This window comes from Struthio camelus, chromosome 4 (genome assembly GCF_040807025.1).
Source record: "Struthio camelus isolate bStrCam1 chromosome 4, bStrCam1.hap1, whole genome shotgun sequence".
Lineage (NCBI taxonomy): Eukaryota > Metazoa > Chordata > Aves > Struthioniformes > Struthionidae > Struthio > Struthio camelus.
This window is the reverse complement of record NC_090945.1, coordinates 53,629,742-53,751,637: the sequence shown is the minus strand read 5'-3', so window position 1 is coordinate 53,751,637 and position 121,896 is coordinate 53,629,742. Positions and strand designations below refer to the sequence as shown.

The 121,896-nt window shown below is 37.5% G+C and overlaps 4 protein-coding genes across 56 annotated transcripts; 1 reads left to right on the top strand and 3 right to left on the bottom strand.

Annotated features, from left to right (window-relative positions):
* Positions 1-995: 995 nt before the first annotated feature.
* On the bottom strand, positions 996-43,209 carry FGL1 (fibrinogen like 1). 5 transcript variants are annotated; one of them, XM_068942764.1, is made up of 13 exons: positions 43,005-43,209; positions 41,961-42,015; positions 41,620-41,719; positions 39,307-39,420; positions 37,990-38,057; positions 36,990-37,082; positions 26,631-26,706; positions 21,437-21,617; positions 16,761-16,920; positions 14,433-14,530; positions 13,056-13,144; positions 12,319-12,506; positions 8,201-8,491 (listed from the first exon to the last, which is right to left on the bottom strand). In XM_068942764.1, exons 7-13 carry the CDS (start codon positions 26,694-26,696, stop codon positions 8,332-8,334), a joined length of 942 nt encoding a protein of 313 aa, XP_068798865.1. In that variant the 5' UTR covers positions 26,697-26,706; positions 36,990-37,082; positions 37,990-38,057; positions 39,307-39,420; positions 41,620-41,719; positions 41,961-42,015; positions 43,005-43,209; the 3' UTR covers positions 8,201-8,331. The 5 variants fall into 5 exon arrangements, with proteins under 5 accessions (XP_068798864.1, XP_009664157.1, XP_009664156.1 ...); XM_068942763.1 differs by lacking the exons at positions 36,990-37,082; positions 37,990-38,057; positions 41,620-41,719; positions 41,961-42,015; positions 43,005-43,209 and adding an exon at positions 996-1,142 and having other exon boundaries at positions 8,368-8,491; positions 39,307-39,375; XM_009665862.2 differs by lacking the exons at positions 36,990-37,082; positions 37,990-38,057; positions 39,307-39,420; ... (1 more) ...; positions 41,961-42,015; positions 43,005-43,209 and adding exons at positions 996-1,142; positions 32,486-32,573 and having other exon boundaries at positions 8,368-8,491.
* PCM1 (pericentriolar material 1) lies at positions 43,088-86,738 on the top strand. 48 transcript variants are annotated; one of them, XM_068942713.1, is made up of 40 exons: positions 43,088-43,432; positions 47,423-47,541; positions 48,188-48,433; positions 49,294-49,566; positions 50,146-50,316; positions 50,501-50,617; positions 53,577-53,754; positions 55,312-55,421; positions 55,872-56,088; positions 57,331-57,532; positions 57,823-57,999; positions 58,709-58,866; positions 59,108-59,322; positions 60,872-61,026; positions 61,107-61,236; positions 62,343-62,477; positions 64,047-64,237; positions 64,777-64,974; positions 65,892-66,114; positions 66,244-66,389; positions 67,716-67,912; positions 68,835-69,015; positions 69,667-70,022; positions 70,556-70,714; positions 71,545-71,601; positions 72,683-72,855; positions 72,940-73,068; positions 73,712-73,832; positions 74,159-74,296; positions 74,532-74,662; positions 75,943-76,077; positions 76,670-76,867; positions 79,557-79,616; positions 81,140-81,278; positions 82,056-82,204; positions 83,379-83,448; positions 84,509-84,759; positions 84,977-85,069; positions 85,190-85,313; positions 86,403-86,738. In XM_068942713.1, the coding sequence occupies exons 2-40, from the start codon at positions 47,443-47,445 to the stop codon at positions 86,426-86,428; spliced, it is 6,228 nt and encodes a 2,075-aa protein (XP_068798814.1). In that variant the 5' UTR covers positions 43,088-43,432; positions 47,423-47,442; the 3' UTR covers positions 86,429-86,738. The 48 variants fall into 48 exon arrangements, with proteins under 48 accessions (XP_068798814.1, XP_068798812.1, XP_068798822.1 ...); XM_068942711.1 differs by having other exon boundaries at positions 69,664-70,022; XM_068942712.1 differs by having other exon boundaries at positions 43,230-43,356; positions 69,664-70,022.
* A 2,389-nt stretch (positions 86,739-89,127) lies between these two features.
* LOC104138321 (general transcription factor IIE subunit 1) lies at positions 89,128-101,547 on the bottom strand. 2 transcript variants are annotated; one of them, XM_009665859.2, is made up of 6 exons: positions 101,534-101,547; positions 99,150-99,261; positions 93,796-94,254; positions 92,424-92,625; positions 91,669-91,895; positions 89,128-91,283 (listed from the first exon to the last, which is right to left on the bottom strand). In XM_009665859.2, the coding sequence occupies exons 3-6, from the start codon at positions 94,238-94,240 to the stop codon at positions 90,892-90,894; spliced, it is 1,266 nt and encodes a 421-aa protein (XP_009664154.1). In that variant the 5' UTR covers positions 94,241-94,254; positions 99,150-99,261; positions 101,534-101,547; the 3' UTR covers positions 89,128-90,891. The 2 variants fall into 2 exon arrangements, with proteins under 2 accessions (XP_009664154.1, XP_068798862.1); XM_068942761.1 differs by lacking the exons at positions 99,150-99,261; positions 101,534-101,547 and having other exon boundaries at positions 93,796-94,368.
* Positions 101,548-105,064: 3,517 nt separating this feature from the next.
* On the bottom strand, positions 105,065-121,302 carry ASAH1 (N-acylsphingosine amidohydrolase 1). Its single transcript, XM_068942762.1, has 14 exons — positions 121,099-121,302; positions 115,557-115,603; positions 115,265-115,355; positions 114,417-114,503; positions 113,499-113,577; positions 112,457-112,531; positions 111,655-111,700; positions 110,018-110,162; positions 108,645-108,699; positions 108,362-108,443; positions 107,600-107,731; positions 107,270-107,393; positions 106,604-106,660; positions 105,065-105,822 (listed from the first exon to the last, which is right to left on the bottom strand). Exons 1-14 carry the CDS (start codon positions 121,198-121,200, stop codon positions 105,733-105,735), a joined length of 1,212 nt encoding a protein of 403 aa, XP_068798863.1. The 5' UTR covers positions 121,201-121,302; the 3' UTR covers positions 105,065-105,732.
* Between the last annotated feature and the right edge of the window lie 594 nt (positions 121,303-121,896).

Sequence of the window (121,896 nt, the reverse complement as noted above, 5' to 3'; positions counted from 1 at the left end):
GGCTAAACCATATTTCTCTCACACATGAGGAGAGTACCAGGGGGTTCAGTGACTTGCTCTGTGACACATAGAAAATCAGAGCTGGAAGAGGGAACAGCTATTCTCGCTTGTGTATCTACGTACTGAATTCTAGGTTCCATTCCTTTTACTGAAAATGTGTACGCTTTCTTCTTGTTTATAATCAGAAAATGAGACTCGTGGATCTAAATGGGTCCAGTCTTTTCCCCTATCTTTCATATGTTCATGTCCTGGAGAAAGGATTTTAATTTTCATCACTTGTCCTCTTCCCACTCTGGTTAGACTCTTCAATGGTAAAATAAACAGTTAAATAAACAGTACTGCAGTATTTTTCCTCTCAGACAATAATAAAGGGTTTGCTTAAAATACTTATTTTTATCAAATGATCTAAGAAGCATATCTGTAGTTGAGGATTTATGTCACAACATTTCCAAGAAGCAGTCTGCTAAAACATCTATGTTTTAATGATTAAATAAAAATATACCCCAATGAAGGCTTCCTCTGGTATCGCTTCAGAGTTGCTTGCATTTAAATTAGTGGGTCAGCAAGAAAGGACAGTGGAACCTTTTATTAGCAGCTGACTTCTCTCGTGTCTCATTTTACATTATTGGTTCCAGCACTGTTCAACTGAAAGGAGATACTGTAGGTAAAATAAAGGAGGTGAATAGAGACAAGGCAGCTGCCAGACATCAACTTCCACTGAGTTCTTCAGAAATATCTATATTCTCACTGATATAACAAAGAACATGCAGGATGTTTTTTGGGGGAAACAGGTCATCTTTTGTATTCCCCAGTAGGAGCTTTTCATGATCAAAGTCTATAGAAGAGAGCTTAGTAATTTTTTAAAGTTGTCTTAGATGAAGACGACCATCAAGTAAGAAATATAGGTAAATAGCCACATAAATTATGTTGCACCTGCTGGAAACTTTATGGTAGTGCTGTTCTGTAAGGAATTTTCCCTATCATCATTTTTTGTGATGAATATGCTAGTTCCAGAAGACCTCCGAAGTGAATTTGATGTAATTATTTTTTCTGTCTGGCACTCTTCATACGTTGAACAGCCTGATGCTCATTCATCATCTTCGGTGATGTTCTTTGAAAAGCTGCAGGGTGTCTTCATTTTTCTGGAATTTTGTTTTTGAGGGTTAGTTAATATACAGTAAGAGGGACAGGACATTGTGAGCCCTACATAGAGAATTTATAGCCACATGCATCAACAAGTAAGTCAGAGATGTCATGAGCAGTCTCGTTATTTCTTTCTAGCTCAGCTGAGCACAGGTAAAGATGTTTTTATTGTTCTTATAACATGGGAGAAGGTTTTGGATCATTAGTATGTTAGAAATTAAAGAACACATACAGACTTACAGGGCTGCGTTCCCAAGCGGTGTAATGAAGCTACGCTTACTGAAACCAATTCAGGTCTGAGTATCAGATATAAGCTAGGATGCTATATAATGATTATGACTGATACCTTTTTAGTGAGAAATTAGAATATTAGAAAGGATTTGTTGTTAAAGCTGTGTTTTCTTTGGAATACCGTGTAGATAAACCTGCTTGAGGAACAGATGACAGGTCAAATTCATCCCCAGTGTAACTTTACTGGACGCAGTTGATTTACATCAGAGGTTGATTTTGTTCATTCTTTTGAAAAAAATCAAGTTGACAATTATGTAACTGGAAAGGTGTCCAGTACGTAATGCTTTAATGTATAATGCTTGTTAGTATCATATATATGAGACTTTTATGCCAGGTGTAGAGACTCCAAGGCTTTCATGGGAGAGTTAAAGAGAAAAATAAATTAGAATTTGAAACTTATTGTCCTGGATTGCAACTATTAATGACTTTTTTTTTCCAAGCTGTGTAAACATAAAAAGGAAGCCCTTCCCTTCCTTCACTACTCCAGAACTTTTTACTTAAAAATTTCAGATTAAGAATGACTTATATTCTTCAAGATTGGTTTGATTTTTCATTGTATTGACTCAGAGGGGTAGCGAAACCATCTCAGAAGCAGTTTAAACCCCTTACTGGGAAGAAGCAATAGGAGAAATAGATGAGAACTGTCTACTGAGGTCTTCAGTTAAGCATGCTGAATGACTGAGAGAGGATGACAGAGAGGGTGAGGACTCGAACAATTTGAGCATTATTTCAAAAACGTCTATGGGATAATTAAAATGCGTAATTAAAAGTTATTAGAAACAAGAAAAGAAATGCACTAATGCATTTCTTAATGCAAATGCATTAAAACCAGTGAAATCCCCTTTATCACAAGACAGAGTGTTTTTATCTCTTGCAAGTGTTACAAATTCAAACTTAGACACTAGACTATAGAGTGAGACTTGGAAGGCCTTTTAACCATTGCCTGCAGCATAAATTTTACGTTTGCTGAGTACCGCACGAATGAGTCACTAATTTCTGGGAGGGTGCTTTTCCCAGATGCCATTTTGGCAAGAGATGGATTTCCTGTTCTCCCTGCAGTGAATTCAGGCACTGTAGAATCCAGTATGGCACAGGCACTTACTTCATCCTGCTGCAAGTGTTCACAAAATCTTAATTTCCTGGCCATGAGGAATATTCGAATGCTTATTATTTGTATTATGATATAAAGATGTGCCTAACTCCAGTGTAGTTCCCTCAAATTTCAGTGTAATTGAGATATGAAAAATAGAGGGAGACCATGTCAGGAAAGAGCAGCAGAGCGATCACAGCAGGAATTTAGTAGTGCAGATGTATTAGTTTAGGTACTGTTTGGAAGTTTCATAGTTTTGTTTCTGTTCACTAATCAGCAGACGATACGAATTACTTTTGTAATAAATAAATGCAAGGCTTTTTAAATTAAAGAGATCACAATTTAACAGCTTAAATATGACATACCTAAAGATAATTAGATGCTATGAATTCCCATAGGCTTTAGGTATCCTTAGGAACTCATGCTTTATTTTAAAAGTGAGTTAAGTCACTGAAGCACTTTAGACATTATTTCCTATAACCTTCTAAGTAATGTAACTTGATGATGAGAAATGTTTGTACTAGTTTACAAATGTGGTAGTGCCTAAGAAATTACAACATGTACAGAGCACCATCTAGTGCAGGATATCACTAACATAAAAGCCTTTATGCTCTCACATGTCACTAATGTGTGTTTATCTAATTTAATATGAACTGTCATGTTGTAGAAAGTGCCAGCCCAGTGGCTTCTGTGGCAACGCAATTTTGCAGTTGCTTGGAAGACCGTGAATTGAAAATTGGAACCCTGAACTCTGGCCAGCAAAACTGGAAGCACCAACATACGTGTAATCATTGGTGAGACCCGTATACTTCCAAGGCGAATTTGCTTACCTTCCTGCCTGCAATGTTGGATGATACATTAATTACAATAATTCAGTCCAATCTGGTTATAAACTAGACTGGACACTGATGCCCATAATGGATTTAGAGACCGAATGGCTATTTTAGGTGTGCCTTCAGGCCAACATTTAGCTTCTTAAAGCCTTTGCTCAGCTTCTGCAGAACCTCAGAGCTACCCAAGTTCCTTAAGCCAGGAGTTCACCAGCTGTGCAGGCAAACCACAGCAAAGGGCAGAGATTAAAGATCTGACTGCCATTAAGAAGGGAAGGAAGGAGGGAAGGAAGGAAGCTTAGATTCTGTAGGATAGAGGTAAAAGAAACTTAAGTGTTTATGAGTCGCTGAGGAAAGGAAGAGAAAAAAGTGAGCTACAGTTTGTTTGAATTTTTTTGCAGAGGCTATGATTTGGTTCTTTTGTAAGCAAACAATTAGATGAAGTTGGCTCTGGACTTGTGTAATCAGTACTTGGATAACAACATTCCGGTTTTGATGCAATGTATTTAACATTAGGGTAGGATTAAGAAGGACTGTCTTAGTTAACTGAAGATGTAGCAATGACAAGCTGGATTTCATCTGGCACTAAACTAAGGTTAAGTTCGGCCTCAGGGATATAGAAAAGATGATTCTGGATGAACACTGTTTTCAGCAAAATGCTAATGAAACATCAAAGAGCAACTGTTACCGTAAAATATTAAATTATCTTCTTATGTAGAAGAGGAACAAACATTTTAACTAACAGAAAATGGTAACTTCTTTCTCAGCATATAAGCAGATGGATTTTGGCTGAATGTTTGAGACCTTGCTGTTTTCACAATTCTCAGACATACTCTGAGGAAACAGCAAGCATATGCTCGCATTCATTTTCAAAGTACTCCTAGTTTTGAACAGCTCTATTTTTTGTTTTCTAAGTCAACCTCTCAATAGACAGTTTAAAAAACAAAACAAGAAATTTTCAGGTGTGTGCTTTTGAAAATTTAGATACAGGACACTTTCCTGGATGCTTTTTCTACTCTTTCTACTCTTCCCCAGCTGCCAAAGAGCACTTAAGACTACTGAAAAAAATTAAAAGTTGCATTTGCATTCTTTTTGTCTTTGAGTTAGTCAGGAGTAAGTTAAAGGAACATGATGGGAATGCTCAGAGATCTGGGAAGCTGCGTTAGGTTCCTCTTTCTGGGAGGAACCATTTTGCTAACAGCTAGGATAACAAGTGGCTTTGACAGAACAGCACGTTGAAAAGGGGTTCAAGAATTGGTATCAGGAATAGCAGTGGGAGGAACGGTGGGGAGAGGTAGTCCCTAGCTAGGCAGTAGAGCTGCAGAGAAGAGGCTCTACTAGAAGTGTGTAGGCCAGTTTGTGGTACATCCTCTCTTTGTCAGCACATACTAGGCATTCTAGAGAAGACAAATGTTGTTGCTTATCAGGCCCTTTTACCATTCACTTAATTCACTCAGGCTTGTGGTTTCCATTCTTTTAATCTCCAAAATGTTAAGCAAAATGAATAAAACAGAACTAGATAATGGAAAATATAAAGATTTTTCCCTGGAACAAATATTACAAAAAGAGATATTTTTGTTACACATTACCAGCGGCTAAGATTATGTTCTTTATTAATCATGACTGGCAAACCATTTTCCTTGTTATTTCCTTGATCATTTTTCTGTTGGGTTATATGATTTATAACAAGTGATATATATTCATTTTCCGCTGTTTTGGAGTTGTTATGTAGTTCTGTCTAATGCTTAAACAAACAAACAGGTCTTTGTAAAAATAAAGATCCCTCTAAAACACGGTCATACCTCTTGAGGAAGTAAATTAATACTAGCAGACCATGCCAGGCAGAGAAAGGAATACTTGCGGTTTCTCTTCCAAGCTGTACTCTCTGTTCCAGTAGCTATTTAAACTTGCTCTTTGAAAATACAGGTTTTGTTTATTTAAGAACAACTGTATTACCATTTTGAATTACAAGACTTTTCATATGTTTTTCATGTGGCCAAAAAGAATTATTACGTAAAGAAAGGCCCTAAAAACATGGTGGGAATTAATGTATTTGCATATTGCTAACAGTACGCTAGATGCTTTTCAGACAGCTAGGATGACAAAGTCCTTGTTCTGAAGAGCATGCAGTCCAAATAATCAACAAATACATGCATTTTAACATGTACACAGAAAGATTTGTTCCTCTTTCTTTGTATGATTTCCAAGAAAGAAAGGGAGTCGACTTTTATTCCTTGCAACTTTTACATTCAAATACCAGAAAAGTGTCCTAATTCAGCTGAAGGGTTTCATTAGCAATCTCACAATAAAAAGGATGGATTTATACTGCAGCAAACAAAATAAATATTGCAGATTTTATCAGCACAATCTGTACATGTTAGTAAGTCTTTTTTGTGTGCTAGAGATCCAACTGTGCTGTACATAAATCCTCTATGTCTTATATTTACATTAAGTGCAATATGATCTGGCTTGATACTCTCAAAATATATGAGCTAATCTTCTTTCCATTTTCCTGTGAAAAACTAAGGGTGTTTTTACAATTTCTGCATAATGTCATCTGTGTTTTAGCAGAGAGTTAAATGTTTCTCTTCTCAGAGTAGCAAAAGAATTTGAACATTGCCATGGGAAATACTGTACTTACAACATCTTTATAAACTGCTCCAAAATTTCCATCTTATTCTTAATGACACGTAGAGCCACTCAGGAACTCATTTGAAGTTCAGTAATAAAATTGGATAGAAATACCTATCAGATGTTCTGTTATAATGCTGAATGCTGAATATATAGCTAGATATATGCATACATATATGTATACGTATGTGTGTGTGTGTGTGTGTATATGTGTATATATATATATGGTGCCTGAGTGTCTTCCTAGCAGATAAGTAATTTGATTTAACTGATTAAAGAAGGCTCCAAATAAGCAGTTCTAGAGCTATCCATTGGTCATCTCATGCAGAGGTAGAGTGATGTGCTTAAGGCTAGAAACATCTGGCAGAACATCCATTGATACTTTGAGAAAGAGGTTGGATTGTCTGGAATATCTGCCATCATCACAAAAAACACAAAACTGAAAACCTGTATATTGCAGATTTTTATCAACACCTTCTATGCATGCTAATATTCTTTTTTCCTGCTCAGACTCCATTTTTTCTTCACTTACATCCCCATTTCATTTAAGTGCGATTTGATTTATCTTAAAGAGTGGGATAAATTGTTTTATATGCACCTCTCTTTTTTTCAGCTCTTCAGCACATCCTCCCTCTCTTCTTCCATAAGATTCTTTCATGAACTCTTTCTTACCAAACTTCTGTTCTTGGAGGATGGGAATGGAAGGAAGAATGGCCATGCAGGGAGTTCACATTCAGCCGACTGTATTCACATCATTATAGACGTGAACTGATCCATAGGTTGGCAAGTTAGTCTCAGTTATGTTAAATATGACTGAAATTGGCTACCAGGTTCAAAAATTCTATTTGGACAGACAGAAACACAGAGACTGGCAGTATAATCACAAAAGTAAAATTATTTTAGGAAGCAGGGAAATGAAAAATGCCTAAGTTTGGCTCAGATCCAACTGTTTTGTAAAATCTTGATTCTTACATGCTTAGCAGAAATGGATGACATTTCAGCAGATAGCTTTTTTGTACCTATTCATCTCCACAGCTGCAAACACTAATCAGAGATTTTTGTTATTTCCTGGCTAACTATTACAGTCTATTGTGATGGTGGGCATGAATGTAGTGGGTAGATAGACTCTCTCTCGAGTTTTTTTCTTGTGCAAGAGCAATATGCACCTGCAGCTTGAGAAGAGGAAAAACCCAAGGAGTCAAGATGAGGATGTAGGAAAAGGAGAAGTTATACGCTTAGAATTAGAACCTCTTAGAAGTGACTGGAAAGGATATTCAAATTGGGACAGCCTTGGAGACTGACCAGTACTTAAAAGAAAGTTAAGATGTATTGAGTCTAGCACTAAAAACCTCTAAAACAACAGAATTAAGAGTGCATGTGAAACACAGTACCATCTGCATATGTGTTATGATAGTCTATGTTCAAAGCACAGCTCCCATGAAAATCCGTTGCATTTTTTGGTATTCAGCATTTTGGTAAAATCCAAATATCAATATCTTAAAGTCCAGGATATCTAGCTCATTACCAAAAAGAAGGAAGGCATAATTACTGGCCATCTAAAAATGTTTGGTTGAAATGATGTGACCAGCTTTAGGAATGCTTCAGCAAAGACAGAGACAATGAACTTTTATATGCTGGATTCAATTGATTCTAGCCTGGTAGCATCTCTGTTCCTTCAGTACCCTGCCTTGTTCTTTATACATTATATGCACACTATGTACACAGTGTATGCATCAAATAAATCAGAGGAATTTATAGACAACTCGTTTCCTCTAAAGCCTTGATTCATTCTAAAAAAAGCATATTCCATCCACTCAGTAAGGCAACCTTAAAGTTATTTTCACATAGACTTTGGGTGTAATTCATACAATTCATCATAAGTTTTAAGACAATATAGTGACTTATGTTAAAATAATATCCTGATGGAAAAAATACAAAGTAGTATGAGCCAAATCATCATGGTTGCTTCCACTGCAGATACAGGGAGCTGAAAAGTGAGTGACAGGAAAGAAAAGGAAAACATAAATAAGACTTCTTTTGTTAAAAAGATAAAAGGCCTTGTAGTTACTGCATAAGCCAAAAATTCTCCGTGTTAACAAAGATGCCCTTACTCCTAGATGAACTCCTGCCTTTTAAAAAAAATCCTGTACACATACTAGTACTGGTATTTGTATCTACATATTCCTAGGCCAGATTTCTTCTCATTTACGGCTGAAGAACTGTTGGTTGTCGAGGAATTATTCTGGATTTATAGATGTATAGATAAGAAGCAAAAGTCTGCCCATCTGCTTTAATTTGGATAGATTTGCTGAAAGATTAACTAGATAAATTGTCGTAATAAAATACTTAAACAATATTAGGTTCAAAGTCTGCTGGTCTGACCTTCATGACAACAGATTTCAGTGAATACCACCAGCCGTGCCAAGTGTACCAAACAATTCCATTATCTGTCATTGCAGTGTAGGGCCCTTTGTAGTACAAACCGTTCAAGTTGGCAGAGTGACACCTGGCGGGGGGAAAAAAAGGAAAACATAAAGAAGAACTGGGTGAAAACAGGGAAGCATTTGCAGTTTCTGTGCAAGTCAAAAAATCACCACGTTGATAAGATCCCAGTCTGACAGCCGCAGAAATTTGCATTTGTGGACTTCAGTGCCCCTAAACAATAACAGTCGAAGTAGGCACAACTGGAAGGGCTCTTAGCTTCGCTGCAACAAAAGTCCTTTTTGTTCTTTGCGCCCTTTCTCTGACATTTCTAGGTCTCTGAGTCTTGCCTGCTAATCTGTTTCAGCAGAGAAAGATTCCAGAGTTGTTCAGGTCACACGCAGCAGCATGGCATACATGAAGCAAAACTCTGGCAAAGAAAGCGTACTTCTTTTTGTTGTTTCAGAGTAGCTCCTCTGCAGCGTGCACTTATCCCCCCATGGTGCTTCATATGACAAAATTTGAACACCACCGTCAGTTTGCTTGTTAAACTATGGGCTTCTGTTTACAGATAGATTAAATCTCGCAGCTGATTAAACATACATATACTAATCCACTGGATCATCAGAGCTGGCATTGTATTTGACCAAGTACATTCTTTTCTGGTTCTTTAACACACGGAAACAGAAATACTGTTACAGTATATTAAATACAGTGGTAAATGTAAAAAAAACTTTGCAAAACCCAAAAGCATGACTAGGTATCCGTACAGCCTTGCTACTCATTTGGTTTTTATGAGAAAGAAGGGAGTTTAGACGATTGTGTGACCATACGGAGAGCAAAACAGCTGTTTCTTTTGCAGCACATTGTAATGAATCAGCTTGTCTGCCAATTCAGTATTTTGTTATTAGTGCTGTTAATACCTAGCTGTCAAACACCACGATGGATTTCAAAAGCAGACCTCAGAAAATATTCAAATAGAAAACAGTCCAAATGAACCTTATGGATATTATTACTGGCAAATCTTAGTCTCTTTGGCTTTGCTTACACTTTAACAACTGTTATGGAGAACTGAAATAGAAACACTGATAAAAGCCTCATAGGAAAATCCTCATATATATATATGTTTGTTCATTGCTTACAATTTTTAAGCTGAATTTTGGTTATGTGTTAGTTGAAACCTTATAATCTGCAAAAGTGACCTTGCTTTGGAGAATGACCAACTTGTGTCAGAGTTGATATAATCTGTATGTTGAGCAGACATTCTGTTTACTTTGAATAAAAACAGATTTCCATAGAGGAATCGTAATTGGTAAGAGGTATCTAGATCAACTGAATCCCTTCTTTTTCTTCTTTTGATGGAAACAGGCAAAAGTTGATTTTGTCAGCAGAAACATGAGCCAGTAGCAACTCTTAAATTAGAAGCACTAATAGCAAAATTACACAGTATTCTGTAATGGACTGAATGCAGTCTGAAGTAATTGGACATGCAAAAGAAACAACTGGCATGTAATTACTGGCACAATATTTTGAAGCAGCGCTCATTACTGACAAATCAACACCTTAAAAGTTTTCCTTTCTTTCTGATAAGCTAATTCATAAAGACAAAAACTGTGCTGCAATAGTTTCGATAGTACAGCGCACTCTCAGCTGTCGATGGACAGTTTATCTCAGTTCCATGTTAACTGTATGACAGATGCAGAGAGATGGAACTCGTTTCCTGAAGAACCATTTGAATTTTGTCTGGGCTTATTAACTCCAGTAGAGCCCCACATGAATGTAGCTATGCTGTCTCCAGGTGAGGCAGAAAGCCTGAGCTAGTAAGATCTGTGGCTCCAACTTGATGCGTGGCAGATCACTTTGAGCACCCATGCGCTATGTAACTGAAACTGGGCGTGCTGGGGAAAGAGTAAGCTCATGTCCAGCTAGAGTTGTTAGCTTGGATTTTACCAGATCTGAACTGACTGACCTTCGCAGTGCACTGGGTGCCAGAGTTAACCTAGCTCTGTGGATTTGCATCCAAGCTGAAAATCTCTTCCAGAGATTTGCTTATAGCATAATGCAAAGAGAGGACATTTTTCTGCAGAAGCCCAGGCAACAAGTACTGAGCTGTAGCAGTAGACCTGAGCTATTTCCATGTGGCCTCACTTGTATCACTTCCCCTGGTATTCATATTATCTGCATGTTTCTATATTTCATTAGTCCAGATAGCATGGAGCTGCCTGTAAAAGATTCTTCATAGCTGGGAGCTCCTCTACAAACCAGCCAAGAGCACTAATTCCCTCTATGTTTGCTTATCTCTGCATGACAAATACATGTTCTGAGCGCTTTCCTTTCACTGTGCCTGCCAGTACCATTCTTGTAGGATTTCAGGACACTGACATTTTCTAGTATTTTGCAGCGTTCAGTTTTGTATTAGGCTTAACGTTAAAAGAAAGTCGGTAGCAAGCCAGTGGAATAACACTATTAGCAACTTGTTTTCATTGTCTAGATGGATTGTTGCTTTAAGAGCAGCGAATCCACAACCATAATAGGAACTAGCCTGGTAGGAGCTAGCTATCTTTAGTAGTTATGTAGCAGTAACTACAAGGTATTAATAACTACCAAGTTCTGCCATAAATCTACTTTTGCAAGGAGGTCAATTCTTTTGTCTTGGCCAATCCCAAATTAAAAAAGCAAAAATTTTTTAAGAGAGAAAAATTTATGCAGTTGATTAAAAGCGAGTGGTGATTCACTGTTCATGAACTCTCTGGCATGGTATTACAGTTTTATACTACTTGAGGTCTGGATATTCCTCTAAATCCATAAAAAAGGGAAAAGGGTCTCCAACACAGTTCCCTTTCCCTTTTGTGTTTTAGCCGTCATGAGAACCACAACACACTTAGTCCATCTGTGATTTTTTTTCTGTATGTCTCAAAGATTCTGCTGACCCACCATCCCTGGAATATGTTAAAAATAATTGATTAATTATGAAACAAACTGAGATGCTAGCTACATCTTATCAGCTGAGCTGGTCGTAGACTGCTTATGGAAACTGAATTTAGGAAATGGATTGTTAAAAAACAGAAAGAAAGGATGACACAACAGAGAGAAACAGTGGAGTTGATGCAGCCTGGCAGCTCTTCCCAAGAGAACTGAGATCACAGTGAGAGAGTAATATGCTTCTCTGAGTTGCAATTTTTATCTCTATTAAGCAGCTATATTGCATAGCTTCTCTTTATGGCTGAATTTATCTACTTAATTAAGTAGACCAAACTAGCTTGCCTAGCTGCAATGCTAAGGCTATCAGTTTTATAAGCAGGATTTAAAAATCCCTTTACTGCATCCTAGTTAAAGAAATCTTCCCCTCAGTTCAGTCATGCTCACTGACAGAAAGTGAGTGGATGCATTCCCATCTTGGTATAGAAGGAATAACAAGAATGAAAGGCTGTGAACTGAGGTTAAAAAAAAAAAAATGTCCTTAGCACTTCAGGCTTATTAACCCAGCCCTAGCTTCACTTGTCAGATATTCTGCAGTACTGTCATATCTGGTCTAGTGAAATGTAGGAGAAATGCAAGAATGAGGTACAACACGGATATATCTGCAAACTATGTGACCTACTTGTGAAAAGACTGATTACCTTAAAGAGGCAGAACTAGCTCGTCTTCATAGTCGATAACAAAGAGGGACTTTCAAATGAAGTCAAAGCCTATGGCAAATATCTTATCACAAATCAACCTGAACGGTGTAGTAGGTGCTGTCTGCTCTAAGGTGAGACTCGGTCATACCAGGACTGTGATGTCTAGTAGGGGTCAAGGGCAGACTGAAAAAATACAATAAAGGATACCAATCCTATCTTCTACCATATGTTATTCTTGTATGAATATATATGAAGTGGAATAGTTGACAATACTGATATAAATTCAAAATACCTGTTAAACCACCAGCCAGCCTTTTCCTCTTCAGCACAGTTTCCTTCATAGTTGTCATTGTCCCTGTCTCGAGTACTGAATTTCATTCCTCGATGATCAGCCCACCATTTTACTTCAGGGTGAAACCCCCCAGTAAGGGAATCCCCAGCTGTGCCCGAGTATTCACCGCAACTCATCTCATATAAATGCTAGTGAAGAATGTGAAGAAAGAAAAAAAGTTAAGCATTATATGGCTTTAACTCTTAAAATGTCAGAGAGTGAAACCACAAGAATGAAACTAACCTCTTCCATTTGCTATTTACATGCTCAGAAATGTCATGCCACTTAAACACGGTATAGCAGAAAATGAAAGGGTGTCAAGATGTTTAGCAGGGATAAATTTTGCCAATAACTTTACGTGTAAGTAACATAATAAAAACAATATTACAGATTAGTTTGCAGTATATATTTATACATCCAAATGTTATGTCATATCATTGGTAATATTAACAACAATTGAAAAGCTGCTTTTATTCATGATTGCTCAACCAAATGATTCATACATTTTATAGAGTGTGAAATCACTGTATGAATGTAAGCGGCTACATATTTGAAAATTCCAAGCATTTGTAAGAACAAAAGTGTGATAGTCTCGATAAACCACCTTTGTGAAAATAGGAGAATCTGTATGGATATGGACTGTCTACAAAATACACATTTTCACTAAAACCTCTAGCCGTTATTGAACATTGTATTACCTCTTCACCTGCAACTCTGAATCTTGTATATTGTGCAAAACGCCGTTCTCCTTCAAAATCAGTTAGATCAATTCTTAAAGTGTAGTTCCCTTAAGAAACAACAACAAAAATTATTTTTGTTAGACTAACCTATCTCACTATTTTTCAGAAGAGTATTATAATAAAAGATTAAAATACTAATTATATGTCTTTATCATGAATATTGTCTGTATCATCATAGCATATTTCACATTTTTTAATCTTCTTTCTTTATGCTTATTAAAGTATATCTTGCTATTCTTTGATTTCATGGACCTAATTCATCTTAGAAAATTTTAGAATTATTCCAATACACATTTTCCAGTGTAGACCAAAAAAAAGAAAGGCCTTTATAGTCTTTATATATTAGTAAGGTGTTTGAAGTGGTAATGAAGGAGAGTGAGAATAAGACAATAACATGAAATTTATACTCCTCTGAAGATAAAAGAGTTAAACTAGGACTACATCCTCATGTACATATGCAAAGCTGACTTATTTCACCAGTTATGTCAGTTTACAAGACCTGAAAACCTGGCCCCATCTATATGTATTAGTTTTAGTTTCTGCTTCCACTTTCACATTTCCCACCTTACTGACCTAAAAATCCATCTTGGCTAAACCTGAATGGGCAATGAGGGAAAGGTCCCAATGTGAGCTGTTACAAATCTCAAAGTAGTTATTTATACTGCAATATGAATAGTGACTGCAGCATATATGAGCTACTTTCAATCTAGAAAGAGCAGTAAAGAAATCACACAGTGATTTAATCACACAGTGACCTTTTTTAAAGGTTAGCTGGTTAAGTTTATGGGTAAATTTTAATACACAGTAATTAACAATGAAGCAGAAGTTATCTTAGAATGAATGGCTACTAGAAAGATGGAAATAGCATTCTAAGACTAGCCCGATCAAGAGGACAGGCGTGGATTTACCTTCACATTATACCCTATGCAGTCATGTGCGGTCCTGACTAAATGAAATGATGCAGCATACCATCTGAGTCTGGACTATTAGTGATGTGGACTGCAGAAAGGGTAGAGACAATTCTTTTAAGATATACTATTGTCTACTGGTCCCCATTTTGCAGGGGCTCCCCACATGCCATCAGCCCAAGGACAGTTTTGAACCTTATTTTGGAAAAAAATTATTCTGATGTGTTTTGTTCCCTTGCAACCTTTGGAAAGGCCCATACAGACTAACAACACAACTCAGGATTTACACTAATGAGAAGGATTAAAAAAAAGAGCAAAGAAACAGAAACAGATTATAGCCTGTGGATTACTGGCCTGCAGATCTGTAGTCTATAGATCTGTAGGACAAAGCAGACAAGGAAGACTGTAGTTACAATACAAATCTTACCCTGACTGGTCAAATAATGAAGATTTTTATTTCCAAGCCAATATTCACCATTTGCCAAAACAAAATTTCCAAAGCCTTCTTCATAGTCAGCCCAGACTCTGAAAGACAGTGTAAATTACTGATTTATCAAAAAGGTAAGTTTTTTGGGATGTTTATCCAACCACAGGATCATAGCTCATGGGATAACTCAGTTTGGAAGAGATGCCAAAAGGTCTCTAGTCCAACCTTCTGCTCAAGCAGGGCCAGCTGTGAGATCAGATCAGGTTGCTCAGGGCTTTATCCAGTCAGGTCTTGAAAATCTCCAAGGACAGAGATGGTACAACCTCTCTGGGCAACCTGCTCCCCTGCTTGATTTTTCTTATGGTGAAGAAGTTTTTCCTTGTATCCAGTCTGAACCTCTCTTATTTCAGCTTATGTCCTCCCAATATACACCATCGTGAAGAGCATGGTGTTCTCAAAGACCCCCTCACAGGTACAGGCAGGCTGCTGTTAGGTCCTGCTGAAGCTGTTTCTTCTCCAGGCTGAGCAAGCGTCAGTCTCTCCTCATAGAGCAAGTGCTCCAGCCCCTGACCATCTTGGTGGCTCTGTGCTGAACTCTTTGCATATTTCCTATTTTACATTATATCCGAACATTAATAAATGAATATTTTAGACTTGTCTTATTTATTATTAATTTGTTATTGATCTACACAGATTTATTTCTATTTCTCACCTATGAAAGGCTGAATCCCACACTACGCTCGTCAGTGAAGCCCAGTCCAAAGAGTAGTCCTCAGAAGTACATTCAAAGTGGATTAAGATTAATAGATTTTCAGATCAGAAGAAAACGCATGAGCTCAGTCTGATCTCTGGTATAACAACTTACCCAAAGTGAAAACATTTTTCCTGGGTAAATCCAGGGAATGTAGATAAAGGTGTGGAGGTATAATAAGTATTGTTTCTTTATCTTCTTTGATTTGGTGAAGCTATGAAACTCCTGCAGCTGGATATATGATTTTGTAAATTGAGGTATTAGCAAGCTTTTTCTAGCTTAGGATTATTGAGTGAGTCTAACATTTCTTCAACTCAGACTCCTGCATAGTTTCAAGAATTATGTGTATACTGAAGGCATCAAGTCTTTTCTCTGTCTACAGTGGCTTTGAGAGACTTTCTCAGTGGTTTTAGCTTCATGATGTATCTGAATGGGAACAAAAATATGCTCTGTTTGCTTGATGAGAAGCAGCCATACTTTAACCAATGGGTGAAAGCATTAGGCCGTGGATAGACTGTCACAACAGAAAGCAGCCTCTGTGACTTAAGTAGCTGGTAATTTCTAACAAGGCCAAGGAATGGGCAGTGTGTGGTGGTAGCAATTGTAAACTGCTGGAGATGCTTCACAAGACCTTGGCTGACCAGACTCCTAACTTTCTGCAGTTATATAGTAAGAAAAGCAAAGCCATCTCTTGGCCAGACTGCCGCTGTTCATCCTCTCTAGGGATGAGTTCTCTCTCTATTACATAAGGGCATTGTAAATTTAGTTATAGTAATTACAAACACTGCTAAGATACAGATCTTAGCAAAACCTGGGGTCCTAAAAACCTCCTTGTTGCTTTTAACATCTGTAAATATTTGTGGGTTTTATATTAAAAAGGCATACGACCAAAAGTTTCACTTCTGGACACTCCCAAAAACGCTTAAGTCTTGGCAAAGGTGAGAGGTCAGTCAAGGCATTTAGGAGGTACACAAATCAGGTGCTCACCTATCTTATCTCTCCTGGAGGCATTTTGCCATGAGCTACAAACTACTCTGTGACAGAATTCTCTCAAACTCTTTTGCTAATGGTATTTTATTTCAAGCAGATTGCTTATATATTTACTTTTTTACATTTTTACTGTTTGCAAAAGATAGTGTGGTCCTTTACTTGTCATTAAGAATTTTTGCTCCAATGACTGTAAATGCATTTGACATTAAAGTGTCCTCTTGTAAAATGCATGAGCAATCAGACAAAGACTAGAAGTAATGTCTCCTAAATTCAAGGATATTGTATTGACCTGTTTTTCTGTCTTACGCTGTACACAGTGGAGCAGCTTCAACAAGAGGGATGCTAAAAAAAGTTTAAAATTAGATATTACTTAAGTACCTTAACTTAACCTGCAAGACTTCATTTGAATCATGCAGGCAGTCTTTGACAGAGTCAGAGTGATATCCAGTCTGAATTACTCCAGAAAACTTTCTATCTGAGATAATAACCAAGTCATATAATTTTAAAGTTAATATTTAACTTAGCTCCATTTAGTTTCAGGTTTCTCTACTTTGTTTCCAGTTTTAACGACCAAGTCTAGTACCTACCTATCAAAATTCTGGCTGCCATCCGAACGTCTCTGAAAAACAGTCCAGCCGCCCCCTTCAGACATATCACAAAAGGCAAGGAATTCATTAGGACTCTGGGTAGGTTTCATCTTATAAAATCCACTTTGTTTATGTCCATCATTGTAGATTTCTGCACAGTCTGTTCACAAAACATCCATTGGACACAGTCTTTTAGTCTTATACTTACTGGCAATAACAGAAATCACGTCATGTCATATAATAGTCACTTGCGAACCAGGCTAATACAAAGAAAATACTTCTGCAAATGTATTTTTATGACTTTTCGGCATTCTCTTGTATTTCGATTGCCTTAAAATTGTATAGAGCTGTAATTATTTTGAAATTTCTTTAAAAGGATCTTTTTCCACCTTTAAATGGTATTATTTCTATTTTCATTTAGACTAGCAAAGTAATTCCCCTGGTTTGGATGGAGTCGCTTCTAATTTACATTGGTATAATCCACATTCGAATCCTGTTAGAATTACACAGCTTCTCTACATGTGAAAACACTCAGTAACCTTCAAAAATACACGTGGACTTCTATGTCCAGCAGCACACAGGAGAACTGCCACAAACAAGTGATGGTGATGGAATCACCAAAGTTAGATAAAGGAAACAGTTGCTGGACCTGATGCTCTGCTGTCCCTTATATCAAACACATGCAAATATAAGTAGAAGACTACCCCCTGAAAAAGTGCAATTTATGTCTAAAATGTTATAATTTGGGCTTGATATTGTTTTTCAGTCTGTCTGCATTGGTATTAATGACTAATCATCATTTAGAGCAATGAGAAAATTCAGAGCTTGTGAACTGCAGTGTAATTGTATATTCTTTTTCCTCTAAGAGTTAACTAAGAAATGAAAGGAGTTCTTTGTTTATATGTAATCTACCATCAAGCAGTCATACAGGAAAGACGTATAATTTTCAACATTTCTGTTTTTTCTGGCAAAAGTAGGACAGATTAACTGTAAAATTTTCCCTGAAACCTTTATGAACATGTTGGCTGAACTTCCAGGTCACTTTGGAACTTTCTGAACTATTTTATTTCTCCTCAGTGAAGATTAGACATAAAAATTAAACAGTTTATACCGAAAACAAATAGCTATGCCAGGATTTGAACCAACTATAGCAGAAAAAGTGATTTGAATAACAGCAAAGCTATCTTTGTAGAGAATATTTGACTCGCTTATAGAAAATAGCTTTTCTTGTGTCCATAATTTGCTTAGGAGGTTAGCAAAATACTCCAATATATTCTAATTTTAAGCAGGTGTCTACACTGTGGAATTCCCCCCTCACTAACTCCAAACTATCCAGGCCTATTGACATTAAAATGCTACAACAGGGGAAGATCAAATGCAATATCAGCAGGGAAAAACATTTTGCAAGCTATAAGGAAAGTGATACAAATAATGGAAAAGGAAAAAAAAAACAAGAACCAGAAACAACAACTTAGGTCTGCTATTTAGAACCACATTAAAAAGAATAAATTGAGGCACAGGCAGAGTTTGCAAAGAAAGGACAAAGACCTTTCAGCTAAATGTGTTTTTAATAATCTTTTTCAGTAACGGATGAATCAGCCCTAATAATAACGAAGAGTTTTCCAGGACATTGAATACATAAATAAACTATAAATATAACTCAAATTTAAGTCAGACTCACAACTGCTTTTAATTCTATTTTAATGATGCTTTATTATATGTGATGCCTTGCTATATGTTGTGATTTATTCCAGGAGCATAAACACCACAAGTAAATTCAAACAAGATGATTCACAATTATAAAAGTTTAGACTCTCTAGCACTGGACAGCTAGAAACCAGCACAAACCTCCAAGAATCAGTCAGACCTCTAAGTTGTATTTTCAGTCTAGCTATTGGTTTGGACGGTGTTTTATAATATTTTTTAAATGTTTGGGCCTTGCTCCAGCTCCTTTGGGCAAACGCACTTAGCCCTCTTTCACTGCAGAGGGACTGCATCACCACCAGAATGCTGGTGAGAAGGCAAAAACAACTTAAATCCAGTATTTTAGAAACTCTCATGTCCTGAGTTGAACTAAACTCAGTCAAAATGATGCAACACTAAGAGTATTATTAAAATGAGAGGGAGATAATATATGCCATGCTTATATGTGTAAATATGGGTGCCTCAGGCCTTTACAAATAGAAACTCATATTTTTATTATATTAAAAAAAAAAGGATGATGTGTGCCAGGTGTTGGATTTAACCATCTTAGCCAATTTGGAGTTTAGATGTTGAGTATCTTAACTTCCACTGAAGTCATTGAAGTGGCAACTGTGTGTCAGATTTGATGCATGTCATTATCTTTCCTATTATGCAGACTTCATACTTCACAATGAGCTACTTAATTAGCAGAATATGGAAAACTCAGTATGCTTTGGGATAATGCTGTCCCTTGCACAATAAAGAAAAGTCTCTAACATATTCCTTCTTTGCATCTCTAATGGTGTTCCTTCATTGTCTTTCACAGAATTCCTAAAATTCTGTCTTTAAACTATTCGGCAGTGGAATCAAGTTCCAGCTTTCAAGCTCAGTTCCAACTTTCATTTTGAGCTTACATTTATAAAACATTGTACTCCAGTATTAAAGGAATAAAAGTAATATTATGACAGGACGATATCTTTATTGGTGATAAAACGGATAACCAAAGATATTTTAATATCCCTTGAACTATTAGCTGTTTGATATAAGACTGTGTCATACACAGCCAATATTTGGCAGTTAAGCATCTTAAAAGGTTGAAGAATTACTAAAAGTACACTGTATATATTTTACTCCTGCAAATGTTTAACCATGGCATTTTTCAAAATGTTTCTGTTGAAAGAGCACAGCAGGTTTATGGTATTTGCACTTAAAATCCTCTACTTCATCTGAGGCTTTCCTAGTCATTTGTTCAGCTGCTTTATTGTATTTTTAGTCATATTAGGCTAAATCATTCTGAAGATAACCCCAAAAGTTATTAGGCCCAGTATATTCTCCATCACAACAGCTTATGACATCACATTTGGTAGGTAGGTAATTAAGAATACATTTGCATGATTTGTTTTTTTGGGATAGAAGCCAGTTCTTTCATTGTGCCAAACCACAAAAGCCAAATTTTTTCCTCACAATCAGTGTAGTCTGCAAAAAGTTTCATCTTATGAGGAAAAGGCCGCTAGAACTCTCTATTACTATTCTTTTTGGTATTATTATGTATACTAACATCTTATGGTTAGGTATTGCTTCTTATTTATAGTATTCCTATAAACAGTTCTCTTTTATACCAGGAGAAACATCAGCTTGAACATTACTACTGCCTGCAGCTGAGAAGGAGAAGACTGGGAGACAGCTAATTCCCCAAAATCCTTTGGGGCCTTATCAGTCAAAGACTGACCTTAAAATCTAGGTTTTACCTAGATTTACAACATACAAACAATGCAGATCATAGAGCTTCTGTGCAATATGTTTATCCTATGATATCTCATTTAAAGGAAAAAAATTAAAAGCAAAACATTTAACCACATTCCACTCCTCTTGGATTTTCCAGACCACTTTACAGAGATAGCTCTTTGCAGCAAGCATAGTCTAATTTTGAGATATCACAGGTGTTGAGGTATCCGCACAGCCCTTCTTAGTGTTTTGACTGAGATAACATCTACTGATATGATAGGAATTTGAGTATACACAGTGTGTGTGAATACAATATTTGAAACCGTCTTTTCTGAGAGGATGATTGCCCCTAAGCTGACAATGCTAAACAGGAAATTAATAATGATGAAGTTTTCTTAAGGTGATCATCACCCAGATTAAACAGTAACCAGGGGATTACCAAGAGATTTCTGAGAAAAGGAGGAGTCAGCTTGAAAAGAAGTACAAAAGAAACATGAAAATTTATGATTGTGAGTGAGAGTTCTAGGCAATAGAGCAGCAGTCAAACCAGGTTTGACACTGCCGCAAGTGACCTTGCCAGTGCCGAGACCTCTGTCTAGACCTAATGGAGCATCCTTCCTGTCAGACCCCATGAGCAGCCAGCACTTCGGCTAGTAGACTGACAACATGCAACAAGTAGGGTCCCACACCTCAAGTGTTTGTACGTGAACTCATTGGATGCTCTCTCATTGGTACATGAGAGACCAGCACTCTCCGAAGAGGGGATGTGTGCTTCTAACATATGCTTCCTCTGAAAGGGGGCAGGTAAGGTGTGTGTAACCCTGTAAATGTTTGTACGTGGAATTAGAACTTTCTGAGATTAGTTACATAAGGGTGGTCAGAAATTTGTGACTTTATTAACATTTTGTATATGGCTAATATTGTGTTTTATCTGTTGGACTGCTGATATTGATTCTGAATTTATTGTTCACTGACTGATATTTAATTATGTACTATATATATATTACTATATATATATTACATAATTACGTACTATATATATATTACTACTATGATATGTAATTATGTAATAAATGAATAAACCACTTTGATCCTGATTTGATTTATACCACGTGAGTTGAGCACTGCAACAGGGTAACAGCTGAACACTGTTTTAAACAAACACTTTTGTATGAGCTTTTAGAACAATGTCAATAGGCCTAATTGTGTTAAAGCTTCTGGGTATCATTACAATGAATGGAAATGGAAAGAATGAGTTCATTTCTAACCTGAATACTGTCTTTTTCCTCCCAAGTCAATGACATTGTTTTCACCTCCTCTGTCATTGTACTGAATCTCTTTCTTCTCTAAAAGCTGTATAATTTTCAACTGCTGCTGTTTCACACGATCTTCCAGAAGCCTCACCTGGCCCTGAAGTCGTATCTGCTCTTGAAAACAATTCTGTAGATCCTACAGAGGAAAATGCAGCCTATTGTAGAATCAACAATTTTTTGTCAAATGTGACCAAAAAATATAAACATAAATAAAATTTAACACAACTGAAACATTTCTGTCACAATTCCCTATAGATATTATGTTGATTCCCACCTCAATTGCTACCTGTTTAAAATTATTTAGTGAATTACAGAGCATCCACAGTACACCTGCTTTGTGAAGGTACCTTCTCTTTAATGGCTAGACTACAAGCTCTCACTGTAAACATCCAGAGGGGATTCTGGGGAAAAACTCTATGGCATAGATCCTATCACATAGATTCCTTATTCTCTATCACCTCATCATGAACAAAAATTTACTATCCAGTGGTGGATAACTAACATTGTGAAGGCTCTAAAATTTCCTAAATTTTAAAGAAATACAATCCACACTGATACTCGTTCAACTCCAGTGCTCATTTTTTAATGAACACTGAGATTACATCTTAACATCCTCAACATAAAATCTGTAAAGCTTAAAGCTCATTTTTGGCATGCTAAAATAAATAGTCCCTAAAAAGCTGCAAATATTCATGAAAAATAAAAATTAAAAGCATAAAAAAATTAAAGACAGTATTGTGCTGGAACTTGTACACTAATTTTGCCATGCAGAGTGGGTGAGAAATGTGGTTGTTGTTCTGGTATGGGGGTACTTTGCACTTGCTTCACTCTGGTACAAATAATTAATACACTAAGCAAGCGAGGTGGAATAACTCTTCTAAATCCTGACATGCTGCATGTACACAAAGCAATAAATAATTGTTTTTAAATTAATGGCTATGGTAAAATACCCAAAGTGAACACAATCTAATCTAAGGAGCTTAAAATAAAACAGCCTGTACAGTTTCAAATATGTATCAAACATATTTGATTTCAAGATGGAGGAAAAGCCCTCAGGGTTTTAAGATACATCTTACAAATATGACGTTAGGTTTTGAATCAGTAACACTTTATCTGCAATTTTATATGAGCAAACAAAGTTTATCCGCTACAGTGCTTGCATGAGAGCACAACTAGCACTGTAAAAGCAAAAGCAGATGGTGATCTTTTGGAACTCTGTCGGACATGCAAGACCAAATATGCAGTAATTCTACATTAGTTAAACCTCATTCATTGGGACACATTAATTACATGACCTAAGGATGTAGGCCTGTAACATTTGTTGTCCATATAGAAGAGTTGGTATATTAGAACATTGCCCTATCCTAAAGCAGCATATTGATATGCAGCTTCAGTGGAATCAGTATACTTTCACTTGTATCAGTAAGAGGACAATCAGGCTTAGACTTCATTTATTTTCCATGCAAACTCCCACCAAAATGCTTCTTATCACTTTCGTGCCACAGTGATTTTCTTTTCTTCTGTCCGAAAAAGCAGATTCCATTCCGTACATTTCTGTGCAGCATAAACATGTTTCTTGTTAGACTGACTGCCTTGATGGTGAATCACTACGATCAGTAATGTCAACACAACTCCAAGGATAGACTTTGTGAATTAAAATAACAGTACTAATAAGAAACGATACTTTCTCAATCTAACATGTGCATTTTTTTTCCATAATTGATTTATGGCTCTAGTTAAACAGCAGAGGAATTTCTATTACAGTCAAGAAACATCCATATTTACTGTCACAACTATGTCCTGTTATTTCTGGTAGAAATAATTGTTGCAGGAGTCCAAGCCCCTTGCTTTTTAATTGCAGAGGACACAATTAACTTTCAGTGAATAGGTAGAGATGAACTAGAGGAGTTCCAAGAGAATATCTGAAAATAAAAGAATGCATGTGGATGCATTTATAGGATGTTTTTTATCCATCATGTTCCATTTGCCTTAAATATTTAGTCATGTTGAAAACAAATTTGCTGATCAGGCATGCTGACTTTGCAGAACAATCCTATTTACAGGCCATTGTTCTAAGTATTTCTGCAATGTATCAGATGCTTGCTTTAATTCATGCAATCTAATGCACATGGTGACACTAGACTTATCACACCCAGATTCATCTTCACACTCCAACTATCTGCTTGCTGCTGGGTCCTGAAAAGCCATTAAAGATGTTTGACCACAAGGAGGAGCAGTAAAATGAGAGGCAGATTGACCAAACCCTAAAATTCTTTTGAAGGATGAAGAAAACTGTCAATGACCTTATTATCCCTAGAGGCCCATCTTATTTAAGAATACTCCCTTGCAAATCTTTTTCAGTTGTTGTTCACTATAGAAGATCCCTAGCATTAGAGCCTTCTTTTCCAGCAGGAAATGAGAGAAGAAAAAACTTAAAGAAGCATATGCACATGCAGAGACATACTTGCTACAGTGGCTCAGAGGGATGCTGTCTGCCAGAACCATAAGCTCTGGCTAACGTGTGACATGTTGCATATTATAAAGGAAGGCTGTGCTATTATGCAAACTTTCCAGGATGGCTATCATCTCAGCATGTATCTGCAGCTTCATATAAACCCTTCACAGAAACTGAGCTGAATTTGGAAATTCAGAAGAGGCTTCTTGTCAGCTCTCTGCAAATTCTCAGGACTAGTCCTGAGTGCATACAGAAAATGACGGAGAACTGGAGAGCTGTGCAGTAGTTTGGGAAAGACTGATGAAACAAGTAGAGTTTTTAGGCCCATCCAGATGAGTTAATGCTAACAATAAAAGTAAATTTGTCAAAAAACCCACCCATGTTAACAGTCTGATCAAAAATTAATTCTACTCATAATGAGTTAAGAGTGACAAAGGAGTTACCATGCCACTATCTTCAGTTTTGCAGCACCATCTGTTTTACTGAGAAGTTTAGACTGCATCAGTCTTACCTCAGTACTCGCAGACTTGGATAACAGGGTGACATTCAACTATAGGAAAGACTTCCTGTGATCCATTGAAATGCTGGCCCCTATAGCAAGGCCCCTGAAGTTTCACAGGCTGGACTTCAGGTGGATGGTCTCTTTAGCATGTCTCAGGGTTTGAGTCATTAAGAGCTCCTTTCGCTTCTGCAAAGAGTAGGAGTCTGCTTTTGAGGAAAGGGAGCTACAGGCAGTAAAGTGCTTTTTTTTAGATCTAGTGAAAACTTAGGTCTAACCCTGCACCTATTCATGCTGATAAGAGCCATTCTCCTACTGTGATTAAATTATATAGTAAAAAAAAAAAAAAAAGATCTTCACAAGAAATCTTACAGTATACCTAAGAAAAAGGTATTCAGTATGATACTGCTTTCACATACCACCACAAAAGGTCTATTCCTTTGAATAAAAACTAAACACTACCAGTCTGAAATATTATTCTAAATTTTGCATTTAAAGATTACATTTTCTTTTTGTTTACTTAAAAGTTGTGAATTAGTTCATGAAAATGAAAGGCACTTAATGTATTCTCTTCTACTTTACAGAGTCTGTATTCATTATAGTGAGAACAGCAATACCTCTACATTACACAAAAATTTCCTGTTGAAGAGGATTTAAGGTCACAATACTGGTAAATACTAGCAGATAATCAAGGAATCCATACTGAATAACTGTAGCATATGAAAGAAATGACTGAGCAGAAATAGAGGTTTGAAAGGAACCTGTACGTGAAAAGTACTGGTATGTTTTGCTCTTTCTCTCCCCAGTTCTAGCCTCCTTCTTGGCCTCTCTTTCTGTGAACTCCAGACAAGTCCCATAACACTTTGCTGCTGAACAGCAACAGCACAGTTCTCACAGCTGGAATTCCAAACCTATTTTGTCCATGGGACAGTCACAAGAGAGCTGCTTAACTTCAAGGTGGGCTGATGTGGTTTACAGATCTGCAGGTTGCCGGCCTGCTCTTTTAAAATATTACTCCACTTTTTTACGAGATAACTCTGTTAAAATCATTGGTGTCAAGCAAATGCATAGCTAGAGTAATACAGTAGCAAAATATATCCTAGGGATACAGTGTAAGAATTAGAAGCTGTAAGACACTACTATTCCATTTATTAGATATGGATCAAGGCAAAACTAGTCTGATGCTGTAATAGTCAAAAAACGTGATTTTGACTGTGACTGTCTCCAGTGGACAGTAGTGCTCACTAATAGAAACCAGACTAAAAATAACCTGTTATGTCTGCTTTACTGAAGCAAGTGTTTGTACCCTGAGAAGCAATTATCTAACAGTTGCTGACAGCTCTGCTCCTGGATGTGTGGTCCCATATTTAACCCAGCTCCTGCAACTAATGTGCATGCACAATCAGACTACGAAGGAAGGAGAGCCAAGGATTGGTGAGATTAGAAATATTTTAAGTGGTGGAATAAATGTGTGCATGGGTGTGGGTTTTTTTGGAGAGGTAGGGTATGTAGAAGAAGGGTTTTGGAGCTGGAAGCTAAGGAAGTGCGATCATTGTCTGTGAGTGTGTATTATAAGACAGTAAATTGTAAATAACTGAGAACATGAAGCTGTAGGTCTTATCTGAGAGAAAGTTGTAGGCAAAAAGGTTATGAAGCAAAGGATAGAGCCATTCTACCTCCTGTGTGCGAATTATCAGAAATACTACTGTTGCAGTCACCAAGTTAGTTACACTTTAGGAGTTCTTGGGCATTGCCTTTCTAGAAGTATGGTACTCAAATCTAAACATGTTATCCTGAGTTATCATTAACATTGAATGATAATATAATTACCATACATGCCTTTTGTTCAATGCTCCTGTTAATGAATCTCCTGATACCTTTTTCACAAAGATATCCTATTGCCTCCTATTCAATGTCTGATCTTGTGAGCTTAGATTACTTTCTTCAACACTGTTGCCCAATCAGTTATCCTCCCTTGCGTATTTACGCATCTGTTTTCTCCTTCCTTACCAGAAACTCATCTCCACTGGACATCTTTTGATGCCTAGCAAATCTCCCCAGTTTTACAGATTTATTCTGAACTCTAATCTTTTCCTTCAATGAGTCTGCAATCCCGTTGAGCTGTAACTGCTGTGAAGGACAGGTATTACTATTTGGAACAAACTCTATATACAGACTTGATTAGCAGAACTTACAGAGCTGCCAATGCCATCCACCAAGCTAGCTGCAAGGATAGACTCAATCAATATCAAAATCTTCATTCTTTAGAAACTGCAAAGTAACAAATAAAACATTAGTTAAACATTAAAATTAAGTTTTTACATCTGACATCTTTAAAATGTTATTTGAAAAAATCGACTTCACCTATAGTTATTTCCCTATACATTGTAAATATCTTTAGGGATTGTTATGATGTATAAAACAGTCTGATCAAGCAAAATGCCAAAACCCAGTAAAACTAAACTCTATTCTTTTAGGCCACTTCAAATAGGAGGTCTCCATGCATTTTAGGACTGTCATTTGAGATTACAATATCACACAATCTGTTACGAAACAAGATAAAATGAGAATACTCCTTCAAAGTGCTCTGGAAAACAGAACAATATTCCTTGTCGGTCCTTAAAAGGCAGAAAGCTCTCTGTTACATTCAAGTAATTAAAATCTAAGTTTGGGTGGTTGTCCTTGAACTAAAGCAAATAGTTTATGACTTCTGTGTGCCAGGAAAGGGTAATCTTTTTTTCTGTCATAGAGTAATTTTGGAAAAAATGCAAAATTGTTGTTGTATGACATGCAGCTTTTATTCTAATGGTGACAAGGATGACATCTGTCAATCACTGACTGTGCATATTTTGTGCTGTATGACCTATAGCATTCTAAAACCCTTTGTTTCAATGAGCCAATATTTTACTGATTAGTTAAATAGCTGAAAGCTATCAAGTGAAGAATGTTTCTCATTTTTTACTTAAAATATTTTGATTTAGCATACATATGCTAACTCCTATTTAAACCAAAATATGTATCCACTTTGCTTTTTCTACTGATTGAATTGAATCAGTTAAATACATGTTAAACCCAAATACATTTCTGGTTAGACAAAGCATAAGACACACAGAAATTAATGATTCCATTTCAGAAAAGCACTCCAGCATGTGCTTATTGAATCATCACCTTCATGGAAAATTCCACTCCGTCTCTATAGGAATTAATACAAATTTCCAGTTGAGAGTCCTTTGGCAGACTGCATTTTTACTGTATAAAGATAACCAATGTGCTTGTATGAAATATGTTTGTTAAGTTCTTGTAAAATCAGGCAAATCAAACTTCATTTTCACTTTATCTCTGAAAACCTCTTGCAAGAACAGAAATTACAGTCCTGCTAAATTTCAGATTTTCATCACCTACCTATAAAATATTTAGGATGATTTTTAAAAATACAATATTCTATGTAAGAAAGCAACAGCCTCTTTTTTTAGTTCTGAGTTTTGCTGGTTTGAAAGCATCATATTTGTTTTTGGAGAATCTTTCATAAAGGATCACCAGAGGAATTTTTGCCAAATGCTAAGCAAAACATAAACCTCTGGAGAGGGCTGTGAGATGAAAATATGCTGTAATTAAATTTCTTTAAGCCGTCTTAAAACTTATTTTGTTCTATGCTATGCTCTTCAACAGAGGTTTCTGAAGTTATCTAAGACATCTGGAAGTACAATTCATGTAAATTCTGACCAACGCTGAGCATACAATTCTCCTCTGGAGGTTTACAGGTCAGTCATATGTCGCCAAACCAAATACTTGCGCAATATAGCTATCCGTGGTGACAAGAAAAGCTAAAGAGGCAACCAAACCCACTTCGCAGAAACAAAAGATTCAGTGCAGAAGGTTAGTAGAAGAGGAAATGAGTTGCCAGCAGAGACTGACTTAAGGCAGGCAGCTCTGAGATCCAGCTGCATCTACTGCAAGGCCAAATGCATCCTGCAGTTGCCTGAGGACCCAGGAAGCTCTTGTCATTTCCCACCTGTGAAGAAGCTCCCAGAATTTTTCTTCCTTTGACCCCCTTGTGGTTCCCACTTACCTGATTATTCTGTTAGATGTTGTAAAGGATCAGGAAGGGTCAGTAGCCTCGCTTAGAGCTCCCACACACTTGTTTTTTTTAAGAAGCTCTGACCAACCCTACTCTAGGTGCAGAAGTCTCATGTATTTCTACAGTGCACATGAAAATCTACTACACAGTGAATGTGAAATAAAATTGAGACTTGCAGGAAGCATCGGGCTTTCGCACACATTGATGTTCTCCGTGCATTAACACGTAGCACAGCCCAGAAAATTCTAGAGTTAGGAGACCCAGCTATATCTGTATGAATCTTAGTTATACCACATCTGGCACTGGACCGATAAACATGTGGCCCCATTGACTCAGATTACAGCTACCTGGAAAGGATTTTTAAGCATTTTGCACGCATGCAACATCTACCATTGACCTGCTAAGCACTAGAATCAGCTGATGTCTATCTCTAAGGATTCCAAAAGAATCCGTTATAAATTATTTATAACTGTTTCTTGAGTAGAAAGTGTGACCTGAAAATCTTAGACTAAGTTATTTCTATGCCATAGGATTTCTGAATCATACCTGCAAGTTGTTCTTCATGTTAAGCAAATAGATGCTATATTATTTGAATTAGAAACTTGATTGTTATTCAAAGCAACAAGTTCTGCTTTATTTAGAGTAGTGAAATTTCAGGCTTAAAAAAAAAAGGATCTGCAAAAATTGCCTGGCATTGAATTCTGATATTAATCTGGATTTCAGAGGTTTTGAGTTATGATAAAAAATCTGCATGTGAACCTTACTGATAGTAGCAATTATGGCTGCTGCAGACCCTACTGTTCTGAAAGCAGCTGTTGCCATCTGTGGCAGTGACATGCTGTCGTGGGAAAGGAGTGACCGCAGAGTACATTAGTTATCTGGACAGCCTGCAAATGACCTTCTATCTCTGATAATCTCAGTCCCGACTCCACGCATAGCCTAAGTATGTTTTCTAGGAAAGAAAGAACTATATTTCTTTCACCAAAAGATCCATATTAAACTGTTCTGTTTAATTTTGTGTTATTTTCATTTTAAAAGCACATCGTCCTCACTCCCATTAGTGTTAATACTTGAACTGTTCTATCATGGTCTTGCTGACTGTGAATGCTTGAATGCAGCATCAGTCCTAAAGGACTGTATGTCTTTACAGCTACAATGATTTTGTTTTTTTAAAGAGACTATCAGGTACATCGTACATAGTGTCCAGAACAGTTTAACAAAACAGTTTAGCAAAAAAATAGAAGACTACCAGGCACAATTAAATCAGACCATGTCTCTTACAACATGTGCAAGCTACCGCAAGAAAGCTGCAGAAAAGGAAGGAAGTGCTGAGCAGTGTAAAGTTTGTGCAGTTGGCTTGGTTTGTCATCTTCAGATTGTCACCTTTCCATTCAAAGGACGCCTTTCTCTAAAGCATGTTCCTCTCATGGGGAACTTCATGAGGGCTTGGAAGACAGGTTTGCCTACATCAGCTTTAGCACTGAACTAAGATATGTTTCAGTATGCTGCAATGGAGGAATATGCTCTCATAAAAAAAATTCTGAATGTGATGATTTAAATATATTGCTCAAGTCACCAAAGACATGTCTAAGTTCTCTAAGATCGTAAAAGAATTAAGGGAGTATTAATAGGGAGCAACTGAGAGCTCCATTTGACAGACCTGTCATTCAGAAAAAGAGGAGACATTAGGATGAAGAGTACACAGGGGAAAACTGCAGGGCAGGCCTCAAGCATGAACTAGCATCAGGGAGAGCAACGGGTTTGTGCTGTTGTCCCCAGAAAAGGCGAAAGGTCAAGAAGACTAGGAAGATGCATGAAAACTCAAGCTGTGAAAGGAAATGGCTGACCTAACCACGTTTCCCTGCATACATTCCTGCCCAGCGGAAAGAGCAAGAAGGGGCAGAAGACAGTGAGCGGCGCCGACCCTGCAAAGGGCAGGGCTCCAGCGAACCCTTCTAGCGCGTGCCTTCTCACAGCATAGCAGGAACTTGAGCGTTGCCATGTGCGAGTACGCTGACATCAGTGGACTTAGTGACATCTGGTTAATGATATGAAATTGTAATTGTGGCCAAAGTGTGACTGCCCAAACATAGTTCTGTTAAAAGAGAACAAATAAAGGATTTGGAAGCTCTTGTCACCAACCTGCGTCCCTTCACAATTTTGCTGTGGAAAATGTATAATTACCTATACCTTCAAGCCAGTTTCTCAGCAGGTGCAAATTCCTGTAGTTTATCTGACCCCACAATTCCAGTCACATGAGATTTGGCAAGTTTGTTCACCGAGTAATCAAAACTACAGGTGATTTAAAAAGTGGCAGATTTTCATGTGAGGGGATCGGGCCCCACATATGTTCCAAGTGCTTTACATACGCTAACTAAATCAGCAGATTCAGTCTTGGAGTTAACGTTGATAACGCATTACTTAGTTTTGCACATTTCTGCACAATTTCAAAAAAGTTTGTTTTAGTTGCAGTTGAAAGTGTACATCGTTGGCCATACGTAAAGTTACAGCTGTGTTCAAGTGAAGCTCAAAATCTCACTCTTGGAAGACTGCTTTGAAAGTCATTTCTCAAACCGATTTCTCCATCCATTTAAATATTTACCTTGGTTGTTATATAGCTATTTAAAATGCATTGTTCAGAAATGTACTTGCACGGTAAAATAATTAAAAGTGAAGAGAGAGACTACAACTGCTGATAAACATTCACACATAATGAATTAAAAACATTCTTCATTCCAAAAATTTCCCTCCCAGAATTACAAATCTTAGTCCACGCCACAGACGAAAACAATCACATAATGTAGCAAATATTTTTGTGTTGCTGATACGAGCAGATCCAAAGAGATAATATGTGCTGAGACACTTCCAAGCCTTTTCTCATAATATCAGTGTCTGCCAGTAAAGAAAGCAAATTTGTGCAGGGGGGAGTCCTTCCCAGAAAAATCTTAATCTCAGATAATAGACATGTAGATTGATTACCACACATCATTATAGAATGATAAAACCAGTGTAGCATTTTCGAGTCGAAGGTACAAGCCCTTAAAAAGGATCACCTTTTATGTTGGCAATATTGGGGTTTATGGACAACTCTTGTGAAACTTGGAAATTTTATCCATACGAGCTTGCTCATATACTACTCAAAGATTACACCTGGAAGGTGCACTTGTATTGTTGTGCAGAGAAGATTTCTCCTGTAGCTACCTAATTGAAATTCCAGAAAGGTAACTTTGAACATTTTTCTTTTGTATTCTGTCTGTGCCAGGGCTTTCTTTACAGGCTACTCAGACAATCCAGTGTTCAGATTTCTCCTGAACGTCATAGTTTTTGGAATCCTTCAATAACAAGCTACTAAATAGACTTGATGATATTAGAAAAACTCTATGCTATGAAAATATTGAACTCTCAGCCTGTGTCCTTGTTCTTGAATTCTGGAGATAGCAAACTAGATGGAATTCAGAAGCTGATTTCTGTTTGTACAGGGGCAATAAGAATTGCAGTGCTAATACATACAATAAGAAGAAGAAACAGAGAATTTCTCTACCAAAATGCCAGCTAATGACTTGAATGGATTATTTTCCTATTTGCTTTCTTAAAATTCAAACAAGTTTTAAATGATCACACCCATGCACGAACTTTGCCTTGTTTTAATGAAATAATATTACATAAATTGACCCAGTTTCCTCTTCTGAATAATTCAATATTTGATCCACTTTTTGGCCTCAAGAGCAGCCTTATTCATATAGCCATACACTATTACAGATTTAGAAACTACAGATTTGAGTTTGAGGTTTATTAACAGACTAACTCGATATCATAGCAAAATAGCTAGATCCTACTGAAGCAACGTTCATAGACCGTAGCATAACATTGTACCAGTTCTGCAGGTTTCAAAAAAACATTACTTTTAACCCAGTAGTTTAGAAATTATCCCAAATTCCTTCTTTCTCCCTCACAGGTACCTACAATGTTTACCTTTACCCTCTGGACAGAACTCAAAGTTGTTAAATCTTCTTAAGCTGATGCAAAGAATTCCAGAGCCCTTCCCAGCCTGTGATTGTTTTTGCTATTAAATTCTGTAGTGTTGAGGCTTACATCTGCTATGAGTCAGTGGGCAGGAATGTTACTAAGGAGCTGCAATTTATCGAGACTCTAAATTGCAACATAAGAAGGAGAAGATGGTAATTCCGTGTCTAACACAGCACTTCTAAAATAAAAATAGACCAAAAATAATAAAGGATCATCCACTGTCTTTCATTGCTGTGATCCAGGAAATTGCCTTCAGCATAACATTCAGCTATATACCTCAGTGATTTCCTGAATCAGAGCCTAAATCTCTTAGGCTTCACTTGTAAACACAGAGTGTAACTGACTCAATTGATTTAGCAGTTAAACACATTCACACAATACACTAGAAATTATGTATTAGAGCTGATAAAATAAAAAGAAAAATACAGAGTAACAAATATAGTAGCATAGACAAAGCCAAAGGGAACAGGAAAAAAGGGCAAAGAATCCTGTTTGATGTAAGCCAGGACATTTTAGCTAAATTGGAAGGCACCCAGAAGCACATAATCTCAGTGATTTGGTTAGACAAAATTACTTTCTATACGAGTTTTTTAGAGTCAGATGAATACAACAAAGAATTTTTTTAAATCTAATTTGTTTAGATTGCTTGCCTTCTTTCACAGAATGGTCTTTCTATGTTTGATCTTCAAACAGCTCAATAAATGAGCACACTTATAGGCATGCTTCTGGAAGAAGTGAACTCTAAAGGAATATTGAACAAAAGCAATAAAAGAAGTTTTACATACCACAAATATAAATATTCACACTATCAACCCACTTTTACAGACAAACACTTAATGAAGATTTATTTTGATTAATTTTAGGGCTTTTATTTGGAATCTTTTGCATGGCAGTCTTCCTCTATACCAACTAACTAAGTTCAAATTCTGAATTTCATATACATAATAATTGCAATAATTTTCTAATGAGTGGCCTACATAGTGAATTACTCAAAAGCATGTTTGAGGCATTTTTATAGAGAAATTTACTATGGTTAATGTTGTTCACAAGGAGAGAGAGACCTGCTCATAGTGCGGCTCTTAACTTAGTTCAGGCAGGTATAATGTGACCCAGTGGGTGGACTCTGAATCTAGAAAGTGGAAAAAAGATACAGCATGGTAAACTCAGATTAATTAACTATTTGAACAATTTATTAAAGGTTACAAGTAGATTTTCCAGCAATTGAAGTCTTTAAAGGAAGACTAGATGGCTAATTAAATAAAGATTACTAAACTCAGAGCAAGAATTACAAAGTCAGAGGTCTATGTTATTCAGGAAGTCTATAGGTTATACACCATTACAATGATTTTGCAAGAATAAACATATCAAATATAAGATCCTCAAAGAGTATACAAGTGGAAGCCATATAAGCACAAAAGGAAGAAAGGTCTTAAAGCTCTTTCTTGTACCTCTTGGGTGCATCAAACACTGAAAACTGGCAAATGCCATAGACATCAATACGGCCAGCTATAGACCTGTCTGCTCACATGAATCATGCTCGTATTTGCAAACTCTTGATAGAGTTTGCACAGAACTGAAGAAAAATATGGCAAGGATCGTTAGTTACTCTCATCATTTTCTGACAAAAGTATGTATAAAGAATAAAATGCTGTTCCTCACTTCTCTACTAAACTAAATACCTGTCTATCACTTCCCATATGCAAGGCAAGATCAGTCAATAGCATTAAATCTACCTTATACCTTCTATGGATGTTTTAAAGAAACAGCTAACAATAGAAAGCAGTGGTCTTTGTTCTCGTTATTGGCCCTTTCAGCCGAGTGCCTCCTAGAGTATTTTATCTGACAGAGTTTAAAAGCTTGTAAAATTGGTAAATACAAGCTAATGTGTTCCTAATATCAACCTTTCATCATTCAGATGCAAAAGAAGTTGCAAGCACATAAAAAGCTTTTATGGTACACTGAGCTACCAGGAGTTTTTTCCTGATAAGCTGCAATGCAGGTGTCAAGCGCCGTTTCTAAAATGTGAAGCTTTATCTTTTCACATGCGTATGATTCTTGTCCAGGAAAGTTTTAAGTCATCTTCTGCTGTCATGTAGAAATATGGAAGGGTCAAAGATTGTAAAACCATGAAACGGTAACTCTGCGCTTGCCAAAATTCCATCTGTTCCGAATTAATTTGTTTATACTCTCTCCGCATTGTTTCAGTTTGTGGAATGCTAAGGATAAAAAGAAAACATGCAACGGACTCAATTTTTTCAGGATTAGCTGAAATCATGTATTTGAAAATATGCATTCAGCACGAGGGAATGATTAATTAGTCTTTCACATATGCTAAAGAAGTAACAATAATAAAAAGACTATGTCTTTAACAGGAATGTGTTGCTTGGTTTCACAACTTAGTCACCAAGCTTTTTTCCAAGTATGAAACCCGACAGAACAGAGCTGCAATCAAAGATAAGCCAACCTCAGCTTTATGCTTTCTTCCCGTTGACCTGAAATCTCTGCATGTCCATGTTTTTAAAGGTAGCTTCCTTTCCAAAATGATGTGTAGAATTTTTTACAGACTGACTTAAAAATTACCTGGTATGTTTACAGGAAAATCGGGTTAAGTAGTTATCATAATTGACCAAGTGCCAGTTACCAGAATAATCTCATATCTTCACATTGTAAGCGTATTCCACAAATTATCGCCTAAGAGGTTCACTCACCTATGCCATGGTATTTGCATAGCTAACTGACGTGTTAAAAGGCTTCCAACTTTGCAGGGGAGACTACTGATGAAAGTGAGTACAACTCTGTCAGCTTGAGTGGAGATAGTTTCGATTGTTCAACAATTCACTTCAACTGTATTTGCTTAAGAGGTGGCCCGCACATTCAAGAGAGTAAAGTGACTGAAAAATGACATGAGATTTAGCTAACACCTTGGACTGCTGTAAAAAATTCTCTCCACTAAGTTTCTAAATGTTAAATATAGTTAATAATTTGGAGTCACACATAAAAAAACCAGAGTACGTTGTTCTTACTTACTGTTAAAAGGTTCTCAAAGCTCTCTCTCTCTCTCTAAAGCCATTTGCCTTTTAAAGTTTAGTTTGGAATAATCTATACCAATTTAACAGGAGTCCAATTTAATTAAATGACTGCAACTCAGGTGAAGACCTGGACAGTCTCCTTCATACATGAGGCTTGCACCGAAGTATTAAAGTAGCTACAGAGCAAGATCAAGCTAAAGTAAAGTGAAACATTCTTGCTGGGATTTGTACAATCCCCCAAGTTAATGAGATGGTAATGATGGACCTCCTTGATGCAATTCTGGTTATTCTGGTTATTCACAGGAAGGCACATGAAAGCCTGTTTTACCGTGCATAAAGGAAATCAAGGCGAGGTAGCAGTATCATTGTTCACTGTTGCAATTCTCTGCTTACTCAGCACTCTACCCAAAGCTCTCTCACCTTTTCTCAGAGTTATTTTACAGGTGATTTTCTGTCTCTCTGCAGGAGAGTTCATTCCACTGACATGCATAGTTCATTGATATCCAGTATCATTTCAAACTTCAGGAAAGCTACTTTAGTCTACATGACCCAACACTGGCTTCAGGCTAACTCAGTCTACTTCTTTACTTCTTTCAAGTAAACTGTGGCCATTATTGTTGCACTTGCCCATTCCTTTAAGGAATATAATTGGTGGGCTTTTTACATTTTCCCTTAGATAAAAAGAGGGTAATTATATTAATTGCCTTAATAAATGCTTTGAAATCTATTGATGAAAGAGCTAAGCCATTCTTGCTATCAATTTATTCCGTAAGAAGACTGATAAGTTGGGTATTGTGTTTTTGGAATAGCAGTCCTGTCTTTTCTTCTTTGGGTTTTCCTTTGAGATGACAAAATATTATTCAAATTACATCCCTTTATATCAATCTACTGTAAAAAAAATCAGCTTTTCGAGCAATGGCCACTCATAGGAAAAATATTAATGCATACACTCTTCAGGCCTTAACATTTTACCTTCAATTTTAAAGTAGGATTTAATATGTTCTGTTTGAATTATGAGAACAGTTGAAAATAGTGTGAAAATGATAGACAAAGGACAAGAAATAATAATGCATTTTGTTTGCCACTAAGAAAATAAAGACCAACTGCTAGCCTTTGCAAATATGGATTTCATCCACACTGTCATCATCTCCCACCCAGTTGCAATCATTGTGTCGCATCAGTCCACTGGCAGTGATCTCTGAGTACAACGTAAGAACAAAATTACCAGATGCGCTTACTACTCTTTAGCACATTTTCAGCATGAAGTTCCATTTCTCTATTTGCTTTTACATTGCTGTAACTCACTCTGTGCACTTGTTCATGCATTACAGATAATGAGCTATTTCATTCAAATTATTAATAATATTTTGCTTTTTCAATGTTAGACAAGTTAGATTACTATATGCAAAACCTTTGCTTACTTTTGGACAAATAAGAACAATCAGAATACTTCAAAGTTCTTTCTTCTTTTAAGATGCTATCTTCAAAATCCACGATAATGATTTACTGCAATCCTATTGAAGGCAGCGGTGAAAAACAAATTAGACCGAGAATACCAAAGTATACCTATAACTTTACAAAGATTTCACCTGCTACAAACCCATTGCACAGAGTGATTGTGGCCTATGACTGCAACCTGTAAGCACGTTCATGTGCTCTCTAAAACCTGCATAATCACACAATGGACTCTAAATGTCAGGACAATAAATGTAATTCCGTGACGATGCCAAGTGACTAGCAGAAAAGGACTTCCTATTTATTCTGAAATAACAGATTGCATGAACTTAATCTTTTTAACATATTGTTCTAAGATGTATTGCTCTAAGATACAAAGATGTAACAATAAAATCCAGGCTTTAAATAACTCACCTTGTTTTTGTGTGGTATTCTAAGATCAGATATATAGTTTAGACATACGATACAGAAATCAGCAATAAACTTTCATTTACATCAACGAAAAGACGAGCAAATTCAACATACTTAGGCACTGTTTTATCACACTCCAAATTTGGCATACCCCTCCCTCCCCAATTCTGATTAAAAATATAAAATGAGCAGTCCCATCTTTTTCAACACACAGTAGCAAAGACAGTAATAGTAACACAGATGTAACGCATCATGGAAGTTAAAGATCTAATAAATGTCTATATCTGCACACAACTTCTCTGCAACAGATAGATAGAAAAATTGTGCTTTTGTTAAAGATTCAGAGGAATTTAAAATAATTTAAAGTAATATGTTCCATTACTGATGTTTGTCTTCTTTCCATTAACCCCAAGATCATAACAAACCTGAATTAAGCTCTATTGTGCAGAAAGCACGTGGCAAAAGTAACTGATTTGTTCAAGATCTCATTGTCAGAGTCTAGAAGAGAACATAGTCCATAATTCTCTGCCTTACTCACAAGAGCAGCTTACTTACCCTGCCTTCTCCTGACTGCCTCCTCTACTCACGGAGCTTCCTGCTGACCCCAGTTTTTCTTTTGTTTTCTGCAAAGACATCCTTCTCATATGCTACTTTGCAAAAAGTAAGTCATCTCTCTACGAAGGTGCACCAACTAGTCTCTCTTTCTCGATATATATCATTTTAGTGTTGCCATCCATGTGTACCATCTCTAATCAGTAGCGCAAATTAAATCACTTAGAATCAAATTTCTACTACCATCCTTTTGTCATCAGCACAAATGGAATCACAAAAGTAATTTTATTAGAAATGTGACAGAAAGATTTAGATTATAAAATTATTCAAAGCATTTCAAAGGTATTCTGATTTGAATCCTTGCATGGCCATTGGACATATCAGGTAATTATACTTTGATTCAAAGTACATGTACGACCTACTTCAGAAAAGCAAACATCTTACTTCAAAGCTAAAAGTTGTGTTATCATGCTTTGTCTACAGTTGGTTACACCTAAAATGTCTCTTCCAAAAAATGCAACTAACCAATTAATTTTGCAAATACCTGATGTTTGAGTTCTTTGACAATTCTGGTAAGTAAGATGTGAATAAAAGATGGGAATGTTAAGTCAAACAACATATAAAATTTCACCGGATACTGCATTTTTAAAAAGTGAATTTTACTGAGCTGTTTGCATAGTACTATTTAGACTTTGTGTTTCATCAGTATAATTACAATGGACTCAGTACAGCACCCTTTATTGCCAGACGATGAAATATAGTTAGCACTTCATAAAATTAATTAACTGTGTTGCTACGGAACTTGTTATAATAGCTTTTACTACAAAAAGTCAACACATACCAGATTGTGACCATAAGGTCATGTAATTGTTAGGAAAGTTCTGTTTTTCTGGATCAGTTTCTGTTTTTCTTGTTGACTATCAAACTCTATAGTGCATATAAAATGATCTGCTTCCATTTTAAAAGTATGACCACATATGGAAAAAATAGGTGGCTTTGAAGAGTTCACTGTAGCTTTTATGTGCTGACTCTTCTAACACTTACATTTTTGAACAAAATCAAAGCCACAAGGTGAAGAGAAAGCATTGTTATGAATGTGCAGAAATGATTGTCGTCGGGTACTCTTCTCATTTTCCAATCACAGAAGAAAAAAAGTACAAAGTACCTGCAACCCCTTCCTCTTAGAATGGAATCTCAAATGGTAGAACAATATTTTTCATTCTCTGTATTCATAACCCAGGAAAACAAAAAATTAAAAATCATTTATTTACTTGTAAAATGGAAAAAAAAACCCAAGAATTAAAGGCTGATCCTACTCACTTTTCTGAAGAATCTGCAAATATGCTTGTTTGACTCAAATCTGTCATTTCAGAAGAACTGAAGTATTTTGTTTCTTCTTGGAAACAAAAGGAATAAACTGAAGATGTTGCTGAGCTGGAAAGAAAAAATTATTAAATAGGTGAGACTAGATAGCTAAGAGTACAAAGTATCAAATATAATGTTGAACTAAGCGACAAACAAGCAGAGACATCCAGATTAAATATTACTTTTGTAGGTTGTTTGTGAAACTGGATCTGAAATTAAGAATGAAGTACTACTTGTGACCTCATTAACTTCCATGTTGTAAAGGTCTCCTTTAAAATGCTTTTCAAAATAGGCTCTGATGGATCCTGACTTAAAAGGGGACAATGAGAATGTTACAGGCCTAGAAAGATATAGAGTTTCAGGTAGAACAATAGGGAAGCTCCCAATGTGTTTTGATTTTGTGAAATGAGCATGCTTAACAAACCCAAACTGCCTGTGCCTCATGGTTGAAGGGAACTTTGTTTCCTGACAAAATCATTCTGAATACTGTATGGAGAATTTCCTTCCTACATCCACCCCATCATTTTTTACCACTGGAGGGTTTGATATGAGCCGCTACTTTTTTACTAGAATGTACAATACCTGGAGTGTGTTTAACATTACAGATAGAGCAGTATCAAGAGGATTACTTTCCCCACCCTTACAGACTTAGGACGGGTTTACAGCTGGGATCCTGGCAATTCCTCAGCAGAGATTCAGACACTTTTCCAGTGTCCGACCAGGTTAACTAATCCCTATCTTCCATTTACTCTTCTTTCCTTCATCGCTAGCGACGGCTATTATGTTTGAGGGGATGGTCAAGAATTGCTTGCTTTGTTGTGGTGAATTGGCTAATGCTTGACTAGATCAATGCTTAAGTTTGGGATTGTCTCAGCACTACACATGTCATTTATTATTAGACCGAATAGAACTAGGTAGACTCTTTATCTTGCTGTACAAATCAACTCAATGCTCTTTGCTGTCACCTTAAGAGCAAGGCACCTTTGCAATCTAACGTTATGACAAGGAAGAAAAACTAGCTTTAACGTTGTAGCCTAATAGGCACCGTGTAGCCATATTTTGGTAGGCTGATCATTTTCGGCCAATTTCGTTTTTTCAGCAAAACACTACCTGGATGTGACAAAATCAGCAAAAATGTGAACAATGATTATTTGAACTGAATGTCCTGTTTATCAGTGCCTTTGTTTCAGGACCTTTAACGTATCCCTCTCCTCAGCTCCTCCTTTTGCCTTTTCAATCTTAGTTAAGCTTTTATCCCTTACTTTTTATTGTCTGTAGCCCTCCTACTCCTGTATTTTGTTTGCTTTCTTTCCCTTCCCTTTTATTATTTCCTAGAATAATAAAATAAAACTAACTTCTCGATTAGCAGATGTACAAGGAAAAAATTTTCACATGCCTCTGACATCACTTTCAATCCTAATTAAATTTGGGTCTCTCAAAGGTCTCTCTCCATTCTGTTTTTGTGAGTGTGCCTTCATTAGCATGTCTGCTCATGGTAGAACTTATAACAGAGATCTTTGTAGGAGAAATTGTCCAATAAAATATTGACAAAGACCAAAGCTTGCTCAACAGTTACTGACCATACAGAGGCTCCTTAATGTTGATTTAGGCATTCCTCCAAAAAGATGTGTTTATTTTTTTGATTGACAAGGCATTCTTTAACCCATGTTTGGTTTGGCTCAGAGTCATTCCAAAATCCTAGTCTAGGTAATAACAGTGGAGAACCTCCTTCAGGAAATAATGCTTCTTGCAGTGCACTGTAAGGTTCTTTCGTGCTTATTGTACCCTTTTCTAGTTCTCCACCCCACAATGGAAAAACAGCTCTGAGGAGCTAATAGCGGTTCTTTTCCTTGGAGTACTTTTTTTTTCCTTTTTCCTTTTTCTTTTTTTTTTTTTTTAAGACTATATTTGCAGCCAATTCCAGAAGGGACAGAAAAGTGAAAAGAAGAAAAAAAATCATCCAGCAAATGTTAAACAGGAATCAGAATAACGATGCTTCAAGCTAGCAGGAAAGAGTTACTGCCAGTATATGACACCTTGTGGTAAGGAAGAGAAAATACACAATTATGACACAGGAGACTACAGTTAAGAAATTGTTACGAAGACGTTATATGGAAATCTGTTTAATTTATTGTTTTTCCTTAATGGTGTCCTACATTTTCACGTAAGAAATCTTTTTTTGCAAGAAATGATAGAAATGAACAAGCTAGGTTTTAAGAATTATCCACAATAGCAACAACAAAGGTAGTCAATGTTTTAAGGCATTACCTTTTCTTAAATTCTGCCTCCATCTGCCGGACGGTGGGAGGTATGGCACCTTGCCAACAGCAACATTGAGAATATTCTGCTGGATATGCAGACACGGTATCTGAGGCCAAGAGAAAAGGACGTTAGTTAAAAGCATAATTTAAAAAAGGCTATTAAACGAACTACTTTATTAGCTGCAGGACTGCAATACAGATGAATAATATCTATTCACTGCATATGGAGTTTCCATAAATATTCTTGCAGCTTCTTTGCAAAGCGATTTCAGTTACGGAAATACACTCCTGTAGTCCATGGTAGAAACGGCAGAAAAAAGTTACTGTGACAGGCAGTCTCATACTCACCCCTTTCATACACTAAATATCATCCAGAACTACTCCTTTGTTATTGGGACACCTGCTGGAGATATTTTTAGATGAAGATATTATTATTATTTAGGCTAAGATTTTTTTTTGAAACAATTTATTTTCTGAACATTTTGTTCCCCCCTCTTCTAAAGTAGAGATGGATTAATGTGTCATTGAAAATAATTCATGACATTTATTCTTTTACTAGAGTAAAATAAATGGGCGCAGGGGTTTCAAACTCTATTTTACGTAGTATCAGTAGACCGTATCTAGGCCAGAATGAACGTATGTAAATATTTAATGCTTCTGCCTTAGAAGCTCAGTGTAATATAAATCTGAAAATGTTAGCTTGTTTTTCCTATTCTGACAATAGGACCCCCTAACGAGTGAAATATAAATGATACCAGCTTTATTGGAAAAGACATTGAAAATCCTGGGTATCCTATGCCAGTCTAGTCATTTGAGGACTAATAGCGAGAGCCTCTGCTATAAGCTACAAGTTTATCGGTCTGAACAACTGGGTGACCGGGGTATAGTAGTAAAACACAGCATGACTACTACCCACAAATCGGGAACGACAACTATGCTTTAAAATGCCTAATCTTTTTCAAAGAAAAATTTAAAAAGCCCAGATCCCTAAACGCCAAGCTCTGAAGCAAGCGGCTAAGCACAGAGACTGGCAATACAAAAAAAAAAAAAAAAAGCAGCAGGGGAACTGACTGAACGGACTAAAAATCTGCACCCGTCTTTCCACTCCTGTATTTTCAGCCGCGGCCAGGAGACAAAATAACGGCAGACAGAAACAGACTCTGTAACCCGATATCGCTCTAAATAAAGACGGGCTCTGATCCCCAGTCGCCCTTCACGGCTCCGATGTCATGGTTTTACCAGTATTTCAGTCAGGTGTAAAGTCATTTACAGAGTTCATTAGTTTCCATATTTATTTTATACGCATAACGAGCCCGACGCTTCGGGCCCGCTCCCGGCCAGCGGGGCTCGGTGGACACGCGCTAATCCTGTCACGGGGGAGGGTGGGCTGACCAGAAAACTACAGGTCCCAGGATGCACTGCTCCCAGGTGGCGAGGGAGCCAGCTCGCTTCTCTCGCGCTGCATGCTGGGACTTGGAGTTTCTGCTGTCTTCGACGTCTGCGGCGGCGCGCGGGGATCCCGCGCAGCCGCCCGCGCCCCCGCCACCCCAGAGGCGCGGAGAAGCGCGGGAAGGGCCGCCGTCGCCGCCCTGCCGTCACGTGGCGCAGCGCGGAAGGGCATCTGCGGGCGGCGGTTGCTAGGTGACGGTGTGTGTCCATCCGCCCGCCGCGGCCCGCCTCCCGCACCCCCTGGCGGAGCGGCAGCCAAGATGGCGGCGGCGGCGGCGGCCGTTGAGGCGGGGTGGTGAGTCCCTCCGCCCGAGGCTGTCCTGCGGGGCCCGGCCGCTGCTCCTCTGCCCTTCTGGCGCCGCTGCTGGGAGGTAAAGCCGTCGGGCGGGCAGGCCGCGCCCCGCGGGTAGCGAGCAGCGGCGGGGGAGAAAGCAGGCCTGGGTGACCTCGGCCCGAGAGCCGCCCTCCCTTCCCCTCCGCTCCCCCGGCCCGCGGTGAGGCCTTTGCGCCCCTGTGGAGCGCCCCGGTGGCTGCCCGGCGGGTCGGCAGGAGGCGGCTGGTCGGTGGGCCGCCGTCGCCGCCGCCTGCGCCGCGGGGCCCGGGGCGGTGGGGGGAAGGGGAGCGGGTGTGAGTTCCCCTTCTCTGCGGGGAGACGCCGGCGGGCAGCGGCAACGGCCGCGCCTCCGGCCGAGGCGCTTGGAGCGGAGGCCGCCCGGTGTCGGCGCTGCGGAGCAGCGGGCTTTCCGCGCGCCTCCTGGCCGCCCCCGGCGGTGCGCTCGGCGGGCGGATGCGGGGATCACCCGCGCTGCCGTCCCCTCTGGCTCGGCGCCCCCGCGGGGAAGGGGCAGCGGGGCGGGCCGGGAACCTGCGCGGCGCCGGGAGGGGGCTGGCGGATAGCGGCTCTGCCGGTGCAGGGCAGTCCTCTCTCTCGGTGCGTTCGGGTGTGCAGTTCTGCGGGTGCGCTGCTTGTGTGAGGCTATGGCCTGCCAAGGCGAGAGGACAGTTTGTCCAAGAGGACAATTTCTCCATTGTCTTTTCCTGCTTGTTCATACTGCGTGGTTTGCAATGATGTGTTGGGATTTAATGCGTTATTCCTTAATGCTCAGTGAGGAGCGCACATCTAAGAACTTGAAATTTCAAGAAATGCTTCGTCCCGTCTCCAGTGCCTGTGGCTCTTTGATGGCTTTTTGCAACTTCATGTTTTACACTTAACCTTTCATTTTCAGAAGTTTGCACATGAGCCATGTGCAAACTTAAGTGCTTTTTAGAGATCCCCTGATTCAGATGAATGCTATAGGAAAATGAATGTTAAAAGCATAACTCCACTGTTAAAACCTTTTTAAAATGTATATATGTCTTTGGTTTTGTTAGTGTGTTTTCTGTTCATACTTCTGAACAATTTGTACATTTGTGCATGCAACAGCAATATGTGTGACTGTAATCTTGTATGTTGTTTTAGATTATTGTTACACTAGTAAATAACCTTAGAGGGCTTTTCAAGTTTCTTGTGAGTATTTTAAGGCAGAGTACTCCTGCAGAAACATAAAGCTTTCGGGTACTCTAATGTGCAAGAAGCTGAGATTTCTGATGCGTTGGTGAAAGTAATAGTAGAACAATGGGAGGATACCAAAGCTTTTGTTAGAGAATTTTTTCTGAAAATAGTAAAATGAAGAGTAAGAAAAAAATACAAATTAGTGAAGTGGAGGGAAGTGAAAAACTTGCACTGCTTCTTGTAGGAGAATTTCATCTCTAAGAAAAAAGCTGATTGTAGACCTCCTTGGGTGTGTGTGTGGTTCTTTTTTTTTTTTTTTAATTAATTTGAAGAGATGAAACGTCAGCATAGTTTTGCAGTCTTAATGTCACTTGAATAAAAATCATTTGGAGTAAGTAAAGATTGTAATATGAATGTTTAGAGACTTACTATGTGAGAAGGATTTAATTCTGTTAGAATAGCTTCCTTAAGATCCAGCTGCAGGAAATAAAGCTCAAAAAATACCAACGTCCTGGTTATTTGGTAGGATACATTGCCATATGCCTAGTGTCCTTGTTTGAGACTATTATTGAGAATAATACATCTACGGTGGTGAATTTACCTTAGAGTTAATCAGAGTCTCCTACAGCAAAGATTGTTGAAGATAAGTGTTCACATTTATTTCATTTAAAACTTGCACAAAAGCTATTTGTGCAACAGATGTAACTATGGAATATTGCCCCTTTTGACTTTTCAGTGGAAGGCAGGAGAACAATTCTTTTTCCGCAGTTCTAGTAGAATTATGTAACACAGTGATGGAGGAAAGAGTTTACTGAGTTTGACTCTAAACCCAGATGGTGTTTAATCTTGTCAAGATGAATTCGTTACGCTTAGTGGCATATAGGTCAGGATGGCATGCCAGTTAAAATGTTGTATCTTGCACATCTGCACAGTGAAGTAGTTTATCTGCAGAAAGTTCTTAAAAATATTTATAGCTGCTTTCTAAAATAAGCTAAACTGATATCTATGCATTTATTTTGAAAGTCTGTGGAATTTACTTTGAGTTGGTAGAAGAGCTTTTGTGTGGATTTTTCGCCAGATGCTTGTACTTATACATAAAAAGAGAATGTGAAAAGGCTTGATGTTATGTGGAAGTTTGATTTAGAGAATAAAAACAAATACATCTTAACTGTTCACCTAGGTGAAAATTGCACTTTTTCTTGTTTTTTAACAGTTGCTCTAAGGCAGACTGTGTGGGTGTTGCTGCCCCTTCTGATTACCCGACTTCTATTCACCTTCCTTGAACCTACAGTACTGCTTATGCAGTTGGACAGATAGCCAGGTCAAGGAGGTGATCCAGTTGAAAACTCATCTGACCTTCTTTTATTTTGCTTTTGTTTGTTGACTAAGCAGAGTTGTTTGATGGTACCCTCTGATTGCATGGCCTGGTGAGCTTTTGTGCCGGGACAAGGAAGGAGGTGGGAATGTACATGCAAGAACAGTAGCACGCAGGTCTGCCTATCCCTGAAGTAGCAGGCACTTTAGTATACTTGTATTGTGATTCTGACCGTGAGATGCAGGAGCTGAATTACCGTAACTCTGTTGACATGAGTTAGATTCGTGCCAAATGTAGGCATGGTTACGGTAGAGGCAGCGTACCTGGTGGATCCCATTTCCTTAATGTTATAGGTTGCGTTTGTATAAAAATGCTGTTTAGTACAAGTGCCCATGCTGAATGGGTTGTATTGTGTTACTTTGGTGAAATAGCATACGCCTAAACAAGACAGTTGTATTACTACATCTTTGAAACTTATTTCAGGTGTAATTTTTTTTTCCCTACAAGTGATTATAAAAATGCTTCTTAGATGTAGCTAAAATCTTTAGTTTTAGGTCATCTCTTCACTTGCACTGTGTGAAATCTTGTTGCAAAAATTAATAGTAGACAGGTTGCAATAAAATGTTTTGAAACAAATGGTTAGACCTGTCCTCTTTTTGATTTTTTTTTTCAGATAAAGATAAAACTAGGATCATATCTTAACAATGCAGCTAAAGCTATGCATGTGGAAAAGTACTTCTCTGCAAGACTATGTTGTTCTTTTATATCTATAACAGAACTTTGTAGCTGTTATGAGGAACAAGTTTGTAGCTTTGTACAGTGGAGCCATGCCAGCAGCAGTTAGGCTACTCAGTTTTTATTGCAGCCTGATCGTATACACAGTTATGTATCTGTATGTACATATACATTTATGTATAATTATGTTATTGAACAAGCTAAGCTACTTTTACTGCTATAAAGCTATAGTTAATTTCTGAACTTTTAGCTTTAAGAACTTTCTTAATGGTACTTAATGTCGAAACTAGAAATAAAAGTAAAAACTTTTAAAGTATAGATTATTTTTACAGTATGTCGTTCTGTGGAGTACAAAGTAGCAAAGCTATAGAAATACCAAAACACTTTTCCTTTATTTTTGCTAGAAACTAAAATGTATGGTGTAGCATTCCTTGCTTAAATATTTTAACTTGTAGTAAAGAAAGTAAAAATCCTCTGATGTTTGTTTTGTCTTGTGTTATATCAGCAAGTATCCCCTTTGGCGCTCTGTTATCATCATCTTAATACTGAAATAAATGTAGAGCTTTAGCTTGCCATGTGTGGCTTCAGAGATCTAGTATCACCATGGCCCTGCAGTGATTCCAAAAAAACCAAGAAAACAACAAAAAAAACCCTGTTCTTGCTGTTATGTTTGGGGTTTATCTTCCTAAAATGGCCTTATGTTTTTATTTCATAAGGAATATGTTGTTGTTATCTCAGATTAGGGATCTTTATTTGAAATATTGTACATAAATTATTTTAATGCAATGTTATATATATGTATTTATAACTTTCTTTTAGGTTCTTGTTGACCGCTTGTCATGGCTGCAGGAGGTGGTGGTCCCTTTGAAGAAGGCATGAATGATCAGGACTTGCCTAGCTGGAGCAATGAGAGCCTTGATGACCGGCTGAACAACACGGTATAATTCATCTTAATTTTCAGTTGCCGCATTATACTGTAGGTGAGAATTAACAGGTGGTTTATGTTAGTGGTAGGCAAAAATGCAAAGATGTGAACCTTTTCAGTACAGCTTTGCAGGGCAGTGTCCAAAAAACCATATACATACTTAAGTAAAGTGCAGGTAAACAAGCAACATGTGTAACTCAGCAGTGATGAAGTCTGCAGATCTGTTTATGGGGAAGTGTTTTGGGGAAGTGTTTTGGGGTGAATTAAGGTAGATATAGAGGTTCTATAGGTATCATAGAAATGAAAACAAATTTATTTAAAATCAACTTTGTATTTTAAGTTCTAAACTGCTTAAGAGTCTTCTGCAAAGAAGAAAATTACAATTTTAGCTTAATTTGAAATTAATGAAATGCATTATAAGGTAAAATGGGTTAAATATTTCCTAACAAGCTATTTTTCATGTGTGCAGTGGAGAAAATGGTGTTCTGTAATGTGACATTTACTCTAGACAACTTTTAATAGCAGCTCATGTTTTGGTATCTCTTTACTTATAAAATGAAAGTAAATTCCCTTTCACTGAATTGAAAGATCTACTTTTTTATTTGTGTGGTTACGAAATGTGACTTTTCTTTTTTCCTTTCCCTCTCCTTCTGCATAAGGATTGGGGAAGTCAACAGAAGAAAGCAAACAGACCTTCAGAAAAAAATAAGAAAAAACTTGGTGGTGAAGCTGAAACAATGCTTACTAATGATATATCTCCAGAGTCCTCACCTGGAATGGGACGACGGAAGACCAGGACTCCTCACAGTTTTCCTCATGCTAGATACATGACCCAAATGTCTGTCCCAGAGCAGGCTGAACTAGAAAGGCTTAAACAAAGAATAAACTTCAGCGATCTGGATCAGGTTTGTGTGAATACTAGCTCACGTTATACGTGTGACTATCTCTTAATAATTTGATGGATCATTAAAGAAAGTTTAAGGGATTAAGATAAAAAGCCTGAAAGCATGATGGGAGCCAAATCACAGTTTTGGTTCTGAATGTGAGAAAATTGTGTAAAGTTCAGGACCATGGTTCTTCTGTCCCCTCAGGTTCATGCTTATCTGCCACTCAAATGTTTGTAATCTTATTTTGAAAGTATGTTTTTGAAGAGACCTAATTAGTGATTCTGAACGTTGTTACAACCGTGGATTGAGCAGAAATGTAGCATTAAAAACTGCTACTCAGTAGACTGTAGAGAAATGCACGATATGAATTTTTGAGCTATAACTCTTTCCCTGGGGATATGGCTTGTTCAGCCTTTCCTTGTCCAAATCCATTCAATGGAAGTATGAGGGATTAATTCTAGTAACAAGCAGTGAATTTGTGCTAACAGTTTCAGAATAGAAACTTGTTAATCCTTGCCAAAGTTTTCTGTTAAAACTGGTTTGGGTAGTGGAGATAATCTTTCAAGTGTGACGCATTGCTTTGACTTATAGTGTAGAGACTGAAACTTTACTGATATTAATAAACTACTTTCAGAGATATGTATTGTGGCAACAAGTTGCTGTTCAAAAGGTTTAAAAACAAACCCTGAAGTATAAGATATGTGTCAAAGATCACCAGCGCTATCTCTAGCTAGCTTTTGGCTGGTCCGTGAATAGTCAAATAACTTTATAATCAGTCCAGTAGTACTGCAGAACAGGTAATCCTAGTAGTGAAGTTAATGAGAGTTGAGGATATATTTAAAAAAATTATAACAAATGTTTGCTTTCTTTGTTTATAGAGAAGCATTGGAAGTGATTCCCAAGGCAGGGCAACAGCTGCTAACAACAAACGTCAGCTTAATGAAAACAGAAAGCCGTTTAACTTCCTGTCGCTGCAGATAAACACCAACAAAAGCAAAGATTCTGGCACAGGTTCCCAAAAAAAGGAGTCTGGGGGATCATTGCAATGTAAAGAGTTATTTGGAGCTGCTCTTAGCAAGGATTTCTTGCAAAACTGTCAGGTCTCTACTCAAGAAGATGGAAGAGGGGAGCCAGCTATGGATAGTAGCCAGGTACTTGCATAGCATATTAGGCCTACAGAATAGGGCCTTTTAGTTTCAACTACACTGTTACTTTTCAATGCGCTTTTCTAAATTTTCAGGAAGTGTGACTGTTGTAATTGAATTTTTATTGCAAATACTTACCTTCCTACTATTCTAAAAGGCAACTCTTACTTGAGGACAAGATAAAACTGGAGTTAGGAATGTATTGTTCTTGGTCTCATAATATTAGAAATCTACTTCCTGGTAGAAGAATTAAGTATTTTCATCTTACAGTTTGGTTCTCTGTTAAACTAGAGAAGTATTTTCTGGAACCGTATAATATTTTTGTATGTTAGTAATATGAACTTGGTTCTGTTTAAGCTTATATGGACAAGAAGCCCTGTACTTCAGCCTTGCGACTCTATGCATGCATAAATCTATCCTGATAAAGGTTGTTGACTTTTAACCACTTGCAAAAATATGACTGTAGGATTGAAGGTACTGGTATGTCACCTTTTCATTACTACTTTGCTGTAGCTGTCAGCATGTGTTGTGCATATACATTAAAGCTATAGCTGAATGCATTCAGTAATTTCAGTGTCTTTACAGATTGTGAGCAGACTAGTTCAGATTCGCGACTATATTGCTAAGGCCAGCTCCATGCGGGATGATCTTGTAGAGAAAAATGAAAGATCGGCCAATGTTGAGCGTTTATCACATCTTATAGATCACCTTAAAGAGCAGGAGAAATCCTATCTGAAATTTTTGCAAAAGATGCTTGTAAGTTTGGGAATGTAATACATTTGTTTCTTACTGTAAGTTTTTATTTTTATTTTTTTAAAGGAGTTGACCATTGATGTTTTGGTGGTGCTACTGGGGGTGTTGGTTTTTCAGATGTAGTCCTTCCATGATTTTTCCTGCCCCGTTTATATAGCTTTTGATTTATGCCGCTGAAATATTTCAGGCTAGAGAAAATGAGGAGGAGGATGTTCGGACTATAGATTCAGCTGTGGGATCTGGTTCTATAGCTGAGAGCACATCGCTAAACATTGATGTGCAGTCTGAGGCTTCAGATACCACGGTAAGCTGCCTTTTAGTAATTAAGGTGCTAGAAATGAAGACTTGTGTTATTTTTTTTTCTTCCCCCCTTATTGATGTGACAGTGATGTAATCTGCAGTTCAATTTGAAAGTAGTAAATCCCTAGACCTTCCATCCAGGAGGTATATGTGCATGTACAGTTTTTTTTTTCTCAATGTGGGAGAGAAAGCATCTGTAGCAACAACAGTATTTCTTGATTAGTTTTTTAAAACCTTTTAAATCTTTCTTCAAAACAGATTGAAGGATTGTGTGCGTGCTTTGGCAGAGGGATGCAGTGGGTCGATGTAGAAAGGAATAGTTTTCTATGCAGTTTCTGATTTATTGGCTTGTTTCTGTTAGTGGGAAAACATGCTGGTACTGGGTGAGGAGAGGGTTAGAAAAAACTTGCTGGTGGGTCATTGCTCAAGTATTTACCTAGTGATATGGTGGAAGTATTGGTCTAACAGAAGCTTCTCTCCTTCTTTGGAGAGGTGGGCCCCTTTCAAAAGAGATGTTCTGGATTAGCTCTGAGATACACAGACTTAGGCTTTCACTGATAGGAAAGAAATTTGTACTAGTATTGTAAGCGGTTCCTGTAGAATATGTAGAAACATGTTAATAACAACTTATGTTTTAGAACTTTCAATACTACTGCACTGAGGAAACAAACTAGTGAGCTAGCACTGTTGTAGCCACTTAGTGCTGTGGATGCTTTACAGATGATAAATACTTAGGTGCTTGGAAGTAAAATAGTACTTAACATGTTAAAGGGTCTTTGTGATGATATTTAGTTTTGTAAGAACTTATGTTCCTGTAAAAAGAGAAAACTATAGGCATGGAAGATCTAACTTACTCAATTTTTTTTAAAGGCTAGTATGGAGTTGAAGAAGTGATATGCTTGTAAACTTGCATTTTTTCCTTCATCTCTGCAAAAGGGGTTTTAGTTTTCTGTTTGGTTCTTAACTTTGCAGTTGCTTTCTCTTTTTAGACTGCTTTAATATATTAAACAGAATGAAAACATAAAGACAACATCTTGAATTTCTGTAAATTTTGATTAGAAATAATACTTTACAGTATATGACAAGGTATTAGTGGGTAGGTTTACAACTTAAAAATGTATGCTAAGTTGGAGCATATGTTCAAAATCTAACATACTAAACTATTTAATAAAGGAAGTATCTTTTAGTTTGAGCATTCGGCCTCGCATTGAGGACAAACTAGGGAATTCAGCCTCACAAGAACAGGTTACAGACATTGACGTTACAGCAAGCCCTAAAGGGAAAAGTGACACAGCTGCTCTGAATGACAGGGGAATCTGGCCTAGTAGGATTAATAGCCAAGAGCACGGATTATCTTCAAAGGTACACTTCAAAATATTATTTTAGCCTCAACAATAGGTTTTGTATGTGCTGATTTTCTTTTTTATTTTTCTGGTAACACGCTTCATACGTATTTGTTACAATGAACATTCCCGTTTGGCCTGCTTATCTGTATCCGGCTGTCTTTCCATTGAATGAATCCTCTCTAACTAGAGTTGTTCTGCAAGTATTCAGATTATGTCAAAGTGCGGCACTGTTGACGCTTCAGAAGAGAAGGATCATAATTGACAGAAAGTACTACATCTAATTCTGTACAGCAGATAATCAACTTTCTGTAGTGGTAGATGACCTTTCTGGTTTTGCTGTTCTCTTTCTGGGAAAATGTCTTTTAAAACTGGATTTCAGACCCTTAGCATGTTCACCCTAATCATCTTATCAAAGCAAATTTAAGCCAGTATAGTGTAGAGAAGGTAATTTAGGGAACTGATAGCTTTAACTTGTTTTACAAACATTTTTCTAGAACTGTTTATAAAAGTCCTTGGTTGGAAGGGGGGAAACTAAGGGGCTGGGAGTTTAAAGCTTGTTACCTCTATCCCGCTTTTCTGTGGCCTTATCTTTTATTCTGACAAAAAAACGTCAGAGAGAGTGACTTTCATAAAACAAAATCAGAAGCTTAAGTGTTTTGTCGAGCTTATTAGTCTCAAGCAGAACTAGGGTTGAAAAATTTGGTGTTTTGTTTATATGAACTCAAGTAAATCTGTTACTTCAGATAAAGCTTCGATTATTAAATAGGTGAGAGAGATTCAGGGACACATCCCTCTTTCCCTTTCCTCCTCTCATTCCTTCCTGTGTTAATTTCATTGTGTATGCTATTTTGCCTCTATATACAAGATAAAAATTTTAACAGGAATATTCAGTGTCAGTTGCAGTGCATGTTTTAAAGACATGTCTCTGAGAAGGTTAAAGTTCTAGTTGCTTTCTCCTTTATGCATTGGAAAGCCAAGTGTTTTCCTAATATCCAACTAGGGGGTAAGATGTCTGCTTCTATTCTTGTATTTAGTATGGAATGTGATTTGCAGTGAGAGAATTTTGTACCTCGTGAACTTAACACCTTACGGAGAAATGACTGTGCTTTTAAGTTAGTATTCTTTTTGTTAGGAGTTGTTAATTACTTAAAAACACATAGCGTTTTTTGCCATATTTTTATCTGCAGAGCATGATAATTCAACTTCAAACTGCATCAGGATCTTAAGTATTTCAGTGAGATATCTGCAATTAATTTGCTGCCAATACCTGAATAAAATTTTTGAGGCAACTCTCCAGCCGTTAATTTGGAAAGGAAAGGATGTGGAAAATAGCTTTTGTTTTGATATATTTTAACTATACAGCATGCTTTCGTTCCTTCAGGTTTATTTGCATGGCTTAGTGATAACAGGCTCCTCCCTCTTATATTTCTAAAATTCTTTGACTGAAAAACTACCTGAAAGAGCAAGTTATTTTGTTTCACCTTTTCACACTTACCAGACTGTTGATTCTATTTCAAGTGCTCTAATATTGAAGTCCTGCTTGTTTTGGCACATCTGTCACTAATACTTAACAAATAAAATGTCGTGGTTATGATAACGTTCTTCCATATCTTTCAGGCCAGAGATCCTCAACAAGAAGCAAAAGAGGAGTTGGAGAACTTGAAGAAGCAACATGATTTATTGAAAAGGATGTTACAACAGCAGGAGCAATTGAAGGCTCTTCAAGGAAGACAGGCAGCTCTTCTTGCTCTGCAGCATAAAGCAGAACAAGCAATTGCCGTCATGGATGATTCTGGTATGTGGCTTGACATATATTTTGATACATAGCATGTGATTAAATGATTAAAGTTGGAATTATCAATTAAAAGAAGTCATTAAGACATTTACAAATCTTTTTAATATGCTTTTTTCGACTGCAAGGCCTCTGTTTATGAAAAGCATTGGCAGCATAACATTGTAAAACGACGTTTGGCAATTTAAAACCACGCTGATGATTCTACATTTTGACATTTTAAAAAAAAGTCTCTCTTTCAGATTCCTTGCTCTGATGAACTTTTCTGCTCTCTTTTCCTACAACTTATCAACTCAAGGACAGGAAAGAAGATGGAACTAGATAATACAATTATAGAATTGAGTGCAGGAGACAAAGCAGAGGAGTTGGTAGAGAACCTGTAGAAAATTACCACCTTTAAAAAAAAAAAAAAAAAAAAGCCACAAATGTAAGGGAAGCTGGTGCCTTTGTGAAAGGCATTTCCTTGCTTCTTTCTCAAATGGCTTCTAGTAACTGCTTTTCTCCTATGTGCTCTATAGTAGCAGACCTGTGATGGAATCTTCTTTATCCTCCATCCCCAAATATACGGAACTCACCCCTGTCTTCATAAAGTGGGTAGAAATTAGCCTCGTTTATGATAAACTAGGATTTCATCTTCATATACTTCAATGTTATTCTTTTTGTCATGATTCTGCTGATGTCACTCTTAATAGCAGTTTCTCACAGCCGATCTCTGTTGCCCTATTTAAAGAGGTGATAGATACCAGAACTGCCTGTAGGGTAGGAATGGAAACCTAGAAATTCAACATAGGGCAGAATAATGTACTAAAAAAGAGTTTTGAAAGTTGAAAATAGTGAAACTGTGTTGCAACTCCATGAGAAACTAAGTCATGATCTATGAGGTAAAACAGTATTTTTTGCTTAGCTTTCATGTGAATTACTGATTCATATTTGGAGAGGAAGATGTTGGTTACTTGAGCATCTCATCTGCCAGTTCCTTATCTTACTATTGTTTGGATCTGAGCTTAGGAGAAAGTCTTTCTTGTTTTAATGTATTCTCCTTTTAAAGGATTTTGAAGGACAGAACCCTGAGACTGTTTTTAGCTGTAAAGATTACAGCCTACACTAAGATAAAAACTTGGGTTTTTTTTTTTTTTTTTTTTTTTAGGAAGTAAAATTACATTCACTGTTCTTAGCTTCACTTTACTGAGTAACCACAATGTGGTTCACTTTTAATAGGCTAAACATTTCCATCAACCCTCCACAGCTTGATTGTTTTCATTTTGTGCTAACCTTTTTGCAAAACACAGAAAGAACAGGTCTGTAGAACAAGTCCTTTCATATAATTTCCCCAAAGGAACAGTGTGTTGAATTGATGGTGAATTCTTCTTTAAGGTTAGTAGTCTTTTCAAAGGTCAAGTTGGTGGGAAGGAGACAGCATTAGGAAGTAATTGCTGTTGTATTTTAAGAGCTATGATGTATTAATGCTCTTTTCAAACCAAATATTTTCATCTAATAGCCTTTATTTCACTGCCATAAACAAGTATTTCCATTTTTTTCCTCCTCCTTTCACATCCCCAGTTGTAACAGAAACTACAGGTAGTGTTTCTGGAGTAAGTCTTACATCAGAACTGAATGAAGAATTAAATGACTTAATTCAGCGCTTTCACAACCAGCTTCATGACTCTCAGGTGAGTACTTGTGTTGCACTGTAAAAGTTTTTTCCACAAGCTTTTTGAAAGTTTCACCGGTGTTCATTTTTTCTTACTGTGAACAGGGCAGTTAAATGCTGGTGTCACTTACGTGCATTTGCTGGTGGAGTAATTATGGTTCGTTAAAGCCGTGAAAGCTTGGCATGTTTGTGTTCCTAATGGTTACTGTTGACTGATCCACACTTTCAGTCTCAAACTTCTCTAGATTTTCGCAAAGAAATAGTTTCTGCATGACAATACATAATTGGGATATCATCAGAATATTTTCAGCACCTGTTTCCTTTTGTACAAGTTCTTTGTTCTGGTCTTGAGCCTAGCAGGCCTAGAAGCAGATGGTTTTTTTTTCCTTTACGCTTTATTTAGCTTTTGGAAGAAGGTAACTAGAACAACTTCACAGTACTCCAAATAAAATGAAATTACTCTTTTTAGACCCAGTCTGTGCCAGATAATAGGAGGCAAGCAGAGTGTCTTTCGCTTACCAGAGAGATTTCACAAGGCAGGAATTCTTCAACGTCAGATCATCTGTCAGATGAGAAGGCACAGCTTTTTAACAAGATGCGAATGTTGCAGGGTAAAAAGCAAAAAATGGACAAATTGTTAGGAGAACTTCATACGCTTCGTGACCAGCATCTAAATAACTCCTCCTGTAAGTACATGTAGGCAGAATTGTATATTTTTAGGAATGTAACTTGCAACTGGTTAGTAAATTATTACTGACTTATCGCAGATGATAAAACAGTGGAAATAGAGGAACAGAGGAAACTATATATAAATAAACATTACTTTCCTCCTCTGCAAATACAGATAATAAACATTTTCTCTAATAGCACTTTAGTTTGTAACACTATTAAAGTTGACTGATGTGAGACTTTTTTTGTTGAGGCTTGCACATGACAAAGCTGTACGGGCTGTACCGTAACCCCTCGAAATTGAGAACTTTCTGTATTTTATCACAGTACATCCATGTCTATGTACCCTGAACTTCAGGTGTTCATAGCTCTACAGCAGGGTGGGGCCTGCTTTTCCATTGTCAAAGGACTTTCTCTTCCTTAGCCACAAGGACTTGGAGGATTGTAGGCTAGGCCAGAGGAACTTAGCTGTCTCTATGGGCTGGATTTTTGGCCTGTTCCTTAGATGACTCTTTCTTCCCCTCAAAGCCTCCATGTGGAACTGTCAGCTGTTCTCATTTTCTGTTTCTGGAAATTTATTTGTAGTGGTGAAGCTTTTTCTCTTGCTGCTAGAAATTGCTTGGGGGTGTTTACAACATTCTTTGGTTAGTATTAAGAAATGAGACGCTTGAAGCATGCCCCTTAGGATGAGTCTGCTGTTCTACCGTGGTTTAACAGCAGTCAGTTATGTTGTTATGCCCCGTTTATTCCTGCCTGTAGTTAATGCATTGATATAATACGGATGCATTTGGATATGATTTCATGTAACTTAAAAAAAGCAAACTTAACGCTAAATCTCAAAGCTATGTTCTAAAGCATATAGGTGCAAGAGCTCAGCGCAGGAAAGGTTGCTAGGATTTTTTTTGTCATGTTAAAATGTTAAATTTCAACAAAAGCAATTCAGCCATAAATAACCTCTTAAAAGAACTCTTCTGGCAGATTCACAGCATTAAAATCTCTATTTCTGAAGTCTGATAAAGCTCAAAGGAGCTCACAGAAGTCTTGTTTATGGAAGGTGGTTATTATTGTCTGCCTTTTGGGATTGCCTGTCAAGAAACTTAAACAGAAGTATGTAGATTTGGTTTGCTGTTTTTATGAAAAAGGTATTACCTGCTGATTTATAATGGGCAGTATTTTCTGTAGCTACGCTTTAACGTAATTCATTTAAGCGGGTTCCTTTCTGCAGGCCGTTCTTAATTGGATATATTTCTTCTCTGTAGTTTTTCCTGTATCAGGTTCTCCTCAAAGAAGTCTCGATCAAAGAAGTACAACTTCAGCTGCTTCTGCTCCTGTAGGCATAGTAACTGTTGTCAATGGTGAATCGAACAGCCTGGCGTCATCAGCTCCCTGTCCTCCTGATTGCCTGGCTTCTCAGAATGGCAGTGAAGAGGATGACAATCTAAACCCAACAGAAAAGCTCCAGTACAAGCTGTTTATTACTTTTTGTAGTGTGCTTTAGTGGTTTTGAGTATTAATTTTCTTAGTAAGTTCTGTCTTAAGGAACTGTTTTGTATTTTAATCTACTTATTTTAGTATTATGTTCTACTAAACGGCTTAGGACAGTAAAATGGATTCGGAGGTGAAGCATAAGATTCTTACAGCTAGGAGAATGACAATAGGCTTCAAGGATTACAAATGACATAAGTACATTCCAACTCATATAGATGCAATTAATATAACAAAACATATAGCGTGTTCTTTTTCCTCCTTAGGAAACTAAATGAAGTTCGTAAGAGGCTGAATGAGCTGCGTGAGTTAGTTCACTACTATGAGCAAACATCTGATATGATGACAGATGCTGTGAATGAAAATACTAAGGAAGAGGAAGAAACGGAAGAATCTGCAAGTGATTCTGAACATGAGGATCCACAACCTGTTATGAATATTAGGTTATAATATTTTTTTGTCATCCTAAATTTTTGTAGCTAAGTTGCCACAGGTTTCCTGAAGCAATAAATAATTTCAGTCAACCAGAAATAACTTAATAGTGTGATTATATTAACTTTCCAGACTTTTAATTTGAGGTAGCTTTCTTATACAGATGATTAGTTATAGTCTTGGTCTTGTTCTTGATAGCCTATTTGCACACAAATGTAGATTAAGTTGGGCATTTAGAAAATCGCTATAAAGGACTCAGCAGGTTAACAGGTTTAGGCTAAAGAACTGGAACAGAAACAAATTTCAGTTTAGAGAAGTGTGCTGAGGTGTAGTTTGTTAACAATACCGCTGTATGTATTGGTGATCTTGGCTGCCTAGAATTGAGGTTATAATTTGGTTTTGAATCATACAGAGCTTTTGTAACATAGGCATATAGCATGAATGTCTTTTGTAAGTTGTTATTGTTATAGAGCTAGCAAGGAAAAAATCCATAGCTGCTTCTGAGTGATGATAAAGTATTGGAGAGATGGATATTGATAAGTTCTGAATGTCTGGACTAATTTTCAAGGGAATTTTATAAGGGGTTGTTTTTTATGAAGGATTATAAAAACACATTTTTATAGCAGCTAGTTGAATTGTTTTTAAAATAAAACGGCTGAAGTAAAACTTCATTGCTATGAGTTCTTAAAAGATTAACATCAGTAGCGTATTTTACCCTAGAAACCCTCAAGGAATGAGTAGTTGGAGTGAAATAAATAGCAACTCAAACGTACAGTGTGGAACTAATAACAGAGATGGAAGACATCTTAATACTGACTGTGAAATAAATAACCGATCTGCTGCGAATATAAGGACTCTAAAAATGTCTTCAGCTCTAGGTATGTTCTAAAATCTAACAACGATTTCAAATATTAATGCATATATCATGCTAATAATTCTGATAGCTGCACAAAATCTGGGAGAACCTTGTCTGAAGCAAAATGTTCAAGAGTCTAAACATTAAGCTGGTATTTCTCAAGTCCAATAGTTGCAGATGGCATGATTAATGGACTTCAGCAAGTTGTGTTATGGGTACTGTTTATTTTTTTTTACTCTTTTGTTTGTTTTTTTCCCCTCTAGACTGTCATAATAGGGAGCATGACAAAGATATTGACCTACCCCAAGGTGAAGATGATGAGGTTGAGGAAGACAGAGCTAGTGAAGATTCTGTATCTAGCCATAGAAGCAGCCTGGGAGATGCTGCTGGAGATGCTGAGTTTGAGCAGAAGATCAGTAGACTTATAGCTGCAAAACAGAAACTTAGACAGCTACAAAACCTTGCTGCTATGGTGCAGGTACTCTGTGAATATAAACCTGTGTGCAAAAATGTAACAAGTATTCATTATTACATGTATAAATTTTAATAGGGGAAAACTCTGCTTAATCTAATATTCAAAATGCACATTCTAAGGGTGGGAAAGGGAGATGGCATTTGATTTGTCTGAAGTTGAGGTTGATGCTTGAAGTTCAAATCTCAGATTTTCGTGAGGGTTGCTGACTTAAGAATGGCCTTAATACTTAAACTCAAGACTGGATTACCAGAACTGTCCCAATAAGTCTAATGTTTTCCAAACATTATTGATCTACCTTTTTATTTTTTAGCTTATGATGATTAGCCATCAATTTTAGTTTTGAAAACCTAGGTTCTGCAATGTTGATTTTATCGGTGAGGAAAATGATCTTTGCGTTTAAAACAAAAGAAATGTATCTGAACATTTTATGGAAAATTTAAGTCTTTTAAGGGTTGGCTATGAACTGACAGCATTTTTTATTTGGAATGCCTCACGCTAGTTTTCATGATGTTTCTAAATAACAGCTTTTCTTGAATTTGATGTCCTGAAGGCTCACGTTTAAGCATCTGTGTAATTCAATCTCTGCCTATTGAGTACATATAGATACTGCAGAAATGTAAAGTTTTTATGCAAGAACTCTAAAATCAATCTCAGATAAATGTATGCTTTATAGTAGCTGCAGGGCAGGCACTGTATAGTTATTTCAAGATTATACTGCTATCAAAAAATTCTTGGTATCAGGGTCAGACTTGATGTGTAGGATCACTGTGAAGATGTTATCTGTACAATAATATGAATGAGAAATGGAAATGATGGAGATGCTTTTTTTTTTTTTTATTTCCTTCAATTTGTGGTAAGTCTTCAATCTTTCATTCACATTTGAGGTTAGTGGCTTTACATAATCAGTAGTAGTACTGTGGGTATATATAGCTCTGCCATACGTCTTCACTGATGATGATCACTCCCCTTCAGTGGGTTCTGTATTAAGAAAGAACACAAGCAGTGGATACAGCTTTAATGTTTTGAGATTAAGTGGATAACTTAAAATACAAAACCACTAACCCCAAGAAAAATGTAATATAGAACCATGTGGAAGACTGTTTTAAAAAAACTTTAAATTTGACTTTCAAGAGTAGTTTTGTTTCTATTTTAAACAGTTAATGTTTTTTTTTTTAAACTTTCATGACTACAGTAACTAAACAATCTTGTTGCTCACCTTAGTTTCATTCTGTTCCTCTTTTCTTTTCTCCTCCCCCTTTCTTTTTTGTCATGCCTTTGTTTCTATCCATTCAGTCATAGGTAAAAAATACAATTCAAGTTGTTCATGTTCCTAGAATGAGAGAGAAGTTATTTTGTGTTTATATTGGAAGTTTCGACAGTGTCAGCTCTCCAACTTCAAATTAATCTCACGACGACTTCTCACCTTATTATCTGAACTAAAGATAAAGCTCTTCAAACTGTGTAGTTTTAACCAGTTTAGTTTGTCAAATTAAAATTATTTTTTAAGGTCTGTGTACCAATTTGAGAATGTTCTGACTGTCCCTCTTTTCAGGATGATGATCTGGAACCTCAAGCAGCAATTGCCAACGCATGTAACATGAGTGACTTGTTTTTGGGTGAAATGGAGGAGACAAAGCAACAACCAAACAATGCCCGACCTGGTACCAACAAGTTACAAAAAGATACAGGACTGAATGAAAAAGCAAGGTATGCTTTTAGCCAAGGATATTAGAATAATGACTTAATGAAACTTCTTGCCAGCTAATATGCAGACAACTTCTTTACAGAGAGAAGTTTTATGAAGCTAAACTACAGCAGCAGCAACGGGAGCTTAAACAGTTACAAGAGGAAAGACGAAAACTGATTGAAATTCAGGAAAAAATTCAGGCATTGCAGAAAGCTTGTCCTGACCTTCAAGTAGGTAGAATGTGTTTCTTTGCTTCCTTAAGCTGTTGAGCAGTAGAACATCGAGTATCTTTCACACCAATTGAGTGGGGTTTTTTTTTTGTTGTTTCTATTTGAGTATAAAAATCAGTGTTTAAAGTGTGCCATTGGTAAATCTTATTTTACACATTGTAAGATGCTGGATTTCTAAGGCTGGACAGGAACTCTGATCATCTAGTCTATGTTCCTCTGTAAGTCTTCGCTCAATGACTTCTGTGCTAAGCTCATAGTTCCAGTGTATTATCTCCTTAAAAGTTACACAGTCTTGGTTTGAAGTCTTCGAGGGTGGAGAACAGTCTATCTTATTTTTAGCTTGAAATGTTTCTGTCCATATTGCGTTTTAACTCTTGTTATTAATCATTGGCTGTCTAGATTTCTTTCTAGAAATATGTATTTGAGGATCGTGTTGAGTAACGTGCTAGCTTGAAAGACCCCAGTTATTTGCCTTATAACTGTACAGCCGTATTTTTCAGTATGTGCTCTCATCCAGAAGCTGTTTCTTCAAAATTACATTGATAGGGTGATGATGGGATACAACATTATAAAATAAAATGTTACACTTAAGAAAAACTGTTGTATATATTGTATCTTTTTTTTATGCTGCTCTTCAATAGTCCTTTTGTTTTATGGCACAAAAATGCTTTTTTTTTTTTTTTTTTTTTTTTGCTTGTTCCTCAGTGTTACTGGTGAACCTTGTATTATCAGTGGCTTATGTAAGAAAACTTCTTCAGAGCTTGGTCTTTTAAACAGTATCATGTCTTGTAAGCATGACAAACACTTTGTATTCAAAATGACAACACTATGCAGCATTGTTCTTTGTAGCCTTTGAAGGCAAAGCTGCGTTATGAAGTGAGCTGTAAATGGTCAATAGTGTGCATCTCTATAGCATTATATAATATTATTTTATATGAAAATATGCACTGTTGATTTCTGCCCAAGCTCTAAAATAAGTACCTAACGTTAATTTGAAAATCCCTTCTCACTGAACGCTAACACTGCTGTCTCAGGAAGCCTAAAATTAACAGCATGTAAGTTTCAGAAAGTTACTCTACTTTGATTTTTTTTGCTTTCTCTTTCAGTTGTCAGCTGGTTTTGATAACTGCCCAGCAAATAGACAGATTTCACCAGCAACTTCAACTCCAGCCATGAATGAGTGTAACGCAGCTGCCAAGCCTTTACTTGAGCCTGAGGAATCTGTACCAGTCGGCAATGAGGTATTTCATACTTGAGGTTTTCTCTGCCTTAGAGACTTGTAGAGGAAAAAAAGTTCTAGAAAACTTACAAAATACTGAAAAAAAGTGGTTTTCTATGGGGAGTGGAATAGTAGCCATTTTAACATACTGTGTATAATTTTTATTCTCTTCCTGGGAAGAGGTAAGTGTTGAGCTGGACTGGCAAGAAAGTTTTGCCCGAAGATAGCAGTCAAATGAATTTTGAATTGGTACAGCAGACATTTGACAGTGCATTCCAGAGGCAAATTATCCATAAAGAAAATGATGGCATTATCTGAAATGTACTATTTGTTCTTTATATAGATGACTTCTATATATCTTCCTTCTCCCTTTTCCCCAGAATTCACAAGTTTTAAATAATGAGCTGGATATTACTTAGTCTTTCTGAAAATGATAGTACCATTTATCATGATAGTACCAATGATACTGGAGAAAAATGTTAAGAAAAATTTCCTATGTAGACTAGATGTCGGAATCAAATCAAAAATATTTGAAAAAAAGATTTTTTTTTTTTTTTAATTGAACTTTCTCCGTGAGGTGCATCAGCATTCTCTAAATTTCTTTGTTGTAGCTTTGGTGAGGCTGATTGTGCAATGCCTGTGTTATTGTCATTAAAATCCAAATCTTTCTTCTCTCTGAAGAGAATTTCAGAACTTTAGCTTCTTCAAATAAGCATAAATAAATAGGGTAAATTGGCTCTTATTACTGAACAAAAGGTCTAAATTTTTTCTGCTAAAAAGAAATTGTCTCTAAAATGAATGTGGTGATGCATATTGATAACACTCCAAAAACAACTTGGTTTATTAATTATCAAAATATGAGTATTGGGTTTTTGTTGGAAAGCTGCTTAGCTCCATAACCACCAACTAGTTCACTTCATGCTTAAGTACGTTGTCACTTGTCTTTCAACATCTGCATTTTCCTGTCTGGTTCACTTATACAATTGCTGCTATATGTCATGCCATTATGTTGCATCATTTATACTTTCGTAAAAAGTATCTTACCATTTGTTCTTTCACTGTATTTAAAGTAGATGAGGATTCTTCCTGCCTGTCTCTTTCCCTTTAGGTGCTCTTCTTTGTAACCAATGGCTTCCTTGAGTTTGTTCAAACATATACTGCAACCTGAAGTTTCTGCAGATTGCAGAAACGCTTCACTTCTTTTCTTGTATCCTGTACTTCATTATCAATGAAGCAGTTCACACTATTTGCAGATTACTCCAGAGGATAGTATTCTGTCCTGCTACTTAAAGAGCTAGCTGAAAGAGCTAATGCATAAGCTGTTTGATAAATAGTGTTGAGTGAAACATGCATCACTTTTCACATAAAAAAATTTCTGTCCCATAATTGCTTTCTTAGATTTTAAATTATTTGGGATAGATACCAAATACTGTATGTATTTTATGGCTTGCTGCAGTGTGGCTTCAGTTTCAGTATGATACCATTGCCTGAACAAAAATGTATCAGTGTAATATTTAATGTTGAAAATCTAAGATGTATTAGTTCAGATTTTTTGCTTATACTCTAATACTTTCCATTGTACTGCAAATAGTTATGGTCTGAGATGAGAAGACATGAGATTTTAAGAGAAGAGTTGCGGCAGAGAAGAAAGCAGCTTGAAGCTTTAATGGCTGAACATCAGAGGAGGAGAGAGCTGGCAGAAACAATATCTACTGTTGCTGCATCTGTTAAAAGTGAGGGATCAGAAGCTCAATGTACTCCACAGCAGAGTAGGACAGAAAAGTAAGAACATGAGTCACTGTCTTTGTGTATCTGTGGGTGCTCCTGTGTTTATTAAGATGTTGGTCTTAGAGCGTTTTCCTGTTTTCCTATGAGCACTGAATGAGAAGTAATAGAACACTTCAGAAGTTGAAAACTATTTTACTGACTGTTAGTTGGCAGTTTGCCAGTTTTGTGGCTTTAGCCAGCATGTTTAGTCTCCCTTGTTCTGTAGATGGTGAAAATTATATAAAGAGGAATGAAAGTGTGGAAAATGTCAAATGCTTAAAGCAGACTATTGTTTCCTCGTTTCTACAGCATTTATAGCAGCAGTAAGGTAATAAAGAAAAGACTTATTGAAAATTTTAACTGTCTTGCAATCAGAAATATAGCAGTTTCATTTTGCATTGGTGAGATTATGTTAATCAAGCTGCTGATTTTGGTGCAGCTTGATTAATTGAAGATAGACTTACAATATTAAAACAGTTAACAATTACATTTTAAAAATAAAAAAAACTGTCCCAGCCCCTTAAACATCCCTCTTTATCTTTAATATCCACTAGGACAATGGCAACCTGGGGAGGTTCTACCCAATGTGCACTGGATGAGGAGGATGGAGATGAAGATGGCTATCTCTCTGATGGACTTGGTCAGGCAGAAGAGGAGGAAGATGAAGAATCAAGTTCTAATGACAGTTTCTCTGTTTATCCCAATAACAACATACCAGAAAGTACATTTTGTGTTAAAGAAAACAAGGATAGGTTAGTTGCGTTACTTGTTGGCCTAATGCTAGTCAGGGTAAATTTGAAAGGGGTGGAGGAAGAAGCATTGCGTTAAATAGAAAACTTTTTTACAGCAAAGTGAGATTTCTTTCTTCTTGCTAGTGAGCTGTGGCCAGTGACACTTCCTTGTGAGTGTCTGTACCTGTGATGTGTTTAACTGATCTAGGTCATTTCTTCTGTTTTCAGCCATGTTAAACGTTGTCTGCCTTTGAGCTCTCTGGTTGGATTACCTGTTGCTCCTTATGTTCCCATGTTTTAGTCAGCTTAGCAGAAACTTTTGCCGTGATCTTGATCTGTGTGTCTGTGTGTGTGTTTTTTTAATCAGCGATTCAGAGAATTAAAAATTAACCCTGAAATTTTTGCTTTGCATTTGTTGGCTTTGGCAGCACTGAAAAGTATTTCTTTTCAGTTATTTTATTAATTAATGTAGATATTTTAATTCTTAACCTGGTTGAGTTCCTTATTGATCTTTGTGCGACTTAGCAAAATGCCATGTTAAAAGTTGTATATATCCTTTCAATTGGTCATCTGAATTTTTTTCATACTTGAAATAATTTTAGTGGATACGAATATATGTGATCTTCTATTCAGATGCTGTGTCTATTAATTGTCGTTGTATTGTTTTGATGGTTTTCGTTTAGTACATATCAAAAATCAGTATTGGGCAATCCTGAGAAGAATCCTTTTTTGAAAATGAACGTATTTGTTAGTTTCGGGTTTTTTTTAAGGATATTGTTGGGTTGTCAAACTCATGTTGGTGGTTGGCTGGTACAGTGAAGTGGCCTGAGCCAAGTGAGTTGTTGACATATAACTGAAAAGCAATTTCAGTAATTGAAATATCATGAGAGAGAGTTTAAAATGTTAGCTTTCGTCCTCGTTCTTTTTTTTCCGCCCAGGTGGAAGAAGTGCCGACCTCTTTCAGCAGATGGAAATTATCGTCCACTGTCTAAGACCAGGCAACAGCAAAATATTAGTATGCGACGGCAAGAAAACCTTCGTTGGGTGTCTGAACTTTCGTATGTGGAGGAAAAGGAACAATGGCAGGAGCAGATCAACCAGTTGAAGAAGCAACTTGAATTTAGTGTCAGCATTTGTCAAACTTTAATGCAGGATCAGCAGGTAGACTTGAAGAGCAATTATTTTTTTGTTTATTACTATATCTTTTTATTCTAAATCTTTCCAGCAATAACATCTGTTTTTTTTTTTTTTTTGGTAGTTGGGTCATCAGCATGTATTTTCTTTTTACAGACCCTCTCTTGTCTACTACAGACTTTGCTTACAGGCCCTTACAGTATGATGCCCAGTAATGTTGCATCTCCACAAGTACACCTTATCATGCATCAGTTAAACCAGTGTTATGCTCAGCTGACTTGGCAGCAGAATAACGTTCAAAGGTTCGTTGTCTTTATTGGTGTTAGACTGTGTAATTTGAAATGTTTCAGTAACAGAGAACATGCTTACATGAAAGATAGATTACAGATAATGGTTAAATGTTCTACGGAACTTCTGAGTTGATTTTCAGCTTGGAGTTGTATCAACCTTGGGGTTTTTCTTCCTGCGCTCGCTCTCACTCTTTTTAATCACCACTTTGAAAACTTTCAGACAGTTTTTTGAATCATCTTTTGTAAAGAGAGCCAACTGTTGGGATGTCCACCAAAAGACTATTCACATGGTTTCATGTGGCTTTTTTGGTATAGACTTGCCTTCCTGGAATGCTGTTTTTGTGCCTTCATTGTTTGTCAGACTACCTGGCAAGATTCTTGATTGTAATGGTTATGGAAAGATGGTGGAAAAGTTCTTTGTCCTTTCTTAGTGTTGTTAGTAAGAATTTATCCAACGGAGGATGGGTAAGCATGAACTTTCCACCTTTTGCACTATAATCTGTATTTAAATATATATTATAATCATCTTAATGCATTGTTTGAAAGTCCAGGCTCTTTATCCCTGTTTCGTCTTTTGGTAAATATATAGTTATTGACATATGTTTTAAAGCAGTTTTTGTGCCATTTGCAAATATCTTGCATCTGGGGTTGTTCCTATTTAATCTTCCTTTTTAAGCTACTTTTTTTTTTTTTAAACTATCTATTCATTAGAATAGATAGATTATTCTACTCAATTTCTTGAATAAATATTGTTATTATTACAGAGCAGTTGATCTTAAAACTGCTCCTGTTTGTCATTCAGGATTAAATAATAATTCTGTCTTGTCTTGTGGAGTTGTGTTTTTGCTGTGTGTGGGGCAGTTTGTGCTTGGGGGTCGTGTATGTGGCGGGGTTGTTTTTTTTTTTTTTTTGACTAGATGATTCAAGAAGCTGTTCTTTACATGCAGCAACTGAAAACTCAGTTTGTGCATCTTAACTCATGGTGTTTGTGAGGCAGGTGGAATAATACGGAGTCTCAAATTACTGAGTTGCGAGTTACCAGCTAGTCACAGCTTTCCTTTAGTACGTCATAGCCACTCTAAGTACCTTGATTGACTGACTGACTAAGTCTAATATTAGACTTACTGTTGAGTTGAAGAATTTGAGTTCATAAAAGTTTCATGTTAATACAGTTAAGCTCTATGTTAATGAGATTGTTTCAAAACATAAAGTGACACAACAACCTGATAGAAATAAGATAAACAGTAGAATAGTGGTACTGTGGAAAGATAACAGCAAGCTAAAAACAATCTTTTTTTTTTTTAAACCCTCGAGTGCTTATTTCTCCTTATTTTCAAGGTTGAAACAAATGTTGAACGATCTTATGCACCAGCAAGGAGAGCAACAGTGTCAGGAGAAGCCATCAAAAAAGGAGAGAGGAAGTAGTGCACCACCGCCTCCATCTCCTACTGTTTTTTGTCCATTCAGCTTTCCTCCACAATCTGTGAACCTGTTTAATATTCCAGGATTTACTAATTTTTCTTCCTTTGCTCCAGGTGAGTATTAGTACAAATGTGAAATGATACAAATTTCAGAAACTTCTGTTAAGAAGTTGATTTAATGTTAGTGGGACGTACTGATTTTTTTCCTCTACTTCTTTCTTTGCACTTAAGCACTCATTTTGGTTTGAAATATCTACAAATAGCAATGTGTTACTAATTTTTGTTCATATTAAAGCGATAGAGTAACTGCTGACTTGGATACAGTGTTCCTCATCTCAAACTTGCATTCTGCCAAATCTACTTTTAGTGTTGAATTTGAAATGGAAAAAAATTGTAGATGTTTTATTGTATCCTTAAGAGAATGTGATTCCGTGTTAAAGTTGCCTTAAACGATAATGTATTTCAGCCTTTTCAGGGAAACTGGGAGGTCAGCATAGATGTAGCTTACAGCTTTCAGATTCTAGATCTTTCTTCTGTTTTAGAACGTATTTTAACTTATACAGGACCTGCACAGAAGAATGTTTATATTCAGTTTTCTTGCTACTGTAAAGATTCTAAAGTTTAAATATTGTGTTGTCTTAGGCTGTCTGAATACTTGTTCTGTTGGAACTTTCTTGGCAGTTTCATTGTAGTTAAAGTATTGATAAAATCTTTATGCAGACAAAACTTTGTTTTCGTGTTTGTGTGTGTGTTTGTTTTTACTTGTAAGAGCTTTTTATTGGAATTTCAAGGAGTGCCTTCTTTTGTCCACAGATGGAATTCTAGTGGCGTGTGTAGTACCCAGTGATTTTTTGAAACCTGTTTTTTTTGGGTTTTTTTTTTTTTGTTTTAGATAAATTCTCATTATTGCAGGACTTTCAAGGCGGCAGCTGTTTTTGCTAGCTTTCTGACCATTTCTTCTGTTTTTTCAAAATTTTATGGTGCCACAATGGGGCAAATTACCAAACAGCTTCTGATTCTGTTGTGTATTTTGTAGGTATTAACTGCAATCCAGTGTTTCCTACTGGTTTTGGAGATTTTGCACACAATGTTTCCCCACGCGGCAGTGAGCAGCCACAGCAACATCCTGCAGAGCATAGTGCTTCTGGGAAAACTGAGTACATGGCATTCCCCAAACCTTTCGAAAGCAGTTCCTCTAATGGTGCAGAAAAACAAAGGTATTTAATATCACAGTGCAAGTCTTTTTTTGATTTTTCTCTTTTCCAGAAACAGGAAAAATGAGCAGAGGTTGGGGAATTCATCATTCTTGCAGAGATTTATTCTTTAAAGTAAATAACTGAATTCTAAAATGGTCTTTAATTCTGCATTTTCCTGGGGGGAAGTGGTTGTGTGTTTGTTTTATTTTTATTATTATTTTTTTAACCATCTGAAGTGTACAATTTTCTGTATATTAAGGTTGAATGTAGAGCTTGAGTGATTTTTATGATAAATTTTATCATTAGAGGAAGATGTTTTTAACTTTTTTGAAACTGAGCTGTCATGCCTAGAGGAGATAACTTCACAGTGAATGTTTGTTTTTTATGCTACAGTAGACTCTAATGAGGAATGTATTGTTTTAGGAGTGTTCTGTCCTATAATGCTATTTAAGCACAATGATAGGTAAATACACATAGTCAGGTTGAAATCAGTGAGTATATCAATTTCTTCAGATGCCTTCAGTTTTCATTTGGAAGGTTTATCACTTTTTTTTCGCGTCAGTATTCATTGCATTATGGATGAAGCTATTTATTTGCCTGGTAACACTTGCTGTTTCTACCCCAGAGACTACATTATGATATGTTGTGTTATTCGTGTGTTTCTGACAGAAGGAGTCATAGACAACCTGAAGAGGAAATGGAAAACAGATCAGTTTGGCTTAATGACAGCCAAGAAGCCAAAAAAGATGATCAGTCTTACCTGAAAGCAGATTTTGCAGTTTCAGTACAAAACACTGCTTCTGGTCGTAAAAATCAGTCTGATAGGAGCAGGAGAAGAGAGTTTGATGAGGAGTCTTTGGAGAGTTTTAGTAGCATGCCTGATCCAGTAGACCCAACTACTGTGACAAAAACATTTAAATCTAGAAAAGCATCAGCACAAGCGAGCTTGGCATCAAGAGATAAAACACCCAAATCGAAGAGTAAGAGGAAGAGCTCTTCTCAACTAAGAGGCAGAATTAAAAGTACTGGTAGGTTCTAAAGTAATTTTAGATACCAGGGCAATTTTTGTTCTAGAGAATTTACTCTTCATAAATGATACCTTTAACAATGGCATTTATTTCAAGAACTTTTCACTGAAGCATGAATTCATTTTACATAACACAAGTACACAAGTTTTTTGAGTATTTCTGTTTTTTTTTTTAAAGTAGTAAATGATTCGGGCATCATGATTTGGACTGATAGTGGATGCAGATATATTAACACAAGGAACAAACTGTGAAGAGAATCTTTCTTTTCATTTATATCTTTGCGTTGAAATTGGATGACTTACTGAAGGAGATGCTTCAGTAAAATATAGAATTAGCCTAATCTAGTGGCTGACTGGGGAGAGAAGGATAGGACTAGCTAGCATGCATTATACCGTTGCAGTCACTGAAGTTTTAATGATGCCATATAGCATCAGTGTACAGAGGAAAACTTTTGGCTAGGAAACATCATTGATGTTTTGCAGCTTTGAGGTGGCCCCTAAACCCTAACCCTAACCCTTCCCCTCTCCCATAAGGTTATGAAAGTGCAAGTGCTTCTAGTATGTGCGAGCCGTGCAAAAGCAGTAAAAGCAGACACTCTGAAGAGGTTGTTCACGCAAAGGTGTTCAGCAAAAGAAATCGAGAACAGTTGGAAAAAATAATTAAATACAGTAGATCTACAGAAATGTCCTCAGGTATTTTTTTTTCTGAATTTCAGTAATTATTTTTTGTTATGTGGATTTCTTTCTGTAAAGGACCTCTATACTTAGTCGCTAGTATAATATTTAAAAGCAATGTAGTGTATTATGACAAGGCAGAAGACATTATTTTAGCATGCAGGTTTTACTTTTAATTCCTAAGGATGCTATAAACATTAACAGCTAAAAATTGACTGTTGATTGCTATTCAGTGTTTTCTGTAGATCAGATACTGGATTAAAATAATTTAGAAACTGAAACTGTTAGAGCATAACAAAGAACAACCTAGCCAGCTGAAAATCTCACTTGTTCGTTGTTTTATTGCAAGTGGTAACTGCAATAAATCACACTTCATTTAGCATTTAGCACTGTTTAATTCTAGCATTTAAACTGCACCATGTACTGCATGCATGTTTCCTTCTTGTTCCTGCTTAAAGGACTTCTGTTAAATACCATTCAGATAAAATTCTATAGCATCACATTAAAAAACCCTCATTTTTGCCATCTGTACTGCTTTTCTTGCATCTAGATCGTGAAAATAATCTCTCTTGTGTCATTAGGTTCAGCCAGTACCTTTCTGTTTGAAAGTCACAGATAATTTAGTCAGTGTAGCATGACGTGCAGCTCTGTCAGTATAGTTATGTCCACACTAAGAGCTGTTTACTGGTGTACGTATCAAACTTCTTCAGTTAAGTTCTCAACAATAAGCAGCTTTGATGTCGTTCGGATGATTAAGCAGTCTTCCTCCTGCTGTTTTGTATAGACCCTGTCTTTACTTCTGGTGCGCGTTTTTGTGTTTATCACTGTCTGTCCCCACTTTCCTACAGCGCATGCTAGGAGAATTCTGCAGCAGTCTAACAGAAATGCATGCATTGAAGCGCCAGGTAATGCATTCACTGCTTAGCTTCAACAGTGTCCTATTCTTCTTCGTTTTTTTTTTTTTTCCTCTCCCCTCTTAGCTTTGGTCCTAAAACCAGACTTTTTCAGGAGTCCAATGAGTTAGCTTACCACATACTAACTAGCACTATTGCAGTACCTTTTCTATTACAAGGCAAGAAAAGTTATTTGTAATTTGCACGAGATGCAACAATACAAACTACTTTGAAGTGCTGTTGTGGATAACGTGTTGATCATATTCCTTGTTGACTGCAGTAATGATGAGAAGATATGCGTGTAGACTGTACACCAAAGTAAAACTAGTTTTCAGCAGGCACTTTTGGGATATTCAAAAGCTACTGTTACATTTTAGTAATTATGGTGGGGGAAGCGATTTTTGATAGCTTCTTATGGTTTGAAAAAGCTTACCTCTATTTAAAAATTCTGATTATCTACAGATGAATAGTTCACCAGATTGCAAAGTAACATTTGCTGTATTGCTTATAACTTCATTACCTGGAATAATAACGTATATGCTGCCATTAAACTAAGCTGAGTTTTTCAAATTTAACTTTTTTTTCCATTCAACACTTGCCCAAATATATATGTAATAAACTGTTTTGACATGGGCATAATCCTTAATTTCCAAAGGGAGAGGGACTGTTACTAAGTGTCACATTGTCTCCTTATAGCTGAAGGTTAACAGACCTTGTGTGCCTCAGAAGTGATTTGTATTAGACATGTATGAGAATATAGGATTTAAGCTTGTGGAGGGGGTGTGTGAAGGAGCGGCTTTCTTGAACTCGGTTTAGAGCTCTCATTCTTTGTCTTGCTTGTGTGTTGCAAAAGTATGAAATACTTGTAACGTGTAGACTTGAGACCTTTGGCCGTCTTGTCTGAAACATCCAGCGTTCATTAACGCTGAATGCCTGCTCTGAAAGCATTCTGAAGTGTGCAGTTCTATATAATTCTACCTAATAGAATCTGCACTGATTGAGGTTCACTTAGCATATGTAATAGGCAGTTCTTTTTCAACGAGGTGCGTGTTAAGGGCTTAAGTACTCACTTGTTTCTTCCCTTTTCTTACAGAAACTGGTAGCGATCTTTCTATGTTTGAAGCTTTGCGGGATACAATTTATTCTGAAGTAGCTACTCTTATTTCTCAAAATGAATCTCGTCCCCATTTTCTCATTGAACTTTTCCATGAGCTTCAGTTGCTAAATACAGATTACCTAAGGCAAAGGGCACTTTATGCTTTGCAGGTATGAGCAAAGATTTGAATCTTGTGTATGAATCGAACAACTCTTGGGTCCTTTTTTACAATGTCGATTTATTATCTTTTCCAGGATATAGTGACCAGACATTTATCTGAGAATCGTGAAAAACGGAAATGCACAAAATCAGTGAATTCTGCCACATGGATGGCATCAAATTCTGAACTCACTCCCAGTGAAAGCCTTGCTTCTACAGACGATGTAAGTTTTTATATCAAGTTCAGAAACTAGTTTACTGTGTCAACTTCTATCTTTTGGTTTACATGCATGCTTTTGTACTGAACTAGTCACACTAGTGACTGAATTTTTCTGAAATCCATATTAACTTGCAGAGACTTTTCTGCAAGCATGTAAGAGCATCTTCCTTCTAAAGTAATTAAACTTTACAGGGTCCTTACGCTAGAAATCAGTGACATGTAAAGAACTTGGAAAAAAGTATGAGGGACGTGAATCTAAAACCGTTGCATAAATCTAAAACCGTTGTTCAGAAATAGCTTAAATCTTCCTGTGAGTAAGGTCAGGGCAAGTATTTATCACCAGATTTATCACCAGGAATTCTTGCTGTTTTTCATTTAATTTCATTTTCATTTATTGTTTTCCATCAGATCACTGATGCCTCTGCACAGTTTCATATGTATTTATAGTTGAAGTATTTGGGGGAAAAAAGCATGATAGAATCACCTGATTGGTTTATATCCTGCAAGTAAGGTTATTCTCTAGTCAGGTAGCACGGGGACGAATCTGGAAACGACAGTATGTAGCTGAACAGAATTGTTGGCTTGTTGACATGCCTGTGAAAGGATGGTGCATTCCTGCATTATATGCAATTGTTTGGGTGTTTTAGGAAACTTTTGAGAAGAACTTTCCTACAGGAGCATGTCAAGATTGTGAACAAAATGATGCAGACAATGGGAGTACCATGTCTACATCTTCAAATTTTGAACCTTTTGCCACTGATGACCTTGGTAAGAATGATGTAATTTACAATATTGTAAGTATGATTCTGTCACATGCTCTCCTGAAATACCAGCAACTGGCTACACTTAAATGTTATGCTTGGCTGTGATTTCTGTGTGTGACCACGTGTTCTGTAATAAAACACTTCAAGTAATTAGCCACTTCTGCAACACTTTGACTTGGTCAAAGTGCGTAATAAATAGAATTCTAGCTGAGTTATAATGTTTTAAATTTCAAAACCTGTGGCTATGAATTCATTGTTGTTCGTGTTTTCTTGTCTTATTAATTTTAATATTTTTATTTAGATTAAAAGATGTTTTTATTCTAAATATAGGCAACACAGTGATTCACTTAGATCAAGCTTTGGCTAGGATGAGGGAATATGAGCGTATGAAAATTGAAGCTGAAAGTACCCTTGACTCTGAGGGCTGCTCTAGTAATTTTCAGGGTGCTTCTGCTGCTAAATTAGAAGGTATGCACATATATACATATTTTGCTTAGTTTTAGAAAATAATCGATCTAAGTATCAAGAATCATTTAATTGGCTGACTTGCTATCCTCTTCATCTATGTTGAAAACTTAGCAAAGTTTCATAGGATGTTTACACAATGAAGTAAATCTCTTATTTAAAAAGAAAATATATTGATACTTCTTTAATAATAATGTTAAATGACTTGAAAATGTTCCCCGCCCCCTTCTCTCACAAGGTCCAAATACCAGTGAAAGTCTCTGTGGGCCGCAGTCAAGTGAAGCTTCTGTTCCATGTCCTCGTATAGATACTCAGCAGCTTGACCGGCAGATTAAAGCCATTATGAAAGAGGTCATTCCTTTTCTGAAGGTAAGAATTCTCTCCAGTAGAGGGTGAACTAGAAGAATAAGAGGAGGACCTACATACTTGCACAGAAGAAAGTTTATACTGAATTAGTGGAAAAGGCAATAGCTTTTGTCACGATTCAAATGTTAAGTACTACAATTGAAAGCTACTTTTATCTGATGTATTCTAAAACAATCTTTTTACTTGCACTTTTGTGCACCTGTAGAGAGATATTTGTTCCTGAAAGGTAGGACAAAAATATTGGATTTGATTTTTTGATGAATTTGTAAATGAGAAGATATACGTTCTACAGACTTTCATCTTAGCCTCAGCTGTCATATGTGTTAGATTGCAAACACTGCTGAGGCTGTAGTAAGGATTAAATTCTCCAGCAGCAGAAGGATTTAATAGAGAAAGTAGTAGTGAAGTTTCTAGTTTGCACAGGGTTAGTGAATGTAGACTTCATGAAGCACAGAGACCTCTTTGGAGCTGACCAAATCAAATAGAAATATTTGAAATTGTTAATGAATGTACTTCTGAAATATATATTTCCTTTTAACAAGGACAACTGAGATAATTTTAATGAAAACTGTTACGTACTATGTAACTTGAGATTTTTGAAGAATAGCTCAGTAAATTGTTGATTTTTAGCATTATTTTTCCTATTTAAAAATTCCTTTAGAGCTGGTGAGAGCTTCAGAATGTCTTATGAATGGGAGGAGAAATGCGTTTTTTTAATAGGAGGAGAAACATTCACATCTCATTCTGTGCATGGTTAAAGAAGAAAAAAGGTCAAGTTGTAAGATGTTTAAGTCATCTCCCTGTACCCCTTTCATGCCCAGTATATAAACTTAGGTTTATCTAACAAGATACTTGGTTGACACCAATACAATACTATATATAATGTTGACATGCCACAGTTTTGGTGTCTGAAGACTTGCTGTTTGCTTGCAATTCTAAAAAATTTAAAGTGGTAATACACTTGAATATACAGCTACAACATATGAAGATTCTTAGTTTGTCCAGATGTTAAAAGATGGCCTGTACTAATGTACTTGAAAAGTGAGATACAGCTTTGTGTGCTTTGGAGGATCAGTAGTTAAGTATGGTATCTGCCATAATTGTGTCCTACTTAACTTGTTTCATGAAACAAGTTAGAACCTGAGTGAGTTGTTCCTGAGGTGCGTCCCCTTCAGTGCACAGGTGATGGTGTTTTTTTTATAAGTGCATTCCAATATTGGAGATAATGGCTAATATTTTTTAAAATGATAACTAATTAAATTTATTCTGTAACACTCATTTAGGAACACATGGATGAAATATGCTCTTCTCAGTTACTGACATCAGTAAGACGTATGGTCTTGACTCTTACCCAGCAAAATGATGAAAGTAAAGAATTTGTCAAGTTCTTTCATAAGCAACTTGGCAGTATACTGCAGGTTAGTAGTTTTTTTTTCAGTGTTGTCTTGCAACATGGTATTACAGTTTGGGTTATTGGCAACAGGCAAGCTAGCTTCCCTTAAGTTGTATTTTACAATTTCAATAGCTACTTTTTCCTTCTTCAGTTTTGGTACAGTAACAAGTATTACCTTATATCCTAAAGTCAGAGCTTTACCATGCACAGAACTTTTTTCCATCAACGCCAGATAATGAGATGTACTAAAAATGCCGAGCTTAACTTACTGTGTGTTCTTTGGAAGTGGACGTTTTTGCACATGCAAATTTTTAATAATCTAAATAAGAAGTTTGAAGAAGTCTGCTGCGGTTGTCTTCAAGCAGAGCTCAGTTGATAGTCTTTCTGGACATCTTGTATGCATTACTAAAAATAGGTTACTCTCTTTTTGGTACAAGTATGGAGTTGTTAATCGGGTAAATTTTTATGACTACAGAGTCTATTTTAAAAATGTTTAAGACACTTAAACTGCTACTTAGTATATACTTTAATCTAGATTTATTAGCATTATGACAAGTACTTAGTCTTTGAACTTCTAGAGCCTTTTCTAAAAACTAAAGAATTATTTCTCTTCACAGGATTCACTGGCAAAATTTGCTGGTAGAAAATTGAAAGATTGTGGGGAGGATCTTCTTGTGGAGATCTCTGAAGTGTTATTTAATGAATTAGCTTTTTTTAAACTAATGCAAGACTTGGACAACAACAGTATTTCTGTAAAGCAGAGATGTAAAAGAAACACAGAAACAACTGAAGTGACACAGTCTAATTCTAAGGAGGTTTGTTTAATTAGACTTCTTGAAAAAATTTAGCTTTTCTGAGTTTCCTAAATATCTGTATGTCTTAAACTGAGTTAAATTAAAAAAAATTATACCCTGTATACGTGTTTTTTCACCATACATAGTTAGCAATTAGTGCTGTACCTGTGTTATCATAGTGTTTTGATTGTGTAGAAACAGGAACTGGTTAGTTTTCCTCAAAAGTTGAGGCGTCCTTTGTTTTCAAAGATGTCTAATTGTGTAGACTGTCCACATTTTAGAAGAAGTGTGTTTTAATGGTTGTATGGGTGCACAGGCAGGAATAGTCAAGTGACAAAATAGTCTTAATAGCTGGGGTTATTGAGTAGTCAAAATATTTAGGTTGACAAATGCATTATTTTGTCATATCCAAGTACATCATCTCTCCACCTGTGCCTACATCTTTTGTTGCAGGCAGACAGACCCATCTTTTTCAGAAGACTTCTAATTAGGTAGTCACTAAACAATCGGCTGTTGGGATGTGTAGAAAGTACAACTTTCAAGAATTGGAGTGTAAAATACATAAGTTCTTAAGTAGTATTTAAGACTATAGTACATAGTCTGTTCTTAGAATGTAGTGTTTTGGTTGGTCGTAGCACTTTATTAGCGATGCATCACCATCATTAATTGTAGTATTGCAGTGTTTTAGGAATGTGGCTATTTAGTTACAGTTTAAAAAGAAATGCTAAAACAAATGTTTTATATAATACTTCATGAATATACATGATTTAGTATCTACCTAGATGTTTCTTCTTATGTAGTATAGGTGTGACCTCAGTATATTTTCAACTTTCTTTAACACAAATACCAAAAAAAAAACCTTAATTGCAGTCTTATTTTAAAATATCAACAGAATAGTTCTGTGCCAGATGCACAAATTTCAAGTCCTGTATGTCCCTAAGCCTATCATCAGCTGAATTTCAGCATACCTCAACTGAGATATAACAGTAATATGGATAGTGTGAGATAAGATGCTGGAGTGCCTTATAAAGAGGCCAGAGACATAGTATGAATCTGGAAGGGCTTAGACTTAACTTCATCCTCATTAAATTTGAAGTGGCTTCGTGGATCTCAGTTTCATAAAGGATTATGATCAGTGGCACAGAGTCTAACTGGAGGCCTGTAGCTAGCGGTGTCCCCCCAGGGGTCAGTCCTGGGTCCAGTCTTGTTCAGGGTATTCATCAATGACCTGGAGGAAGGCACAGAGTGCACCCTCAGCAAGTTTGCTGATGATACTGAACTGGGAGGAGTGGCTGACACACCAGAAGACTGTGCTGCCGTTCAGAGGGACCTGGACAGGCTGGAGAGCTGGGCGGAGAGGAACCTCCTGAAGTTCCACAAAGGCAACTTCAGGGTCCTGCACCTGGAGAGGAATTACTCCGTGTGCCAGGGTAGGCTGGGGGCTGACCTGCTGGCAGGCAGCTCTGCAGAGAAGGACCTGGCAGCCCTGGTGGACAAGTTAAGCATGAGCCAGCAGTGTGCCCTTGTGGCCAAGAAGGACAAGGGGATCCTGGGCTGCATGAGGCATAGTGTTGCCAGCCGGTCGAGGGAGGTGATCCTCCCCCTCTACGCAGCCCTGCTGAGGCCTCACCTGCACTACTGTGTCCAGTTCTGGGCTCCCCAGTACAAGAGAGACATGGCACTCCTGGAGAGAGTACAGCGGAGGGCTACCAAGATGATTAGAGGGCTGGAGCATCTCTCCTATGAAGAAAGACTGCAAGAGCTGGGCCTGTTCAGCCTGGAGAAAAGAAGATTGAGAGGGGATCTCATCAATGTGGACAAGTATCTGAAGGGGGAGTGTCAAGAGAATGGGGCCTGAGGAAAAACTTCTTCACTGTGAGGGTGACAAAGCACTGGAAGAGGTTGCCCAGAGAGGTAGTGGAGTCTCCTTCGCTGGAGATATTCAAATATCCATTGCCCTGGACGCAATCTTGGGCAATGTGCTCTAGGTGACCCTGCCTGAGCAGCAGGGTTGGACTAGATGATCTCCAGAGGTCCCTTCCAACCTCAACCATTCTGTGAGTCTGTGGTTTTATGCAATACCCTGAGAATGCATGGACCCAACTTAGATCTGGTACTTCATCTCAGTGCCTGAAAGAGAGAGAACTGAGGTCAAAGTCAGTGTTTGCGTTGTTGCTGTGGTGCCAGTTCAGATTCCACAGGGTCAGAGTTGAACCAGAGCTGATAGGTCCTGCTTATTTTGTGCAGTCCCATACAAATGTCTCTCCTTGGTCTTCTCACGGCTTTCAGATGTGGGACCTTGTCTCACAGGCACATCTAACCTTGCTTGATATTGCAGCTGTCTGGGGGCCAATGAGCTGACTGGTTTTGGTTTCCACACTGAAAAACACAGCTCTCCTTGTCTTGAATGGAGCTAGCATTTCTAATTCTATATGTTTAGTATGAGTCAACCACAGCCTGGAGAAAGAGCCCATGCAAATGTGACTTAAGGTTAGCACAGTTTCTCTTACTGTTTTTGCAACATGAAGATTGTGAAGACTTTTGTGTAAAGTCTATAATTGTGTCAAAATTCTTGTGACTTACTGCAGTTTTGAGATAGCGATTCTAGTTAAAAAGAGCGTTTCAGGCAGCCTTTCGTGAAGTGTCAGTTTGGTTCAGTGTTTCAAAGTTATTTCAGTTTAGAATTGAAGACAGTTTGTGTTTCTTCTAGGCAAAAAATGGTCTCCAGGTGGATGTTTGTTCATCTGCTGAAGATGTCGATGAGGACAAAGTATGTTTATGCTTCTTAACTGTCTTTACTCCTCAAATAATTTCATAGATCAGTTATTCTTACTGTTTTTTTTAATCATATAAGTCTGGTACCTGTAAGCAGCCTATTTCTTAGCATTTATAAATTTTTGTTGTTGTTTATTCCTGTTAACACTGGAAAGCCATTCCCAGTGAAAAGACTGAGTTTACATTTCTTGTGAAACATAGGTCATTATTTTTCAAGAAGCACATTCAGATCAGCAAAGATAGTATTGAATTAAAGACACTCTTCTACTTATTGTTGATGACCTGAATGTGGAATGAGCTTTCCTTTAGGAGTGACAAATTAAAAATCTAAAAAGGACAAAGTTTATGTTGAACGTTGAGTAACCGGAGTGGAATACTTGTTTGTTCTGAAGATGTTTATTATTGAGTTTGCTCTCAGGTCATGCTCTGTGTTCTCAGCTCAAAGCCCTGAGAATGTAGTGAATGCATAAGGACAGTATGTTTTGTAATAAAAAGAGCTTGTGCTTAACTACTTTTAGCTGTGAATATTTTATTTTTTTAATATTATAAAATAAGTTCTTTTTAAAGAGAAGGCAGATGTTTTGAGTTGGGACACTTGGCAGTTGAGGTGTGGAGCATCAAAGACTCTGTGTTCTGAACGTTAGATGTTAGGGACTAAAATATCTTCTTTTTCTCTTTAAGTTGATTTTGAAAGTTGCTGAAATACCACTGTGTTCAAGGGGAGGGGCAGTGTTTAAAGAGGTGCATTTTTTTGTTGTTCAGCTTTCTCCAGCCAAGGAAAAGCTACAGCTGGTGTTCTGATTAGAATGTTGAATGCTTTCCTAAATGGACGTAGGACTAGAGTCAGTGCTTTCTTCTAGGGCCTCTGTCACTCTGCTTTGGAGGGAAAGGAAGTGCAAATCTGTATTTCACTTGTTAACGTTTCTTTAATATGGAAGAGTCCTGCAAGAAGATTTGGAGCTAAACTCAGGACTTTACTTGGGGTTCATACTGACTGAGCAGAATTTTCTCACTCCATGTGTTTAGCAAATCAGTCAGAGAAACTGCTGAGTAGCTATTGCCAAAGAAATTACAAGAAGTAGATGGGAATGTTCCTAGTCTGTATCAGAGGTCATTTAGGAGTGGCAGTAAAGTCACCGGAAGGTAATAATACAAGTGCTTCTTTCTTCCTCTTCATGATGAAGAAGTTTTAACTTATTTAAAGAAAGAAGTTTTAAAGCTAGCATGCTGATGCTAGCTTTACATAATGCAAACCTTTTCAGATAAAGAAATACTCATTTATGATGTACTTGATAGTTGTATCTGAACAATGCATGATCTCTGATAGTTGGTTCTGATGCTCTGTCTTAGGATTAGCTTTGTAGTGTTCCTTTAGTGGCCTTATGTCTGTCTTAAACGTGAGTTGCTAGTATTTAGACGACTTATGTTTGAGAAACAAAGGTGACTCTTTGAGGCAGGAGTCAACTTAATCTTTAGAAAAACAAACATGAACTTGCATGGTGTTCCTTGTTTTCCTAGGACAGGGATGAGACTGAAACTGTTAAACCAGCACAGGACTCAGAAATGTATGATGGTAATGAAGTTCCTGAGAGTATTAGATCTGATGCTTCTGATCAAGAGGAAGATGAGGAAAGTGAAAGAGGTCTGGTGTCAATAAGTAAGTTTTTTCTAGCTCATTATTTAATGCTTTCACTGTAATTTTGACCAACTAATTTTATAACAGAACTTTTTTGAAGTACAGCTGTGTAATACCTTCTCACAAATTTTCCAGTTGATTCTTTGCCAGTGAAAAATTATGTCTTTTAACTTTTCTAATGAAACTGATTTCCAGTAATGTATTTACTAGCCTCTTGTTAAGGTTTACACATTCCAGTTAGAGGAGCTTTTGCTTTTTAATCAGTAGATCTGTAGAAAATTATGTTCAGATCAGATTCATGGTTTATTAGTTACATACAGGCTCAGCTAAATTAGGTTTCTCATGCTTTGAACTGACTGATGTGAAAGCTACTGAGATTTGCGCAGTTCTTAAGTTAAATGTTGATCTTTGCTTTTACCTGGGCTTACATACTTTAAATAACTATTTTTGTCCTATTTGTCCTATTTAGTTTTTCTTATATTTACATTCTTCACACAGACTTGTTTAAACAACTTAGCTATTTCACACCACTGCACTGGTGTTTGACAGTAATTTGGTTCATATGCAGAAAAGGATCTTTGAAAGTAAGTCATCACCATCTCCATTTCAGTTCTGAAGTAAGCTGTAACTGATCATTGCCGTAACTTCTCAGATACACTTTCTTCCAAAAGGGATTTGTTTGAGTTTTGCAGCCTGACTTTTATTCTGTCAGATGCCTGAGCTAAGAGTTACACCAATAGGTAAATCTAATCTGAAGTTTTGTTTTTTTTTTTTTTCTTTTACACTGATTTACTTCAGGTTTATCAAAAGCAGAAACGCAGCCTCTGACAAATTATGGAAGCGGAGAAGATGAGAATGAAGAAGAAGAGATAGAATTTGAAGAAGGACCTGTTGATGTGCAGACATCGCTACAAGCTAGTAGTGAAACTACAACTGAAAATCAGCAGGTGTCACAAAAGTTTAAAACAAAAAGGGAGGGGGGGGGAGAAGAAAAACAAGCCAGTACATAATTTTACATAACTTACCTTTTAGTGCAACAAGAAAAACTGCGATTGTATATACTAATATTTGTCTGTTTTCATACTAACAAAAATACAGGATGGATAACGAGTAATTATGTGAAAGCAGTAGCTGCTACAAATTTCTTCTGTTCATTCCTCACCTGAATTTATTATTGGTGTAGTTAATGATGAAATGGACACACAAACAATTGTAGTCTAACAGCAACATGAGTTTATTTTTTTTTTAGAAACTTTCTGATATAACCTCTGTCTGTAAAGTTGAAAGAGAAACTTGAGAGGACAAAGCTAAATAGAGAATGACAGATACTTAAGAAAAACTTTCTTGGAGGTTTACTTGCACCATTTTTTTTTTTTCCTAAAAAATCCACTAAATCTGCTATCGGAGAGGGAAGAGGTTAAAAAGCTGCAGCAGAAAGATGATAAACTTTCAAAAAAGCATAAAATCGTAAACTGTTAACTGGTTCTTTCTTTGTGCCTCTTGATAGGAAATTCTAATTGGACTTTCCTTTGTTGAAGCCACTGACTCATGTATATTAAAAAAGACAAATCAAAGTCATGCTGGAATATGGAATACAAAACACATTTTTCTGGAACTGTGGTGAAATGTTATTGATTGTTGTTGTCACTTCATTATTAGTTTCCTGAGAAACTCTTGGATATGTATGACGTGGTCCTGGAGACTTATTTACTGGAGAGCAGAGAATTAACAGGATTGATTTCAGGAATGTTTTGAAATCCTGGTTTGCTCAAAAGTTATTAGCCGTAACTGGAATATTTCAGGCTTTAAAGAATAAAGCAATAGATTTTTTTTTTTTTTCCAGTGGGATCAAAGAGTTTACCAAGGAACTACTAGAATGAAAATGAAATTAGCGCTCAGATAAAACGCAAAGATCATTATTAATAATTTCTTAAAACTGGGGATAACCAGCTGATGAATAAATATTAGAACTTGTTAATTTTATTTCAAACTAATTAACAGGCAAAAGCATGGAACAAGTGTACAGTGTATTTCTGGCTACCATAGAAGAGTGAACTAGACAATGTGCTATGAAACTGATTAGTGGAGTTTGTTCTAACTGCTTTTCTCCTTCCCCAATAGACTTCTAACCAAGAATTGAATAAGACAAAAGACAGTTACATTTTGTCATCTGAACAAGAATCTGTTAAAGGTAAAACACAATTAAAATTTGTGCAGTACTTGAGAGATTAACCCTTCTTCATAAACTGACACACTGGAGAATTTTCTGGCACAGACTTTGTGATATATATAATGAATCAAACTTTCAACAGTTTACTTGACTGTTTTTTTTTCTTAAACTATCTTTATTTGATTTAATATATCTGTATTGATACAGACATAACAAACCTTTTGAAGAGAGCCTAAAATAATCTTACATATTTGATTCTTGACAGTATCATGAATGCCAGTTGTGATTGTTGCAGCTGTTTGCATGCAGTTGTAACTTGATAACTTATTTGAGGCTATTATAGTGTTTTGATGTTTGGATTTGTCCAGAATCTTTCTCCCACTGCTAGCTCTTGTTGGCAATTCAAATCACTTGATATTTTAAAGATGCAGTTGTATGAGTAATACTATGTTAAATCATGACTAATATCCAACCTGCCTTCCCATTGGAAAGTTGATGGGTTAACATAGGAATTTACTCTGTAAAAACTGGGCATTTGTATAAAAGTTATAACTCTTATACAAAAGATTAAGAACTGAGAAGTCATTTTCTGTCAAAAGTCAAATGCCTCCTTGTCCTTTGTTTATCAGTTGCAAACACTGGTTTTGTTCTTCGTTCCCTTTTCACAGATTAAAAGCACTGTCTGTTGAGTAGATTGTGTTGCCATGGGAACACGGCAACATGTTAAGGAGTTTATTGTTCTGTATTATCTCCGTATACTGAAGATGAATATTTAACACTAGACTGTAAAATTCTGGAAGCTTGGCTTTTTGTTTTTGTTTTTAAGCTATATCAAATCAGACATTTAATCAGATATTGTCTTATGATTATTACTGATACTTTACAAGTCTATGGAACTCTTTCTGCAAGCAAGTGATGTTTTATTTCTATCAGCTATTTTGATCTGAGAGACTTTCACTACTCTGAATTTACTTTCATTGCTGATTTGCAGCTTTGAATCATAACCTAGATTATTTTTACAAATTAGGCTCAGAATCTTTTATTATCCCTACCTAATTAAAATGTAACTTTGTGATTTTAGGTGAACAAAATGTGGCTACTGTTTTACCTCATTACCTCAATGTCTTGGAGAATACACCACCTTTAACAGTCAATACCCCCGAGTCCTTTATAACCAATATGAAAACCGAAGAATCAAACTCATCCTTGCAAGTGAACGAAACTCAAACGCTGGATTCAGCATGTGTAGGAAGCAAATCATCTACTGGAAGTTCTGAAAGCTCCATGGCTGGCAGCCCTGATACAGAGTCACCGGTGTTAGTGAATGAATATGTGCGTATATTTCAGTTAAGATGCATCTGAGAGAAATCAGGGATTTTGTTCTATATCAGTGTTATGTCTAGTTTCCAGATTTGCTCAGTTTTCATGTACTAACTTGATATGCACATTGTTTTTCAATGTACTTATTTAATGGTCAAAAAATCTGATTTTGGAGTGGAAAATAAACCAAAGTAGTGCCATTTTCTTATATCACTAATTTTATTAACAGGAGGCTGGTTCTGGAAATGTAAGTCAAAAATCTGATGAAGATGACTTTGTGAAAGTTGAAGACTTGCCCCTTAAACTTACGGTGTATTCAGAGGTATTTTGCTTGTTGTTTGTGGGGTGGTTAATTAGAAGTGCACACTATAAATGTCTTAGTTATATAGACAATTTAAGAATTACCCAGAATTCTGAGTTTGTTTTTTATCTATTTACAAAGGCAGATCTAATGAAGAAAATGGCAACAGAGGCCCAAACTGGCAGTTTGTGTGATGAATTACTGGATGGTGGTAGAGCTCAAGATCAAGAATTAGTAGGAGATGCCCAAACTCTGAAAGAACCTGGTAAAGATTATTTTATTTTCTAAATCATGCATACCCATTGGGAAAATATCCTAAGATGGCTTAGAATGTAAATATCTTATTATCACTGTCTAAAGTAAGAAATGATAGTGATGCTGAAAGAGTACTCTTTATCATGCATTAGAAAATGATGTATTGATATGAAGGGATTTTGCTCTTTGCATCCCTTCTGGTTATTTTTGTTAGACGATTCTGTGACTAATAAATGAAAGTTGTAAAAAAAATGAGCATATTCTAAGTGTATGGTATAACTTAGTGGCTATGAAACTTATAATGGAGTAGTATCTTCATTTTTTGTTACAAAAGCTTGGATTTAATAATACTACAAACTTCAGTTGCTAGTATCTGACTGATTTTAATAATGTTTCAGGTAACTTGCTGACACGCTGCTCAGTGTTTAATAGAAAGAATGTCAAGAGACTTTTCAGAACAGTAATATAGGTCAATGAAGAACATTTATTTTCATGTAATGTTGATATTGTGACATGTTGCAGCATTGGAGGCTTCTGTTGTCCTGTTAGGCAGAGAGAGCTCCCTAGTGGAGTGGTATAGCAAGAATGTGTATAAATGCAGGAACTGAGTATTCTGACAGTAGAAGTTACTACTACTGTTAGCATAGCTATGCCAACTCCCAAAGCAATGTAAGCTGACAAAAACACTCTTTTCATTATGTAGATGGAGTGATACCAGAGGATTATTTTTAGAGTAGAGTATGAGGGAACATGTGTCTTTCCCTCTGTTTCCTTCCTCCCCGTCACCGTTCTGCTTGTCATAGCTATGCTAGCAGAAATCTGACTGGTGAATACTGATGCAGATGCCTGGTGGGAACAGTCTGCCTAAGAATACCATGCCATGCAGAATCTTAAAATGAAATGTTCTTATCTGTGCCCATGGAGTGGCTGTGCCTGTTGAAGTAAGCCATGGCTCAAAATACTTGTGAAAGAAACGTGAGGATGAAAGATCTCAACAAAGTGTTTTCAGGGATGCTTATAAACGGTTGGAATGGGGTCAAGAGCTGTACAAGATGCCTTGTGGCTGCTAGACAATAATGAGTATACTCTTATTTTACAGAAACTGCTGGAGCTCAAAGTGCATGAGAAAAGTCCGCAGATAACTGCGTCTATATACTCAGTGTATACAAATGCATATAGATGATCAGCACTAATTTACCAGAATTCTGAATGTGTATAAAAGTGTAAATTAGTTTTTGATACACTGCCTCTTAGGATAGGTATGCTAACTTCTGCCTGTGGCAGTTTAAAAGCTGGAACTGAGTCCTCTCCTATTCAGTTTCGCTGCACTGTTCTTCTGTCTTAATCTTTTTTTTATTTTTTATTGTGACTTGTTTAGTAATTTTAAAATTGTTCAAAATTGTAGTTTTAAATAAAGTTTGGACTTGTCTGTAAATTTGTCTTTTGAAAAATGTTTCTCTGGCTTACAGAACAGTATACAGCACTTATTGTTGGGAGTTCAGTCACTTTAGCTTTGCATTTCAGCACCTTTTTTTAGTGTTTAGCTGTTTGATAATCCAGTTCAAAGAAATACTATTAATTTTGTCAGGAAAAAAAAAAGATTTTCCACTAAGCTTCTTCATCTTTTACAAGTACAGCCTGTACACATAGTATATACCTACACATTGCCTGATAGCATAAGCATTACTGGCATGTAAAAAATATTGCTGTTCATTGCCTGTGGAGTTTCACTCAGATAAATGTGCTGATAGAAATGCAGTAAATTACCTTTCTTGTAGATGACTTTAGAAACCATACCTATTTTTCTGCATTTCTTTTATACTGAAAAAGCATAAACCTATCTTAAAATTTTACTGTCTTTTCACATGTAACACTGAAAATTGCTGCAAATGAAAAACTGGAATTTGCTCCCAACGTATCTGACTTTGTGAAGGGTTTTCATGTAGAAAGGAAGAAATATTGGAAAATATTATTAAAGTTATTGTTTAACAAAGTCAAACAAAGCTGGTTAAAGTCAGCACCTAAAGAACTCGCAGCAAAGGCTTAACTATGGTTGTAGAAGATTAAGAAACTTGAAATAAATAGAACTAACTTTTTTCTTCACTTCTTTTGCAACTCTGATCCAAGCAAGAATACAAATGTTAACAGTAGGTCATAGAATTGAGCTATACATTGTAGCAGATACACTGAATAAACTATTTAAAGTCCACTTTATAGGAAAACAAGGCTTTTTTTTTTTTTTTTTAAGTAGTTTAAAGTAAAAAGCTGTGATCTTATAGTCAGAATTGTTTTCCTTTTGGGATAGTGTGCTAATATGGCTATGTGGTTTGAAAGAGTGATTAAGAAGGCCAGATATGCCTGAAGAAGCCCAAAGGATGAATAAAATGACAGTTTGATTATTGCTGTTTATTCACATGCTTTTGAAGTTGTGTGGTATAGTGTAGTTCAGAGAATTTCACTGTGATTTAAAAAAAAGAACTTTTATGAGGCTCTTGGAGTCTAACATGTAAATTGTGAAATGGCAGACTGGAGATGAGATATCTGATCATAAGGGCAAATCTATAGCAAAAGGTATAAAGATGAATTAGTTGTCATTCAGGTTGTAAACTCATGATTTTCCTGCATGCAGAAAAAACAGTTTTGAGGGCAAAGAACATATAATTGGACAAAGGCAAACCTGTGAAGATGATGGAAACAATGCTTTTAATCACTAATTTGGCACAAGAATCATTCAGTAAACCCAAAGCAGAACATGAAGCAGAACAACAAGCTATTGAATTTGTGTATACTCAAAACAGAAACCTAGTTTATATGGGAAATCCTTAAACTGTAAGAAATAGTAGGACAAAATGTTACCTTGCAAGAGTTCAGTAAGGGTTGGTGCGCGTGAATGATGAGTTGTAACAATTTTTATCTGCCTATGGTGAACATCCTTGCTTTGGCACCATCTACCTTCTGACTCACCAAAAACCGACTGCGTTTCAGCAGTGGGCAGCTGGATGCTGTAAGATTATGAACATTTACTGAGCCAAAGGGGTAGTGCTGGTTTACTTTGACATGTGAGTAGATTACATGGTTGAAGAAATGTGCATAAATCCATTATAACTTTGGGGAATGAAAAATGTGTGACACTAATATTTAGCTGTGTTAGCAGATCGTATGAAAATGCTATAACATGATCTTGAGGCAAAACATTATTCCCAAGGACCAGTTGTTAGTGGGAATAACGGTTAGGTGTCAAAACCAGGAAGGGCTAGCCAGACCTAATGAAGGATTAACTGAGCGTTGTTTGAAAAATGACCAGGTATGCAGTTCAGAAAAAGGATGTTCATTCTTGATGCATTCAAACACTAGCAGTGAAAAATACAGAGAAATACCAGCATGCTATCAGAGAAGAGAGAAATGAACACACATCTTGCCACAGCAGCAGGAATGATATCACAACTGCAGGTGTTAGATGAAACAAGCCTTTCATAGAGCAGTCTTTTCTACTCGGAAATTGCTCTTGCTGTAACCTCTTCAGGGTGAATAAAGCCACCTGATGTAACACAACACATAGGTCCAGAAGCTGCAACTAAAATGTTTAAGAAATGCTATGTTTCAAATACCATGGATGGAACTGAAGAATTGTTTACAGTTGAAGATGCTGAGAACAGTAAAGATGCTAAAAGTGATGAAGTTGAAGGTAAAGAGAGTGACAGGTGTAGAAGTTAAGAGATAAGGGGAAGAACAGGCAACAGTAATCAAGTAGGCTAACCAGACAAATCATTAATGAAAAGTTTATATATATATATATATATATTTTTTTTTTTTTTTTTTTTTTACTGATTACAGGTTATGGAAGGAACTGTTTGTATATGACTTGTGGGATAGTGGGGGTAAGTCTTCCTTCTGGTTTATGATTGTCTGCTCTGTGAGCTGCTATTATTTAAGCAAATCTGAGTTTAAAAAGGTCTCCTTGAAATAGTAAATAGTTTTGGAAGTCTAAAACATCACATAAAGATTTCTATACAAAACTGGCCTACAGCTATTTATCTACTTGGTTTTTGTTAATAAGTAAGTTAGTTCTTCATTTGGACAACTTCCTACTCACGTCACCGTTCAACTCACTAGTGTAGTAATACATGGGCCACACTTTTAAGATAGCCCCAACATTTAATAAGTAGCAAGAGGCAGGCATAGTGAATGTTGATTCTCCTATTCATATCTTCAAACAAACAGGCTTAAGAAACTTACCTACTTTTCACGAAAACTTTTCCATAGGGAAATAATACTCTGTGGCAAGACTGTATTTTCTGACATTCATTTCAGCTCTCTGACAGTAAATATCTGCTTAAAGTGATCTCTTTGTGCAGATCCATTTGCCATTGTTATTTCTTTGGTCATATTTTGCGTGCTATTATTTCATTAGTCCATGTTCAATAGTAGATTAGCTATGGAAGTTATGCTACGTATGTTATATTCTTATGCCAGCCCTATTCCTGTATAGTTCAGTTCAAATCTTAAAGCTACCCTGGCTATAACTAGAATGTTTTCAGTGGTGGTAGGATTTTGCTTAAAATGATTACTGGAGACAATATGACTAAAAATCACTCACCAAATATATACCACTATAGGCAAATGTCTATGAAGTTGGCTTAATACTTGAGCTCATTTGATGTGAGAGGCAAGGTCATAAGCATGGTTTTGTGCCTGCTAAATTGCTTGCTTTCTAACCTGGCTGGTCCAGAGTGAGAAGTATGCTGTCCAATATGAGCATACTGAAGCAGCTGCAGTTACCTGTTTGAGTAACTAAATAGTTGTACAAAAAAGATCTTATACATCAACATCTGCTCTGCAGCCTTCTATACTAGGAAGAAGAAAAGTAAACAAAGTAGGAACAGATACTTTTCTGAAACCATTCAAGAGTCAATTTTATGTGCACAGTTCAGTTCATCACTTTAACAGTTGTGTGCAGAATACTCAAAAGAATTTGGATAATGAATTTCTAGGGCAAAAATTAAGCTAAAGCTGATACTCTATAGCTAACAATTTTATTAACAACTCTTCTTTTAGAGGGAAATTCATGTATCACACCTCTGTTTTCTGGTTAGTCATTCACTATACAGTACTAAATGCATTTGGATTCACTCGGTGCCAATTATATTAGGAGTAAACTCATTTATGTTACCAGAAGAAACTGCTTCTTCTGGAAGGAAGGTGGAATAGTCGATTTCTTAAAAAGGGATTGTGACATTGCTTTAGAATCTTCATGTTGTTGGTTTCTTTGATCCCATTACAGTCATGGGATGAATCATGCCTCAAAACTGATTACGGCATTCGCACTAAACCTAAGCATTAAGACAATAGAAAGCCCACAGGAACTTTGGGTTGCTTTGGCTGCAGTGCTAGTATTTTGAACTGGAGTTACCTGTAGCAGGTAAAACTCAGTTTTGCTGTCCTGCATAACAGCAAGAAATACAAACAAATTAATCCTTCACTGATAATTTTTTGAAGAACAGAAGACAAAACCAGTTTGACTGTTTAACTCATCTCAAAAGGAAATGTCACCCGTCCTATACAAGTTTGCATATTCAGTGTAATAGTATTTATTCAAAGACAGACTGGAACATTTCTTGCCCTACTTTTATGTAAGCCTCTCTCTCCTCATTTGTCATGAGACACACAAGCTCTGGATTTTCATTAACTTCACTATAGGAGTGAGGCTGGCCAGCTACCAATAAAATGGGATCTAGTGTTTCCTGTTCCTCTTGTTCAAAGTTGCTGCCAGCTACTTTCATTACTTCAGATCTTGAATGCTTGGCATCTTCCTCAGATTCACTAGTGTCACTTTCCGATTCAGGTAGCTTGCTTTTGGCAAGGGGAGCACGCTCTGTGCCAGAAGATGGCTTAGATTCATGGATCAGTAGAGTCTTGATGATTTCACTATCAGTGACAGTTTCTTTACAGCTTTCTTCAATTTCTTCAGAAGGATGTACTCCTAATACACAATATCAAATGTTAGAGGGATTGATAGTAACCACATGACTATGGCAACCACAGCTATCCTCCATAACACAAATAAGAGGATTTTTCTACTCTATTGTCTTGTTTACCCACACTTTAGAATTCTCTTGAAAAATGCCTGCATTCAAGAATTTTACAACAACATATGTGTTGTTTTAAATACACTGTCAGAACCAGAACTTTTCAGAACATAATGCCTAAACTGTGGCTTTAGGAATACTACCTAGTATACCTACTATTATACTAGTCTAAAGGCTAGTTTTCAGAAACACTAAGGTTTGACAGTCACTAGTGCAGCACTGAAGAGTAACTGTGTATTAGGAAACTTACATTGAGATGCAGTTGCCTCTAAAACTTACCAACAGTATTGCTGGTGGCTGCTGCTGCTCCTTCCACAGTACTCTGTGACATCCAAACAGGTTGTTCTTTAGTTACTTTTTCTCTTATTTTCTTCTTCGCCTCAGAGTCTTGGACATCAATAACTAAATTTTGGGTGTACATATTGCCAAAAGAGGAACTTTTGTTGGCCCATTTTTCAGGTCGAGTGCTAGATTCCAGCACACTTGAACATGCCTTATGATCAAAGCTGAAAGAAATGTTACCCATTTTGGAGAGATTAATTATAAGCCTCAGTCAAAAAAAACACCCCAAAGAAAAAGGTGTTTGGTCAGCTGCTTAACTTTAACAAGTTCTCCATATTAAAACAGTTTTCACTCTCTCCATTATCACAGAGATGAGTGATTCTGAACCATTAGCTGTTGCGCATTCTCTTCAGTAGTGCATCCCTGGGTAAAGCATACTGATAGAGTAACATCATTTTCTTACAGAAAAGCCTGTAAACAATATTAGCCAAAGCAGCAGAAGTCTGGAGAACTGCATACTCCTTAAAACAAAACAGGTAGCAAAAATTAAATCATAAATGCAAACTAGTGGTTTAAAATGCCATAATACAAGCATCTTCATTAAGCAGCTTGCAACTTTTACATTAGACAGTACAGAACAAAGCAAAACAGAAAGGGGGCTGTAAATCAGGTGTTTGGCAAATATTTTATAACTGGGAAGTTTTGTGGGGTGGGAGTTGTACTGATCAGGAGTTCTAGAGTTGCATTCATACCCTTCTGATAGTTCTGGGATTTCTGTAGGTTGAGGCTCCAGCAAGTCATATGGCAAAACAATATCTTCAGTCTCACGCAATAGCAGAAAGATAGGTTCAATCTGCTCATTGAATCTTGCTAGCAAGGTTCGAGCATCTCGTTTGGGAAGTGCTGAGGCATCCTCCTCTACTTCAGTGTTGCAGTAAGTGCAGCGGAAAGTCTCTGCAACGTTACCCAAATTGGAAATTCCCATGTAAGGGAAGGAAAAGCTTAGCAATAACTTGTCAAGAAACCCACAGCCTGGACAATTATTAACAAGTTCTAACTGACTTCTCTAGACTCAATATCCATTTGTTCATTTCATTCAAAGGAACTCATGTTAATTAAAGGCAAGCATAAGAAAAGAGAAGACATTGCAAGCATAGATAGCATCTGCTAATGATTCTTTCGAAGTTCAAAAAGACTCTTAGAGTCAAAGCCTAGAGTAAAGCCTACATTTATGTCTCAAGGGAAGAGTTTTAAAGCATGTATTTTACTAGAAAAAAAATCAGTTATTCTAATAAAATATAAAGGGATGGTTTTGCTGACTGATAGTTCAATAGCTCCACCTTGCAATTGCAAGATGATCATATAAAGCATTGCTCATTCTTCCTGGCTCTGGCATCCTTTCCAGATACCATGACCCAGATGTTAACACAGTAGCTGCACTTACATATTGCAGTAATGTATGATGCCATTTTAACTCATTTTGATACCATACTCTAGTTACTTCAGTCTTTGAGAAGAACTCTTGAGTTTGATGTCACCTCTGCTATGGATTTGTTGTGTGGCCTTTGGAGGTGTCAGAACTTCTGTGTTTCCAGATTAGTACAGGAGTGGCAGAAACCACTCCTCTGCTGCTGAGTTGCATTATTTTTATTGCAGTAGGTGGGTGCAGGGTTTAATTAAAGCTTCGTCATGTCTTTCATCACAAGAGTTGAAGATGCATATGGATTAAACAACAAATTCAAAACATGAGAGTAAAATGACTAGTGCATTCTCATTTCTATATGAGACTAGAACACACAGGAGTTGGTAAGTAATTTTATCCCAGGGTAAGTGGCTTGTTCATAGCAAAACTGAGGCCAGAATCTGAATCTCAACCCTGGCTCTTAAAATCCAAGTTATGCCTCCTCTTGCTCAGGGTTTTTTTTTTTTTTTTTAAACATACACAGCTTTTTCCTCTTACCCTCACCTCCCAGCTTCTTATCCTGGTTCATGCCCTTGTCCCACCAGCAAAGAGGTACATCTTAACAAACATGCTTTCATTGCAAAGTTTGCACAGGAACCACCTCCATGCTGTCAAAGTTATTCTTCAAGATAAGAGCAAGCGAGCAGTATAACCAAACATACCTGTAAATACATCAAACAGCTGGTTGACTTCCAGGTCTGTGTAAGTGCTGGAGCAAGATGGACATTTGAAAGAAGACCTGGTAGTTGAATCCCGCTCATCCGCTTCTATCTTCCGGCGTACATGATCCAGTTTGTATTTTACCACATCTACCAGCACCTTGTAATTGATGTAATAGTAATTGTGCCTTGTGCTCTTCCCATTAGGCCCCGTTTCAACTCGCATACGCAACTTGACAAATTTGTCTGCTTTGAGTGTGTTGAGGACGGTACGCAATTGCTTACGTTCATACTTGAGCAACTGTAACAAGTCATCCTCTTTGACACAGGGGTAGCGGATCAATATATCAAGGGCCAGTGAGTACTCTATTCCATAGAAACCACGCACCATGTATTTGGCTAGACGCTTTAAGGCTGCTGGAACCTCAGTAATAATGTTTTCTTCCATCAGCAGCTAAAACACTGTCAGAAAGAGAAGTATTAATACCACATACAAAATGGAGGCAGGCTGCGGTGAGTCTCTCAGAGCTCACAGGCTTATATGAAGCAACTCATTTACTTTGCTGCTCTTCTGTAATAATCCTCACTGAACAGATTAATATAAAATCCTTAATTTGCACCTGGGAAATGAGGTAGAGCATGCAGATGTCAAAGGTTACCTGATCTTCAGGTGTAATGATTATACCTGAAACGTTGAAGGCCTCTTGTGTAAAGACTCACAGAGAGCATCGAGGAAGATTGGGTTAGGACAAGTTCATAATCTTCGTCTTTTACAGGAGGCAGTGTAGTTAACTTTCATGTTGAGGTCTACCCAAATTAGGTCTTTTTCTTTCACAACCAGCCAAGTAAACACACACTACATTACAGCGCAAGGACAAAAATGAAGCACAAAATCCCTAGGTTAATGCACCAACACTGAAGTAGAGGAGACTTTAGCCACAAAAGGTACTTGAGCACCTCTTAGTTTGCTATTTGGGTTTTTCTAACTGTCAGAGCACAGGATACTGCATCTTGTCTGACATTGTCCTTGTGCAGCACAGTATGGGTGGGGCTGAGCCTGCTTGTTCCACCACACAATCTCCAGGAAACATATGTAGCAGAACTTTTTGCTCTGTTACCCTTCTACCCTGTAGAAATAGGGCCTTTGACACTAATCAGTTTCTAAGCCTATTAAAGTAGAATAATTACATTCTGGTTAATTGAACTGTCATTACCATTCCCTATTCGTAAGGAGTGGAAGGAAAAGAAATAATTTCTTAGATAAGTTTCAATTAAGCTGCATCCTAATTCACTTGCTTGAGACATGTTAACACCCTGCAGTAATATTTGACACAGCAGGCTCTAGCCAGATTGCTTTGCAGTGTGCCATGCAATGTTAGGGATAAGTGCAGCCCAGCAGTGATGGTGATGCCCCCAGATGAGAAGGTGCGTGGTAGGGGGAAGGCATTTTATGGCACAGTTGCACTGCCATCACTGGCATTGGCATCCATTGCTGAGGGGCACCTTGCACAAGCCCTGCCACTTGTGGGTTGTGGCTACATGAGGCTTCCAGGTGACCTTCAAGAGAAGTCCCAGTTAAAATAAACAAAAGCATTCTGCAGCAGCACAGTAGTTCAGCTGTAAGTACACTTGCACCTGACAGGGGAAGCACTATCTTTTCACTACCTAAATACTACTGTAAGCCTGCTGGTCTGCAGCTAAAGACAGCTATTAGCTTAATTAATTAATAGCACCATATTGACAATTGGGGGAGATTTTTGGCAGGGCCTAAGGGAAGGAAATTGTGCCCCCTTTGATGGGAGAGGGGCTGGGTGTTCTGCATGCTCTGCTAATCCTGGCAGAGAGCTGAAGTCAAGGAAGAGCAGCAAGCACTGAACAAGGACTTGCCGAACACTTGTTCATTCCAGGCAGAAGCTGTGGCTGGCCTTGCTCTTGGAACAGCCTCACCTGCAGTAGGAGCAGAGCCCTGGCACAGAGAAATCCAATCCTAGATTTCCCACAGGTGCAGGAGCACTGGAACAGGCTACTGGCTGATACATTCTCTGGATGACTTCTTATCTCAGGCTTGTGTTAGGTACTTGCACCTCTAAAGCAAGCAGTACTTCTAAAGTACTCAGAAGTTTGGATTGCGCTGAAGTGCTTCCAAACACCTTGATGTTGAAAGCTTTTCTCAGGTCAGTCTTATAACCACGTAAACTAGTCAGCAAAAAGGAAGGGGGGGTGGGGGAACAGCACTCCCCAGGTAGTGTAAGTGCTGTGGATTTCTTTTCTTGAAATGGAAAAAAGCTTCCCACTCTTTCAGGATATATTCACAAGACCCACTGGCCATTTGCAGTGTGAATTTAGATATACAGCGATTTGACTGAATGTAGAGGAAATGGCTTTCTTTTACTAAGAACAGCCGAATTTACCCTGACTAAAATGCACGTATGGAAAACACAAACCCATCAAGAAGTGTTACTTTAAGTTACAAGGGAACATAGCATATGTATTCTATAGTAAAAACAATTTCAAACAGAAATAAGAAAAAAAGGGTTCTCTACAGCACTTCAGTATATCTGATGTTGCATTTCTCCAGTCCATTTTGTTAAGTCTCCCAATTTTATAATCACTGAGTCTGATCTGTAGCACTTTTGCAGTTCAGAAGAACTGCAGGTCTTTAAAAGCTGTTGTGTAGTTTTCAGTTCATGGATAGCAATTCTCCTTTAAGAGAATTATCAAGAGGAGGAAGAAGCAGCAGCAGCAGCTCCCTGCAGAGACAAAGTGGCTTTAAGCAGGAATCTGCTCCAGAGCTGAGTTTCCATTAAGGAGAAAGGTATTTTGCTACTCCTGTGAGTTTCTGTTTTTTGAATTAACAGTATTGACAAGATGTTTTACAAATCATGGTCCAGCTTCTATCTTTAGCTGCTTTTAGAGTATTTGTTTCTATTATAGTAGAAGCTATATTTTTAACATATTGGTATCTTTAAGATTTCTCTGCAGCTTAGGTGCAAGAGAGGCCCTTCAGTTTATAGTTAATAGGGAAGCCACTATAATGTTTGTTGAGGAAAAAGAATGCAGCCCTTCAACTTCTCCGTAAACAGGAGTGGGAACTACTTTTTGGACAGTCTCTCTGTTTTGGGAAGCCTACACAGAGTTGTTTGTCATGCTAGTAGTCAATTATCAAAAGAAGAATTTCAAGTTAACAGGCATCATCACATAGAGCAAGCTCTGCAAGGTTTTCTGGAATCAGCTGCTTAATTAACAACATCTTACTGGAGCTGCCTGAAAAGACAAACTAGGCACCTCACTATATTTTGATCAGCCCTTACACATTAAAAGCATTACAACAGAAATATTTATAAAAGTAGATGTTAAAATAACCATATCATTTGCAACTAAGTTAAAAACATTATTACCTCACTTTTATATGCAGAAAAACTTCAGGCTGATACTGTAGAAGAACCACTCCTTTCCTAAGAGCTTGAAGTAAATGCACAACAAGCTTAAGTATTTCCCAGCCTTTTCCTAGACCTATCTGTGATAAGCCCTAATTAACAACCAGCTGGAGAAAGAGAGTCCCCAAATCACCTTCATTAGCAACTGAATGAATTCAATCTTATAGATATATATTGCATCATAATAAAGCTACAAATCTTATTGCTCAGTAGAGTGCACCTAGAGCAGACAAGGATTGAAATTGTAAGTGACTGCAATAGTTGGTTAGTGTTTTCAATAGCATGACTTTAGAAAGCCAGAAGTATCAGCATTATTAACTTTTTGATTTAGTTTAGATGATAATTTACATAATTAGTGCTTAGAACTTCTTATAACCAAGCAAACCTGGAAACCTGAACATCTTGCAGGGAAGAAAATAAAATCAATAATGTCTTTACTAGTAATTTTTCCACTTCTGCTTGTTAATCTTTTTAGATGACTTAGGTCTTCAGAGGGCTGATAAAAACAATTTTTTGCTATATTTCTCTAGAATACGAATGCTATTATTTCCTTTTATAGATGAGGCATTTGAGTTTATAAGCAACGCTAAAATAAGCGTTTTAATAAAATGCAGAGCAGAGTATCAAAACCTCACTACACGAAGGGTAGTACCTCTGAGGAATACTCAATAGTCAGATTTTATTAGCTGTAGCAAGAATTTAGGACTCAAAATACTTCCAAGGTTCAGACGAGTAGGAGACTGCAGTTTAGAAACTGCAGGAACAGATGATTCTATAAAAATAGCAGATTTGAGGTTAGCTCTGCTTTTGCCTCTAATTTATGATAGCAGGGATCTGTTTCATGCCTTCTACTGAAGAAAATACTACGCTTTCTCACTCTCTTAAATAAGAAACTGGCTGGTGGTCACATACAACTGAGAAGTACAATTGGTATAGATGAATTACATACATTCAGCTGCAGATTTTAAATCTCCTTGTGAGTAAAAATAAGTAGACAGAGTTTATTTCGTATAGCGGTTTTTGAGTACACTCCTTTGTCATTGTGTTACACTACAACATGCAAAGGAGCAAGCCTACTTACTGGTACCTGTTGGTTTTAGTCTGTGGGAAATATTTACGATGAGTAATACCTGTGGATCTCCTTATGTGTTTTGAATAGGTAAAGTGTCATGTAACCTCAGAGCTGTCACTCATATGACGGTCCTGTGTGTGGGGATGTGGAAATACATGACAAGAAAACATGAAATAGCTTTCTAAATTAAGTGGTATGATGGTCTGGTTGTTAACACTGCTTCCTGTAACAGGAAATGGCACACGCTGGAGTAAGCTGTGGCTAATAACGGGGGCTGTTGGGAGAGGACAGTTAATGTGGGCATAGCGGAGGTTAATCTCGGCAGTGGAGGCACCGCTCATCCGGGTGCCTGCTTGGGTGGCCACCAGGAGACGATTCTGCGTGAGCTCACGCCGTGCTACCTGCAGGCTTAATCCTGCACGCTCAGCGCAGGAGTGAAAAGTGTAAGCAGAGAAAAATAAAGCGCAGTTTGAGCAGGCATTTCTGCCTGTGTGTAGCCCTGGCGCTGAGCGCTGTGGGAAAAGCGATTCTTGCTCCTGTGTTGTTGCAGTGTTGTGTAACAAAGATACCATTGAGAGCAGGAGCTTGAGATGGGGAAAGGTAAAGTAATTTACTGGCATAATTTCAAAACCATTTGGACGGCTGAAGGCTTTATCTGGAATGGCATCGACATTGCCCAGCACTTGCAAACTACTTGAGGAGAAGGAGGCAGGTAGTCAGCTGAGCAGTCCCAGATGGTAGAAACAAGTGAAGGGAGTCAGATCAGAGGCTGAATGAGAAAATAAATGGGTCACTGCTCTGGGAACCAACGGTATGATCAAAATCAGAGTAAATATGGTATGTTTTACCTGATTGTTGGCAGAGCAGAGGTTGGTGTAAACGGCCTCTTGAGAGGTTGTGAGCTGTCATAAACTGCTTTTTGTCCTCCCTTTGCCCAGCCCCTGCTGTTCTGCATTTCTCCTGAAAGGCACACAGAAGCTATATTCCACATTCTCCATACCAACTTATATCCACCTCTCCCTCAGTTTAAAAAACAATCTAGGCACTCTAAAAAGACAAAATGGCCAGGATTAAGGTTAAATGCCCATATATCACTTGCTCCTTTGTACAGAAGGGTTCTTGATCACATGGTCACATCTCTCTCCTTTTTCCCCTGGCTGTCCCTTTCACAAAGTCTCTGCCTCACTAACATGCAGGCTGTTAATTTTCATCACTGAGTACGTGGCACTGAGCCCAGCTTATTTTGTGAACCATCCGAACCTTGTGTTGAGATGATTCATTTCCTTCTCATTTTTCTGTGGTGTTCTACCTGTATTACCTAATTCTGTGATCCTCAAAGGCATGCTGGTATCCAACTAAATCAACTATGGGGGCTTTGGACCTGTATTTTCAGATTAGTTTACACCGTAGTCTTAACAATATCCAGAAAGAGAAAGGATATTACGCCTATTTTGCATATGAAGCTCTGAGGTACAGAACTGGAAACCAAGACTGATGGACAGTTCTGAGAGCCTGAACTGAGAGAGGCAAAAACTCAGATCTTAGTACTCTATCACTGCAGCATAGCTCCCTCAGCCCTGAATTCTGGTTGTGATTGGTACTTCCAAAGCATGACCATCGGGATCACAGACTGGGTCCTCACCAAACACCACAACCTGTTGTATTGCGTTTCTAGCACCGGCAGAAATAGGGAGGGAATTCAGTTCTCCCAGCTGGTACTTAACTGCCTGGTCTACAACACCCTCCTTTCTCTTGTAAAGCCTTATCTCATTTATTGCCCTGAAAACTGAAATAAAGCAGAAGACTTTCTCCTTTGTTATGCCATCCTCATTTATCACAAGAACACAGCCTGTCCTGTGCAGTGAATGAAACAAGGGATTTCTGTAAAAGGAAGTTTGGGATCATGCAGTGAGGCTGCACCCCACTGAAAAAGAAAGGGGAATGAGTGGTTGCCATGCTGGTACATTTGTCGACTTCTGGATGCTTAGCCTTAGGATTCACTTAATATAACTTACTTTATTTTTAAATCTAAAGAACGATTGTTTGGGATAATATCTTTTTAAATTTTAATATTCGTAGGGGTGTCAGTTTTACGTCTACTGTCTTCTAGCATATGAATAATTGAAAAATGTGTAACAACAGTTACTAGTCACACAGGAGGGGAGATGTGTTTTGGTTCGGGTTTGAGATGACAGCAACAAAATGCTGTTTCAGGTGTAATGGGGTCAAGAGAGGAATGTACTGTAGTCATGTGATCTTAACAGCCTGCCACTCTCTACTGTCTTTCTATGCTGTTTTACTCCCTTCTCCTCTGAAACTCTTCTTTTTTTGTTCTCCTCTCTCCAACCCATCTGCCTCTGTTACGTTCTCCCATCATCTGGTTCATAAAGACAGCAGACACCTTCTGGAGTTGGCTGTGGGTATTGTTAAGAGAATTGGTTTCCAGCTCTCGGCATATATATGCCAGAATGCAGATACAGCATTTGAGGAGCTAAGTTGATGTGAATTATAAGAAACTACTCAAGGTTTCATAAACAGAGGCTAAATTCACGTGGTGGGCGTAGCCTGAAAAAAAGCTATGCCTAATCCTGACAACTCCAGCTACTAGAACTAAATTTATAATTTAAAAAATGATGGCATTTCAGTACTTTGCCACAACAGAGTCTTTATAATCTCTTAATTGGTTTTACTATAGGTTAAGATTAATTTTTCTTTTTATCTTTCTCAAAGAAATGAACCATTTTCACTGAAATATTAAGAGGGAAAAGTCTAGGGATAACTTTTTTTCTATGCTGAGTATCTGCCTAACGCAGAAAGTTTAGTAAGGTTAAAAGAAAACTAAGACTATAGTAGCAGGAAATCATGAGCAAGCCTAATGACTGGAGTTAATTAAACATGTAATACCCAGCAGGCACAGCCTCCCTACTGAGATTCTTGTATTCCTTCTGCATAACCCTTGAGCTAGGAGAATGTACTTTGCAAAATAAATTAGACCAAGAGAAGTTGTCCCATATGCAATTAATATAATTCAGAGCTGATTCACTGTAGTACAGAAAATCAGTTTATGTTCTCAGTGAGTAAATTGCTCAATGTCAGTATGTAAAACAGACTAACCCCTTTATAAGTATTGTCCTCTCCTCTAAGTACAGAGTATGGGAGCAAGCTAAGCTACCAAAGACCTTAAAAATCTTCGATATTCAAAGTTATGACGCTCTCAGTCAGGCAGACTTACAGGAAACAACTGCGTGATCTACTTGCTTCTCGATCACAGTTTTCAGCCAGTTTGCATGTTGTGTTACTAGCCTGTTTAACAGTCAAAGGCAGCTTCCCACATAATGCATAAATATTCGGAGACTTTTTTTCCAAAGCAAATTGTGTTTCTGTGGTTTCTGCCTCTGCTTTGATTAAGTCTTATTCCTTCTGGCTAATCTTGTTCTACTGGTGCTAAGGTTGAGAGGTTTAGCTTCTTGGAGGAGCTTCGCTGTTGCTTCTCACCACCGCTTCTGGCCCTCCAAAATAGGAAGCTAGGACAGAGATCAGCTGATGATACCTGAACAAGCATAAGCAGGTTATTTGCCTACTGTTATCACTAAGGTGACATCCAAGGTTTTGAGAATGCTGGTTTTGAGAATGCTGTTTGGATTTTTTTTTTCCTCCTTTCACCGATAGCCCATAGAGCCAGCTGTGAGAAGATGGTGGTGTGCCCTGGGGAAGGAGTGTTTTGTTGTTAGCGCTGGTGCGTTCCTCGAGCTCTTTGCTGCTCCCCTAGTCCACCCTCCGCAGTGCCTGCTGTCTCCAACTCATGTATTCTATTTAATCTTACTGTTTTCCTTGCAGATAACTTCTGGGGCATCTGTAGGCATTGCTCTGGAACTTTGCTTCTAAGCAGCATTCAACTGTAATTGACTCTAATACAAGCTCACTCGTGTGTGTGTTTCAACACCAATACCTAGATTTTGGTAGAATCAAGTTCCTTTCCTGTGTTCTCCCTGTCCTCAATAGCTGCCAGCATTTTGCTTTTTGTAGGACATGCTGCTCTTTCTTCCTCTGAAATAGTACGGTCTTCACTGCACGGGCTTCTGAAGTTTTAGAGCTGTAGAAGTTTCTTGGCAACCCAACATTTTTGCATTCAAATGCTAGCGTCCAAACAAAGGCTTTGCCTTTCCTGTAATGCCTCGTTTGATCCAATACAGAATAAACTGGATTAATTCTTTGTATCTATATTAACAGTAAAAATTTGCTGGAAGCTAAAATATTGAGGCTGTCCTTCATAGAGCTAGACTCTGCAGTAATCAAAAAAAAAATATATATGTGTGTTTGTTCCAAGTGATGTAAACAACAGGCTGTTGCTCTCTGGTGAAAGAAATCTGGTGATTTTCAGGATGGAACGCGGAATGCTTTGTGAATCTTGCACTCTGTGAAGAAAATATATGCTTCTCACTAGATTTAAACAGAAGTAGAAAAATGGGTAAATACAACTAATGAATTCTAAGCGGAACCTTATTTAAAAGAAAAAAAAATGGTTGTTTACTAACATAGAGAAAAAACAGGCTTAAGAAACAGTCTGTCTCTAAATCAGACCAGATCTTCAATGTTTCTGAGGCACCTCAACTACACAAAGCGTGAGCATGAAGAAACACGTCCATTTTCTTTCTTTACGTCTTTCAGTATTTCTAAGGAGACTCTTAAATTATATCCCAAAGTTGCAAGTAGCTGTATTTCTCTCTTCCTGTGACACAGCCTTCACTTCCATTATAATGTCTAGGGCAACAGAAGCAGGGGAGATGCAGTAGGCTGACGCTAAAAATAGATTTCTGCATAGGTAACAACAGGAAATTAAACTTTTTCTCTGTTCTGAGAAAATCCTCAGAACAATTTCTTTCAGAGTTGACAGACGAAGGCAAAAACAATAATTGATTGCTCATGTTCCTCACTTTTTCGACATTAAAGCAGGCACAGGAAGACATGTTTCCTCCGCCCTCTTCAATATCTTTCTTTTAATCAATAGGAGACATACATATGCAGGCTCTGGATAAGCATCTGTGGATTTAGCTATGCTATTGCAATTGCAATGCATTTTCCAGAGTGTTAAGTGTGGGCTGTCTTGCACAAGGGACATACTGAAAGCTCATTAGTTACAGACTGTAAATAGTCTACGCTGCCCTGCTCCACATACTCTAAAGTAGGACAGGACTAATTAAGCAAGTACTTATTTTTAAATGACAAAGTAATTTGATTATGCCTTTGTTATGCAACTAGTTCCAAAGAAATCTGAACAAACCTCTACCAGATTAAGGTGTGAAATCAGCAGTATATAATTTGCTTCTTATGGGACAGACTATACAAACGTGGTGGTTTTATACAAATCATCTACTCTACAAACTGCATTTTATACTATACATGTGTTTCTGCCAATCTAAAAATGTTACTACTAATGTTTTGGTCTACACAGGTTCAATATTCATGATTCACATTGAAAATCAGCTTAGGTAGTATAACTGAGCTAACATTTGTTAAGTGTGCACACTTCACTTCAAAAAATTGTTTAGATATACAATTAGACTAGCCCTTTTGCGGGGTCAGTCTGAATAGCGGGATGCGGATCTGTATCTGCTCAGTGTGGCAGTGCTTTACATCTGCTTGCGTGCTCTGCTGCTACAGCTGTTCATCTAAAGTCTACAGTATCAGTGCTTCATTTTCTTCAACCAGAAGCCTTGCTTCTTAATGCGTCACTTGCTAGAGTTGTTTGGCAAATAACCGAGTTTGCTGCAAGCCAGTAACCTGACTACTGAAATAAAGAATAATGTAAAGCTATCTTTTAAAACTCCTTTTAGAAAATGAAATGATATTAAATAAATCTTAGCCAGCCACACCAGGATGAAAATTTGCTTTCCATCTCAGATTTATGAGCAACAATTTCCCCCTCTCCCACCCTGTAGACGTCTTAGTATTAAGTACGCAGTTATTAAAAATGAAATCGTATACTAGACTTGACTGTTTGAGGCAGAAAACTTAATATGAACTGTTCTGACCTTGCTGCATTAAACTTCTGCTCTTTTGAATGTCCTAGATATCAAGAATCCACTCGTGATTAGATGTCATGAACTTGCAGGTTTGGATTAGACTGCCTTAAGCAACACAGTCTCTGGCTTCACCAAGAAGACAGCACACACTTCTATTACATGAGTGATGAGTTTATATTATAAAATTATGGCTGTAACATCCCTTTCCTAAGGTGGTTAAGAAAGTATTGAAAATGAGCCAACATCTATGCAGGTCCCTAAGCTTGTTCTCTGCAGCATTTTCTTTTTATGTGTTATAAAACACAGAGCTGGTGTTAGAAACCAATCCCAGCGTGCAGCCAGTGACAGATGGATAAAATCATAGATAAAAATCACTGCTTTCTACGTTATCTGCTTCCTGGGATCCTAAGATGCCTGCATTTCACTCTACTTAAGCCATTCTTTATTTCTAAAAGACCTTTACTTTCTTAGTTTGAATTCTGGCCAATGTTGTGATCTGACCTGGCTTTTCCCACCCCCTCTTGAAGGGGGGAAAAAAAGTGGCAGTAGTGGTCAAATACTTCTCATTATAGTACTAGCATTAACTGGCAGATAGCTTAAGAAAGAAATGAGTATTTCAGACACTGCTAAAATCAGTCTGTTTGGAAGTGAATGACCTTCCTGCCCCACATGATATGTAACATGCATGGTGACTTCCTCTGAGGTATAGTCTGGTCAAAGAAAGAAATTCTTCAAGAATATTTATTGTATTAATACATTTATTGTTTTTGGAACAACAGAAAAATCTGTTTAAAAAAATTGTTAATATGGCAAGGAAGAACTTCAGCAAGAGATCTGCAAACAGTGAACAGATGTTTTGGCGTTAGGCATTTCCCCAAGAGCTTGTTTCTGTAACTAGGTATGACTTCTTGGTAGGTTATTTTACACCAAGGTATCTTAGACGTATCCTTATTTGGACTAGAAGACTAGATATTCCTTCCAAAAGCTTAGGAAAGGATAACAGAACTACACTGTCACACATAATCTTCTAAAATAATTTAAAATTCTTGTCATGCTTGGTAGGTGCTAATTTAACTCATTTGTGATTTAAAAAGTATTCTGAATCTGAACACACAAAAATTCTGGTCAAGGCTGAAGAGATCTAGAGCTAATTGCTGAACTTGTTTTGCGGAAATAGTTGAAAATGGAACTAATGTACATTAGTGCAAATTTCCAGTCAGCAAAGCTGCTGATTAGGAAGCAAGAAAGTCCAATGCAAGATAAGGTCCTCCGTTTAGAAGCTCATTGACGTTTCCATATAGCCATTAAATTTCTGAAGAAAGAAGTTAGGCTGGGGAATCTCTTTCCAGAAGTAATTTTTTCTTGGAGGGCCTCCAGTTCAGTCAAGCAACATAGGAAGGATACAGGACTACCAAGGACTACAGGGATCTGGACATTCCCGCAGGTAAGTCTCTGTATGACCGCTGTATACCTCCATCAGTGTTGTGCACACCGTCAGCTATTAAGGGCATGGGAGGAAGGAAAAATAGAAAGCCTTGTTATAGGAGTAAGTGAAAAGTTGTCTTAGATACTGGCTGAACAGCTCAACTAAAATGAGCATTTATCTTATTTAGCTAATTGAGTCTAATCTCTAGATTTGTATAATAAGTCAACGTGTAAATAGGAAAAGCTCACATCCTCAGCCAAAATTGCTGCCTCTATTGAAAATAGTAACTAAACTTTCTGACTGAAATCTCTTTTCTCACCCCTTGAGGTTTTTTTTTTTTTTTTAAAACCAAACTTCCAGTTCATCAGATTGAAATGTCTTCTGTTGCAACAAGAACATTAGTGTACCTAAACATAAGGTATATTAACTTGTTTCATGCTAAATCTGAAGGCATGGATCATAGGATAATTCAGATTACAAGGGTGCTCAGTATGTCTCAAGTGCAACTTCTTCCCCAAACCAAGGTCAGCTATCAATTCAGACCAGGCTACTCAGGGCTTTAAAGCCATAGTACCTTTGAAAAACTGTTATTCTAACACTTACATTTTCCTTTTACAATCTAACTTAGAAGGTTTTGTTTTTATATGCATGCTTTTACCTAGCAATCCACTCACCTCTCAAAATCTACCACTGAATAGCACAGTATGTACGTGTGGAAAAAATTCAAACCTAACTCAATCTTCCCATAAGCTGGTACAATAGTGTGGTAAAAACTGAATGTACTGCTGACCACCTCCTTATATATACGTTACACGTTCCCCCTGCTCAAATTTGAGAAAGAAAAAAAAATTACCTTATTGAGGACAGGCTTTGTGGAAAGAACGTCATAGATAGTTGGTAATGAGATGTTCTAAAAGAAAGCAGTTCACTGATGTTAGTGGATGTTAACTTGTTTACCTTGTGCTGTGTGTAAATGCTGAGAGCTGCAACTTTTCTGATGTTTCACTTACGTAATAAGATAGAGCTTTAAGAATATATGACACCAATGCATCTTGAGATCAGAAGAGCATGGATTGAAAAAACCTGAGCAGGCTAGATCTCACTACAACATGGGAAACTTGAGTTTCAGTGTCTGTTGCCTGTCAGTGTTTGTTAAATTTCACTAGTGATAGAACAGTTCAGGAAACACTGATATTTCCCAAAGTACCTTCAGGTTTATCACCCTACATAAGTGGCAGAAGAAAACACTTTTAGAAAACCTGTATTTGAAAAAGTAGAGCAGTGAAAAGCCTCAAGCTAGGGAAGGAGAAAGCCTAGAACTAGGAAACATTCATGTAAAGAGCCAGCTGGTACTCTACAGAAGCGTAGACAAATTGGCACAAAAGCATTAGCTACTTCTGTCATTACAGCTTTGCTTGCAAATGCCCCACTTATCCCTGGCTAAGTCAGATCACTTCTATGGTGTAACTTGAGCTAAGCATTTCAAAACAGCAAGGTTAGGTATTCAGAGGAGGTTTACCTCTTGCTGTGTCTGGTTCAGGCACTTCATTGCAGGTGTTCTACGGTTATCCAAGATTAGTGGAGGCTTCCAGCGATCATAGTTTGTTTCTACCACATACCATGTGCCTTTCTTTATATCAAGGCTGAAAAAGATATGTATCTGTTTGTGTTTCACTTCTCTAAGTAAATATGCTTATGAAACTAGATTTTTTTAGGCCTACTACAGGTATATTTCAGTGATACTGAAGAACTGAATTCTTACACAGGAGAGGTCACAAGAGACACAGGACACAGTTACCAGTGGAACCTGTCCTTTTCCAGAGAGTCAGGTCAGGTCAAGCATACTCACTCCCAGATATCCAGAGTAGCTGTCCTGGAACGAGTTATCACACAGCCTTCTCCAGAATTTTTTCCACCTAATATAAAGTAAGCTGGAGCCAACAGTCGTGTTTTTGACAATTTGTCTTTTGCATCCTGGTAGCTGCAGATAACAATAACGTTTTGGACTATTAAATGCTATAAATGGTTCAAGTACTGAAGAACTAGTTTCAGACCCATGAAAAATTTGGGCAGTTAAACCTTTCTTTCCCCTTCAGACACATACACAGGGACTGCATCATAATGAAAGAACACACTTAGGCAAAGCTTCTCCACTCAGTTTGTACTTAAAGTAAGGTTGTTGGGAGGTGTTCCTTGCACGCTTTTTTTTTTTTTTAATATGAAAAACAGGAATACAGTGATGATGTACTCTAGCAGTGTTATATTCCATCTAATTCATTTACTGCATCAGAGCATTAATTCTGGTTATTTCCTACCCTATGCTACTAACTGTTGGATATGTTTTGATGCAGAATACCGTCATGCATTCAGATGCCAGTAGTTTCATTTAAAAAAAAAAATCTGAGGAGTTTTAAAGGAAATCATATGCCATGCTTCCCCTTCCCCACCCCTGACATGAAGTATCAGCAAAGACAGGAACTGTTTAATGTTAAGACTACTATGATACAGGTATTTTCCTTAGATACTTAATATGAGACATCTACCTACAGTATGCATGCCAGTAAGGAGCAAAACAAGTTAAGAGTGAAATAGAGGAAAAAAAGTGCAATACCTTGTAGCGTTCTCTAGTACTGTCCTGGTAAGAAAGCCCATCCACATACCATCTCTTCTACCAAGAAACCATTCAAATATTCCTGCAAAATATCACTGCTTATAATAATTTGTTTTCATAAGCTTCTGTCATGCTGGTCTAGCTTTCATAGCCTTTAAAGTGAACTGTTTTTATCTTACTCATCTGGAATCTTTTCACCATTTGTGTGACTTCTTATTAAGGTAACTGGTACACCTAAGGTCTGGAAAACTTGCGTTAAAATAAAGAAAGGAGCATTACTCACCAATATAACCACCATCAAGGCTGAAACGTTCATTCATTGTCAGAGTGAATGTGTCCTGAAAAGTATTAAACAAATCAACCCTCATCCCTTGCCAGCATTAGTATCAGTAATAAACAAAGGCAACATTGTAATTTACACACCAATCCAGCTGTGTGTTCATTAGATTATTAGCTTTTGAATAAGGGGCTGCAAGAGCAAGCCCACACCGAGAACCAGCTTGTTAATCTCCAAGTAAGCAGAAATGACGGTTCATAGTTTCTTTACTCAGCATAGCAACCTAGCAAGCTATGGGTTTATGCTAGCAAGTCAAACCTATGGTGATTTTTCTTTTGCACCTTGTTGCATCACTGAATTACTAGTTTCTCCTCCCCTGCTCTATGTAACCTTGTTTTCAAACCTCTAAATACTACTCCAATTTGAAGGCAAATTCTTAAGTTCCAGTGCTAAGTGAACCCTGATATGTTAGTGTTGTTCACATGGGCATACAGCTGTATACAATTTAATGTGCGCTACTTACAACATACAATTCAAACTCTAATCCCAGTCTTCTCTAACTAGAGTGTTTGCCCGTATCCTCTCCTATGGCATGCACCTACACTGGATCATTTTCAGGATGGAGTCTTGTCAATTTATTGGGAATAGAAGACAAAATAGGGATTTATGCCAGAAATTTACTCTATTATGAAGAGGGCCAACCACCATGACAGAGCTGAGCATACAGAGAAATGGAACTGTGGTAAGCTGGAGACAGAGAGAGAGAGAGAAAGAGACACAGAGAGAGGGAGATGTATATGTATACATAAACACACACTCTCTACCTCTCTATATACACATACACACACACACACACACACACCCCCTCACACAAACATATACACCCACTATACCCACCTGGTGTAGTTTTGTACTGTTAGTTTTCAAGGTCTAGATAAAAATCCAGATTTAAGGGGCCTAAAAAACAATTACAATGTAGGCCTCCTTTTGGCCTCCTTTTCCAAGGGAGAGATACTTAAAATAGCACTCAAATATGCCGTTTCTACTCTAGGAACACAGCAATTTCTTTCTATTTGCTAGCAAGAAATACCAACCACTTGAGGAAACATTTAGTCTGTATTCACTACTACTGTCTGTCCATTTGGAATCCAACGTTTTTGAAGTGCTCTTTAAGAACTGTCCAAACATAACTATTTTATTCAGGCAATTTCCTTTTAGAAGAAAAAGAGCAGCACTGTTTTCTACATTTCTTCAGGTATCTATGTTACGTACTGGAACAGTTAAGAGCTCAGGGCAGAGGATTAAAGGAGGACAGTTCGTATCTTGAAGGAAAGTCTGAAGCATTATTAACTCATTGACAAAAAGCCTCCCATACTTACTGGTTTGACTCCAGACACCATGCCTATATATCCTGCAAAATTTGTAGACTTAAATACTGTTTTGTTGTTTCTCTGGAAGTCCAGGTTTACCACTATGGGCTTCAGTTCCTGAGTTACAGTCCAGGAATTATTTTTAACGTCCCACCTGTAGAAGATGGCACAACATTTGAAATACCCGCCCCGCTCAGTAGCTTTTAACATTTCCAACCATAAAACTTGTACCTCCTGTGTGTGATGCCTGTCCTCTGATCTTACTCAGAACCCCAAACCCACCACTGCTAGGTAGTTACCTAAACAACAGAAGCAAGGGCCAGCTAGGAAGTCTTAACACATATGCAGTCTATGAAAAGAATCAAGTTTTGTGCAAGCCAACAGTACATATACCATTGAGAATTAAAAGGCACCAACTGTATAGCTTGCTTATTTTGGACACACACAACTGTTCTACTCCTACTGGCAAGTGGAGGTAGTAGCTAGAGGTACTGCTTCGGTCACCAAACCTACTGAATCTTGAAAGCGTGTGTAGTTTGTTCCTGGTGCAGAATGATCCAGCCACACCAAATTTTTATTTTTCAAAGGGAGAAAACAGAAACAAATACCATTGTATTTGTTTCAGTTGAAGGGAAGACCCAATTCTAGTTTGCAAAATTATCCAGAGAAGCTTTTTCTGCTGAGTGTGTATTTCAGGGGGTGCTAAGGATCACTTTATTAGACAATTAAATTCTCTGGAAACAAAGTTCTAAGAACAACTTTTTAAAGTTTTTTTTTTTTATTTTCAGGGAACATGTCCCCAGTCTTTCTGACAAAAGGAGAACAGTTCAACACGTGGCTAATCAAGGGATAGATGGAGTCACAGTTGTCCATATGTGAGTTTCTGTTAGGCAAATGAGAATTTTAATGAAGATGAACACTTAAATTCCAACTGGGCATTAAGAATCATCTGGGTAAGTGACATTACAAAATATACTGGGATAACAAAAACAAACCCTGAAAAACCCGATTATGAGGCATGAAAGGAGAGCAGGAGAGCACTAAGAGAACTTAGCGCTAATCAACAAACTGCAGAGTATTCAAAAGAAGATTAAGTGGAGACAAATATAGTATCATATCTAAATAGATGATAACGCTAGATCAAGGGAATACAAATCACCGTAGATTCAGAGTAGAAACAATGAATGATAGGAGATGTCATTAAAGCATGGAGCAGTAACAATCTAGATTACTTCAGAAAAGACAGTGTGTACACCAAAACTGATGCTTCTGTCACATCACTTAAACAACAAGGTATATTGTGCCTTTAAGATAAGGTTACATGCACTGTTCTTTTCTATAAAAATTCTAGACAGGTTTAACTGCAGCTGAGAAAGCACTAAGGAGCACTAAACACAACTGCTTTCCAAAGTCATTCCTGAAAAATGCAAAGCAGTTTCACATGAGATCAGCAGAAAAACCTTTTGCTTATTCTAGCCCTTTTTAGAGTATACAATGCAGAACTGCTTGCCACAGTTTTCAATAACATCCAATTCCTCATTTATTCTCAGAGAAAGTATGTACAAATTCCAAGTTCAGCTAGCTAGCTTTCTTTTTTCTTTTTTTTTTTTTTTTTAAACCCAATAGACACCATCTTAGGTACTTACCCAAGAAAGAGCCCGAAATCCAAGTTTCTGGCATGGTACAGCTTCCCTGTAGTAAAATATATATATATAATTTTCTTTAGAAAGGGATATAAGTTTCAGCTTAGGAAATAAACACATATCGGTAAATAGTAAAAATACCATTGTATGTTTTATACAAAAGACAAATATTTATTTTGTATAAAGACAGAAAAAAGCTTTGTTTTGAATCAAATGTTTTGTCATAATTGAAATCAAGTAATCTTTTAAATTACTGTCCAGCTGAGCATCAGATGCTTTTCATATTAACTATATACATTGATAATAACTCCAGCTTTCTTTTTTTTGAAAGCAAGCCTTTTGTAAGCTCTCTGAGAATCCTTCTGAAGTTTCCTCAATTGGACCAGATGCAGACAAGGGCTGCTGATGTGATTAAGAGAATGGAGAGTCTGTTTTAAGAAAGGAGTTTAGTTAATTTTCTCTAGCACCACACATTTGCCACAGCTAGAAACTAGATACAAAATAAATTGCTCTGGAACCCTTCACAACACTGAAAAAACATCAGGTGTTTGGTTGGTGTTTCTTTTCCATAGAAAGGCAAAGGCTATATAGTAAAAAGATATCTCCTTCTTTGTAGTTTCTTTTTTTCTTTTTAAACTTAAGACTCCAGTCATCTCTATTCCCTCTCAAGGTGGTATACCTTTTCATTATCATTGCTTTTAGTCTCTTCTCCTAAACCGCTTTCCTGCACTTGAGGAGGACTGTATTCTGTAAGTGAGGTGGATCCTTCCCTACATAGGACAAACACAGAAAGACTATGCATTACCTGTTTTATCTTCTGCCACTATTGATGTACATACAGTAAAAATTTCATAGAAGATGTTAAAAATAACAATTTCCCCTAGAACGAGAAGAAAAAGTTCAAGAATGAGGGTTTTTTTCTTTTGCAAATACAGCACAATGATTAAAAAAGCTTACTGCAAGACACATCATTCTACATTTCTCTTCAGAATTTCTATTTAGATCTCATTTGATTCATGAAATGATACAAATCAAGAGCTTCCAGAAAGGCAAATAGAAGGATTAGAATCTCTTGGCCTTCTGCCTTACCATACAGAAAGCAGACAGTGACTATGATTTCCTTCTCCAGAAGCTTCAAAGTGTCTACAAAGTATACAAACTTTAAAACTCACTTTAAAAAAATAGTTTATACACAAGTTGCTACATGTACCAGTATTCCCATGCTGCCAGCCAAAAGCTCTCACATATGTACTGCATAAACAGAAGAAAGAGGAAGAAACAGGCCTGTGGACCTTCTCTGTCTAGATTCTGGAAGAAATCAGTGTCTAATACTTGCTTGGAACTTTGTTCCCTTAGCGGGGGAAAAGGGGAAGAAGATGCGGTGAGCATTTTGGGGGGGGGAAAGTACAGTGTGAAAGTCAGTCTTGCCTCCTTGGCATGTTGAGAGCAGACATGGAATGCACAGGAACGTACATAGAGCCACCCTCCTCATTCAGGCAGCCCCTGAATTTTAGTGTCCAGAAGCTGAAACGCTCCAGTTCCCAAAGCTCAGAGGTAAAAAGCTACAGCTATGTAGAAAAGTCTCAATCTGATGAAAGAGTTATGTAATTTATTGCCATTCTCTTCTAAATACTGTTTTGATTTAGTATGAGATGCAATTTGGTTTTTTTACTTATTTAATTCATAATTCAGTTGTTAAAGTGACAGCTGAATACAACTGAACTGCAAACTGTTAAATATATTGAACAAGACCTAAATATATTTAATGAGTCCTAAATATATTTAATTTTTAACGAGTCCAGATTCCTAATTTTCTATTATGTTAATGAAACATTGAAAAACATTACCCAAAGGAATTCCAGATGCATTTGCAATCCCTTGGAGTTCTTCATTGAAAGGATAAGGAAGCGTAGAGGTCAGGAGAGCCTGAGAGAAGAAGATTCATGTGTTGTCTGTGTAAATTAATACAATTTTTTTTTTTTTTTTTTTTTTTACTTAAAACAGACTTCTCCAATAGATGCATCCTTACTAGCACTATAAAACTGTATTTCATTCCTCTGCAGTTTGTAGAACCTGAGGACATTTGTACAGTACTTGAAAGAAAAGTATGTATTTAGGGAAAGTAAAAACTATTATTCATTAAAATATTGACATGTGAGCAATGAAGACAATCCTTATCTTTCACAAACTGGCACGACTACCACCCAGTCTCAGGCACACAGTGATACTGTAGCAAGCTGAATGATGAATGGCCAGCATGACCCAAGGCTGCTATAAACCGAGATGGGGGCAGATCTGACCGCACGCACAGTACTGATTTTCCCCTATCCTGATCCTATGCCAAAGCCTATTTTAATCAGACTGAATTCTTCCTTAAAAATCAAGCGTAATCGAAGTTGCCTTTGGATTCAGACATTTCCTAGTTTTCAAAACCCGATTTGATTCTACTGATTAAAAGGAGTTCAGCACAGCAAACAGCATCCCAGTAAAGTGCCTGCTAGAGAGACCAAGCCACTTTCAACAGCATATACACCTAGCATGACTAATCCAAATTTGAGAAATTCTTAGGAAAAAAAACAGAGGAGGAAGACACACAGGCATTTTAGGTTTGATGGTTTCAGTATAATTTAACTCTTCAAGCTATCATTTTTTCCCAATAATCTAGGAAGAATTATTGCATGTAAAGATTTTTAATTAGCCAAATTCAGTAACATTCTGGTAGCCAGAGTATACAGCAGTAAAATATTTAAGCTGACAATACTTACTATTTTGTGATCCACTATGTCAACGATTTTGCCACTAGGGAAGAATGTATTTGCTATATCTTTAATATTCTGGACTACAGTCTTCAACTAAAAAGAACAAGAACTTTTATTGAATAGAAGATCTTGAGCTTAAGAACTATAAGAATACTTTTTGAAACAGCATTTTGTTGAAAAAGCACATATTTGTGAGAAGTGCCTAATATGGTGTTAACCATATTAGAGAAAAACATTCCTAGTTTCCACAGCCATTTAAGAACTCAGCTATGGGACAGTCACTCTTCAGTCTTTACTCAAATGACTATGTAGATCAGCTCTTATAACTCCCATTAACAGAAAAAACAATTATAGGAAAAAGCCATTCACGTCTTCTGCTCCTGTGATCACATTTACAGATAACGTTTTGCACCTTTCCATCTTTAAAAATAGCAATCAATTAGAAGCTTTTTGCTTAAGCATCAATGCTGGTGAAGCAAAAAACACTAGGTAAATGTCTTAAAAAATACACCAGGAGGAGCCTGTGGTTTGCAAAATATGAATTGCCACAAATGCAGAGGTCCACTGCATCTTATTTAACTCGGAAGTTCATGAGAGATAAGATCTTTTGAAACTGAAGGTGCGACCTGATGCTTCCAAAGCCCACTGGCTTAAACTAGACTTTGCAAACAAACATAACGGTGTAAGTAGAATTAGTCTAGCTTTCAGAGTTTAAAGGTCAAAGTCAGCAGTTATATACTAAAAAGTTGTTTTAAATAGGCTGAAATAGACTTGAATAGTTTTAAAAATTTCCATAATAAAAGAATGCTCGTTTCATATATGCTAAGCTTAAACATAACCTCCACTTTTCATACCTCTGTCTTTTTGTCATGCATCAACTTCTCCCATCTTTTGCTGGGAGGTAAATCAAGATTTATGACATACGTGGGAACATGCCCTTGGAACCTGAAAGATAAGTGTCAGAGTTCAAATTTAAAAGCAGCTTTGAAAAAAAATGCATAAATTTGACAAAATAAGTGCTTTTGACTTGTAAGCAGTAGTTTCTAGATCTGTAATATGAACAACTCATAAGAAACTCAACAGCTCATACTTCCAATTCACTACTTTTTTTGTAAATTGTTAGAGAAGTCCAATCAGATTACTTACGTTGGTCCTGAAGGAGGGTATGTTTTACTTCTGCAGTCTTCTCCATACTGTGGAGACAGTTAAGCATTACTATTTAGCTTCTTTGTTAAAAGACTTTTAATATTCTAGCAAACTTAGTTTTGAACTAAGCCTTTAGGACTAGTCAGCTAATTCAATTCGTGATAATTTGATACTAAAGGGAAAGTCTAATAGACTTGAGAAGGGGAACAGAGGAAAGTAAAAGGCAGTGGACAAACATCATCTGTACTATGCTATCATACAGCATTTCAGCTAACTTATCCAATGCAGTCCAGCATAAGCACACATTTATGATAAAAAGACAAGCCCATTTTTATTCAGCGTGGCTCAGTTAACACAAGACCGACACATGAATAAGGAAGAGCGCTTGAACATTTTCTTCAGAAAAACTCAGTCACATTAAATCTCAGTACGGACCAGTCTGTACTGTTCATTTAATTCATAATCTAATTTCATTACATCATTCATAATTATGTTCAGTACTAAGCTTCATTTTATGGTTGGGACAGAGAAAGCACATAGAACTTTTATGCAAATTGCTTAACCGCAGGCATGATCTATACAACACAACCTTCTGTTTAATACGAAAAGGTGCTGCTAAACTAGCGCTAAGTATGATTAGAGCCACATTTCAGAATTATAACTAAAACCCAGTTAGCTTAATTCCTGTAAATATGGCTAATTACAAATGAAAGTTTGAGAACTATATTCAGATGTACTCAAAGTGAATGTAAGGATGTTCCCCCACTAATTACATACAGCATGTATATACATATGTATATACATCTTAATTCCTATGCATATACATATTTATATACACAGGCCCCAATCATTATAGCATGTTTTACACAGTCAGATACAAGCAGATGCATATTAGTTGCACCTGTTCTTCAAGCCAGCTGGGAGCAGACCCGATCTGGTCTGAAACCACTTAGTCACATTAGCAAGCTCCTGAGAAGGCAGTATGTCCTCTCCCTCCCTGAATTACTTGAACAGGCAGTTGTGCACCAACGCAGCTACTGGCCCTGGAGACAGGAGCCAGCAGGCTAGGTCCTCACTAGCGCTGCTGCTGTCCTGGGCCTGCATGTGGACAATCCTGTCTTTTTACTGCTATTTCATTCTGTAGCTTCAGCTTTGAAGAACCTGGCTAATCTGCCAGTCCAATTTTTCTGGGCTTTATTCAGCAAACTATATATCTCAGAATGTACAAAAGGAAACATACATATGCTGTTCTGTAAGTATACACAAAGGCTCCCAAAGCACAAACATTTGGAAGACAGAAAAGAAATGAAAACATGTAGGGAAACCCTCCTCTCTCCCAGCATTCGTTTCCAATTTTTATTTGGCTGTACTAATTAGATTACTTTATTGGTGTGTCCTTATAATGCATTCTGGCTCTCTAGCCACACAAGATCTCTAGCAGTTACATATCTGTGATTAACAAGCTAACTAATGTCCAAGCTGTTCTTGGGCAAATCACATTATCCACTTTTAATGCATTAATCTAGAAAAATCAGTTTCTTGCACATTGCCACAGACTCTTAAACATTCATATAATTTGTTACAACAGGAAAAAGGATTTTTAAAGTCGGACTGACTGATTTTCATGCATTATTTTAGTGTTTTCATTTTGTATTATTTCCAGTGGCTGTGAGAAAGCTTGAAACAAAGTTTGGTTTTCCTACATATGAGATGGAAGGCTAGGACTATGCTGCTTCTTGCTAAGAACAAATGCATTTCCTAGATTTCAGTGTAGTGCAGTTACAGCCTCTCACAGCTGGAACAAAAAGTCAAACTCAGGAGTCCATTTTATTTTCAATATGAGGATGTTTCAAAATAAGGAAAGTAGGCAAAGATATCAGATGACTAAGTAGGCAACAAGAACCAGAAGCTTCATGTGCAGCCAAGAAAATACTTAATAGCGTTAATGCAATTGTTTGTGAAATTTTCCATTCTGCAAGACTAAAATAAGTTAGAAAAAGTGACATCACATGTATATCCTGCTGCAGTGATGGCACAGCAGAGTCAGACATCTCAGTAGCAAAACTTTCCAAAACATGCTTCTTAACAGATAAAGATTATAACAAAAAATGATCCAAAATAGTTCCTTTTACATTCAGAAGAGATTCTCTTTTTAACTGAGAGGACTGAATAACCAGGCAACAAAAACTGCAAGCTGGACTTGTGAAAGGTTAGTAAGAAGATATGCCCCTAAGTGATCAATTGTACACGAAAAGTTTTAGCTCAAGATTGTCATGCATCTAAATAACGTTAGCTTGGGCTCCTTGCTTCCAGGAAGGGTTACTGTTAATTTGTTTTCAAAGAGTGTTTACCAAACACTACTGGACCCTTCCACCAAAAAAAAAAAGTTCAGTCAATTTGTCAGTATAGTCTGTGTGCCCACAGAGCAAACAGTATCAATCTAGCAAACTTACTTCAGAGTATTTTAAGTGATGTTTCAAGTGCTAATTGACATGTTATTCCAATCTCTCTCCCCTGAGATTTTAATCTTCCATTTGAAACTATTTTTATCTTCCTTGTCCTCTGCAACATAAGCCACAAGAGAGGCAGGGAAAAGGACAGTTAAAGGAAGAGTTAGGGGAGAAATACAGACAACAAAATATCCCCTCCTTATATGCCAGTAATTTTAAACTGCTCAACTCTCTATGTACAAAGCAAGCAAAACAAACTAATAATCCTCAAAACAACCTATAGATCTATCAAACTTGTTAAATTAGAATTAAGATATCAGAAGAAAGCCAACATGACTAAGTTTCTTTAGAAACTCTATAACAGCACAGAAAGAATAACTCAAAAAGATGTTAAAATAATCAGAAAACTTGAAAGATTTTTTTCATACAAAGTTCATCTAGCGAGGGACAAAAATCTGTTTGCCTTTTGTGATTGCTACAGGCTAACTGCAAACTTTTCCAACAAGACAAAAAGAAAGAAGAAAGCCTACCCTAAACTTTTTTTTAAAAACAATTTAGTTTTAGGAAGCAGAGTTTCCTGCTTTGAAAGCCTAACGTAACCAAACATACATGGATCAACACAGAGTTGTTTTCCTGGGTCTTCAGAAAGATCACATGCACTTGCTGCTGCTCTGGCTTTTCTAAGTTACTGCACAAAAATAGCATTTGTTACTCAAGGGTTTCTTAACAGCAACAGAAAAAACAACAGGCACTTTCTATTAACAGAAAGAAATAAGCAGCTATTAACTAATTGCTGTGGTCAACAAGACCCTCTCCTCCACAGGAGCATGAGACTAGAAGAACAATAAATGTTGTCTGAGGAAGTACAAGCAGCCTCCTCACAGCCGACATCTAACTGCCCAGAGACAATCACCTTTAGTTTCCAACTTTGCAACTTCAAACTTTTTGGGTGGTCTCCCAAAAAAGAGACAGCAGCAGTTCTTTAACAAAGGGAGGTTGCCACAAATTTCCCTTCTGAACATGCACTGAGCCCCTTGTGAGGAAGGCAGCTATTCTTGAGTGTTTCCCTACCCCTTTTATGAAAATCACCCTTCACTAGTTGCTTGCGTGTTTTGACTACTTGATGCACAGCCAACTCTAGAATTTTATGTACGTAAGGACGCAAAAATGGATGTGCAGCAGCCTAAGACCAACATATTAAAAGAAAGAAAACACTGTGGAGGAGAAAGACAATGTGGTATGTGGAAAGACAAAACTAATTAGCAAAACGTGGAGGTAATGTGGAAGAGTTATGCTATGACCTATGGTATGAAAATAAATGGAGCAGAATAGGAACAGAGTAGCTAAACAAACTGTCAAACTGAATTGCTACCTGGAGAAAAAAAAATTAATAACAGTTACGATGCACTGCAGAATAACCGCATAATAACATAATAAAGAGAAATAATGCACAGTTCAATGACTGCTGAGCAAGTGTTTTAAAAATCAGCCTGACTTCATTAACATGAAGTAGGCTGAACATCCAGTCTAAACAATGCCAGCTACAAGACTTTCTTTATTACTCCCAAAAGTATTTTTGATGTGGACAGTATCAGGCATCCTTCTTTAATACTCAGCGCAAGTGTTCCTTGTCTTCATCTTTAAAAAATAAACACAAACTTATCTTTTTTGCGCTATGAAATAATATTCTATAGTTTAAGGACACGGCATTCAATCTTTTTTAAATAAAATAATCTGTTATGCTTGGTATCTTTTGGTCTATGAACTCTCTGTTCCAAGACATTTTTCTCTCTATTCCTCCACTTGCAGGACACACCGATGCAGTATTCTGCCAAACTAGTATTTCAGATGATATTCACCTTTTGAAATACAGAAATTAACAGTACTCTTGCAGCACTGAAGAAATGGGGAAGAGGCCAGTTTAAATTGCAGTTTGGATGAAAGTTTCAGCATGGCTGTGCAGGCTAAAGAGATTAACAGTCAGCACAACTGAGATATAATTCAAGGTATAATTGCATAATCTTTCATAACAAAAGGAAAATAACACAAATAGCTCTAAACTGGAAGACAGCAATCAACAAATGATTAATTCCAACCTCTCAACCAAAAAAATAAAATAAAAAAGAAAATCACAGTATCATACCTGGCTGCGCAGCAGCGCAGTCTGCAACATGGAGACCCACTAGATATTACATAAATGCAAGCATGTGTCTAAGTGCAAACTAAAGCAAAATCAAGCTCCAGGGGCAGGACTTTGCTGATAGCTGCTACGTCTCCCACCATCCCCACCAGGCTTTTTGTTACGATTCTGCAGGTGTTTTAGGCTGGAGCTGGCTTACTGCGGAGGGAAGCTGCCCCTTACGGGTGCTGAAGGGCTTTTGGTACACAGAGGAGGAGAAGAGGGCCTATTTCTAGGTAGTCGGGACGCTAAGGGAGTTTGGGTCATACAGCTGCCCATAGTCCTCCAACGCTTTGCCTGTGATTTTCTCCTCTCCCCTGGCCAAACACCATCCTTGCTTTCCCGAAGGCAATACAGTTCGGTAGGAAACACGCTGAGAGCACAACGCACAAGAGCATAGGGAACCCCGCAACGTTTAAAACGCCTATCGCCAAGGCATGTTTTGAAACCCAGAGATCTCTCCTCTTCATAGAGGGTGAAGGGATTGGGAAGCTGAAGAGACCAATGAACGCTTCAGGTACTTCAGGAAAGGAAAAAATACAACCAGAAATGATGATGATTTTTTTTTTTTTTAAAGAACTCCTCTCTTTACATTTTAAGGAGATGGCAGCCGGCCTACTCACTCCAAATAAAATGCAACTTCGCAATTCCTTCAAAAGTTACTTAACCCTAGCTAAAAAACAACAAAAAGGAAACAAAAAATAAGCCAAAAAATAGTAGTAAAAAAAAGGAACCCCACCCAAAACCACCTGCTCTGAACTTCTCCGTTGGAAGGAGCCCACGCAGCAGGCCACGGGGAGCTCCAACCAACCCCCCCCCCCGCGAGCCTCGCTCGGTCCTCGGAGGAACCGGCCGCTTTAGCGCCGCCTTACGCTCCCGGCTACCGCAACCCGGCAGAGCGGCCACTACTCACCGGGTCCGGGGCCAGGACGAGCAGCGCGGCGCTGGCCAGCAGCGCGGCGGGCGGCAGCAGCAGCGCCGAGCCCGGGCGCCGGCTCCGGCCCCAGCCCGCCATGTCCCCTCCGTCCCGTCCCGTCCCGTCCCGCCCGGCCGCCGCCCGTCATGGGACGCGGCCCGCGTGACGCGCCCACATGAGGCGGCGCTGCCGTGTGGGGGGGGGGGGGGGGGAGGGGAGGCGGTGTTGTACCTGGAAACGCCTCCTGCGTGCAGCCCGGCAGTCAAAGGAAGGAGTCGTGCTGCGGAAAGGGAGCGAGGGGCGAGCTCTGGGGAGCACGGCAACCAGCAGGAGCCGCCGGTGTTTCTTTTTTTTGGGGGGGGGGGGGGGGGGCGTTTTTTCCCGGTTTTGGTCAAAGAAACCGAGAGGTGTCAAGGCAGGAAGCAGCGTGTCGGCGGCCTGAAGGCTGCGAGGCCGCGGCCGCCCCGCCCAGCTGCCAGCCGCCGCCATGGCCACGGCACCTGCCCCCCATGTAATAACACCCAAGTTATACACCTGCCTCCCAAGTAATAACATGCAGGGCCGACAGATTTCTTTGCCCCCCGCCCCCCAAGAAAATCCCAAATAAAACCGTCGCTCTTAGGTAATGCTAAGAGCAAACCTGCGGCACCAGATGCCGACCATCACTCGGCGAGCGCTGTGATGGTTGGTTGCTCCGTGCAGGTGTGGTGGTAAGGAGACGCAAGACAGGCGCCTTCCTCCTGGAGAAGGGTTTTTCCCCCTGTCCTGCTTGCCTAAACGCGGAGGGAACGGGCA

What these genes read in the sequence shown, in the direction of transcription:
- FGL1 (XM_068942763.1), bottom strand. Translation starts at nt 26,696, where the DNA reads ATGAAGATTTTGATATTGATTGAGTCTATCCTTGCAGCTAGCTTGGTG. An exon ending in AGGAAAAAGACAGTATTCAG is followed by an intron (nt 16,921 to 21,436) that starts GTTAGAAATGAA and finishes TTTTGTGAACAG; the next exon opens with ACTGTGCAGAAATCTACAAT. An exon ending in TCATTATTTGACCAGTCAGG is followed by an intron (nt 13,145 to 14,432) that starts GTAAGATTTGTA and finishes TTGTTTCTTAAG; the next exon opens with GGAACTACACTTTAAGAATT.
- PCM1 (XM_068942711.1), top strand. Translation starts at nt 47,443, where the DNA reads ATGGCTGCAGGAGGTGGTGGTCCCTTTGAAGAAGGCATGAATGATCAG. An exon ending in GCCTTGCTTCTACAGACGAT is followed by an intron (nt 73,069 to 73,711) that starts GTAAGTTTTTAT and finishes TGGGTGTTTTAG; the next exon opens with GAAACTTTTGAGAAGAACTT. An exon ending in TTTTGCCACTGATGACCTTG is followed by an intron (nt 73,833 to 74,158) that starts GTAAGAATGATG and finishes TTCTAAATATAG; the next exon opens with GCAACACAGTGATTCACTTA.
- LOC104138321 (XM_009665859.2), bottom strand. Translation starts at nt 94,240, where the DNA reads ATGGAAGAAAACATTATTACTGAGGTTCCAGCAGCCTTAAAGCGTCTA. An exon ending in GCTGTTTGATGTATTTACAG is followed by an intron (nt 92,626 to 93,795) that starts GTATGTTTGGTT and finishes GTAACGTTGCAG; the next exon opens with AGACTTTCCGCTGCACTTAC. An exon ending in ATCCCAGAACTATCAGAAGG is followed by an intron (nt 91,896 to 92,423) that starts GTATGAATGCAA and finishes CATTTCTTTCAG; the next exon opens with CTTTGATCATAAGGCATGTT.
- ASAH1 (XM_068942762.1), bottom strand. Translation starts at nt 121,200, where the DNA reads ATGGCGGGCTGGGGCCGGAGCCGGCGCCCGGGCTCGGCGCTGCTGCTG. An exon ending in TGCATCTGGAATTCCTTTGG is followed by an intron (nt 112,532 to 113,498) that starts GTAATGTTTTTC and finishes TTCTCGTTCTAG; the next exon opens with GGGAAATTGTTATTTTTAAC. An exon ending in GTACTAGAGAACGCTACAAG is followed by an intron (nt 107,732 to 108,361) that starts GTATTGCACTTT and finishes TGTTATCTGCAG; the next exon opens with CTACCAGGATGCAAAAGACA.